Source organism: Notamacropus eugenii, chromosome 5, assembly GCF_028372415.1.
Source record: "Notamacropus eugenii isolate mMacEug1 chromosome 5, mMacEug1.pri_v2, whole genome shotgun sequence".
Classification (NCBI taxonomy): domain Eukaryota; kingdom Metazoa; phylum Chordata; class Mammalia; order Diprotodontia; family Macropodidae; genus Notamacropus; species Notamacropus eugenii.
Window position 1 is genome coordinate 37,826,343 of NC_092876.1, and position 144,179 is coordinate 37,970,521.

A 144,179-nucleotide genomic window follows, 5' to 3' on the forward strand; every position below is an offset into this window, starting at 1 on the left:
AGCACACGCAGATCTTTTGTGATGAAATGACTGATTTCAATGAAACATGGGGAAACTTATATGAACTGATGTCCAGTGACGTGAACAGAACCAGGAAATAGCTTATACAATAACAATAACATTGTGAAGACAAATTAGAAAGACTCCAGAACTTGTATCAATGGAATAACCAACTGCAATTCCAGAGGACTCATGTTTCCACATGCTGCCCACTGAATGATACTTACTTAGAGGGAGGTAACACCCATTGAGTGAATATGCCTCTTTGAGAAGAGGTCAGGGAATGGTCCTTTTAATGAGCCAAATAAAAATAACAATCGTGCTGGGAGGGAAAGAGAAACTGTAACTATTAATAATCACTGTAACCCAGACATTAAGTGGAACTTGGGCAGAGAACTATTGTTGTCCAGTCTATGGCCTTCTGAGTGAACTGGGTTGAAGGTTTTGGGAGTGATAAGCAAGGAAGGAAGGAAGGAAGGAAGGAAGGAAGGAAGGAAGGAAGGAAGGAAGGAAGGAAGGAAGGAAAGACATCTAGGTATGTTGTCTTTGCTTAAAATATTTTAGAACTGACTTCAGTGTCTGCAGTAGATTCCATTCTCACTGGTGGTATATCCTTGTTCTTTGAAGGCAAGTTTAATTTTGGGGAATAAGATGAGTGAGTGAATAGCACTGCTGTTTTTATTTTGATCAGAAACATCCATAATGCACAGGAAAGTGCTGGAGAAAGGAGATTTAAGTTCAGATATTGATTCTTCTTAGCATTGCGACCACAGGACTCTCTGAGTTTCTGTTTCCTTACTTGTAAAATGATAATGATACTTGTGCATGCTAATCACAGGTTGTGTATAAAAAGCACTGCATAAAATCTAAAGCACTACATGAAGTGAATTATCTATTAATAGCAGAAATTATAGCTAATGCTTACTATGTGCCAGGTACTGTGCCAAGTGCTTTACAATAATGATTTCAGTTGATCCTCAACAACCCTAGGAGGAGGGTGCTGTTATTATCTTCATTTTACAGATGAGGAAACTGAGGCAAAGAGAAGTTAAGTGATTTTCCCTGGGTTAGAGTATCTTGAGGTTGGATTTGAACACAGGTTTTCTTGACTCCATACCCAGTGTTCTATCTACCTAGTTGTTCCTCGGGAGGAGAAAGTGCGGCTGGTGACCTTGCACAGCCCTCCCTCACTCAAAACAAAGTTAAGTGCAAGTCACGTCATCATTTCTCTGATGTCATAGTCCTCTTAGAAAATAAAGAGTGAAATCAACCTGTGAGTAGACCGAGTAGACTGAGTTGCCTGAGTAGGGACCCAGCTAGCTGGGTACCCAGCTCATCCTCTCCCTTCTGTCCCCCTCTTCCCATCCTTTACTGCCTCATTTGTAAAGTGAGCTCGAGAAGGAAATGGCCAAGTACTTCTACGTCTTTGCCAAGAAAACTGCAGTTGGGGTCACAGTGTCAGACACGACTGAAAAATGACTTATGGAAAAGTACAGGAAATGGTTGGACTCCAGAGCCTCAGAGATGCCTTCTTATTTTCTCCCTACCAATCAGTGTCTACTTAGATGTTTCTAGTTTCCTCCTCTGCCCCTCTAATCTTCTCCTCCTCTGACTATCACTGTATTCTAGAGGAAGAAACTTTCACTTTGGATCCTTTTATGTCTGGTCTAGAGTCACGGGAAGGAATGAGGGAAGGGGGCACAGGGTATCAGAGAATTAAGAAGAGGGGAATGGAAGAGAAAGTCTGGGAGAAGGGATGAGGAGGGAGCCGGGAAGAGAGTCAGAAGGAGAATTAGAGCGGAAAACGGGGAGAGGCTCCCCAACTGGCTCAGTATCTTCTTCTAAATCCTCCTCCCCATCTTTGGGAGTTGAGACAACACAGTCACTCCCCCGTCTCCTTTGATGAGGGGTTGGGGGAGGGGTCAGGGCAGTGCCCATCCAACTGCCCCCAGACACAGATTCTTACCGTCAACGTGGTGCTGTTCAGCATCTCTGTGGATCTCAGTCGGGCCATCCAGACCTCCAGAGAACAATTTCTATTCAGCTCTTTGACCAAGATGTTTGAAGACAGTGAACGTGAAAATAAAAATTATGCCAGTGTGTAGGTTGGCAAAAAGAAGTGTTCTCAGAAAGGAACAAACAAAATCAGCTCTGAATGTGGTCATGACTGACAAATGAGCACATAAGAATGAATTTGTAAAGGAAGAGATAAGATAGTGATAATCAGAGACTGCAAAATAATTCCAGTATCTTTAGCTTCGGGTTGGAGGAGGAGGGGACGATACGCACAAGGGCAGCAAGGTGGTGCAGTGGATAGTGTTCCAAACCTGGAGTCAGGAAGATCTGAGTTCAAATTCAACCTTAGTAGTTGTGTTTCCCTGGGCAAGTCACTTCATCCTGATTGCCTCAGTTTCCTCATCTGTAAAATGAACTGGAATAGGAAATGGCAAACCACACTAGTATCTTTGACAAGAAAACCCCAAATTGGGTCATGAAGAAGTCACAGAGTACTGAAAAATAACCCTAACAACAAGGAGGATGTATACAAAGATCATAAGAGGTCTTGCCAGATCCAGCTTGGGGGCTGGGGTGAGGAGGAGGTTGGGGGAGGGGAAGGGCAAGAGACTAACCAGATGGAAACTCTGAAGATGATGACTCTTCATTGTTCATCAGTGGTTTTTCTTGGTTTTCACTCCAAAGAACACCATGCTCCTTGGAGGCAGGGACTGTATTTCTTTCACATATAGAGAGATAGAAATAGAAACACACACACATACATACATATATATGCATGTGTACATGTGTATGTACACACAATGTATACAGATACATATCTGTGTATGTGTGTCTATACCTATACATATACAGGCATCTACACACACACACACACACACACATATATATATATGCAATTTTATATGGGATATATCTATATCTGTATCTATATCTATAGCTACACCTGCCTATATCCCCATATCTCAAGCAATCAATCAAAAGCTATGGCTCATCAAAGCAAGACTAGTCAGCTGCAATACAATCAACAGACCCACACATAAAACACAGCTGCACTACAAATACCAGTCTGTACAACAATTAACAAACATTGCCTTGGAATGAATATAACACAAAACATAATCAGATAAACATAATAGCAAATGAAATACATTTGCAATATGTTGTCGTTCACATGTACAGCAATAAACATATGTAATCCCATGCAGTGCACTTTTCACATGAGGACACCTGGCATTGTCACCTAGAGAGAGGTAGAACTCCACCTTCAGGATTACCTAGAACATCATAACGTGGTCTAGTCACTGCTCTAAGCTGCCTGGTTCTCCTGTCATTGACTGATCTCTCTGCTCCTGTACCAGCCCTATCACTTGACATGAGTTGACCCTCAGAATCATTCTTGACCTGTGTCTACACCTGGGCTGGCAGCCATTCCAGGTTGGCTTTCTGAATATTCAAGTTCTGTGGGTTGAATTTATACCTTATGAGTTTCTATAGTAGTTTGGGGCACTAAAGGAGCTGACCCCAGGTTTAACTCTCCTACCCTGTAATAACACGTACAATTTCCTTTACTGGCTCCATCAATTTCCATGTTCATATCTGGGTTAGAAGTCTTGTACGGTTGGTGGTCTCTTTTTCTCAGCCATTTCCCACCTGAGTGTCTATCAGTTCTCTCCACCTGCTCATTGGAAAGTCCAACTAATTCTCCTGTGGTCTAGAGGTGATTGTGATAAGTAGTCCTTATAGGAACTTCTCCAGTCTCTGGGGTCGTTTCTAAAGTGGCAAGTTGTGCATTCTCTTAATAACCTTGCATAAGTTAGCTGAAGAACCTAATCATAAAGAATGAATGGGTTAATGAACAAATTATAGAAACAATCAATACTTTTATTAAAGAGAATGAAAACAATGAGATAGCATTTCCGAGCCTATGGGATACAATAAAAGCAGAAATCAGAGGAAAACTTTTTTTCTAACTGATGACATCAATAAAATAAAATAAAAACATGGCAAAGAATTGGATATGCAACTAAAGAAAAACTAGAGAAAGAACAAAGAAAAAATACCAAATTAAACACTAAATTGGAAATTCTAAAAATAAAAGGTGTGATTAATAAAATTGAATATAAGAAAAACAAATTAGTAAATAAAACTAAAAATTGGTTTTATACAAAAAGTAACACAATAGATAATGTAATGGTTAATATGATTACTTTTTTCTTTGAAACATTTTCTATGTAAAGACAATTTTTAACATTCATTTTTAATGTAAAATTTTGAGTTTCAGATTTTCTCCTCTCTCCCCTTGATGGTAAGCAATTTGGCATAGGTTATATATGGGCAATCACATAAAATATATTTCTCTATTAGTTTTGTTGAGAGAGAAGAAACAGAGAAGGAAAAAAAAACATGAAAAATATAAAGAAAGTGAAAATAATATGCCTTGATTTGCATTCAGCTTCCATCAGTACTTCCTTTGGATGTGGATGGTATTTTTCCATCACAGGTCTTTTGGTCTTGGCTAGGATCATTTTGTTGCTTTGTAGAGGTAAGTCAATCATAGTTGATCATGGCAGAGTTACTGTTACTGTATATAATGTTCTCCTCTTTGTGCTCACTTCACTTTGCATCAGTGCATGTAAGTCTTTCCAGGTTTTTCCCAAATCTGCCTGCTCAACATTACTCATAGCACAACAATATTCCATTACATTCATATGCCACAACTTCTTTAGTAGTTCCCAATTGTCTGGCCTTCCTTCAGTTTTCAATTGTTTTGCCACCAAAAAAACATAGAGCTGCTCTAGATTTTTTTTTTGTACATATTTAAAATACATGTTGTAGCACCAATGTGATATTCACAGGGCCTATGAAGGCTATTAATATGCTGATGTAATTCTGAATCATAAAATATCACAGACTCTCCACATAGAAGAACGAAAACATTAACAAAATTGATTATATCAAAAAAAAGAGTAACAAAAATATATGATTGTACCAATAGATGCAGAAAAAGCGTTTGGTAAAGTACAACATTCATTTCTATTGGAAACACTTTGGGACAGAGCCAAGATAGCAGAGTAAAAGGACACACTTCTAGAAGGTCTCCTCCCACAACCCATAAAATACCAGTAAAAATGATTCTAAACAAATTCTAGAGCAGTAGAAGCCACAAAACGACAGAGTGAATTCGATTTCCAGCCCAAGGCAGCTTGGATGGGCAGCAGGAAAGGTCTATCACACCGGGCATGGAATAGAGGACAGCACAGCGTGGGCCATGCTGTGGGAATGACAGGACTGGAAAGGGCTTGAAGGCAGCACCAATAGCAGCTACGGGTCCCAGATTCTCCAACTCACAAATGCCAAAGACAGCTTTAAAGGTCAGTGAGAAAGCTCTTTCATGTAGGTGAGAAGGGAATGTGCCCATTGAGCCCTAACCCCAGGCAGCAAGAGTTTTCATTGTTGGAGCCCTGACCTAAAGCCCCTGGGGAAATTGAGCTGTTGATTTGGATTTCAGACCTGAGTGGCAGCCCTGGGATAAGGAGGAGTGCTGGCTGGAATGATGGAGCTGGTGGAGGCTCTGGAGAAGGAATCCTGCTCACAGACCAGAGTGCAGGCCAGGGAAGAAATAAACTCCTCTCTCTTGATTGTGCCATCTTGGAGGAACTGAGAACATATAGGTCCCCAGAGTACACCCTCTCCTTGACAAAGAACTAAAAAGCCAAGTAACTGGCTGGGAAAATGCCTCCAAAAGGAAAAAGATATATAAGACAATAGAAGGTTACTTTCTTGGTGAACAGGTTTTCTTCTATCTTTTCAGATGAGGAGAAAGAATGCGTACCATCAGACGAAGACCTAAAAGTCAAGGTTGTGCATCCAAAACCTCCAACATAAATAGGCAATGGTCTCAGGCTACAGAAGAGCTCAAAAAGGATTTTGAAAATCAAGTAAGAGAGGTGGAGAAAAAAATTGGGAAGAGAAAAGAGAGTGATGCAAGAAAATCATGAAAAGCAAGTCAACAGCTTGCTAAGGAGAAAAAAAATGCTGAAGAAATTAGCACCTTTAAAAATAGACTAACTGAAATGACAGAAGAGAAACAAAAAGTCAATGAGGAGAAGAATGATTTAAAGAGCAGAATTAGCCAAATGGAAAAGGAGGTTCAAAAGTTCACTGAAGAAAATAGTTCTTTATAAATTAGAATGAAGCAGATGGAAGCTAATGACTTTATGAGAAACCAAGAAATTAGAAAACAAAACCAAAAGAAAGAAAAAGTAAAAGACAGTGTGAAATATTTAACTGGAAAAACAACTGACCTGGAAAACAGATCCAGAAGAGACAATTTGAAAATTATGGGACCACCTGAAAATTATTATCAAAAAAAGAGCCTAGACATCATCTTTCATGAAATTATCAAGGAAAACTGCCCTGATATTCTGGAACCAGAGGGGAAAATAAACATTGAAAGAATCCCCCCATCACCTCCTGAAAGAGATCCAAAAATAAAAACTCTTAGGAATATTGTAGCCAAATTCCAGAGTTCCCAGATCAAGGAGAAAATATTGCAAGCAGTCAGAAAGAATCAATTCAAGTATTGTGGAAATATAATCAGGATAGGAAACGATCTGGCAGGTTCTACATTAAGGGATCGAAGGGCGTGGAATAGGATATTCCAGACGTCAAAGGAACTAGGACACAGACCTAGTAGTGGTATTGCTGGATCAAAGGTTATGCACAGGTATAAGTATAGGATATATTCCTTTTGGTATAGTTCCAAGTTGCTTTCCAGAGAGGTTAGATTAGCTCACAATTCCACTTATAGTACATTAGTGTCCCAATTTTTCCACATCTTCAACATCCATCATTTTCATTTTCTGTCATATTAGGCAATCTGAGAGGTACCCTTTATTTTATCTTTGTGTGCATCTCTCATTTTTATAATGTTTCCTGAAAGTAACATGTTGCTGAATTCAAATTTTAAACTGCTATGCAACTACTTGAACTTCTGGGAGCCAAGATGGTGGAGTGATCTGCAAGTGCTCTTCCCCTCCCCTTGTTGACCTTGAAAATCCCAGAGAATATTTCCCCAGAAAAAATCCTGGAATAGTGGGATCAGTCAAAGGGGGTAAACAGTCTCTTAGCTTGAAAGGCCAAGAAAATCTCAAAGGATCCTGCTTCCTGTGGCTGAAGGGGAACAGTGCAGGACTGGAACTGTCCCAGATGGCCACACCTCAGCAACAAGGAGGAGATTCTGAACCCCAGAGGGGTGGAGCCCCTAAGTACCACCACCACGACCCCAGGTGTTCCCTAGCACAGTCAGGAAAATCAGGAAGACACTAGTGCAGACAGTGTTCACCAACCATTGAACCTGCCTGTGCTCTAGCTAAGGAGAGGAGATCTCCTTCAGTCAAACCACCCATCCTCTATACTTCACAAAGCACGCTCCAGGGTAACTCGAGAAATCTCAGAAATACTTTACCTGGCTTCTGCTTTGGTACACCTACCAGCTCAACACTATGTAAGCTGCAGCATTCTAGCTTACAGCTGAAAGACCCAGAGGACACAATATACAAAACCTCAAGTTCTAAACACTAGAATTGTGGGACAGAGTCCCCTGGGCCCCAAAAGCAGAGACCCACTTGAAAAGTCAGGAAAAAGGCAATCATCATGAGCAGGAAGCAAACCAGAAAAGAAAAGACCATAAAATCTTTCTGTGGGGGAAGAACCAAAACACGAATACTAAAGAGGTCAGCACTGAGATTATATTCCCATGTGAAACCTCAGAAGGGAATATTAACTGATCTCAAGCCCAAAGAGCATTCTTGGAAGAGCTCAAGATGGATTTTAAAAGCCAAATTAGAGAGGTAGAAGAAAAAATATAGGAGAAAAATTCGTGGAAGAATTTAAAAGGAAAATTGGGCAAAGGATAAAAGAAACAGAAAACTGAACTGGGAAAATTGGACAAGTGGAAAATGAAGTACAAAACCTAACTGGAGAAAATAACTCTTTAAAACAAACAAACAAATGGGCAAATGGAAAAGGATATGCAAAAGTTAACTGAAGAAAACAACCTATTAAAAATTAGAATTGGGCAAGTAAAATCTAATGATTCTATGAGACACCCAGAATCAGCCAAAAAGAATGAAAAAGAAGAAAATATAAAATATCTGATTGAAAAAACAACTGACCTGGAAAATAGAACCAGGAGAGAAAAATCTACGAACTATTGATCTCAGAAAATGTGACAAAAAAAGTCTGGACAATATCTTCCAAGAAATCATCAAGAAAAATTGTCCTGAGATCTTAGATTCATAGGGCAAAATAGTCAACAAAAGCATTCACTGATCACCTCCTGAAAGAGATCTCAAACTGAAAACACCAAGGAATATTGTTGCTAACTTCCAGAACTATTAAGTTAATGAGAAAGTACTTCAAGCACTCAGAAAGAAACAATTCAAATGTTAAGGAACTAGTCAGGATCACACAGGACCTTTCAGCTTCTACATGAAAAGATCTGACAAATCTTTTAATTGTAACACACAGGAGATTGTACTACAACCAAGAATCAATTACCCAGCAAAACTGAGCATAATATTTTAGCCAAGGAGATGGACGATCAATGAAATAAGGGATTTCCAGAACTTCCTGATGAAAGGCCAGAGCTCAATAGTAAATTTGATCTTCACATACAAGTCTCCAGAGAGGCATAAAAAGGGAAATGGGAAAAAACTTGTTATTCAATATGGGCAAACTGTTTACACCCCTATAAGGGAAGATGGGTACTTGTTAATCTAGAGAACTGTATATTTATTATGATATTAAAAAGGGATATACATAGAGGGAGTAGGTATAAATTAAATGATGTGATTACAAAATGTGTTTTAAGGGTGTGAAAGAATTGTAATAGGAGAGGTGAAAAGGAGGAGGCAGAAAAAGATAAATTACATCCCAGGAAGAGGCACAAAATGTATTACAGTAGATGGAAAGAGGGAAGGGAGATGAGCACTGTTTGAAATTTACTCTCATTTGATTTGGTTCAAGAAGAGAGAAACAATCTCAGTTAAACATAGAATTTAACTTGCCCTACAGGAAGTAGGAGGGGAAAGGGAAAATAAAAAGGAGGGGAAGCTAAAAGGGAGGGAAGAAGTAGTAAGGGAAAAGGGGAATAAAGCAGAGGGGGTTAAAAGGGAGGGAAGACTGAGGGAGGCAGTGGTCAAAAATTAAAGCTCTATTGTGGAGGGGAAGAGAGAAGGGATAATGAAAAGCACAAGTGGGGGGAAATAGGATGGAGGGAAAGATAGAGATAGTTATCATAACTGTGAATGTGAATGGGATAAACTGTCCCATAAAACAGAGATGGATAGCAGAATGGAATAAAAACCATAATCCAATGAAATGTTGTTTACAAGAAACACATTTGAAACAGAGGGATATGCACAGGGTAAAGGTAAAAAGTTGGAGCAGAATACGTTATACTTCAGCTGATGTAAATAAAGCAGGGATAGCAATCCTAATATCAGACAAAGCAAAAACAGAAATGGATCTAATCAAAAGAGATAAGGAAGGAAACTATATCCTGCTAAAAAGCATCATAGACAATGAAGCAATATAATTACTAAACATATATACAACAAGTGGTGTAGCATCTGAATTCTTAGATGAGAAATTTAGGAAGAAATAAACAGCAAAAGTATATTAGTGGGAGACCTCAACCTCCCCTTTCTGAAACTTGATTAAATTTAACCTCAAAATAAACAAGAAAGATGTCAAAGAAGTGAATAGAATGCTGTATAAGGTAGCTGTGACGGATCTCTGGAAATAATTGAATGTGGATAGATGGGAATATACTTTTTTCTAAGTGGTATATGGCACATATACAAAAGTTGACCATGTAGCAGGGCATAAAAACCTCACAATTCAGTGCAGAAAGACAGAGATAGTGAGTGCATCCTTCTCAGATCATAATTCAATAAAAAGTATATGTAATAAAAGGCCATGGAAAGATAGACCAAAAATTAATTGAAAACTAAATAATCTAATCCTAAAGAATGAGTGGGTTAAACAATAAATTATAGAAACAATACATAAGTTAATTGAAGAGAATGACAATAATGAGGAAACCTAACCAAACTAATGGGATGCTGTAAAAGTGGTTCTTTGAAGTTCTATATCACTGAATGCCTACATGAAGAGAACAGAGAAGGGGGAGATCAATGAACTGGACATGAAGCTGAAAAACTAGAAAAAGAACAAATTGAAAAGTTTCAAGTAAATACCAAATTAGAAATACTGAAAACCAAAGGAGAGATCAATAAAACTGAAGTTAAGAAAACTATTGAACTAATAAATATAACTTTGTTTTACTAAAAACCCAATAAAATTGATGAACCTTTGATCCATTTTATTTAAAGAAAGAAGAAAACCAAATTATCAATATCAAAAATGAAAAGTGTGAACTCACCTCCATCGAGGAGGAAATTAAAAGAATAATTAGAAATTATTTTTGTCCAATTTTATGCCCATAAATTTTACAATCTAAGTGAGATGGATGAATATTTTAAAAAATGTGTAAATTTCCCAGGTTAATAGAAGAGGAAGGTGAATGCTTAAATAACCCATCTTAGAAAAAGAAATTGAATAAGCCATTAATGAACTCCCTAGGAAAAAATGTCCAGATCCAGATGGATTTACAAGTCTATTATATCAAACATTGAAAGAACAGTTAATTCCAATACTATATAGACTGGGAAAGTTGGTGAAGTCCTACCAAATTCTTTTTATGACACAAATATGATTCTGCTACATAAACCACAAACCCACACAGAAGCCAGGAAGAGCCAAAATAGAGAAAGAAAATTATAGACCAATATCTCTAATAAATATAGATGAAAAAATTTTAAATAAGGTATAAGCAAAAAGAATATAGCAACTTATCATAAGAATAATACATTATGATCAGTAGGATTTATACCAGGAATGCAGGGCTTGTTCAATATTAGGAAAACTATCAGCATTACTGATCATATCAACAACAAAACTAACCAAAAACACATGATTATCTCAATAGATGCAAAAAAGCTTTTGATGAAATATAACACCCATTCCTATTGAAAACCCTGGCAAGCATAGGATTAAATGGAGCTCTCCATAAAACAACAAGCAGTATCTAACTAAAACCATCAGCAAGCATTTTATGCAATGAGGATAAGCTAGATACATTTCCAGTAAGATCAGTGGTAAAACAGGATGTCCATTATCACCACTGTAATTCAACATGGCATTAGAAGTGTTAGTTTTAACAATAAGAGAAAAAAAAGAAATTGAAGAAATTAGAATAGGCAAAGAAGAAACAAAGTTATTCCTATTTGCAGAAGATATAATGATATACTTAGAAAATCATAGAGAATCAAGTAAAAAATTGCTTGAAATAATAAGCAACTTTGGCAAAGTTGCAGGTTACAAAATAAACCCACACAATTCATCTGCATTTCTCTATACTACTAACAAATCCCAATAGCAAGAGATAGAGAGAGAAATCCCATTTAAACCAATTATAGACACTATAAAAGATCTGAGAGTCTACCAGTCAAAACAAACTCAGAGATTACATGAACACAATTACAAAGCACTTTCCCCACACATAAAGTCAGATCTAAGTAAGTGGAAAAACATCAGTTGTTCCTGGGTAGGTCGAACTAATATAATAAAAATGACAATTCTACCTAAATTAATTTACATATTCAGTGCCATACAAATCAAAGTACCAGAAAAGTATTTTCTAGAGCTGAAGAAAAAATATCAAAATTCATGTAGAACAACAAAAGGTCCAGAATATCAAGGGAATTAATGAAAAGAAATGCTAGGGAAGGTGGCCTAGCCCTGCCAGATCTCAAATTGTATTAGAAAGCAGCAATCATGAAAATCACTTGATACTGGCTAAGAAATAGAGGGAAAGACCAGTGGAATGGGTTAGGTACTCAAGAGACAGTACTCAATGAATATAGCAATCTACTGTTTGTTAAACCTAAGGACCCCAGTTTCTGGGATAAGAACTCACTGTATGACACAAACAGTGAAGGAAAACAGAATAACAGTGGAGTGAAAACTGGGCATAGACCAATGACTGACACTGTACACAAAAATAAAGTCCAAATGGATACATAATCTAGGTAGAGATTACTATAAACAAATTGGAGGAACAAGTGATAGTATATATGTCAGATTTATGGAGAATGGAGAAATTTATGAGCAATGAAGAAATAGAGAACATTATGAAGTACAAAATGGATCATTTTGATTACATTAAATTGAAAAGTTCTTGCACAAATAAACCCAATGCAAGCATGATTAGGAGGGAAGCAGAAAACTGGAAAAGAATTTTTGTGACTAGTATGAGCGATAAAGGCTTTATTTCTAAAATACATAGAGAACTGATTAAAATTTCCAAGAATACAAGTCATTCCCCAATTGATAAATGGTCAAGGGACATGAACAGGTGGTTTCAGAGGAAGAATTTAAAGCTATCTATAGTCACATGAAAAAAATGTGTTAAATCACTATTGTTTTGGTGTCCCATCCTGCCTTTCATTTATTCCATTCTCTCCCATGACCTGTCCTCCCACAATAGTGTTTGCTTCTAATTATCCCTTTCCACAATTTGCTGTCTCTTCTATTATCTTCCCTCTCCTATCACCTTCCCCCTGGCCTTCCTGCAAGGTAAAATAGATTTCCATATCTAATTGAGTATATATTATTCCCTCCTTCAGTCAAATTCCATGAGAGTATGGCTAAATTATTTCCTTTCATCTCCCCCCTCTTCTCCTACATTGTAGAAGCTCTTTCTTCCCTCTTGTATGTGAGATGATTTGCTACATTTTACCTCTCCCTTCCTCTTACTCCTAGTACATTCCATTCAACAGTAAATTTTATTTTTTTAGGTATTCTCCCTTCATATTTAGCTCGTCTTGTGCCCTCTGTCTATATATATGTGTGTGTGTGTGTTTATGTGTGTATGTGTGTGTGTGTATACACACATATATGTATATATATACATAGACACATACACACATGAACATATACATACCTACATATATATAATATACGCATACATACATACCCATACACACCTCTATCTGTCTGTCTGTCTGTCTGTCTATCTATCTATCTATCTATCTATCTATCTATCTATCTATCTATCTATCTCTCTATCTATTCCCTCTAACTACCCTAATACTGAAAAAAGTCTCAGAAGTTCCAAATAACATCTCTGCATGTAGGAATGTAAACAGTTCAACTTTAATGAGTTCCTTAAAGCATCTCTTTCCTGTTTACCTTTTCGTGTTTCTCTTGGTTCTTGTATTTGAAAGTCAAATTTTCTATTCAGCTCTGGTCTTTTCAGCAAGAATGCTTGGAAGTTCTCTATTTCATTGAACTTTCATTTTTTCCCTGAAGTATTATATTCTGTTTTCCTGGGGAGGTGATTCTTGGTTTTAATTCCAGTTCCTTTGACTTCTGGAATATTGTATTCCAAGCCCTTTGATCCTTTAATGTAGAAACTGCTAGATCTTGTGTTTTCCTAATTGTATTTCCCCCACACTTGAATTGTTTCTGTCTGGCTGCTTGTAATATTTTCTCCTTGACCTGGGAACTCTGAAAGTTGGCTACAATATTCCTAGGAATTTTCCTTGTGGGATCTCTTTCAGGAGGTGATCAGTGAATTTTTTCCATTTCTATTTTACCCTCTGGTTCTAGAATATCAGGGTAGTCTTTTTTTTTTTTAATAATTTCTTAGAAGATGCTGTCTAGGCTCTTTTTGATCATGGGTTTCAGGTAGACCAATAATTTTTAAATTATCTCTCCTGGACCTGTTTTCCATGTCAGTTGTTTTTCCAATAAGATATTTCACATTGTCTTCTATTTTTTCATTCTTTTGGTTTTATTTTATAATTTCTTGGTTTCTCATAAAGTCATTAGCTTCCATTTGCTCCATTCTAATGTCTTTTTTCCCATTTTTAAAATCTTGTTATTATTTTATTTATTTTCAGTGTTCTATAGTCACTTCCATATAACTTAGATTTTCTTCCCTCTCCTTCCTCCTCTTTCGCCCATCTGTCCCTCCTCCCTCCCTGAGATGGCATACAATTTTATATAGGTTCTACACATACATTCCTATTAAATACATTTTCACCTTAATCATGTTGCATAGAAGAATTAAAATGAGTGAGAGAAATCATAAAACAAACCAAAATGTAATACAAAAGAAAATGATCTACATTCTGTGATTGATTTCCACAGTTCTTTCTCTGGATGTAGAAGGCATTTTACCTTAACAGACCATTGGGAATTTTTTAAGTCCTTGGATTGCAATGAAGTTATAAGTCTACCAGAAAAAATCCTCACACACTGTGGTTGTTGCTATGTATAAAGTTATCCTTGTTTTGCTCCTTTCCCTCAGCATCAGTTCATATAATTCTTACCAGGCCTCTCTGAAGTCTTCCTGTTCATCATTTCTTACAGCATAATAGTATTCCATTGCATTCATATACCACAATTTATTCAGCCATTCCCCAATTAATGGACATCCCCTTGATTTCCAGTTTTTGGCCACCACAAAGAATGCTACTATAAATATTTTTGTACATGTGGGACCCTTTCCCATTTTTATGATGTCTTGGGAATACAGTCCTATAAATGATATTGCTGGGTCAAAGGGTATGCATATTTTTGTAGCCCTTTGGGCATAGTTCCAAATTGCTCTCCAGAAATGCTGGATCAGCTCACAGCTCCACCAACAATGAGTTAGTGTTCCAACTCTCCCACATCTTCTCCAACACTTATCATCATCCTGTTTTGTCATATTAGTCAATCTGATAGGTGTGATGTCTTATCTCAGAGTTGTTTTGATTTGCACCTCACTAATCAATAGTGATTTAGAGCATTTTTTCATATGACTACAGATAGCTTTGATTTCTTTCTCTGAAAACTGCCTGTTCATATCCTTTGACAATTTATCAATTGGGGGATGTCTAGTATTCTTATACATTTGACTCATTTCTCTATATATTATAGAAATGAGGCCTTTATCACAGATACTAGTTGCAAAAATTCTTTCCCAATTTTCTGCTTTCCCCCTAATCTTGGTTGCATTGGGTTTGTGTGTGTAAAAACTTTTCAATTTAATGTAATCAAAATTATCCATTTTGCATTTCATAATGTTTTCTATGTTTTGTTTAGTCAAAAATTCTTTCCTTCTCCATTAATCTGATAAATACACTATTCCTTGCTCCACTAATTTGTTTATAGTATCAGTCTTTATACCTAGATCGTGTATTCATTTGTACTTTTTTCTTGTGCATGGTCCATTCTAATTTCTTCAGTGAGCTTTTGAACCTTCTTTTTCATTTGGCTAATTCTGCTTTTTAAAGCACTCTTCTCCTCATTGTCTTCTTGGATCTCTTTTGCCATTTGAGTTAGTCTACTTTTAAAAGTATTATTTTCTTCAGTATTTTTTGTGGTCTCCTTTAGCAAGCTGTTGACTCACTTTCATGATTTTCTTGCATCACTCATTTCTCTTCCAAAATTTTCCTCCACCTCACTTACTTTATTTTCAAAATCCTTTTTGAGCTCTTCCATGGCCTGAGACCACTGCATATTTTTTGTAGGTTTTGGAAGTAGAAGGCTTGACTTTTTTGTCTTCTTCTGTTGGTATGCTTTGCCCTTTATCATCTGAAAGGATGAAAGAAAATATCATTTCACCAAGGGAGTAACCTTCTGTAGTTTTATTTTCTCCCCTTTTTGGGGCATTTTCACATCCAGTTACTTGACTTTTGAGTTCTTTGTCAGGTGAAGGGTATACTCTAGGCACTTATAAGTTCTCAATTCCTCCCAGTGGCACAATCAAGGGAGAGGAGTTTACTTCTCTCCTGGCCTGCACTCTGGTCTGGGAGCAACCACAAGAACTCTTTCCTGTGAGAAGGCTTTCCTCTTCAGAGCTTCCACAAGCTCCACCATGCCAGTGCTCCTCCTCAGCCCAGGACTACCACTTAGGACTAAGACCTAGATCAACTGCTCCCCCAGAGCCTTTAGTCTGAGGGTTCCAAAAGTGGATTCTACTGCCACGGTGGCTGCTGCCACTCTGGGACAAGAATGTGTTCCCCTTTAACCCAGGTGAAAGAGCTTTCTCACTTACCTTTGAAGTTGTCTTTGGTGTTTGTGTGTTCAGAAATCTGGGAACCACAACTGATTTGGCATCCTTAAACCTGTTCCAGTCCTGTCCTTGTCAAGTGGCCTAGGCTGGACTGTGCTCCCCTCCTAGCCCAGTGTGATAAACCTTTCCTGTTGGCCTTCCAGGCTATCTTGTGCTGGAAATTTCTTTCACTCTGTCGTTTTGTGGCTTCTGGTGCTCTAGAATTTGTTTAGAGTCATTTCTTTACAGGATTTTATGGGTTATTGAGGGAGAGCTAGAGCAGGTCCATCTTTCTACTCTGCCACCTTGACTTCATAACTCTAAATCACTATTGATTCCAGAAATGCAGATCAAAACAACTCTGAGGTACCATATCACACCTATCAGATAGGCTAATATGACAAAACAGGAAGATGATAAATGTTGGAGAAGATATGAGAGAATTGGACCACTAATTCATTGCTAGCAGAACTGTGAGGTGATCCAACCATTCTGGAGAGCAGTTTGGAACTATACCCAAAGTTTTGACCCAGCAATATCACTTTTAGGGCTGTATCCCAAAGAAATCACAAAAATGGGGAAAGATCCCACATGTACAAAATATTTATAGCAGCTTTTTTTGTAATGACCAAGAACTGTAAATTGAGGGAATGCCTATCAATTGGAGAACGGCTGAATGAGTTCTGGTATATGAATGTAATGGAATACTGTTGTGCTACAAGAAATGATGAACGGTATGAAGTCTGACTTCAGAAAAACCTGGAAAGACTTATATGAACTGATGCTGAGTGAAATGAGCAGAACCAGGAGAACATTATATAGAGTAACAGCCACAGTGTTTGAAGATTGTTTCTGATAGACTAAGTCCGTCACAGCAATGCAAGGACCCAAAACACTCCCAAAGGACTCGAGTCAAAATTCCATCCACATCCAGAGAAAGAACTATGGAATCAGAATGCAGGATGAAGTAGACTATTTTCCCTTGTGTTATGTTTTATTTTGTTTTGGTTTTTCTCATGGTTTCTCTTATTCACTTTAATTTTTCTATGCAACATGACTAATATATTTAATAAGAATGTATATAAAACAAATATTTAGTTCTCCCTTTCCCTCCACAATGTTTTAATTTTTGACCACCACCCCCCTCAGTCTTCCCTCCTTTCTTTCACCCCCTACCTTTTACTCCCTTTTACTTTTACTACTTCTTCCCTTCCTTTAATCTCCCCTCCAATTTTCTTTCCCCTTTCCCTCCTGCTGCCTATAGAGCTAGATTTCTATACTTAACTGAGTTTGTTGTTCCCTCCTTGAACCAAATCACATGAGAGCAAACATGAAACAATGCTCATCTCCCTCCCCTCTTTCCCTCTACTGTAATGTAATGTTATGCCTCTTCCTGTGATGTAATTTACCATTTTCTGCCTCCTCCTTTCCACATCTCCTGTTATGATCCCTTTGCATGCTTAAATCACATTTTTATCATTACATCATTTACTTAATACCTGCTCCCTCTATCTATGTATATACATTTTATATATCACAATGAATATACTATTATCAAGATTAACAAGTATCATCTTTCCTTATAGGGATATAAATAGTATGCCCATATTGAATAAGAGGTGTTTTTTCCCCTGTTTACCTTTTTATGCCTCTCTTGAGACTTATGTTTGAAGATTGAATTTTCCATTGAGCTCTGGCTTTTTCATCAGGAAGGTCTGGAAATCCCTTATTTCATTGAATGTCCATCTCCTTGTCTAAAATATTGTGCTCAACTCTGCTGGATAATTGATTCTTAGTTGTAGTCCCAGCTCCTTTGCCTTACGGAGTATTATATTCCAATTCCTTAGTCCTTTCATGTAGAAGCTGCAAGGTCCTATGTGAACCTGACTGTAGTTCCACAATATTTGAATGGTTTCTTTCTGTCTGCCTGTAGTATTTTCTCATTCACTTGAGAGTTCTGGAATTTGGCAACGATATTCCTTGGTGTTTTTAGTTTGGGATCCCTTTCTGAAGGTGAATGGTGGATTCTTTCTATGACCATTTTACCCTCTGAAGCTAGGACTTCTGGGCAGTTTTCCTTGATGATTTCTTGGAAGATGTTGTTCAGGCTCTTTTTTCATCATGACTTTCTGGTAGACCAAAAATTCTTAGATTTTTCTCTCCTGGATCTATTTTCCAGGTCAGTTCTTTTTCCAATTAGATGTTTTACATTGTCTCCTATCTTTTCATTCTTTAGAATCTGTTTGACTGATTCTTGATGTCTCATAGAGTCATTAGCTTCTACTTGCCCAATTCTAATTTTTAACAAATTATTTTCTCCAGTTAACTTTTTTCCTCATTTTCCATCTGTTCAATTGTTCCTTTTAAGAAGTTTTCTTTCTCTAGTTAGTTTTTGTACTTCCTTTTCCATTTGTCCAGTTTTCCCAGTTAGGTTTTATACTTCCTTTTCCATTTGTCCATTTTTCTCAGTTAGGTTTTGTGCTTCCTTTTCCATTTGTGCAATTTTCCTTTTTTAAGGAGCTGTTCTCTTCATTGAATTCTTTATTTTTTCATATTTTTAAAATCAATGGCCAGATTTTCTTCTATTTCTCTAATTTGGCTTTGAAAATTCTTCTTCAGCTCTTACAAGAGTGCTCTTTGTGCTTCTGATTAGTTCATATTCCCTTCTGAAGGTTCAGGTGGGAGTACAGTCTCAATCCTGACCTTATTGGTATTTGTGTATTGGTCCTTGTCCTCATAGAAAGATTCTGTGGTCTTTTCTACTTTGCTTCTTACTCATGCTGATCACCCTTTTCCTGACTTTTAAAGTAGATGTCTGCTTTTAGGATACGAGAGGTTCTGTCCCACAATTCTTGTGCCTTGAACTTGAGGCTTTGTGTGCTGTGGCTTCTAGTTCTTTCAGCTAGAAGCTAAAATTCAGCAGCTTACCTGGTGCTGAGTTGGCTGGTATGAGAAAGCAGAGGCCAGTTGAAGTCTTTCTGGTATTCCCTGGAGTTTTCCTAGAGCTAGCTGTGTTAAATGCAGGGGAGAGGTAGTCTGGTCACAGGAGGTCTCATGTGCAGAGCTAGAGCACAGGCAAGCTCACCAATTGGTGATCCTGTCTGTGCTAGTGTCTTCTCAGTTCCCCTGGGGTGCTGAGGCATGATGGGGGTCCTGGTGTTGCTGGTTGCAGGCTGCACCCCCCTGGAGTTCAGGAACTCCTTTGGCTTGCTGAATTGAGGCTGTCTGGGACAGCTCCAGTTCTACACTGGTCCCATTCAGCCACAGCAAGAGGGACCCTCCTTAGCAATTTTCCTAGCCTCATGTGCTGAGACTGTTTGTCACTTCAGCTGATCCCATTGTTCCAGAATTTTTCTGGAGCAATATTTTATGGGTCTTTCAAGGTCAGCAAGAGATGAGGGAGAGCATTTACTGATCACTCTGCCATCTTGACTCCCAGAAGTTCAAGTAGGTGACTTACAGACATTTATTCTGCAGGCTGATTGTCTCAGGAGCAGCCACTGCAGATACCTGGGACTATGTGACTCTCATTCCCTTGGTTCCACTGGACTCCTGTCCTGGGCTGATATGCCTGAGATTCTACAGTGTAGCTGCTGCCTCAGAGCTCCCAGGACTTCCTACGTGGTCCTGCCACAGCAGACCACACTAGTATAGCCTGTGCCCTGTGCGCTCCTCCAGCCCCGCAGAATGGATCCTTTCTGTAGACCTTCCAACCTGTACTGGGCTGTGAATCTATCTCCTATTGGATTCTGACCCTCCAAAATCTGTTCAGATTCTCTTTTTAGAGGTATCTGAAGATGTTTGTCTAAAAGATTACGTGAGTAGTTGCTCTCACTCTGCCATCTTGGCTCTGATATATAACATAAAATTGAATTCCATTCTCCTATCCAAAGGAAAGTAAATATAGCTGCCCAGAGTATACCCAATTAACTTGGGCTTTACTGGCTAGATTCCCTTCCCTTCCCTTCCCTTCCCTTCCCTTCCCTTCCCTTCCCTTCCCTTCCCTTCCCTTCCCTTCCCTTCCCTTCCCTGCCCTGCCCTGCCCTGCCCTGCCCTGCCCTCCCCTTCCCTTCCCTTCCCTTCCCTTCCCTTCCCTTCCCTTCCCTTCCCTGCCCTGCCCTGCCCTGCCCTGCCCTGCCCTGCCCTTCTCTTCCTCTCCTTTCCCAAAACCTTAAGCCTACTGCACTCTGAAGCCCATAGATTTTACCACACATTGTACCAAGCTCGACTTAAGAGCTGCTTTCCGGACCCTCTTGGCTTAAGAGTTATTATCAATAATAACTGTCGCTGTTTCCCTCCCAGCCTGATTTATTTTATTTTATTCATTTATTTATTTGTTCTTTGCCTTACTAAAGGAGCCATCCTCTGAGAACTTCTTTTTTTTTAAAAAATTATTTATTTATTTCACTTTTAACATTCATTTTCACAGAATTTTTGGGCTCCATATTTTCTCCCCCCTTGTCACCTCCCCCCACCCCAGAACACCAAGCATTCCAATTGCCTCCATCACCACTCTGCTCTCTCCGCCATCATTCCTCTCTGCCCTTGTCTCCATCCTCTCCTCTGTCCTGTTGGGCCAAATAACTTTCTATACCCCTTTACCTGTATTTCTTATTTCCTAGCGGCAAGAACAGTACTTGACAGTTATTCCTAAAACTCTGAGTTGCAACTTCTTTTCCTCCCTCCCTCCCCACCCCCTCCCTTTGGAAGGCAAGCAATTCAATATAGGCCAAATCTGTGTAGTTTTGCAAATGACTTCCATAATAGTCATATTGTATAAGACTAACTATATTTCCCTCCATCCTATCCTGCCTCCAATTACTTCTATTCTCTTTTTTGATCCTGACCCTCCCCGTGAGTGTCGACCTCAAATTGTACCCTCCTCCCCATGCCCTCCCTTCCATCCTCCCCCCCAACCTGTTTATCCCCTTGTCCCCCACCTTCCTGTATTGTAAGATAGGTTTTCATACCAAAATGAGTGTGCATTTTATTTTTTTTTTAATTTAACTTTTAACATTTATTTTCACAAAATTTTGGGTTACAAATTTTCTCCCCTTTTATCCCCTCTCCCCCCCCAAACCCAAGCATTCTAATTGTCCCTGTGACCAATCTGCTCTCTCCTCTATCCTCTCTCCCTGTCCATGTCTCCGTCTTCTCTTTTGTCCTGTAGGGCCAGATAGCTTTCTTGACCCCTTTACCTGTATTTCTTGTTACCCAGTGGTAAGAACATTACATTTGGTCCTAACACTTTGAGTTCCAACTTCTTTAGCTCCCTCCCTCTCCAACCCTTCCCCTTGGAAGACAAGCAATTCAATATAGGCCAAATCTGTTTAGTTTTGCAAATGATTTCCATACTAGTTGTGTTGTATAGGACTAACTATATTTCCCTCCATCCTATCCTGTCCCCCATTACTTCTGTTTTCTTATGGTCCTTTCCCTCCCCATGAGTGTCGACCTCGGATTGCATTCTCCTCCCCATGCCCTCCCCTCCATCCTCCCCCCCACCCTGCTTGTGCCCCTGTCCCCCACTCTCCTGTATTATGAGATAGGTTTTCCTATCAAAATGAGTGTGCATTATATTCTTTCCTTTAGTGGAATGTAATGAGAGTAGACCTCATGTTTTTCTCTTGCCTTCCCTCTTTATCCCACCACTAATAAGTCTTTTGCTTGCCTCTTTTATGAGAGATAATTTGCCCCATATAACTTCTCCCTTTCTCCTCCCAATATTTCTCTCTCACTGCTTGATTTCTTTTTTTTTTTAAGATATGATCCCATCCTCTTCAATTCACTCTGTGCACTCTGTCTCTATGTATGTGTGCGTGTGTGCATGTGTGTGTGTGTGTACTCCCACCCAGTACCCAGATACTGAAATGTTTCAAGAGTTACAAATATTGTCTTTCCATGTAGGAATGTAAACAGTTCAACTTTAGTAAGTCCCTTATGACTTCTCTTTGCTGTTCACCTTTTCATGGTTCTCTTCATTCTTGTGTTAGAAAGTCAGATTTTCTTTCTAGCTCTGGTCTTTTCATCAGGAAAATTTGAAAATCCTCTATTTCATTGAAAGACCATTTTTTACTCCTGAAGTATTATACTCAGTTTTGCTGGGTAGGTGGTTCTTGGCTTCAGTCCTAGTTCCTTTGACTTCTGGAATATCCTATTCCATTCCCTTCGATCCCTTAATGTAGAGGGAGCTAGATCTTGTGTTATCCTGATTGTATTTCTACAATACTTGAATCGTTTCTTTCTAGCTGCTTGCAATATTTTCTCTTTCACCTGGGAATTCTGTAATTTGGCCACAATGCTCCTAGGAGTTTCTCTTTTTGGATCTCTTTCATGCGGTGTTCTGCGGATTCCTTGAATATTTATTTTGCCCTCTGGTTCTAGAGTCTCAGGGCACTTTTTCTTGATAATTTCATGGAAGATGTCTAGGCTCTTCTTTTGATCATGGTTTTCAGGTAGTCCCAGAATTTTTACATTGTCTCTCCTGATTCTATTTTCCAGGTCAGTTGTTTTTCCAATAAGATATTTCACATTATCTTCCATTTTTCGAATCTGCACGGTATGTTCTGTGATATCTGTCTTTCTCATAAAGTCCTTAGCGTCCATCTGTACCATTCCAGTTTTGAAAGATCTATTTTCTTCAGTGAGCTTTTGAATCTCCTTTTCCATTTGGTTAATTCTGCTTTTGAAAGCATTCTTCTCCTCATTGGCCCCTTGCACCTCCCTTGCCAACTGAGTTAGGCTAGTTCTCAAGGTGCCAATTTCTTCAAGATTTTTTTGGTTCTCCTTTAGCAGGGAGCTGATTTGCTTTTCATGCTTCTCCCTCATTCCTCTCATTTCTCTTCCCAGTCTTTCCTCCACCTCTCTAACTTGATTTTCAAAATTCCTCTTGAGCTCTTCCATGGCCCGAGCCCTTTGGGTCGGCTGGGACACAGAATCCTGGATTTCTGTGTCTTTGCCTGATGGCAAGCATTGTTCCTCCCCATCAGAAAGGAAGAGAGGAAGTGTCTTTTCTCCGAGAAAGTACCCTTTAATAGTTTTATCTCTTTTCCCTTTTCTGGGCATTCTCCCCAGCCAGTGACCTGACCTCTGAATGTTTTCCTCACACCCTCCTCGCCTCCTGGTCCTCCCAGCCAGCGTTTGGGAACTGAGATTCCAATGCTGCTTCCCACCTTGGGATTTTTGGCAGGGGCAGGGCCGCCTCTCTGGCTCAGTTCCCTCTGGGGGTTTATGCACAGAGCTTCCACAATGGATCCAGGCTCCCGCCCGTTTGGGGAGCCCCTGTCTGCAGCCGCCTCTCAGCTTCTATCTCCTGGGGGGGGCCCGAGCCATGGGGGAACCGCACTCCCCTCTCGACCCGCCAAAGACACTCTCTCACCTACCCCCGTCAGTCCCCTGTTGGTGGTGGGGCTTGTGCTGTTGCTGGAGATCCCGTCTTTGGAGCCTTCTCGGATCTGTACCTCTCGGAGCCGCGGCCGCGGCCGCCCCAGGTTCGGGCTGGGCTCTGCGTCTGCAGCGCGACGGACCTTTTGCGAGAGGTTTGCAGGTCCCTCTGTGGGTGGAGGGACCCGCGTGGCCGCTAGAGATCCCGTCCCCGTAGCCCACTCGGATCTTTTCCTCATGGTGTCGCTGCTGCGGTAGGGCTGCCCTCTGTTCCCCGTCCCGGCGCCCAATCCATGGCGCGAAGGACCCCCCGCGAGAGGTTTGCAGGTCTCTCCAGAACAGAAATCTTCCTCGCTCCAATATTCCGTGGTCTCTGGGTGCAGAATTCGCCCTGGGTTGGTCCCCTCTAGCCGTTCTGTGGTTTGTGGGTTCGGAGCTGTGTGTATGTGCATCTTTCTACTTTGCCATCTTGGCTCCATCCCCCGAGTGTGCATTTTATTGCTTCCTTTAGTGGAATGTAATGAGAGTAAACTTCATGTTTTTTTCTCCCCTCCCCTCTTTTTCCCCAAACTAAAAAAATCTTTTGCTTGCCTCTTTTATGAGAGATAATTTGCCCCATTCCATTTCTCCCTTTCTCCTCCCATATATTTCTCTCTCACTGCTTGATTTCATTTTTTTTTAAGATATGATCCCATCCTCTTCAATTCACTCTGCGCATTCTGTCTCTATGAGTGTGTGCGTGTGCATGTGTGTGTGTGTTATCCCACCAAGTACCCAGATACTGAAAAGTTTCAAGAGTTACTAATATTGTCTTTCCGTGTAGGGATGTAAACAGTTCAACTTTTATAATTCCTTTATGACTTCTCTTTGCTGTTTACCTTTTCATGCTTCTCTTCATTCTTGTGTTTGAAAGTCAAATTTTCTTTTTAGCTCTGGTTTTTCATCAAGAATGCTTGAAAGTCCTCTATTTCATTGAAAGACCAATTTTTCCCCTGAAGTATTATACTCAGTTTTGCTGGGTGGGTGATTCTTGGTTTTAGTCCTAGTTCCTTTGACTTCTGGAATATCCTATTCCATGCCCTTCGATCCCTTAATGTAGAAGCTGCTAGATCTTGTGTTATCCTGATTGTATTTCCACAATACTTGAATTGTTTCTTTCTAGCTGCTTGCAATATTTTCTCCTTGACCTGGGAATTCTAGAATTTGGCCACAATATTTCTAGGAGTTTCTCTTTTTGGATCTTTTTCAGGTGGTGATCAGTGGATTCTTTCAATATTTATTTTGCCCTCTGGTTCTAGAATCTCAGGGCAGTTTTCCTTGATAGTTTCATGAAAGATGATGTCTAGGCTCTTTTTTTGATCATGGCTTTCAGGTAGGCCCATAATTTTTAAATTGTCTCTCCTGGATCTATTTTCCAGGTCAGTTCTTTTTCCATTGAGATAGTTCGCATTATCTTCCATTTTTTCATTCTTTTGGTTTTGTTTTGTGATTTCTTGGTTTCTCATAAAGTCATTAGCCTCCATCTGTTCCATTCTAATTTTGAAATAACTATTTTCTTCAGGGAGCTTTTGAATCTCCTTTTGCATTTGGCTAATTCTGCTTTTGAAAGCATTCTTCTCCTCATTGGCTTCTTGAACCTTCTTTGCCAATTGAGTTAGCCTATTTTTCAGGGTGTTATTTTCTTCAGCATTTTTGGGGGTCTCCTTTAGCAGGGTGCTGATCTGTTGTTCATACTTTGCTTGTAAGTCTTTTATTGTTCTTCCCAGTTTTTCCTCCTCCTCTCTAGCATAATTTTGAAAATTTTTTGAGCTCTTTATGAGGTTTTCCCAGGTCTGATCCCATTGAGTGGGCTGGGATGTAGAAGCACTGACTTCCTTGTCTTCCCCTGATGGTGAGCACCGCTCTTCCTCATCAAAAAGGAGGGGAGGAGAAACCTGCTCACCAAGAAATTAACCCTCTATAGTCTTGGTTTTTTCCCCTTTTCTGGGCATTTTCCCAGCCAGTGACTTCACCTCTGAATATTCTCCTCACACCCACCTCGCCTCTGGATCCTCCCAGCCAGCGCTTGGGGTCTGAGACTCAAATGCTGCTTCCCAGCCTCAGGGCTTTGGGCGGGGGCAAGGCTGCTATTCCGTGTGAGATCAAGTTCAGCTGCCCGGGTGGGGGCAGGGCCGCCTCACAGGCTCAGTTCCCTCAGGGGGTTTATGCACAGACCTTCAACAATGGATCCAGGTTCCTGCCTGCTTGGGGAGCCCCCGTCTGCTGCCACCTCTGCTGCTTCCTCCTGAGGGGGCCTGAGTTATGGGGAACCCCACTCCCCTCTCGGCAAGCCAAGAAGACCCTCTCACTGACCCTTGTCACCTGTGGGTGGAGGGGCCCCGTGCGGCTGCTGGAGATTCTGTCCCTGAAGCCTGCTTGGATCTGCTCCCCACTCAGATCTGCTCCTCTCTGCCCCGGGCGGCCGTGGCAGGGCTGTTCTCGGCTCCCAGTCTGCTGCACGAAGAACCTTTTGCGAGAGGTTTTCAGGCTCTCTGGAACAGAAATCTTATCCGCTCCGCTGTTATGTGGCTTCTCCTGCTTCCGAATTTATTGGCAACTCTTTACTACAGATATTTCATGGGCTGTGGGTTCGGAGCTAGCGTATTTGTGTGTTTCTACTCCACCATCTTGGCTCCGCCCCCCCCTCTGAGAACTTCTTAAACAGGCCTATTCACTGAATGGGTGTTACCTCAAAGTGAGGATCTGAATAGATCTTAGCCCTAAGGGGTCAAGGTCTCCCATTGCTTCCTGGGTCATCTCCAGTCATCCTAATAAATATCTGGTCGCTGGATCCAGATGACTCTGGAGGAGAAGTGAGGCTGGTGACCTTGCACAGCCCTCTCTCACTCAAAACAAAGTTAAATACAAGTCATCATTTCTCTGATGGCATGGTCTTCTTTGGTAATGAAGGATGATTGCAAACAACATTGCTTCTAGGACTGTATCCCAGAGATCATAAAAATAAAAACGTGTCCCACATGTACAAAAGTATTTATAGCCACTTTCGTTATGGTGGCCAAGACCTGGATATCCAGGGATGCCCATAAATTGGGGAATAGCTGAACAAGTTGTGGTGTATGCATGTAATGGAATACTATTGTGCTATAAGAAATGATGAACAGGAAGATTTCAGAGAGGCCTGGAAGGACTTATATGAACTGATGCTGAGTGAAAGTAGCAGAACCAGGAGAACATTATACATAGTAACAACCACAGTGTGTGAGGAATTTTTCTGGTAGACTTGGCCTTTCACAGCAATGCAAAGACCTAAAACATTCCCAAGGATTCTTGAGGCAAAATGCCATCCAGATTCAGAAAAAAAACCTATGGAATTGGAACACAGAATGAAGCAGAATATCTTCTCTTTTGTAATGTTTTGTTTTGTTTTGTTTTTTCTCATGTTTTCTCCCATTCATTTTAATTCTTCTGTGCAACATGACTAATATAAAAGTGTGTTTAATCAGAATGTATGTGGATAAACTATTTAAATTTGCATACCACCTCAGGGAGGGAGAAAGGAGCAAGAGGGAGAAAATCTAATAATTATGGAAGTCACTGTAGGAAAACTGAAAACAAAGAAATTAATAAAAATGTAATATAATAAAATAAAATAGGAAAAGAATCTGCTGTCCTTGTCCAATTTATGCATAAATTCTCTTCATTCACATTTTAAGTTTCTATTACTTGCTGTGTATTTTCTTTGCTCTTCCAGTATCTTTACCAAAGAAACTTGAAATAAATTCACAACGAGCCCCACAACTTAACAACTGACAAAATATAGTAAATGAATGTATAAAAAATAAATATGAAATAAACACCATGGTAACCAGTCACTTCCTTCATGCTGGTCTTTGGTAAGCAAATTTTTCTCATTCCAAGCCCATATTCATAGCTCATCTCAGCTCTCAGAACTCGACTCTGTGGTCTGCCACACTCTGTTCTTGGATAGAACATGAGAATTTGGACTTGCTGGTGAAACTTTTGAACTGAATTAGATATCATTTGCCATCTGAAGTACTTCTGCCTACAAAACTAGGAGGAGGTGTAAGCAGGAGATGATCACAATTGCTGGCAATGAACTTTGTTCCAAAGACAAAAAGAGAGTATGACTTGGCCTTGGTGCTTACTGTACTTCTAAGAGCATAATCAAGTTTCTGGATTGTCCTGACTCTTGGACATTTCTTCCCTTAGTGGAGCTGATTCTTCCTGTTGTCTAGTCTCCTGCACAGGGGAGCTGATGTCTCCCCCATCAGCCTCAAGGGCATCACGGTTGTTTCTATGGTTTGATGCTTCATTCTGAAACATAGGAAAGTATAGCCAGTTGGAGGCTGTTCTACATTTTTCAGATTTCTCTCTCTCTCTCTCTCTCTCTCTCTCTCTCTCTCTCTCTCTCTCTCTCTCTCTCTCCTCCCTCCCTCTCTCTCTCTGTTTAACTATAATAACTGATCCAGGTTTTATGTATCACATGAGAATTATGAAACTCAGAAAAAAAGAAAAGTTATTTATCCAAGATCAAACAACAACCTTACCTAAAACCCCTCAATTCCAGGACTTCCCATGACCTTTCCCTGTCATGGAATCATAGATTTAGAGCAGAAAGGGATATCAGAGGCAATGACACTATCCAAACCTGAGCCAGAATCTTCTTTCTCAGTTCTCTAAAACTTGCCATTAGAAGGCATTCAGTCAAGAATAGCTGGCCCCTTCCTGAGACAACAGCTGCTACTTCACAGCAGCTCGAGTGCTTAGAAAACTTTTCCTGACTTTCAGACTAATCATAAATTACCCTCTTTGTGACTCCCACCCATTGGTGCTGGTTCTAACCTCTGGGGCTAAACAGAACAAGAAAATCTAAGGAAAACCTGAAGTCACCTATGGTGCGTCCCCTTTGCTCCCTCCCTGCTCCTGACTAAACATGCCCACATCTTTCATTCAGTACTTATGTGGAAGGAATTTGAATCCTGTTACCATTTAGGCCACCTTCCTCTCTTATCAACATCCCTCCTAAAATAGGGTGTGTGGAATCCTTCTGTTTCTATGGAAGGTTTCTCCTACTTAATGGAAGGATGGATTTAGAAATCACTGGCCAAGTTGTTACATTCAGTGCTTGTTTTCATAGACCAAAGGTATATAGAAGAGATGTTCTCAGTAGAAGAGCTAGGGCCCCCAGGTAGTAAAATTAACTGAAAAATTTTAGATTAGTTAACCCAACTGATCAACCCATAAGTCTGTAAAATGCTACTCACCCTTCTTTCTATGCTGTAAGCTGAAATGCAAAGGAGGTAAATGTCAGGAAGCAAGATAGATGCATTTTTCAGACATATAATGAAAGGATAAATAGAAGTACAGAAACTCTGATATGGGGTGCAGTGGTCAGAAACCTGAATTCTGAGTCAAAAAGACATAGTTCATACAACGCCTCTGACACCACTCAGTGATTTTGGGCAATCATTTAATCAATCAATATGCACTTATTAAGTGCCCTCTATGTGCCAGGACTGTGAGGAGTTCTAGGGTTATAAGTATGAAGAACAAAACAATCTCTCTTCTCAAGGATCTTATATTCCAACAGGGAACACAAGGAGTGCATTTAACTAAACTTGAAATTGACAAAGTAAAGGCATTTAATATCACCTAGATACTTTTATGAGTTCCACAAGGGCAAAGACTGCATCAGTCAATATAATAGCATTTATTAAGTACCTACTGTATATCAGGAACCATGTTGGTGCTAGCAATACTAAGACAAAAGAGAGAGAGTCCTGATCTTTGAGGAAGTCATATTCTGATGTGTTCTCCTTCCCCACTCTTGCTAAAACAGGATCTTGAATGTATTTTGTACATAGACTGCTTCTTTATGACCATGGTGAATGCCAACTTCCCCCCCACCCCAAGTCAATGGGGTCTTTGAAAATGGGAACTGCTTTACTGTTTTATGGCTGGTTGTTGTCCTTCATCTTCGAAGAGGACCAAAATGACTTCACCATTGTAAAGTAAAATTTCAGTGTGTCTGACAGTGGCTGATCAGAAAAATAGGAGCTCAGAATGCTCTACCACAAGTTGGGCACAGATAGTCCATGTGAATATTTGGGATGGATATCCCAAATTTGTGCATCCTGCATTTCCTTTTTGCTATCTCAATTCTGCTTTGCTCAAACAGCACAGCAACCTTTCTAATGTGGGCACACCACACTGAGCGGTCCTGTGCCACTGTCTCCCATGCTGCACAGTCAAATCCAAAGTTCTTGAGAGAGACTTTGAGAGTGTCCTTGTATTGTTTCTTCTGGCCACCATGTGATCACCTGCCCCATTCGAGTTCTCCATAAAGTAGTCTTTTGGGCAAGTGTACATTTTGCATTCGAATAATGTGGGTTGTGCTCTCTGAAGCATAGTTTGAATACTTGGCAGTTCAGCTCAGGCAAAGATTTCAGTGTCTGGTACCTGATCCTGTTAGGTGATCTTCAGAATCTTCCTAAGACAATTCAAATGGAAGTGCTTCAGTTTCCTGGCATGGCCTTGGTAGACCGTCCATGTTTCACAAGCATATACCAATGAGGTCAGCAGAATGGCTCTGTAGACCTTCAGTTTGTAGTCAGTCTAATGTCTCTTATCTCCCAAACATTTCTTCAGAGCCTCCCAAATACTGAGCTAGTTCTGACAATGCATGCTTCAATCAAAGTGTACATCCCTGGAAAGTGCACAACCAAACTAAGTGAACTTATCAACAGCATTCAAAAGTTCTTCATTGGCTAGAATCGATGGTTCCAAGTATACATGGTGTGGTGGTGGCTGATGGAGCTCCTGTGTTTTATTAGTGTTAATTATTAGGTCAAAATTACCACAGGCAACAGAGAATTGATCCATACTTTGTTGCATCTCAGTTTCAGAGGCTGCACTGAGTGCACGATCATTTGCAAACAGAAAAAGCATGCACCAACACTCCCTCCACTTTGGTCTTGGCTTGTAGCCTTTTTAAATTGAAGAACTTGCCATCAATACGGTAGTTGACCTTGATGCCGGGTTCATCCTCTTTGGAGGCATTTGTCAAAATGAGTGAAAACATGGTAAAAAGCATGGGAGCAAACACACAGCCCTGTTTCACTGCATTGGTGACTGAGAAAGCACGAGAGCGTAGTCCATTATCCAGAACCTAGGCAAACATGCCATTAGGAAACTGATATGCAATATTGATGAACTTGTCCAGGCAACCAAGTTTTGACATAATTTTTCATAAGCTCTCAAGAGTAACAGTGTCAAAGACTTTGTTCAGATCTACAACATTATGTACAGATCTCTGTCCTGCTCCTGGAATTTTTGGCGGAGCTGTCAGATAGCAAGCACCACATCGACTGCTCCTTGGCCCTTTCAGAAGCCACACTGGCTCTCAGGTATATGACCATCTTCCAGGTGAAGGATCAGCCTATTAAGGAAGACTCTAGCAAGAATTTTGCTGTCAATGACTAAGAGAGAGATTCCCCCTGTGATTGCTGCAAGGCGATCTATTCCCTTTACCCTTACAGAGATGGAAAATGAAGACATCCTTGAACTCCTGGGGGATAACTTACTCTTCCCATATAACCTGGAAAATTTCAATCAGCTTTTGTATGAACAATGGTCTCTCTACCTTGTAAATCTCAGCTGGAATAGAATCAGCACCAGGTGCTTTGCCACATGAAAGGAGCCTAATGGCCCTCAAAACCTCTTCTTCAGTTGGAAGTTCAGCTAAGGAGGAATTGACTTCAACCTGAGTTAAATGGTCGGTGGCTTCAGCATTAATTGATGATGATCTGTTGAGAACACTATGGAAATGTTCAGCCCATTTCTCTAGGATCATGTCCTTATCACTAATCAATGTGGCTCCATCAGCACTGAGCAGTTTTGATGTACCATAGATTTTTGGTCCATAAATAGCTTTCAGGGAATCCTAAAAGCACTTTGGATTGTTACTATCAGCATAAAAGTGAATTTCATCTGCCTTCTTACTGAACCAGGAATCCCCCATCTCTCTAAGCTTTGGTTGTACTTTGCTTTTGATGGAATGAAATGCTGCATTCTTAGAGGTGGATGAACTATCCTGCTGGTAAATCCTGTGGAGTTCTCGCTTTTCATTTAGAGCTTCTGAATTTTCCAATCATTTTCATCAAACCAGTTTTGATGTTTGAGAGTGTTCTGACCCACAAGAGCAAATGCAGTGCTGTACACCAAATCTCTGAAAGCTGTTCACGGTTTTTCTGCTCCACTGTTGCCAACTGTGTGTTGGCTCAACTTTCCCTTGAAGTCAGCAACAAACTGTTCATGCTCAGAGAACAGCTCTAATTTGTTGACATTAATTCTTCTGGTAGTCATTTTGCCTTAGGGGTGGTGTTTTTGATGAACGCAAATATTTAGCTTGGAAAGGATAAGTCTGTGATCAGTCTAGCATTCTCCACCACACATTGCCTTTGTCACTCTCACATCTTGTCTGTCTTTTCTCCTTAAAATCACATACTCTATTAGATGCCAATGTTTGCTGAGAGGGTGCATCCATGAAGTTTTATTGCATTTAGGTGAATGGAAGACAGTGTTGGTGATGAGAAGGTCATGAGATGCACAAGTCTTCAGCAGTAAATGACCACTGTTTTTGCTGTTTCCCAACTCCACTCCTCCCTAGAACTCCCTGACAAGTCAGGTTGTCTGAGCCTACTCTAGCATTAAAGTTGCCCAGAGTTATAAGCTTGTCCTCTTTTGGCACATTGTCAATAGAAGTCCCTAGGTCTTCATAAAATTTTTCTTTGACTTCATCAGGGTTTGTTATGGTGGGAACATAGGCACTGATGATGGTGGCATGGTGATTTCCTGTGACTAGCAATCGCATTGTCATGAGCCTGTCATTCACTCCTTTTGGCAGGCATACCAGCTTACTAATTAGATTAGTTTTGATTGCAAAACCCATGCCAGCTTCGTAGTGCTCTCCTTCACTGTGCCCACTCGAGAAAAAGGTGTATCCAGCTCCAACTCCAGTAGGCTGGCCTTCATTTGCCAACTTTGTTTCACTCAGGGTTGTTATTTGAATGTGATACCTGTTGTGTTCTCTTGCAAGAAGAGGACTTCTTCTTTAAGGTCTACTGGATTTTGTGTTGTCTATTAGTGTGCACACTTTCCATGTGCTGCTGCTGAGTGGAATCACCTTTGCAAATGTTTTTCTACTTTTGTGTGTGTGTGTGTGTTTCGAACACATAGTGCAATTCATTGCCTGTCACAGTAATAAGGCCAGGATTGGGTAAGCAGACAATGCTTAGGGCACATTATCTAGCCCCTTTCCTCATACCAGAAGGTGAGCAGTGTGATCCTTAAAAGGCTGTTCAGACAGCCAGGGGGCTACTCAGTCCCACTGCTGCTTCCAGTGAAAAATAACTCTATGGCCTGGGTCACCTGTGTGCAGCATTGTGACTATAGCTCCCAGTGTATCCAGACCTGCTGTTTCATCACTTGCCTGTTGCCACAGGACTTTGAGGCATAATAGTGAAATGGTATGGGTGATACCTTGGGATCTTCTCTTTCTGACCAAGCTCTAAGGACTTCACATCACCTGCTTCAGCTGCCTTCATGGCCATTAGAACAAATTATTCTCATCTGCCCATTCCACCAGAGCAAGTCTTCACATGCTTTGGGTAGACACTCCCCCACCCCTGCAACTCCTCAATGGGTTTGAGAACCCTTGTATACCCTGGTTTGACCTGTCTGCTGAAATGTCTTAACAGGATGTGGCCCCTGTGCTTGCAGCAGCTTCTTGGAGCCACAGGTGAGAGCTAGGTGGAACAGGTGGACACCAAAGTTGGAAAGACCCCCAAAAAGGGCTTGGCAGCCATCACACCAAAAGTACTGGTCCTCCCTGAACACACCCTATACTCCTACTGTTGTGTAGTATCTATATAGAGGAGGAACTTAACAATGTTTTTTCGGCATTCACCTTTGTTCCTGAGCACACTGCTCTGCACATAGTAGGTGATTGATAAATAGTTCCTGAGATAAATTCCGTAGCTGAATTGACATTCTTTGAGTGTGTATGTGTGACTAACACCATGCCTACACATGGTAGGAGCTTAATAAATCCTATCTGAATTGAGTTGGCATGTGTAGCCCATATTTAAGTGCACAGTTCCTGGCACATAGTACGTGCTTAATAAATGTTTTATCTATTTATAACCTATCTATTCATCTATCATCTATCCATCTATCATCTGTTGTTCCACTATCCATCTATCTCTCCATTCACTCATACTTCCTTTCTTTCAACCATCCTTCCATCCTTCATTTTCTCTGTCATCTCTCTTTCTACCCTTCTTTCCATCTATCTTTTTTATTTAATTGTATTTATTTTTGTTGGTTACATTTTAAGTTACCACTCTCCTTCCCTCCTTCTCACAGTGCACTAGAGAAGGCCACCATCTGAAGTAGATTTATAAATATATGTAAAACTACAGTATGTGTACTCATTTTTTCCAACTCTTTCTTTGCTGGTAGATTGCATCTTCCTTCAAGGTCCTTTACAGTTCATTTGAAAATTTATAATACTCAGAATAACTAATTCATTCAGAGTCATTCTTCAAACTATTGCTTTTACTGTATACAACATTCTCTTGGTTCTGCTCCCTTCACTTTTCATTATATCATACCAGTCTTTCCACATTTTTCTAAAATTAACCAGCTCATCATTTCTGAAAGCACAGTAGTATTTCGTTATAGTCATGTATCACAACTTATTCAGCCATTCCCCAATTGATGGGTATCCCCTCAATTTCTAAATTCTTTCCCATGAAAAAGGCATCTGCTCCAAATATTTTAGGACATATAGGTTCTGTTCCTTTTCCTATGATCACCTTGGAAAACAGACCTAATAGTTATATTTCTGGTTCACATTCTTCCCTTTATCTAGCCATCTAGCCATAATCTTTCAATATTTCAATCTATCCATTCACTGTTCTATCCAGACAACAATCAACAATCTATATCTCTCTCTGTTTCTCTCTCTGTCTCTCTGTCTCTCTCTCTCTCTCTCTCTCTTTCTCTCTCTGTCTCTCTGTGTATATATGTATATGTATATGTATACATATATACATATATATATATATATATCTCTGTCTGTGTCTGTCCTTGTCTCTCTGTCTCTGTCTCTCTGTCTCCTGTCTTTCGCTCTCTCTCTGTATTTCTCTCTCTTGCTCCCTTTTCACTTATTTCATATCTATCTCTGCTGAAAGTCATTATCTCCCTTTGGAGAAAGGAATGTTTTCCCAATTCACTTCACAAAGCTGTGATGATAAGACATCTCATTTGGCATGACGTTGTCTGAATTTAACAGGTTCATGATTAATTGCAGAAATACACCTACCTATTTCTGTGACTGGGGACAAGTACCACAAACTGACTTTGGGGCAAGTCCATCCTCAGTTAAGTTGTGAAGGGGGTTGGGGAAGAAGGAGGAAGGATGGGCACAGGGTGAACCATTTCCTGGCTTTCTAGCTAGCATTTCTCTAGGTTCACTGAATGAATGTATGACTTAGGTACTGAGAACTGCTGTTCCCACAGTCCTAAAAGACTCCAATTTTGGTCACAGCCCTCCCTCTTAATTCAGTATTCTGGGGCAAAGTACCCCAAAGTGCTCCACCATCTTCATGTCTCTGCTTACCTCTTTTTTGGTTCATTTTCCTTCTAACGAACCACACTCCCAAAATGATGATGGCAATGACAATGATGATAATGAAGGGAATGATGATAAATATGAGTACAGGTTTACTCTGTGGTGAGCACAATGCATCTGTGGTGTCAGTGCCTGGCTTTTCTTCAGATGAACCCTGGGCTGTGCAACTAGGAGGACAGAAAAGGATACTGTCATTGAACGTGAATTTATTCCCTTCATCCCTGAATGATCCAACTCCTCTATCAGTTGCAGTTCAGCATACAACACAGTTGCCAAAGAAGCTGAAAGAAAGAGAGGGAGAGCATCCTATGTAGGGGAAGAGAAGTAGGAAAAGCAGAAGCTCATATCTCACCAATGTGTAGATAACACACAAAGCCAAGAGGGAGGGCACACAAGTTGGATTGGCTAGAAAACTATTATGCTTAGGGGCAGGATTCAGAAATTTACATAAATTAGAGCCGTTAGACAACGTCGTTTTGCTTTGAGGTTTTTTTTTTGAGGCCTAGAACTGCCATTTCATCAGTTTGGGAAGTTACTTGGTAGAGAAATGCTTTCCCCTGATATAGGAATAGTCAGTTATTGAGAGATTTAGATTGTTGACTACTGCACTGAGAGGGTGTGACCTGCATGTGAGACAAAATTTATTTGTCGTTGTGTTTGTCTTTCATTTTTGAAGAGGGCCATGGCATCAGGAAGATGATGATATAACTTAGAGTTGACTTTGATTTGAATGAGGCAGGGATATGCAAGGTCAACACCCTCACTTTCTCCTCCAGAACCATCTGGTTCCAGTGACCAGAAATTCTTCAGGATGACTGGAGATTACTAAAACGGGATTTAAAAATCTTCCCCACCCATTATTAGGTCTCAGGTGTGACTATTAAGGAAAGTTTGCTCATGGGGAGGTTTGCTTGCTTGAAGGCTCTCACACCTTTTGGTAATTAGGCACTGAAACATATGATTGTGAGGCCTTCTGGCTCTATATATACTCTGAGGTGAGGTTTTGTTTTGGGGCTTAATCATTGGGAGAGTGTTCTGTGATTAGGCCAGATGAGACTCTGTGAAGCCAGTAAGGAGCCCTGCTGGCTTTGAAAACCCATATATCTGTGCTTTTCTCTCTGGTAGCTATTTATATATGTAATGGTCTGACAGCTGGATCTATCTCTTGATCTGTGATGTATGTATTGCCTATGGTCAGACAGTTGGAAGCCCTGTCTGTTGGTCCTGTTTGTATTTTCTTTGTTGGTATAAGTGTTTGATTAAAGTGATTGTTGACCCCCTCAAAAGTCACGTTCCTTTTAGAAAAGTAGATCTAAGAACCTGTGCAGCATGCCTTCCTGTGTGTGCTGGGTTGCTTAGTGCTACAGTGGCCCAGTAGGCAATGGGAGATCCTTTTAAACTTAATATGTCTAAGACACAGAACTCCAGGCTTCCTGACTCCAAGGCAAACCCTGTATCCCCCACTGCCTAAGTTAATAGTAAGATGGAAAATAATAGAACTGAATGACATTAATGCCTTACAATTAGGATAAAAAAAAAATCTCAAAAAGATTGCAGAGCCAGAGATAGCTAAGTGTTTTAGCAGATACCAGTGGACAGAGTTTTGAGTCTGGAGTCTGGAACATGGGAATTCACATCTTAATCTAGACATTTCCTAGGTGTATGTCCTTGAGCAAGTCACTCAACCTTTGTTTACTTCAGTTTCCTCATCTATAAAGTAAGACTAATAATAGCACCCAATTCCTAGTGTTTTTTTGAAGATCAAAAGAAACATTACGTGGAGAACATTATGTAAATTCTGCCTATTGTTATTGTAGTTCCTGTCTCAATGCCCATGGGTATGAGATGTTCTCCTTACTGGTGGAAAGGAATGCCCTGCCCTGCAGGAGCTGGCTGGCAGAGAGGGTTGGAGAATTATAGCCTTGATCCGTCCTTTCTAATACTCATTAAGCTTCAAGTCTTTTTGGGTGACTGTCTGAACCTGAAATTCCTTCTGGCTTCCAGTTTTAAGAGGGATGATGGAAGAGGCCATCCCCAATTCAGGTTGCTGAAGGAAAGACTCTGGGAACATATGAGAGGAGCCAGTAGCCTCTACCATGTCCTCACCCTTGCTTGCTGCACTAGAGTCTTGGGGGAATTTCCTATTGGTTAAGATCTAGAACTCTCTCTTGGTTAAGCTGAGTTATCTAGCTCCTGATGGGAAAGATCCTTCACTCTGTATTATCTGGTATATATTCTCTATGTATATCTTTTCTTGTCTCCCTTTTTGTATAATTTAGATAAGTGGTTGTTGTGTTGTTTGTTTGTGGTGTTGTGTGCTCACTGTGCATTTGGTATTAGGTAGGAAGGGGGTCAAGCTTTGGATAGAGAGCTTGGAGTTTTACTTCCTATTCCCAAAACAAAGTTATCAGAAATTAGATTGAACCTGGTCATATCTCCTAGCCTAGACTAATAATATTTAAAAGAACTGATAGTTATAATTCTAGCCTAATACCTCCTTTCTCTGAGAAGAAGAAAGTGGCTTCTGACCCCAACTTCCTATTCCTGGCAGGAATTAAAATTTTCCTTGGAAAAGGGCAGGTGGGAAAAAAAGGCTAGAAATATTTACTCTTCTTCTCTTTGAGCTACATGTCAGTCCACACCACGTATGGGTCCTACTGTCATGTAGAGGTTTCTCAATTTCTCTCTCTCTCTCTTCCTCTCTCTCTCTCTCTCTCTCTCTCTCTCTCTCTCTCTCTCTCTCTCTCTCTCTCTCTCTCTCTCTCTCTCTCTCTCTCCCTCTCTCTCTGCCCCCCCTTGAGATCTCTCAATCTAAATTAATATCATTACGACTAGGGTTCCTCTTCCTCCCCAAAATGAGAAAGTGGTCAGTGGTTGGATCAAACCTAATTATATCCCTAAGCTAATAATATTTCAGACAGTAAGGTAATAGCAAGCATGCCCAAGATGACCTGTTATCACAGGTTCTTGGTTCTACTTTTCTAAAAGGATAATGACTTTAGAGGGGTCAACAATGTACTTTAATTACATTCATCAACAGAGAAACTACAAGCAGAGAAATAAAGACCAACAGACAGGGCTTCTAACTGTCTGACCAATAGCAATACATCCATCACAGATCAACAGACAGATTCACCTGACCATTACGTAGATACATAGTTACCAGAGAGAGAAGCACCAACGTCTGGGTTATCAAAGCTGGGGGGGCTCCTTCATGGCTACCCAGAATCTCATCAGTCCATATTACCTTAACATTCTTCCAGTAAGTAAGCCCCAAAACAAAACCTCATCTCAAAGCTATGTGTGCTTTTCAGAGCCAGAAGGTATCACAACCCTTGTGAACCAGTGCCTCATTAAAAATTAGCAAAAGGTGTGGGCCTTCCTGCAAAAGAAGCTTCCCCTAATCAAGCTTCCTTTAATGGGCTCCACCTGAGGCCTATTAATGGGTGGGGAAAATCTTTGACTCCCATTAACAAAATTCCCATCAACAAAACAAGCAGATGGATATAATTCTGTTATGGCAACATCCCCCTCTACTTGTCCATTTCAATTATTATTTTATTATTAGTTTATTAATATTACTGCTGTATATTCATCTCAGTCATGACTGACTCTCCTTGAACCCATACGGGGTTTCCTTGACAATGATACTGGATTGGTTTACCATTTCTTTCTCCAATTCATTTTACAGATGAAGAAACTGAGGCCAACAAGGTGAAGTGAGTGGCCCAGGGTCACACAGCTAGTAAATGTCTGAGGCCAGATTTGAACTAAGGAAGGTGAGTCTTCCTGACTCCAAGCCTTGCAGTTAATCTACTTTGCCATCTAGATGCCAATTATTATTGTTGTTGAAACAGTTTTCAAAAGATGTAAAGATTGTAAAAATGAGGAATGTAATGAGGAATGTAAAGATGAGGAAACAGATCCAAAGAATCAAAGTTATTTATCTGGGGTCACAAAGGAAGCAAACAATTGAGGTAGGTCCTTTGGCTCCAGAGTCCCTTCCACTCTACCATGTCATGGTCTCGGGAAGAAGATGGGACCAGACAATAATTCATCTGATTGCCATAATCCTATGGCAATAGATGTAAATGAGGCCAACTTCTCTGTGTCTGAGTCAGATGTTGCTGCAAATAATCAAGAAGAATTTTTCTCTTTATGTCCCCTGCTAGCACCTCCTATTTGTCCAATAGCTACAAGATTTTTTAGAAGAAGGGGATCTATAGGGTCTTCCCATCCTGGAACGTTTTGAAGCCTACATCTCTGAGCTAAAGAGTGTAAAAGAACACTGAGACAATTCAGAAATCTAAAGTCACTCACAATGTCAGGGTCCTCCAAAAACGACCCTGAAGAGTGAATGTCTTTTCCATTAGCAGAACTTTCCAAAATGTGAACGTATAAAGATGATAGTGACTGAAGGCCCCTGTGAAAACAGTGGTGAAGAAGTGACCCTTCTCCTGAAGAGGATGATCCCTTCCTTGGAGCTGATGATCAGAGGTGTGTTTTCTGTCCGGTGGACTTCTGATAGCATTTGCCTACAAGGCTAAATTTGTTTGCTGGTATTCTCTGTCACATGCATATTGACTACCACAGACATTTTGATGCTCTCCAGGTGTTCATTAAAATGTGAATATGTCTGCCTCATAATTTAAAATAAAAATTTTATAATGTATATTCTAAAAAAAGGGAGGAGGATCACTAGGTGGTACAATAGAGGAGTCAATAGAGGACCTGAGTTCAAACGCAGTATTTAATACTTACTAGCTATGTGACCCTGAACAAGTCACTTAATCCTGATTTTGAAAGAGAAAGGAAAAAGGAAGAAAGAGAGAGAGAAGAGAGAGAGAAAGAAGAGGGAGGAGTGAGAGACAGAGAGACAGAGACAGAGACAGAGAGAGACAGACAGAGACAGATACAGAGAAAGCAGTAGGGAGTATGAGAGCTCTTAACGCTCTGTGTGAGTCAGCAGAGCAACTGGAAAAACAGCCATGTTGGTTCAACCTTAGAGTACATTGGTGAATTTAGAATAAAGGAGCTGTCATAATGTCTGTTCCATGGAAACGGTCCTAGTCAGCCTACATTTGGAAAATTGTGTTCAGGGCCCCATTTTAGGAAGTTTCTCAGTTAGCTGGAGAACTTCCACAAGAGGGCACTAGAGGCTCATAGATTCTGTGTTGGAAGGGACCTCAGGGGGCCCCTCATTTAAAGATGAGGAAAATGGGGCACAGAGAGTTCAAGTGACTGATAATAGGCACTAGCATTTACGTAGTATCTTCCATGAGTCAGCACTTTTAAATATTATCTCATTGGTTCAAGGACAGGTGGGTTACCCCCATGGCATCTGAACCCAGAGTGTCTTCACTCCAAAGCCCTTTCCATGGTACTGGGGCAATCAGGGCTCCAAACTATATCTGTGAGGAGCTATTGGAGAATGACTTGGAGAGGCCCAATTTTTGTCTCAGGAATTGAAAAGGATGTTAAGAAGAAAAGAAGTAAAGTCACTGGGATTGGTCCCAGAGGGTAGAACCTGGAGTGATGGAGAGAAGACACGGAGAGGTAGATTGTAGTTCAATTTAAGGAAAAAAACCTTATCAATGGGAGCTATGTAACAGAAGGAAGTGCAACTTTAAAAGTTACATGTTGAATTTCTTTTATGCCTAAAAGGAAATGCAGGCAGCATAGGACAGAGATGCATAGTTTGCTGTACATCCAGAGGTGTGTTGGAATCAGTTCCATCTACAAGCCACTTGTTAAATGTTCAGGGTGAGCACTGATGCCCCAGATATTGGCAAATATTACAAATTAGGGCTTGATAGGTTATTCTTGACTTGAGAAAATGACAGTGAAAATGATGATAATGCAGAATAAACTGAAAAGTGTGTCCTGTGTATATTTGTTTTGTAGAGAGCTACTTGTTAAACACTTGCTTGCAACTCACCCCCACACCTTTTGGTCATTTCTTTCTCTTTCTTTTTTTTCTGTTCTCCTTTGCATATGGAAACACTTGTTTATTTGCTGTTTCTTAAGATCAGAATTTTTATTTAAAAATATTATAAATGCATAAGCAAAAAGAATGAACCACCAAGTCCCAGAGGGCATGATACACTTACTTAGTCCATGGTAGACACTGGGCAAGGGTCCCATTGGGGGAATATGTGCCTGCCTGGCACTTTTCACAGATGGTGTTGCTTCTCTCTGTACCTGAAAGAGAAGGAGACATTGGAGAATCTGTGCTGAGCATAGCAATAAGACTAGATCAGGACATAGCTGCTATGACAGTGTCCATGGATTGGTTGGTCCCTTCCCTGGAAGCTCTGAGTCAGAGTAAAAAGTATTGGGAGCAACCTTATGAAATACACCACAGGTCTTTCACAAGAATTTCCTAAAAAATATATTTTGTTTTTGCATCACCTACCCAATGTTCCCTTCCCCTTACTAGTAAATGTTTAACAGCCAGCTCTTTGGAGGGGGGCGATGGATACAGGGTACATTTTTATATTTTTATGTTCATCTGCTATTGCTAAATTTTTTCCTAGTCACTTTCTTAAAACTAATCAATTAACAAAGCAATAAATTGAGCCCTGAATTATACCATTTCCACGCTTCTGAAATGCCAATACTCACACTGAAAATTTAACAACCACATATTGGGAGATCACTTCAGACTGACTCCAGCTGACCCTTTACAGTCTTATCTTACCCAGAGAGCTATTTTTTATAATGTAGAATCTTCAAAAAGGAAAAAGATGAGCAAACTGATCAACCTATCAAAAAAGGGTTACATTATGTGTAGTGTTCCATCCTCATAGCCCCCCACTTCTAGAAAGAATCTGGAGATTGAGGATGAGGTATAGTAACTAGGTGGCTGAGTAGACAGAGCACTGGGGTTGGAGGCAGGAAGATTTTAGCTTAAATCCAGCTTCAGACACTTACTAGCTATATGACCTTCGGCAAGTCATTTAACCTCTATTTACCTGTTTCCCCTACTATAAAATGGGGCTAAATGATAGCACCTATTTTCCAGGTTATTTGTAAAGCACTTAGCATAGTGTCTGATACACAGTAGATTGGTTGGTTGTTGTCCTTTGTCTTTGAAGAGGACCAAAAGGCATCACCATTGTAAAGTGAAATTTCAGTGTGTCTGACTGTGGCTGATCAGACCAATGCAAGCTCAGAATGCTCTACCACACATTGGGCACAGATAGACCATGTGAATATTTAGGGTGGACATCCCAAATTTGCATATCTTGCATTTACTTTATGCTGTCTCAATTTTGCTTTGCTCAAAGAGCACAGCACCTTTCCTTACGTGGGCACACCATGCTGAGCGGTCCTGTGCCATTGTCTCCATGTTGCATAGCCAAATTCAAAGTTCTTGAGAGAGACCTTGAGAGTGTCCTTGTATCATTTCTTCTGGCCATCATGTGATCACCTGCCTCTTGCAAGTTCTCCACAAAATAGTCTTTTTGACAAGCGTACATTTTGCATTCCAACAACGTGGCCAACCCATCAGAGTTGTGCTCTCTGAAGCATAGGTTGAATACTTGGCAGCTCAGGTTGAGCAAGGACTTCAGTGTTTGGTACCTTTTTCTGCCAGGGGATCCTCAGAATCTTCCTAAGACAATTCAAGTGGAAGTGTTTCAGTTTCCAGGCATGTTGCTGATAGACTGTCTATGTTTCACAAGCATGTAACAATGAGGTCAGCACAGTGGCTCTGTAGACCTTCAGTTTGGTAGTCAGGCTAATACCTCTTCTCTCCCAAACCTTTCTTCAGAGCCTCCCAAACACTGAGCTAGCTCTGGTAATGTGTGCATCAATCAATGTGTACATCCCTGGAAAGTACACTACCAAGGTAAGTGAACTTATTCACAGCATTCAAAACTTCTCCATTTGTTGTAACCAATGGTTCCCTGTGTGGATGGTGTGGCAGTGGCTGATAGAACACCTGTGCTTTTTTTTGTATGGTGGATATGGTGTTTGCTGCCCAACAACTCTAGAAGAAATTCCAGGAGCAGAACAGAGGTCTATACACAACATCTGTGGATCTGACCAAGGCCTTTGACACTGTTAGTCATGAGGGCTTATGGAAAATTATGTCAAAATTTGGTTGCCCAGAGAAGTTCATCAATATTGTATGTCAATTTCATGGTGGCATGTTTGCCCGGGTTCTGGATAGTGGACGATGCTCTAGAGCTTTCCCAGTCACCAGTGGAGTGAAACAGGGCTGTGTGCTTACTCTCATGCTTTTTAGCATGATGTTTTCAGCCATGTTGAAAAACGCTTTTAATGAGGATGAACATGGCATCAAGGTCAACTACCGTACTGATGGTAAGTTCTTCAATTTGAAAAGGCTACAAGCCAAGATCAAAGTGAAGGGAGTGTTGGTGCACGATTTTCTGTTGTCACATGACTGAGCACTCAGTGCAGCCTCTGAAACTGAGATGCAACAAAGCATGGATCAATTCTCTGCTGCTTGTGCTAATTTTGGCCTAAAAATTAACACACAGTAGGTACCATGTAAAACAGTGTTCGTTATCATTTTAGTTATCTGCAACCATATAAATGATTTAGCCCATTTCTACAATGAAAGCTTTAGAGGTAAAGGGGTCTTTAGAAATCATTGACTCCTATTGTCTCATTTTACAGGACAGGAAACTGAGGCCCAGAAAGATCAAGTATGTGACTTCCTTACTCCTTTGATACTGGAAGGATCTTCAATTTGGGCAACTTGGTTCCTCTCTCTTCATTAGGACAGATTGTGATCCCCCTCTACTTTAGCAACTAGCCTTTTAGAGTTGTATCTGAAACATCCATCCCCTGAGGCCTATATGGGGTTGAGTCTCTCTGTGCTTAACTAGGCACGTCCTCAGAAAACAGAGCTCCAGAAAACCAGATCCCTGGTCCTGTTTCAGAAACCTCCAACTTAGCAATATTTGCCAGAATCTAAACTCTTTGGGGATCGCCTTCAAGAACCCAGAGACACATCAGAACCAAGAAAGGAGATGGAGAAGTTATTAATCACATCTGCGCACAGGGGAAGAGTTTATGACCAAACAAGGGAGAGAAATGATCACAGAGGCTAAAATGGAGTTTCAATTATATAAAATTTAAAAGATTTTGCAAAAACAAAACCAAAACAGCTAAAATAAGAAGGTAAACAGATAATTGGAGAAGGGGGCAGGTGGGAAATCTTTGCAGTAAGTTTCTCTGATAAAAGTCTCATTTCCAAGATATGAATGGAATTGATTCAAATGCATAAGAATAAGAGCCATTCTCCAAATTATAAATGGTCAAAGGATAGGAGTAAGTTTTCAAAGGAAGAAATCCAAGTTATCAATAGCCATATTTTTTTAAAAAGACTCTAAACCTCTAATAATTAGATCAATACAAATACTCTTTTGCCATAAGAAATGATGATGTCAGTGAAATATGGGAAATTGTCATGAAGTGATATCAAGTGAAGTGAGCAGAAACAGGGAAACAACTCATATAGTAAAAATAACATTATGAAGAGAAGCAACTTAGAAATACTTCAGAACTCAGAGCAATGGAATAACCAACTACACTTCCAGAGGACTCATGTTTCTATATGCTACCATCTCCTGATGGAGAGGTGAAGGGTCAAAGGTACTGATGGAGACACATATTCTCTTTGGACATGGCCAAGGCATGAATGTGCTTTGTTTGACTACATATAAAATTTGCTATAAAGGTTTTTGATTTTCTTTTTCTTTGCTATGGGAGAAGGAAAAATGAGAAGGAGAGAAAATAGATTTTTGTCAATTAAAAAATCTTTCATTTAAAAAGACAAAAGAAAATCGATTCAGAGTCACTTTGTACCGCCAAAGTACATTGGAGAAGAACACCAGTGGGGAAGCCTTGGTTGACTTTTCCCAGCTTTGTCTAACTCCATATTTGTCTCAGGCTCTCTGAGGTCTATGAAGATAAGACTGGGGACCTGAAACCAGACTTCATGATCATGGACTCATTAATTATGATCTGAAAGAGACCTCAGAGCTCAAATTGTCTAACCCCCTCATTTTAAAGTTGAAGAAACTCAGGGCCAGAGAACTCATATAATCTCAGGATCATATGGACAGTGAAGGCAAAGCTAAAGTTTGTACCCAAACCCTGTCACAGCAGATCCAATGGTCTTCCCACTGTACCACAACTGCCTCCAGGGAGGCAACCAGAGCTGAGGGAGGGCTAGGCATTTCTCAGGTTTCCAGGGCAGCAGCCTGAAGCAAGAATAGTTTTGGGTCCCTGGGTGGATGAAGATGGGGCAGGCTCACCTCTAGACTTCACATATTGGCCAGGAGCACAGACTTGGTGAGGCTCACACTGCTCACAGTCATCTTTCATGATGATGCAGAAATAGTCTGGGTGGCAGCCACACACAGTGTTAGATGTAGATGAACACTCCCTTTTGGTCACCAACCCAAGTTCTGAAAGAAAGAACAAAGAGAAGAAGGAGACGTTAGATCAGTCAATCAACATTTATTCAGGACCTACTATATTCTGGGCACATGGTACAAATATAGGCAAAAGACAGTCTCTGCTTTCAAGGAGTTCACAGTCTAATGGAAATGACAGCTTGTGAAAAATGTACAAACAAGACCCATACAGGATAAACGGGATGATCAAGAGAGAAAAGGCACAAAACCTAAGGGGGAAGGCAATTGACTTTCTAGAGGAGGGGGGATCTTAGGGGGATTTGAGGGAAGCCATGAGGTGGAGGACAGAGGACAGAGAGGATTCTAAGCATGGGGGATAGCCAGGGAAAATGTTCAGCTGGGAAGAACAAGGAGACAAGTTTCACTGGATCACAGAGGATGTGGGGAATGTGGAGAGAGGGCACAAAGGTAGAAGGGGTCTAGGTTATGAAAGGCTTTGAAAATTTGTTTTAGTCCTAGATGCGACAGGGAGCTAGAGAAGTATATTGAGTAAGAATGGTGACATGTTTGAACCTGTGCTCTAAGAAAATAACTTTGGTGGTTGAATGGAGGATGAATTGGCATGAGGAGAGACTTGCGACAGGCCAACCCACTAGGATATATTGCAATAACCCAAGTGTGAGGTGAGGAGGGTCTGCAGCAGGGAGAATGAGGGATCAGAGGAGAGAAGGGGCATAATCAGAAGATGCTACAAAAGGTGGATTTAACAAACCTTGTACCTAGATTGGATATGGAGGGGAAGAGAGAGTGAGGAGTCCAAGATGACTTGGAAGGGGAAATCCAAGGCCTCAGATGACAGCCCATTCCATAGGACCATAAGTGCTGACTGCATCCTTTATCCCCGCCTAGACTAGAAGATCCTGGAGAGTAGCAGCAAAATCCCAGAGGCTGAACCAAGAATCCCTTCCATACCACTCCCAACCTATGGTCACCTAGCCTCTTCTGAGAAAGGTCCCGGGAGGGAACAGCTGAGGCAGCCCATTCAGCTGAGGGCTCAGATGTTGTTCCGGATCTGGTGTGACTGAGGGACGCTGGACAGGTCACGCTAGGCCTTTCTAAGACTATGAGATGTAGAAAAGGTGCCCATATGTCTATATAGAAGGAATATTCTTCCCTAGGCAAGTAAAATCACAAACCCAGCACCACCAACATCACCCTCTATAAAGAAAAAGAAGAAAGTATGAAGCACCGTGCTGAGGACGGGTTACAGGGACAAAGATGGAACTGTTCCTGCCCTTAAGCAGCCAGCATTCTACCTGTGCAGCCTCATGTATCACTTTTCCTTAGTGGAGACTGAGTGTCTACTGCCTTTCTGTGTATCCCTGACACTTAACACAACATCTGGCAAATAATAGGACTTTATTAAGTAATTGTTTCCTCACTCCTCTTCTTTCCTTCCTTCTCTTCCTCCTTCCTTCCTTCCTTCCTTCCTCCTTTCCTTCCTTCTCTCCCTCCTTCTCTCCCCCATTCATCCATCCTTCCTCCCTTCTTTCCTAGATTCCTTCCTTATTTCCTTTCTTCTTTCCTTTCTTCCTTCCTTCCTTCCTTCCTTCTTTCCTTCCTTCCTTCCTTCCTTCCTTCCTTCCTTCCTTCCTTCCTTCCTTCCTTCCTCCTTCCCTTCCTTCTCTCCCTCCTTCTATCCCCCATCCATCCATCCTTCCTCCCTTCTTTCCTAGATTCCTTTCTTCCTTCCTTCCTCCCTTCTTTCCTAGATTCCTTCCTTCCTTCCTTCCTTCCTTCCTTCCTTCCTTCCTTCCTTCCTTCCTTCCTTCCTTCCTTCCTTCCTTCTCAGCACTTGGTTTTGTTCCTGGAATACAGTAGATTCTGAAAAAATGTTTGTCAACTGAATAATTTGGCCTTAATTTCCTCTGTAGAAGAAAGCAATTGACCTAGATCATAGAATGTAGGACTAGAAAGAGTTTTGGGTACCATTAAGTCCAACTTCTTTCTTTTATCATTGAGGACACTGAAGACCAGGGAAATAACTCTCCCACCGTCACAGAAGCAGAAAAAAGACTGAGGTAAGATAAGCTCCAAATCCCCTCTCAGTTTAAAAATCCCATGAACCTATGAAAGTGACCTTCTTGGGGAATAGAGTCAAGGGATCCCTGTCTGAATGTGTGTGCTGGGGACGTGTTTAGCAAGAATGGAGGTAAAATAAATTAAGTATTACAGGGCTAAAGAAGGAAGGAACTGCTGTGGTTAGTCATAGGAATACGCAGGCTGAGGACACTGGAGTCAGTCATTAACCCTTCTTGAGCGAAAGATTAACTCCATCTGTACAGACTCAAATTCATGAATTGAATACTCACAGCCTACCTATTTCCCTGGCTATGTCAAACCATCAAGTTGTGCCTTATTCCTGGGTTCATCACAATTTCAGGTCTCACAATCCCTCCAGAAGGGCAAGGGTTAGTACCTGCACCCACTGCACAGATACAGTCACTGAGGACCAGGTTGGGAAAAAGACATTTTCAAGGTCACACAGAGTCAATGAGAGATGGCAAGAAGAAAAGGGGGAGGGGGAAATGAAGAAGCATTAATTTAGTCCCTCCCCACCATGTGCCAGGCACCGTGCTAAGTGCATTACACATATTGTCTCATCTGATCTCTACAATATCCCTGAGAGGTAGATACTGTTATTGTCCCCATTTTACAGTGGAGATAACTGAGGCAGACTGAGGGTAAGTGATGCCCAAGGACACAAAGTCAGAAGTGTCTGAGGTCACACTTGAACTCAGGTCTTCCTGACTCCAGACCCAACACTATCTATTGGCCCACTTGGCTCCCAGAGCCCAAGTCTCCTAGACAAATATGTAGAGAATAGATTTAGAGCTACAAGGTAGCTGAGTTGTTCTTGTACCTAACCCTCTCACTGTAAAGATAAGCCAATGGAGGACAAGAACAGTTAGTTACATTTTCCCAATTCGCCTTAATGCTGGTGCCTCCCTTGGAGACTGTCTCCACTTTGTCCTGCCTCTATCCCTTCCATACAAAGGTGGTTCATGGGGTCTCCCCCTTTAGACTGTGAGCTTCTCAACAGTTTTCTAGATCCCCAGCATTTAGTTCAGTGCTTGACATAGCATAGGTGCTTAATGAATATTTCTGGACTAGCTTGCCCAACATCATACAGTCAGTAAATGGCAGAACTGGAATTGGAACCCAGGGTCTCTGACTCCTCATCTAGGACTCTTCCTGGTGTATCACTTGGTGTCAATACTGAAGGTGAAAACCTTTTCAAACTCTAAAAAAAGTCATGTCTGAGACCAGAGGACTGAGATCAAATCCTGATTCTGCTCTTTGATGCCTTGTGACTTTGGACAATTCAAAGCCTCTCTGGGATTAGTTTCTTCAGTAAAAGGAGGGTCCTGGATCAGATGACCTCTATGGTCCTTTCCATCTCTGGATCTATGGTGTTGGGATCCCTACCATAGTGGGTATGGAGGGGAGAGATGCTGAGGGGAGCGGGTGGACAGTCCCTGGGAGGAGAAGAAAAAGGAAATGGGGAAGCAAGAACAAGGAGAGTTCCCAGTACTTTACACTGCCAAGAGATCTGACATGCTTAAGATTTCCAAGTTACCCAAAACAGAGTATTCAATAGGGAATAGGGAATTCCAAGTTCCAGAACACTAAAGTCCAAGTAGATGAGATGGTAGCAAGGTTATCTCCCCCACCCAGCTTTTACCTGCCTTCCCTCTCACCCTTCTCCAGCTTGATGTAGCCCTGGCTCACCTGGACTTTAAGGGTGAAGTGGGGGAGGATCATGGGGAGGGCATGTCCTTTGTTCTTGAAATTCTTAGAAATTCATTTAAGTGAACAATTTTTTAAAGAAATACCCTGCGAAAGGGCAACATCAGCAGTCATCTGTAATCTAATGTGAATTAATTGCTTAGCCCAATTCTTCTGTGGCAGGCCACTGAGGGCAGACAAATCATCAAAAGAGAGCAGAAAGATGGAGAGGTCATTGGAAAGGCTGGAGCATGGCTGGGGAGGACAAGCCTAGCTGGGTTTTGGGAAATCAACTGTCCTAATCCTACAGTTAGGGGTCAGGAAGCTGTAACTGGGCACATTTAAAGAGCTGGCAGGTCTAGGGACTAACAGCCTCTTTCACAAGTTCCTGAGGACCAGTTCTGCTGATAGTCACCTTCAGAATCCTCGCTGTTTTAAGTTCTCTGTTCTGAGGTCACTTCTAGTTTGGATAGTCTGTGTTCTAGTGTTGTGTGAGAGTGTGGATAAACTGTCCTGTGTTTCCCATGTCCTGGAACCTTAGGAACTAGCCCAAGCCACTCATGTTATAGATGAACAAACTGACATCCAAAGAATGGATGTGACTTGTCCAAGGTCACAGAAGGAATTCCAGAAGAAACCTGGAATAGAACCCAGGTCCCCCAACTGACAGCACAGCACTCTCACTACTTCTCCTGACCTGGTCCAGCTCCTGCTCTCTGAGTTGCCAACTTTCCCCCTTCCCCATCTTACTTGAGTAGGTCCAAGACTGATGACTTTCTCTGGCCCCAGTTCCCCCATCCTAGGGAAATGAAGGACTCAGGTCAGAGCTCCCAGAGAGGGAGGGCTTTGGGTTAGAACCAGAATCCTAGGTGAATTCTGAAGTACTTCTTACCAGGGTCACAGACTTTACACTGGAGACATTCCTTCAGGCCACTCTGGTGTGCTGTGTAGGTTCCAGGATCACAAGGCACACACATGGTACCTGTCATTATACTGCATGTCTCATTTACCCTGTAACCTAATGGTATCAAAGAGTCAACATCGAGAATAAGACACAGGACCCCTCCCTCCAGAAGCCACTCCCCTCCAGCCCCAATCTCCCCCCAGGACCACGCTCATACCTCCATATGCACACGCTAGAGAAGCTATGAAACTTAAGATGGTTTACTTAAATTTGGATGGTACACATCCATGCCTAACAGAACCTTAGAACCTAGAATGTCAAAACTGAAAGGGACTTCAGAAGGAGAACTTATAATGTCAGAATTAAAAAGAACTCTAGGACATAGAATATCAGAGGGAGTTGGAAACTCCTGACCTGGTCCAGGTCTCCTAGGACTCCTAGGACTCAGGGTTGGGAGAGCAGTCTTAGATAGAGAATGTCTGAGATGGGAAGAAGCTTAGAACAAAGACTGTAAAAGTGGGGATGAGCCTTAATGTCAGAGCTGGAGCCTAGAATATGAGAACTAGTAGGAATCTTAAAGCATTGAATGCCAGATCTAGGAATGACCTCAGAAAATAGAATTCAGAGTCAGGAGAGCAATCTTAGAACACGTCTCCTCGTCTGATGCCCTTGTTTTATGGATGTGGAAACTAAGTGACTGGCCCAAGGTCACATAGGTAGTGAGGGGTAGTTTCAGGAGTCAGACTTTTCCCTGAGATTCTATCCCACTCTGATGTGCAGTAAATTTAGGACAGGTTGGGAATCTTAGGATCCATCTAGGTGGATTTTGATGGTCAGTGTCCTGGGGAAACAGGGAAAACACAAGGTGGGGGAGTGGGTCACTGGGGAGTGAGGGCAGAGGTACAAGAGACAGAATCAAAGTTTGCTTTAGAGTTTATCCAGAATAAGATTCGTAAGGCCTGAGCAAGAAATGAAATAAAACAGAAACTTAAGCATCCTCTATCTGCAAGGCTTTATTTGAGAACTAGGTGGTGCAGAGGGTAGAGAATCAGACCTGGAGTCAAGAAGACCTGAGTTCAAATATGACCTCAGACACTTATTAGCTGTGTGACTGTGGGCAAGTCATTCAACCCTGTTTGCTTCAGTTTCTTCAGGTGTTAAAATGAGATGGAAAAAAAATGGCAAATCCCTCAAGTATCTTTGCCATGAAAATCCCAGATGAGATTATGAAGAGTCAGACACTGAACTATGACAAATCTGCAGAACACCAGATTGGCCTTGGGGATAAAAAGACAAAAAAAAAAAACCTAGAAAAAAATCTCTGCCTTCAAGGAGATTACATTTTAGAAGAGGGACGTAATATGCACAGAGATAAATACATACATACACCTATTTGGGTGGGGAAGATGAGAGGAGAGAGAAGAAACAGGGACAAGGAGAGACAGAGACAGAAAAAAAGAGGAGGCAGAGAGAGGGAGGGAAGTAGAAGAGACAAGAGAGAATTAGAGAAACAGAGAGAGAGAAAGGGAGAAGAGACAGAGAGAGAGAAAGGGAGAAGAGACAGAGAGAAAAAAAGAGAAAAAAATCAGACGAATTCTGAGTGGAAATTGAAGTATATATTTTTTGCTTTCTTTTTGTTCTTTTGTCACATGACTAATACAGAAATATCTTTTGTGTGACTTCATGAGCATAATTGATATCATATTGTGTCCCTTCTCAATGGGTGGGAAAGGTGCTGAGGGAGGGAGAGCATTTGGAACTCAAATTTGAAAAAAAATGTTAAAAATAAATAAGTTTTTAAGAAAGTAACACAGAAAAGATCCTTTGGAGAGATGATATCTGAGCTGTGTGTTGAAGGCATTCAGGAGTTCTACTGGGATGAAGTAAGGAGGATGTTGCAAATATAAGAGGTTCCCTCTTAATGCAGATAAATGCATAGATGAAGGAATGATATGCAGGGTGCAAGGGCCAGGAACAGGGAATAATGATGAGTTGCATGGAATCAGGAATCAGGACTAAGCTGACAAGTCTCTCCAGCATCAGCATTTGTTGAATAAGTGTTCTATATCCCACCTGGCTCTGAACTCCATAGAGAAGGTAGAGGAAATCAGAGATGTGCCCTGGAGGACTTCTCCCTTTTCCCTCTGTTGTCTCAATGACCACCCAGTTGTCCCCTTTCCAGCCCAGACAGTCCTGCCTGAAACTCTTTTTTGCCTTAGACAACCTAACTCCAGATTCTATAGAGGCATCGAATAAAAGCCTGCTGGTTGAATAAATTAATCCAATCTATCAGTAAGAAAAGGTGCCTTATAAGGTAGAAAGCACCCCATTCCCTAAAGCATTAAATAAGAGATTCTTATGTTGGGGAAAAGATCAGGTTAGATACCCCTCCATCATCCCACTAAGCTCTGAGATGCTCTCCATGGTCCCTCTAAGCTCTGAGATTCTATGGATCTGGAATTCAAATGGATATATGAAGAAAGGAGGGGAGCCTGGAAGAGGCAGGCATTTACCAGAGGAAGAAAGTGATTTTTCTAAAGAAAGAAACTCCCCGACTTACCTGGGTGGCAGGTGGGGCAGCACTCCCCATCCACCTCATACTCTCCTACCAAGCATTCCAGCGCCTCCTTGAAGGGGATGAACTGAGTAGTGATGAATATGCTGAACATCTTGGGAAAGGAAAGAAGCAGGTAATGAGGGTGAGGGAGTGAGTATGGTCCCAGGTGTCAGGAAAACTGGGTTCTACTCTTGACCTTGTCACTCACTGTCTAGATGACTTTGGACTAGCCACTTATCCTCTTGGGGCCTCAGTTTCCCCATCTGTAAAATGAGAGGGTTGAGGGACAGTACAATGAATGGAGAAAGCACAGGATTGGGAGCCAGAAGATCTGAGTTAGAATCCTGCCTCAGGCACTTACTTACTGTGCTACCCTGCACAAGTCATTTAACCTTTCTGGGTCTCAGTTTCCTCATCAGTAAAATGAGGAGACTGGATTTGAAGACCTCGAAGATGCCTTCCAGTTCTGGACCTGGGATCCTGTGATTTAATCTGTAAGAGAGAGTATGACCAGACTTTTACTTTAAAAAGCACCAATGTGGGAAGGCTGGGGGGATGAGGGGCGGGTGTAGGAGAGAGGGGCATGGTGCAGATATTCCACTTAATGTTGATTAATTCAGACAATGTAGCACATGGAAGGTTTCCAGAGAACTTTACACACTTTTTAGTTGAGTGTTACAACTCTGTGAAGGAGGTGCTACTGCGATACACATTTTACAGGTAGGGAAATCAAGACTGGAAGGTTAACCTCGTAAATGTGTGAGGCAGGATTCAAGTTCAGGTCTGCCTGACTCCATGCACTCTGCCTCTCTCCAAGGGATGTAGGATTGTCTCCCACAAGCCTGATCAGAACCTGAAAGGCCATGGAGAGGGTACAAGGGAGGGGAAAGCCAGAGGACTCTGAAGGGGAATTATTGCCTCATTTTGTCTGGTTGCTAATCGCAGGAGCTCCACCTTAAAGCAGGTGTTTATCTCTAAGGGAGTGAGAAAAGGAGGGGCCAAAGCGCAGCAAGGCAAGTGAAATGAGATAAAGTACTTAAAGGCACAGTTCTTGGTTCATATTTGGGAATTAAAAAATGCTTGTTTTCTTCTTTTTAAAAATTTTATGCATTTAAAAACATGTTTTTCAAGGATTTACAGACCTCATGGAACTGCCAAAGAAATCCCTGCCTGACCCCCGTACCCCAATTTCTAATCTGACCTCTTTACTTTGGGGATAAAAAAGCTCTTTCTCAGAGAGGTAAGGAAAAGTCAATGAGCATTTATTAAGCACCTACTGTTCCTCAGGGCAGGTAGATGGCACAGTAAATAGAGAGCCAGGCCTGGAGTCAAGAAAATCTGAGTTCAAGGATGGTCTCAGATACTTCCTAGCTTTGTGACCCTGGGCAAGTCACTTAACTTGGGTTGCCTTAATTTTCTCATATATAACATGAGGTGGAAAAGTAAGCGGCAAATCACTCTAATCTTTTTGCCAAGAAAAATCCAAATGGGGTCACAGAGAGTTGGACGTGACTGAAAATGGTTGGTCAGTAACTGCAGGAAGTGGTTGTACTCCCCAGCCTCAGAGATCCCTTCCTTTTCTCTCATGGTCACACAGTATCTGATTCTCCTTAGATGTTTCTAATTTTCTCCCCTGCCCCTTTTTCCTTCTCCCCCTCTGACCATCACTGAATTCAAGAAGAAGGTACCTGCACTCTGGATCCTTTTGTGTCCAGTCTAGAGGCATGGAGAGGGTGGGAGGGGACTGGAGGGGAAGGAATGAGGGAAGGGGGCATGAGATGTCAGGGAATTAGGAAGAGGGGAATGGAAGGGAAAGACTGGATGAGGGGATGAAATGGAGGGAGCTGAAAAGAGAGTCAGAGGAGGACTTAAGGAGGAAAACAGAGAAAGACTCCCCAGCTGGATTGGTATATTCCTCTGAATCCTCTTTCCTGCTTTCAGGAGTTGGTGCTACAGCAGTTCTTTTCCTCTGTCCTTTGTGGAGGAGGTAAGGGAGAGAGAGAGGGCAGGCAGTCCCCATCCACCTGCCCCCAGACCCGATTCTTACCGCCAAAGAGCACCTGTTCACCATTACCACGCATCTCAGTCTGATGGTCTGCAGCTGTGGGGAACATATCACTTCCTGTTTTAGAAGATTTTGAAAGTAAAAGTAAAACCATTATCTACCATGCCTTCTCAGAAAGAAAAAAACCCTTCTCAGCTTAGATCGTGGCCGTAACTAAAAAATGTGCATATTATAAGAACGAATTTGTAGTGCTGGCAATAATGAGAAACTTCAAAATACGCTCATCTTCTTTAGCCTAGGGGGAGGATGTACATAAAGGCAAGAGGTGGTGCAGTGAATACAGTGCCAGGCCTGGAGTCAGGGTGATCTGAGTTCAAATCCAGTCTCAGAAACTTATTAGCTGTGTGATCCTGGCCAAGTCACTTAACCATGTTGGCCTCAGTTTCCTCATCTGTCACATGAACTGGAGAAGGACATGGCACTCAGTATCTTTGCCCAGAAAACCCAAATGGGGTCATGAAAAGTCAGACTTGACTGAACAACAACAAATAGGTTGTGTACAAAGACCAAGAGAGATCTTGCCAAATCCAGCATGGGGGCTGGGATGAGGAGGAGGGAGAGAGGGAGGGGAAGAGCCATGGAGGAGACTAATTAGATAGAAATTCTGAAGATGATGACTCTTCATTGTTCTTCAGTGGCTTTTCTTGGTTTCCTCTCCAAAGAACAGCATGCTCCTTGGAGGCAGGGATTGTCCTTCTTTCATAAAGAGATAGATAAAAATACACACATATGTACATACATATACATATATGTATATTTATACATACACATACAATATACATATAAATATATGTATATTTGTGTGTGTACACCCATACATACATATATATAAGTGTATATCCCCACATCTCAAGCAATCAATCAAAAACTATGGTTACTCAACGCATAACTCGTCAGTTGCAATAATGTCAATAGACCCACGCATAAAACACAGCTGAACTACAAACACCAGTCTGTACAACAATTAACAAACACTGCCAAGGCATGACTATAACACAAAACATACTCAGATGAACATAATGGCAAATAAAATATATTGTCAACATATAGTTTTTCACATGTACAGTAATAATCATATGTAATTCCATGCAGGGCACTTTGCACATGAGAACACCTCACATTTTGTCACTTAGCCACAGACAGAACTCCACCTTCAGGTTTACCTACAACATCATAACTTGATCTAGTGACTGCTCTAAGCAGTCTGGTTCTCCTGTCACTGACTGTCCTCTCTGCTCCTGTTCTAGCCCTAGCACTTGGTGTGGGCTGTACCTCAGAATCATACTAGAACACTGGGGCTGGCCACCGTTCCAGGTTGGCTGTCAGTCTATTCAGGCTCTGAGGGTTGCACCTACACCCTGTGAGTTTCTGTAGCTGTTTGGGGCATGAAAGGAGGTGACCCTAGCTTTAATTCTCCTGCCCTCTAATAATTAGAGTTTCCTTTACTGGCTCCATCATTTTAAGTGCTCATATCCACAACATGGACAGCATAGCCATGACTTTGGATCCAAACGCTGCCCTAGACATACTCCACCAAAACAGTCTCACCTGTGTCTATTTATGAAGTGGACAAGCGAGACTGCTGCAGATTTTGCAACACTGACATTGATGGGGCAATGACAATTTGGGATTTCCAGATTTGAAGGCCTCCTATCGAAGGGCTCCGAATCATGTGAAGCTGTTTGTCCATTCTCCAGCATGACAGACACTTGACAGAATGAAGCTCCAGCATATGCATGAAGATAGGAAAGACTCTGCCACACACTGCGAAAATGTCCCTTACAGATTTTTAAAAACAGAATTGGTGAATGTATTTGGTAAAAAAAAAAAGCAGTCATGTCTTTTTGATTGGCTATTCCATTTCATTCTTGTCCAAAGTTGTTCTTCAAGTAGTTTTTCATGGGAAGTTGTCACACTAAATTAAAGGGTGATTTTAAGTAAATTGTCGGTTGGAAAAAAAATTTTTTTTTTAAGGTCTTCTATTGCCTGAACCCAGTTTAAGTTCCCTTTGGAGGCAGAGGCCTTGACTTCCTCTGACAGTATGCCTTGTTCTTCCTCATCCGAAAGGATGGGGGGGAGACACCTGTTCCCCAAGAAAGTAACCTTCAATGGTCTTATTATTTTTCCCCTTTTTTGGGCATTTTCTCAACCAGTTGCTTGACTTCTGAGTTTCCTCTCCACAACCTTCTGGCCTCTAGCTCAGCCAAGCCAGCACTGGGGGCTGACATTCAAATGAGCTACTCCCAAGCCTCAGGGCTTTTGCTGGGGGCAGGACTGCTATTCAGTGTGAGATTAAGATCAGCTGCTCAGGAGGGGGCAGAGCCACCACACCAGGTTCAGTTCCCTTAGTGGCTTTCTGATGAGACCTTCAACAATGGATTTGGGCTACTGCCTGCTTTGGGAGCCTTGTCTGCTGCTGTCTTTACTGCTGCCTCCTGAGGAGACTTGAGTTATGGGGACATCCTGGTCCTGTCTCAACCAGCTGAAAAGACCCTCTCACTATCCTTTGGCACCTGTGAGTTGAGGGACTGTGCTGCTGCTGGAGATTCTGTCCCTGAAGCCTGCTCAGATCTGCTCCTTTCAGTGACTCATGGCCAAGGCAGGGCTGGGCTCTGCTCCCTGTCCAGTGCCTGACAGACCTTTCCTGTCAGTCTATCAGGTCTCTCTGGAACAGAAATCTCCTCCACTCCATTGTTCTGTGGCTTCTGCTGCTCCAGAATTTGCTGAGAGTTCTTCTTTACGGGTATTTTATGGGCTGTGGGGTAGGAGCTAGCATATGTGTATCTTTCTACTCCGCCATCTTGGCTCCGCCCCTTTGGAAAAAATTTTTAAAAATATATGAGAAAAAAATGTTAAGAGTGCTCTTGGGAGCACAGCTTGTCAGAAATTGGGCATAGACCAATATCTTATGGCATTTACCAAGTTAAGGTCAAAATGGATACATAACCTACATGGAAAGGGAAATAGTACAGAGAAATCTGAAGAATATAGGACATATTACCGATCAGACTTATGTGCAGGAAAACAATTTATGAATAAACAAGAGACAGAAATTAAGTTTGGATAAAAAAGATACTTTTATTTTTTCCTTACATTTTATTTATTACATTTATTTCTCTGTTACTTTAAACCTGAACTTAATCTCACACTGAGTAGCAGCCCCGCCCCTGCTGAAAGCCCTGAGGCTGGGAAGCAGCATTTGAATCTCAGACCCCAAGGGCTGGCTGGGAGGATCTGGAGGCAAAGTGGGTGTGGAAAGGACACTCAGAAGTCAAGTCACTGGATGGGAAAATGCCCAGAAAAGGGGAAAAAAATAAGACTATAGAAGGTTACTTTCTTGGTGAACAGATATTTCCTCCCTTCCTTTCTGATGAGGAAGAACAATGTTTACCATCAGGGAAAGACACAGCAGTCAAGGCTTCTGTATCCCAGCCCACCCAGTGGGCTCAGGCCCTGGAAGAGCTCAAAAAGGATTTTGCTTGTGAAACATGAATAGTCTACCAGCACCATGCCAAGAAACTGAATTGCTTTCATTTGAACTGTCTTAGGAAGATCCTGAGGATCACTTGGCAGTATACAGTACCAGACATTGAAATCCTTGTTCAGTCTAAACTGTCAAGTATTCAAACTGTGCTTTAGAGAGCACAACTTCGATGGACTGGTCACATTGTTCGAATGTAAAATGTATGCTTGCCAAAAAGACTATTTTATGGAGAACTCACATGGACAGGCGATCACATGGTGACCAGAAGGAGACATACAAGGACACTCTCAAGGTCTCTCTCAAGAACTTTGAGTTTGATTGTGCAACATGGGATACACTGGCATGGGACTGCTTATCATGGCATGCCCACATCAGAAAGGGTCCTGTGTTCTATGAGCCAAGCAGAATTGAGGCAGCACAAAGGAAATGTAGGATGCTCAAATTTGGGATGTCCACCCCAAATATTCACATGGACTATCTGTGCCCAACCTGTGGTAGAGCATTTCGAGCTTGTATTGGTCTGATCAGCCACATTTGGACACACTGAAATTTCACTTTATCATGGTGATGCCATTTTCATCCTGTTCGAAGGCAGAGGAAAACAACCACCAGTCAAAGGATCCCTGGCTGAGCATGTGAGCTGGGGAATAAGGGGAGGAAAGGCTTGGTGTGAAGAGCTGGGCTTTGGAGAGACACTGCCCAGTCAGGCCTGTCTCTGAGTTGCACAGAGCTGAGTTCTGAACCTAGAAATGAGAACAGTGACTGGTTCCCCAAGGCCATCCTCAAGGTTTGGGGAAGTTTTGTTACCTTGGTCTAACAAAGCCAGCAGAAGCAGAAGTGACAGGTGGGAGGGAGCAGAGAAAGTGTTCCTGGTACCTTCACTGTCATGATTAGGGATATTAAAGCAGGCTTTGCCCCTCCTATTGCCTGATGACCTACCCTAGGCAAGAGAGGAACCCTGACAGAGACAGGTGGCTTCCTGGGAGATGCAGATGAGACTGAAGACAGTCCGAGGTATCTCCACCCCCAGTTCCAGCCCACCCTCCAAGTACCTGAGGACCCCAGGGGGCTCACTTCCTCTTCAAAGTCTGAACCCCTAAGGACTTCTAGCAGCAACACAAGGGGGTCAGAAGAACCCTTTCAGGAAGAATGAAGGTGAAATAAATTGTATTACAGGGCTGAAGAAGGAAGGAAGTTCTGTGGTTAGTTACAAGGATGTGTATGCTGAGATAACTGGGGGCCAGTCATTTACTTTTCTGTGAGCCAGAGGCTGACTCCACCTCTAAAGACTGAAATGAGTTGGTAGCAAGACCAGCTCCAGCAACCAGCATTCACCTGCCTTCTCTCTCTCCCATCCCCTCTTGTGAGAGAGGGGGAGAAAATTTAAAAGTTATGGAAGTGAATGTTGAAAACTAAAAACAAATAAATTAATAATTTAAAAAAAATTTAAAAATTTAAATTTCTTACATTTAAAAAAGAAAAGAAAATTTAGCAATCATTTCTTGGGAAAGCAGTTTGACCTGACTCCAACTGACCTATTATGGCCTTATCTTACCCAGAAAGCCATCTCATATAATCTTAAAAAATGAGAAAAAAACAGTTCAGCAAACTGATCAACATATCCAAAAAGTGTAACTTTTTTTAGTGTTCCATGCCCACAGCCCCTCACTTCTACAAAGAAGCTGGAGATTGAGGATGAGGTATAGAAGTTAGATGGCTCAGTGGATAGAGCACTAGGACTGCACTAAGGAAGATTTTAGCTTAAATCCAGCTTCAGACACTTACTAGTTATATGACCTGGGGTAAGTAACTAAATCACTGCTTACTTGTTTTCCTGCTATAAAAAGGGGATAAATGACAGCACTTACTTTCCAGGTAATATTGGTAAAGCACTTAACAGTTTCTGGCACACAATGGGTACCATTAAATCCCTGTTTGCTTATTATCATTTTAATTTTCTGAAACCATATAAATGATTTTGCCCATCATGGCTTTAGAGGTAGAAGGAACCTCAGAGATCATTGAGTCCCATTGTCTCATTTTACCAGAGAGGAAACTGAGACCAAGGAAGGTCAAGTATGTGACTTACTTGGCCACACAGGTTACTCCCTGGATATTTGAAAGATCTTCAGTTTGGGGTGCTTCATTTCTCTCTTTTCATGAGGACAGGTTTTAGCAAATGGCCTTTTAGAGTTGTATCTGAAATATCCATTCATTGACGCTTATAGGGGGCTGAGTCCTTCTGTAATTAACTAGGCAGGTCCTTGGAAAGCTGGCCTCCAGAAAACCAGACCCCTGGTCCTATTTTAGAAACCACCAACCCAGCAATATTTGTCAGAATTTGAACTTTTTGATAATCACCTCCAAGAACCCAAGCACACAAGGGCAGAGCCAAGATGGAGGAGTAGAAAGACAGACCTGTAGCAGCTCCTCCCCATAGCCCATAAAATATCTGTAAAAAATGACTAAACAAATTCTAGAGCAACAAAAGCCACAAAACGACAGAGTGAAAGAGATTTTCAGACCAAGATAGCCTGAAAGGTGAACAGGAAAGGTCTATTGCACTGGGTTTGGAGCGGAGTGCAATCCAGTATGGGCCATGGCGCATCAGGAACAGGACCAGAGCAGGCTTCAGTTCCCAGCAGCAGCAGTTCCCAGATTACTCAATTCACAAATGCCAAAGACAGCTTCAAAGGTCAGTGAAAAAGCTCTTTCACCTGGATGACAAGGGAACGTGATCTGGACCTGCCATCAGCAGCCACTGCAGTAGCAGCAACCAATTTTGGAGCCCTTGGCTTAAAAACCCTGGGGAAATTGGAATGGGGAAAATTATCTCTCATTAAAGTGACAAGAAAAAGCTTTTTCAATGGAGGGGAAAAGGGAGGAGGTGACAGGGAAAAAGTGAAGCTTACTCTCCTCACATTTGGCTTAAGGAGGGAATAACATGCACACTCAATTTAGCATGAAAATCTATCTTACACTACAGGGAAGTAGGGGAGAAGGGGATAAGTGAGATGGGAGGGGATGATAGAAGGGAAGGCAAATGGGAGGAGGGAATAATTAGAAGTAAACACTTCTGGGGAGGGACAAGGTCAAAAGAGAGAATAGAATAAATGAGGGCAGGATAGGATGGAGGGAAATACAGTTAGTCTTACACAACATGACTATTATGAAAGTCTTTTGCAAAACTACACATATATAGCCTATATTGAATTGCTTGCCTTCTCACTGGGGAGAGGTGGAGAGGGAGGAAGGGAAAAATGTTGGGACTCAAAGTTTTAGAGTGTAGAGAATTGTTTTGCCTGAAACTGGGAAATAAGAAATACAGGTAATGGGGTATAGAAATCTCTCTTGTCCTACAAGAAAAGAGAGAAGATGGGGATAAGGGAAGGCCGGCATGTGATAGAAGGGAGGGCAAATTAGGTGAGGGGTAATCAGAATGCACGGCGTTTTGAAGTGAGGGAGGGGAGAGATGGGGAGAAAATTTGGAACTTGAAATTTTGTGTAAATAAATGTTGAAAACTAAAAATAAATAAATAAACATTAAAAAAGAACCCACACAATTATCTGAAAGAAGAAGAGGGAAAATGAAAGCATTGCCAATCAGATCTGTGGATGGGGAAGAATTTATGATCAAATAAAGAACAGGGGTGATCATAGAGGATAAAATGGACAGTTTCAGTTATATAAAATTAAAAAGATTTTGCAGAAGCAAAATCAAAATAGCTAAAATTAGAAGGAAAGCAGATAAATGGAGAAGGGGATGGGGTGGGAAATCTTTGCATCAAGTTTCTTTGAAAAAAGTCTCATTTCCAAGATATATACAGTACTGATTCAAGTGTATAAGAATAAGAGCCACTCTTCAAAGGGTAAACAGTCAAAAGGAGAAAGGAGTTTTCAAAGGAAGAAATTCAAGCTATCAATAGTCACATTAAAAAAAAAAAAACAGCTACAATTTCAGAGGACTTATGGTACCTACCTCCTGGTGCAGAGGTGATGGACTCAAGGAGCTGACAAAGACACTTATTGCCTTTGGACATGACCAGTGCATAAATGTGTTTTGTTTACTACACATAAACTTTGCTATCAAGGATTTTGTTTTTGTTTTTACTTTCTAGTAAGTGAGGAAAGGTGAGAAGGAGAGAAAATAGGTTTCTGTCAATTAAAAGTATTTCATTTCAAGAGACAAAACAAGCAAAAATTCAGTCACTGTGTTTCACCAAAGCACATTGGAGGAGGACACTGGGAGAAGGGGAAGCCTTGATTGACATTTCCCAGCTCTGCTAACTCCCCATTTGCCCAAGGCTGTCTGAATTTCACGTAGATAAGAAAGGGAACCTGGAACCAGACTTCATTATCATGGACTCACAAATTTCCATCTTGAAGAGACTTAAGAGGTCATATTGTCCAACCTTCTCCTTTTACAGATGAGGAAACTGAGGGCCAGGGAAGGCTGTACTGAATTTTGGACACAAGCCCTCTCAGATCAGATCTAACCCTTTTCCCACTGTACCACAAGTACTGAGGGAGGGCTGGGCATTTCTCAGATTTCGAGGGCAGCAACTTAAGGTAACTGTATTTCTGGATCCCCGGTGGATGGAGATGGGACAGGCTCACCTGGAGACTTCATATACTGGCCAGGGGTGCAAACTCAGTGATGCACAGACAACTCACAGTCATCATCTTTCATGTCAGTGCAGAAATAGCCTGAGGAGCAGCCACATACAGTGTTGGATGTATTTGAACATTCCCCTTTGGTCACCAAGCCAAATTCTGAAAGAAAGACCAAAATGAAAGAGGAGACATTAGGTCAGTCAATCAAACAACAATCAACATTTATGCAGGACCTATTAAGTTCTGGGCACATGTTACAAAGATAGTCCCTGCTCCCAAGGAGCTCACAGTCTCATGGGAATGACAGCATGCCAACATGTATGTAAAAATGAGATCTATATAGGATAAACTGGAGATTATGAAGAGAGGAAAGACAGAAGACCTAAGAGGGGAGGGTATTGGCTTCCTGAAGGAGGGGGAATTTTAGGCGGGTTTGAAGGAAGCCAGGGAAGCCAGGAGGTGGAGGTGAGGACAGAGGAATGGGGGATGGCCAGGAAAAATGGCCGGTTGGAAAGAACAAGGAGACCAGTGTCACTGGATCACAGAGTATATGAGGAATGGGAGAAGAGAGTGCAAAGGTAGGAGGGGGCTAGCTTATGAAAGGCTTTGAAAATTTCAAATTTGATGCTAGAGGTGACAAGGAGCCACAGAAGTATATTGAGTAAGAATGGTGACATTCTTGGTCTTGTGTTCTAAGAAAATCACTTTGGTGGCTGAATGGAGGATGAATTGACATGAGGAGAGACTTTAGACAGGTCAACCCACTAGGATATATTGCAATAACACCAAGTATGAGGTGACGAGGGTCTGCAGCAGGGAGGATGAGAGATCAGAGGAGCATAATCAGGAGATGCTGCAGAAGATGAATTTGGCAACCCTTGTCCCTAGATTGAATATGGAAGGTAAGAGAGAGTGGGGAGTCCAGGATGACTTAGGAGGGAAAATTCATGCCTCTGAGGACATCCCATTCCACAGGATCATGAGTATTGATTGTCTTTTATCCCCACCACGACTAGAAGATCCTAGAGGGCAGTAGAAAAATCTCAGAGGACAATTAATTTGATTCACTAGTAGAAAAGAATCACTTCCATACCACTCTCAACCTATGGTCACTAAGCCTCTGCTGGGAAAGGTAAATGGAGGGAGCGCCTGTGGTACCCCATTCAGCTGTGGGCTTAGATGCTACCCCAGATCCAGTGAGGCTGAAGAATGTTGATAGGTGGCTCTAGGCATCTCTAAATCTATGTGCTGCAGAGAAGGTGCCCACATGCCTTGATAGAAAGAGTATTCTCCTCTAAGCAAATAAAATCACAAGCCTGGTACCTCCAACATTACCCCCTAAAAAGAAAAAGAAAGAAAGACTGTAAAAAGTACTGTGCTGAGGATGGGCTACAAGGATAAAGATGGAACTGTTCCTGCCCTAAAGGAGAAAACACTCTACTTGCTCAGTCTCATGTGTCACTTTGTCTTTAGTGACAATGAAGCATCTTTTGCCTTTCTGGATATTCATGGCACTTAGCATAGTATTTGGCACATAGTAGGCCCTTAATAAATGTTTCCTCCTAATTCTCCTTCTACCTTTCTTCTTTCCTGCCTTCTTTCCTTCTTTCTTTCCTTCCCTCCCTCCCTCTCTCTCTTCTTTCCTTCCTTCCTTCCTTCCTTCCTTCCTTCCTTCCTTCCTTCCTTCCTTCCTTCCTTCCTTCCTTCTTTCCTTCCTTCCTTCCTTCTCAGCCCTTAGTCCAGTGTCAGGCATACAGTAGATTCTTAATAAATGTTTGCTGACTGACTGACTAACCTGGCCTTATTTTCCTCTGCAGAAGGAAGCAGTTGACCTAGGTCACAGGATGTAGGACTAGAAAGAACTTTGGGTACCAGTAAGTCCAACCCCTTTCTTCTATAATCAAAGACGCTAAAACCCAGTGAAATAATTTGCCCACTATTACAGAAGCAGAAAAAGACTGAGGTAAGATAAGCTCCAAATGCCCTCTCAGTTTATAAATCCCATGATAATATGATTCCAACCTTTTTGAGGAAATAGAGTCAAGGGATCCCTGACTGAGTGTGTCTGCTGGGGACTAAGGGTAGAAAGGCATGGAGTGGAGAGATGGGCTTGAGAGAGACATCCCCTAGCCAGGCCTTTCTTTGAGGTGCAAAGATCTGAGTTCTGAAACTAGAAATTGGAGCAATGACTGGTTCCAAAGGCCATATTCATGGTTTGGCAAAACTGTTGCTCCTGGTCTAACAAAGCCAGCAGAAGGGCAGAACCACAATGGTAGAGTAGAAGGTGGACCTTCTCTAGCTCTCCCCACATTGCCCTTAAAATACCTGTAAAATTAATTCTAAACAAATTCTAAAGCAGCAGAAGCCACGAAATGATAGAGTGAAACAGATTTCTAGCCCAAGACAGACTGGAAGGCCAAAAGGAAAGTTCTATTGCTCTGGGCTCAGAGTAGAGCTCAGCCCAGCATGGGTTGTGTAGCATGGACAAGACTGGAGCAAGCTTCAGGGCACTGAATCAAGGACAGCTGCCCTGGTTTCCAGATTTGTCTCCCCACAAATCCCAAAGATAGCTTCAAAAGTCATTAAGAAAGCTCTTTCTCCTGTTTCAGAGGGAAGCAGTGTTTGGCCTGGTGCTAGGGTGGCAGCAGCCACTGTGGCAAGAGTATCCACTTTGGAACCACATAAAGACCCTGGAGGAATCGAGCAGCTTATGAGGATCTCAGTCATGAGCGGCAGTCCTGGGGTGAGAAGGAGCGTTAATTGTACTACATTGGAGGAACTGAGTACTTACAGGTCCATACAGATATCTCAGAGAATAACTGCACAAAACCTCTGAAGCCTAGAGTAGTATACCCTACACTTGACAAAGGACTCAAAAGTCAAGTAACTGGTTGGGAAAATGCCTCAAAAGAGGAAAAAGATAAGACTATAGAAGGTTACTTTCTGGGTGAAAAGGTATTTTCTTCCATCTTTATGGATGAGGAAGAGCAAAGCGTACAATCAGAAGAAGACAGCAAGGTCAAGCCTTCTAAATCCAAAAGCTCCTCTATAAATGCAATGGTCTCAGGTCATGGAAGAGCTCAAAAAGGATTTTGAAAATCAATTAAGAGAGGTAAAGGAAAAATTGGGAAGAGAAATGAGGGTCATGCAAGAAAATCATGAAAAGTGAGTCAACAACTTGCTAAAGGAGACCCCAAAAAATGTTGAAGAAAATAACTCCTTTAAAAATCAATTAACCCACATGGCACAAGAGATTCAAAAGGTCAATGAGGAGAAGAATGCTTTAAAAAGCAGAACTGGTCAAATGGAAAAGGAAGTTCAAAAATCCACTGAAGAAAATAGCTTTTTAAAAATAAGAATGGAGCAGATGGAAGGTAATGACTTCATGAGAAACTGAGAAATTATAAAATGAAACCAAAAGAATGAAAAAATAGAAGACAATGTGAAATACCACATTGGAAAAACAACTGACATGAGGAAGAGATCCAGGAGAGATAGTTTAAAAATTATTGGTCTACCTGAAAGCCATGATCAAAAAAGAGCCTAGACATCATCTTCCATAAAATTATCAAAGAAAGCTGCCCTGATATTCTAGAACCAGAGGACAAATTAAATATTGAAAGAACCCACCAATCACCTCCTGAAAGAGATCCAAAAAGAAAAACTCCTAGGAATATTGTAGCCAAATTTCAGAGTTCCCAGATCAAGGTGAAAATATTGCAAGCAGCCAGAAAGAAACAATTCCAGTATTGTGAAAATACAATCAAGATAACACAAGATCTAGCAGCTTCTACATTTAGGGATTGAAGGACTTGGGATATGATATTCCAGAAGGCAAAGGAACTAGGATTAAAACCAAGAATCACTTACCCAGAAAAACTGAGTATAATAGTTCAGGAGAAAATGGTCATGTAATGAAATAAGGGACTTTTAAGCACTCTTGATGAAAAGACCAGAGCTGAATAGAAAATTTGACTTTCAAACACAAGAATCAAGAGAAGCATGAAAAGGGAAACAGGAAAGAGAAATCAAAGGGACTTACTAGATTCCAACATGGAAAGATAATATTTGTAACTCTTGAAACTTTTCTCAGTATTTGGACAGTTGGAGGGATTATACACTCATATATAGACAGAGGGCACAGGGTGAGTTGAATGAGAAAAGATGATATCTAAAAAACTTAAATTAAAGCATGAGAGAGGAATATATTGGGGGGAGAAAGGAAGAAAAGGAATGGGGCAAATTATCTCTCATAAAAGAGGCAAACAATAGTTTTTCAGTGAAGAGGAAAAGGGTGGAGGTGAAAGCGAAAAAGTGAAATTTACTCTCATCACATTTGGCTTAAAGAGGGAATAACATGCACACTCAATTTGGTATGAAAATCTATCTTACACTACAGAAAAGTAGGGAATAAGGGGAGAAGAGATGGGGATGAGAGAAGGGAGTGCAAATGGGAGGAGTGAGTAATAGAAGCAAACACTTTTTGGAGGAAAAATGTCAAAAGAGAGAATAGAATAAATGCAGGGCAGGATAAAATGGAGAAACATATAGTTACTCTTACACAATATGACTATTATGGAAGTCTTTTGCAAAACTACACTTATGCAACCTATATTGAATTGCTTGCCTTCTCAGTGGTGATGGGTGGGGAGGGAGGAAGGGAGAGAAGTTGGAACTCAAAGTTTTAGGAACGAATGCTGAGAATTGTTTTTACATGCATCTGGGAAATAAGAAGTACAGGTTATAGGGTATAGAAATCTATCTTGCCCTACCAGAAAAGAGAGAAGATGGGGATAAGGGAAGGACAAGGTGTGATAGAAGGGAGGACAGATTGAGGGAAGGGGTAATCAGAATGTATGGTGCTTTGATATGGGGGAGGGGAAAGAGGGGAGAAAATTTGGAACTCAAAATTTTGTGGAAATCGATGTTGAAAATTAAAAATAACTTTAAAAAATTTTGAAAGTCAATTAAAATAGGGAAGTCTAAATTCTAAAATATTAAGGGCCAAAGTGGATGAGTTGGGCAACACACAGCATTCACCTGCCTTTCCTCTCTCCCATTCCCCCCTCCACCAAAAAAGATACACACCCCCTTCTTCAGCTTGATGTAGCCCTGACCCACCTGGACTTCAAGGGTAAAGTGGGGTAGGATCATGGGAAGGGGATGTCCTGTGTTTTTGAAAACCATCTTCCATCAGTTTGGATGAAAATTTATCTTTAGAAATTCATACCTTTAAGTGAATGAGAACTTACTTTTTTAAGTACCCTAGAAAATGGCAATATTAGCAGTCATTCATAATCGAGTATGCATTAAGGGTTTAGCATAATTCCTCACTGGCATGCAACTGAAGTCAAGAGAATCATCAAAAAGGAGCAGAAAGTTGGAGATGTAATTGGAAATGCTTGAGTACTGCTGGGGAGGAATAGCCTAACTGAGGATCTTAGGGAGAGATTTTGGGCAGTCACGGGGAAACACCAGGTCATGAGACAACTGTCCAACTCTTATGACCAGATGTCAGGAAGGTGTCGGCAGACACATTTAAGAACCAGGCAGGGCTCTAGGGACTAACTCAGCCTCTTTCAGAAGTTCCTGAGGACCAGTTCTGCTCATAGCCCCCTTCAGAATCCTTGACAGTTTAAGTTCTCTGTTTTGAGGTCCCTTCCAGCTTGGATAATCTGTGTTCTATTGTTGTGTGAGAGAATTTGAATAAACTATCCTGTTTCTTCAAATAGAAAATACCATGCCCTAAAACCTTAGAAACCAGCCCAAGCCCCCCATGTTATAAATTGAGGTCCAAAGAATGGACATGATTGTCCAAGGTCACACAAGGAAAAGCCTGGAATGGATCCCAGGTCTCCCACATACCACCACAGCACTGTCACTGCCTCTCCTCCTAACCTGGTCCAGCTTCTGCTATCTGAGTTGTCAACTTCTCCCCATCCCACTTTGGGTAAATCCAAGATTGATGACCTTCTCTGGCCCCAGATCCCCCATCCCAGGAAAAATAGAGAACTCAGGTCAGAGTCCAAGAGAGGGAGGGCTGTGGTTGAGACCCACAATCCAAGGTGAGTTCTGAAGAGCTGCTTACCATGGTCACAGACTTTACACTGGAGACACTTCTTCCAGATACTCTGATGTGCCGTGTAGGTCTCGTGATCACAAGGCACACACATGGTGCCTTTCATTACGTTGCATGTCTCATCAACCCTGTAACCTAATGTTATCAAAGAGTTAGCATCGAGAACCAGGCACAGGATATCTCCCTGCAGAAGCAAATCCTCTCCAGCTCCACTCTCCCCCCAGTACCACCCTGACACCACTATATGCACACTTTAGTAAGTTACCAAGGTCACCTATGAAACTTAGGATTGTTTACTATGATTTACTGCAAAAATTAGGATGGTATACATCCATATCCCTACCCTTAGAGCCTTAAAATTGAGTGTGTCAAAACTGAAAAGGACCTCAGAATGTCAAAATTAAAAGGAACATTAGGACACAGACATGAGAGATCTTAAAACAGTATTTAGAGTTAGGAGGAAAATCTTAGAATACAGAATCTCATAGTTGGGAAGAATCACAGAACCCTGAATTTCAGATACAGGATTCAAAGATAGGAAGACAACTTTAGAACACAGAAGATTAGAAGTCACCTAAATCCTATCTTTTCATTTTATAGATGTGGAAACTAAGTGACTAAGCCAAGGTCATAGAGATAGTGAAGGAGAGTTCCAGGAGTTGAGTTGGTCCCCAATATTGCATTCTACTTTGATGAGCAGTGTATTTAGGCCAAAACAAGTCTGGAATCTCAGGCCCCATCTAGACCGACATTGATGGAAAAGATACTATGATGATAAGGAAGATGAAAATACACACAGAAGAATACAGCAAAGTCAAAACTTCTGTATCCAAAACCTCAAAGAAGAGTTTGAATTGGTCACAGGCCATGGAAGAGCTCAAAAGGGATTTTCAAAATCAAATAAGAGAGGTGGAAAAAAATGAAAATAGAAATGAGTGTCATAAGAAAATCATGATAAAAGAATCAACAGCTTGGTGAAGGAAGCACAAAAGTAATGAAGACAGTGACACTTAAAAAACGGATTAGGTCAAATGAAGTATGTAGAAGTACAAAAGTAAAAGAAATAAAGAACATCTCCAATGAGATGAAAAATGCCCTGAAAAACAGAATTAGTCAGCTGGAAAAGGAGGTACAAAAGTTCACTGAAGGAAATAGTTCCTTAAAAACTAGAATTGAGCAAGTAAAAACTAATGAGTTAGGATACATCAAGAAACAGAACAAAACTGAAACAATGAATAAAACAGAAGACAATGTGAAATATCTCAATGGAAAAGAAACTTACTTGGAAAATAGACCCAGGAGAGATCATTTACTAATTATTGGACTGACTTGAAAGTCATGATAAAAAAAAAAAAATTTAGACATCATCTTTGTAGAAATTATCGTGGAAAAAACGCCCTGATGTTCTAGAACTATAGGGTAAAATAAAAATGGAAAGAACCTAACAATCATCTCCTGAAAGAAAGGCCAAAATGAAAACTCCTAAGTATATCATAGCCAAATTCCAGATCTCCCATGTCAAGGAGAAAATATCTCAGGCAGCCAGAGAGGAACAACTCGAGTATCATAGAGCTATACTCAGGATAACACAGGATTTATCAGCTTCTACATTAAAGAATTAGAGACTTTGAATAGAATATTCTGGAGGGCAGAGGAGCTAAGATTAGAATCAAGAATCAACTACCCAAAAAAACTGAGTATGATTCTCAAGAGTGAAAAATAGAAGTTCAGTGAAGTCCAGGACTTTCCAGGATTCCTGATGAAAAGATCAGAACTGAAAATGAAAAAATAGACTCAAACATAAAAGGTAAACAGGAAAAGCAAACATAAGCGACCTAATAACATTAAAGTATTTACATTCCTACATGGGAACATGATACTTGTAACGCGGAAGAACTTTCCCAATATTAGGGCAGTTAAAAGGACTACATACAGGCAGAGGGCAGAGGTGTGAGTTGAATACAATAGAATTGTAATTAAAAAATAAAATTAATCAATGAGAAAGAGACAAGAACTGGGAGAGAGGGAAAAGGAGAGGTAGAATGGGGCTAATTAACTCACATAAAAGAGGCAAGAAAGAACTATTATAGTGGAGGGAAAATATGGGATATATAGGGGAAATGTTTGAAATTTACTCTTATGGTATTTGGTTCAAAGTGGAAACAACTGGGTACAGAAATCTGTCTTACCCTACAGAAAAATATAGGAGGAGAGAGAAAAGAGAAGGCAGATAGAAGAGAGGATAGATTGGGAAAGAAGCAAAGCATTTTTGAGGAGGGACAGGAGGAAGGGAGAGAGAATAGAGTAAACAGAGGAAATTGAAGGGAAGAAAATACAATTAACAATAATAACTGTGAAAATTTTTTGAAGTAAGTTTCTCTGATAAAGACCTCATTTCTCAAATATATAGAGAACTGAGTCAAATTTATAAAAACAAGAGCCATTCCCCAAGTGATAAATAATAAAAAGATATGAACAGTTTTCAGATGATCTAATCAAAGCTATCTATACCCATATTAAATATGCTCTAAATCACTATTGATCTGAGAAAAGCAAATTAAAAGAACTCTGAGGTACTACTTTACACTTACTAGATTGGCTAATAGCACAGAAAAGGAAACTGAGAAATGTTGGAGGGGATGTAGGAAAAATGAAACCTTAATGCACAGTTGGTGGAGTTGTGATCTGACTCAACCATTATGTACAGAAATTTGGAACTTCCCAACAGGCTATAAAACCACTTATACCTTTTGCTGCAGCTATATTAATACCAGGTCTAAATTCCAATGGAGGCAAAAATACAAAAAGGAAAACAACATATACATACAAAATATTTATAGCAGCTTTTTTCTAGTGGCAAAGATTTGAAAACAGAGGGGAAGCCCATCAGTTGGGGAATATCTGAACAAGTTGTGGTGTATGATTTTGACAGAATATTATGTTTCAAGAAATGATGAGCAGGATACTCTCAGACAAAAATCTGGAAAGATTTACATAAACTGATGCAAAATAGGTAGAATCAGGAGAACACTGGGATATTGTAACAGCAATATTGTAAGGATGATAAGCTGTGAGTGACTTAACTCTTATCAGCAATACAATAATAGAAGAAAACTCTGAAGGACAGAATAAAATATACTATCCATCTCTAGAGAAAGTATTGATGGAAACAGATTGAAGCATAGTTATTTTTAATTTTACTTTGGGTTTTTTGGTCTATGTTTTGTTTTATAGCATGACTAAAATGGAAGTAAGTTTTGCATGATTACTAACGTAGAAGTAAATCAAACCGCTTGCCTTATCATTGAGAGGGGAGGGAAAGGAGGGATAGAATTTGGAACTCAAAATGTTAACAATGAAGGTATAAAATTGTTTTTACATGTAATTGAGAAAAATAAAATGCTAAATAATTTTTAAGAAATAAAAATAAACAAAACTATCAACTGTGTGAAAGATAGATCGTAGAAAGAAGTGACTGGAAACAGGGAGACCAATTCAGAGGCCCTTTGTCCTGGTGAGAACTAACAAGGGCTTGAACTGCAAAGGAAACTGTATGAGATCATTGTGTGGTCAATGTGAATATGAGAACAATCAACATGAGTGTGAAAGATGTTGTGGAGACAAAATGGATAGGACTTCGCAACTGAATGATTAGCTATGAGGCTGGGAGGATGAGGGAGATAATTGAGGATGGTCTGAAATGAAGGGATGTCTAAATGTCATGGACTTTATGTCCCCAAGGACAATACCACCCCCAAGCCTTTCCCCTGCTAGGTCATAATGGGGAAAGCCCTTGACAGGAAAAGGGGATTTTGATTAGAATCAGGGATCTAGCCAAAGTTGACAAGTCTTTCCATTATTTGTATTTGCTGAATAAGTATTCTGTGTTCCACATGTCTCTGAACTCCATGGAGAAGGTATAGGAAATCAGAGATGTGCCCAGTTCCTCCTTTACCCTCTCTTACCTCAATGATCACCCAGTTGTCTTCCTTCCAGCCCAGACAATCCTGCATTAAACTTCTTAAAGTCTTAAACTACAACTTAAATCTAGATTCTCCATGCAAGAGACATTCTGTAAAAGCCTGCGGGCTCAATAAATTCATCCTGTCCAGCAACAAGAATAGCTGACTTCTAAGGTAGTGAGTATTCAAGAATAGATTCCTATTTTGGGAAAGAGATTGGGTACATGCCCCCATGGTCCCTCTAATCTCTGAGATTCTGTGGTTCTGAAATTCAAATGAATACATGGAGAAAGAAAGAAAAGTAGGAATCAGTAGGCACTTACCAGAGTAAGAGAGTTATCTGTTCTGGAGAAAGAAACTCTCTGACTTACCTGCATGGCAAGGATAGCAACATAGACTCCATCCATGTATTGTCCCACCATACGCAGTACTGTTTGATTGCCCTGGTAGAGCTGAGGTGTCAGGGTCATGATAACAATGAACATCTTGGGAAAGAAAAGAAGGAGGTAATGAGGGTAAAGGAGAGAGCATGATCCAGGATGTCATGAAAACTGGGCTCTATTTTTGACTCTGTCACTGCCTAGATGACCTTAGACTAGTCACTAACCTTCTTGGGGTCAGTTTCCCCATCTGTAAAATGAGAGGGTTGAGAGACAGGACAATGTACTGGAGAAAACACAGGACCAGGAGCCAGAAAATTTGAGTTAGAATCCTGCTTCAGGCACTTAACTCACTGTACTAGCCTGGACAAGTCATTTAGTCTTTCTTGATCTCAGTTTCCTCATCTGTAAAATGATGAGGTTGGACCTGAAGGTCTCATAGATTCCTTCCATCTCTAGACCTGGAATCCTGTAATTTAATCTCCAAGAGAAGGAGTCTGATCAATCTGTAACTTTAAAAAGCACCATCCTGGGAAGGCTCAGAAGTGGGGGAGGGGAGGATTTAGGAGAGAAGGGCATAGTGCAGATATGATGTAATTTAGTTATGATTAATTCACACTTCATGTAGCACTTTAAAGGTTTCCAAAGAACTTTATACACTTTTCATTTGAGTCTAACAACAACTCTAAGATGGAGGTGCTAGTATTATACCCGTTTTATAGGTAGGGAGGCCTGGAGTCCAGAAAACCTGAGTTCAAAGATGGTGTCAGATATTTCTCAGCTATATGACCCTGGGCAAGTCACTTAAGCCTGCTTGCCTCAGTTTCCTCATCTGTAACATGAACTGGAGAAGGAAATGGCAAACCACTCTAGTCTCTTTCCCAAGAAAACCCCAAAGGGAGTCAGAAAGAATTGGACATGACTGAAAATGACTGAGCAACAACCAAAGTGTGCCAGGCATTGGGATGAGGCCTGGGGACAGAAAGGAAGGCAAACATGGTCCCTCCTCTCAGAGGGTTCACACTCTAAGTTTAGGGGAGGTCAGGTGACCTGTCCAAGGTCCTTCAGAGAAGAAGTAACAGAGACAGACTTTCCCCTATGGGGCCTCTGCATGCCACACTACTACTCCTCCTGCTGCCCTGGTTCCATTTCTGAGAACCTTAGTGCTGTCAAACAAGGCCCAGAAGCATCACCTGCTGCCTGTGGTTCCATAGAGGGCAGTGGGGAGTGGAAGCCAAGGGGATCAAGCCCAGCAGAGGCTGGGGTGTGAGTCAGAGTTAGCCCCTCTTCCTTCACAATCCAAAGAGAACAGACCCCATGGGATGGTAGCATCCTAGCTCTAGAATTACAAGGAGCCTCTGAGATCACCAGTGCACCTCTCCTATTTTACAGTTGGGGACATTGAGGCCAGAGAGGTGAAGTGACTGATCCACTGTGACACAGAGGGTAAGGGCTGGAAGGGGAATCTGAACCCAGGGTGCTGCCTACTGTGCAACCTTTGTCAGACAGAGCTGAATGTCTGGGGGCAGCTTCCTGGTACCACTATAAGAAGGAAAGAGTGTCCACCCCCAAACTAGCCTGTAAACACACATTACAAAAAAATTGGGCAGAAAAAGGAAAAAAACACATTGCCCAGTTTGCATAGTTTTCTAAGTAAACAATTTTCTCCAGCACACATACACGCATCTGATTTTATTATTTAATTTTCTATTGACCTTTCTCTAAGAAGAATACACATTGTTTGATGTGACTCAGTGGCCTTCATAATTGGACAGGGCTCAGGCCCCCAGAACAGCCCAATCCAAATGGGTGAGGAGAAGAACAGGTGCTGAGGGGAGGGACAGGAGTCAGAGGGCCAGAACCTAGCTTCTGGACAAGGAGGGTTGTCCTCATGGCACCAGGATCTGTTAAATCTAATAACCAGTTTTTACATGTTCAAATACAGAATATGTATTGTTGACCTCATTTGTTTTTACATCACCTTCATTTCTCATTAAATTCCTCTTTCTAGTTTCTCTCATCTCATTGTCTCTTTCTGTCTCTATCTTTCTCTGTATTTCTCTTTGCAACCCCCCCCTCCCACACACACACACAACACAGTGTATCCAAAGACTTGAGCCCCAGTCTTCCTGACCCTAGCTCTCTACCTCTCATGCTGCTTCTCTGGAGGACACTGAGAGCCAAATAAACAGACAACTTGACAGCTGACTGTGGACAAATCTCCCCACCTTTCAGCATCTTAGCAGCTCTCTAAGGTTCTAGACAGAGAAGATGTAGACCTACAAAAGTAGAAGAATTTCCCTCTTCTAGGAGAGCACCCTGAATCGATGGACTCTAAAGTCCAGTCCCTGTCTCTATGTCCAGTCTTTAATTTATCTTCACTTCCACATTTATTCCTCTCTTTCTGTACCTAGTGACCCAGAACGTTGAACAAACTGTAAAATTGAAAGAGGGGAGGAGAAGCAATGCCTAAGGAAGATGGGTAGGGTGTTGTGAGAGATAACCATCCCTTGGAGCTACGTTCTGCCTCTTCTGCTTTTACTGCCTGAGGGACCTCAAACAATTTACTTAGCTTCCCTGTATCTCAGTTTCCTCATATTTAAAATAATAAGTGATTCAGTGGATAGAGTACCAGGCCTGGAGTGAGGAAGACCTGAGTTCAAATAGACCCTCAGATATTTACTAGTTATGTGACCCTGAAGAAGTCCACCCTGTTTGCCTCAGTTTTCTCATCTGTAAAATGAGCTGGAGATGGAAATGGCAAACAACTCCAGTGTCTCTGCAAACAAAACTGCACATGGGGTCACAGAGAGTCAGCCACAACTGAAAAAATGCCTTACCAGCAACTGCAGGAAATGGTTGGACTCCTGAGCCTCAGAGATCACTTCCTATTCTCTCCCTATCCCATGGGGTCTAACTCTTCTTAAATGCTTCTGATTTCCTCCTCTATTCCTCTGTTTTTTCTCCCCCTCCACCTATCACTAATTTTCAGAGAGAGGAATCCGGACTTTGGGTTCCCTTGGTGTCCAATGTAACAACATGGTTAGAGTGGGAGGGGACGGGAGGGGGAGGAGGAATGAGGGAAGGGGGCACTGGGTGTTAGGGAATTAGAAAGAGGGGAATGGAAAGGAAAATCTGGGTGAGGAGATGAGGAGGAGGGAGCTGGGAAGAGAGTCAGAAAGGGACTTAGGGAGGAAAATAGGGAGAGGCTTCCCAGCTGGGTCCCAGTTATTTTCCTCTGAATCCTCCTCCCTGCCTTCTGGAGTCAAGCCTACAGCAGTCCTTGTCCCCTCTTTTTTGGCAGAGGATGGGGTAAAGGAAAGAAGGGGGAGGCAGTCCCTGTCCAGCTGCCCCCAGACCTGTCTTTATATGATCAAACTGGTGCTGTTCACCATCGCTGTGGATCTCAGTCTGGCTGTCTCCAACTCCAGAGAACATGTCTTTTGTTCTTTAGCAAAGGTCTTTGAAGACACTGAAAGTGAAAACAAACAAACAAACAAACAACTATGCAAATGTGTAGGTGGTAAAAGGAAGTGCTTTTAAAAATAAATTTCCCAGCTCAGTCCAGGATGTGGCCATAACTGACAGATGTGCACATAATAAAAACAAATTTATAAAGGAAGAAGCAAGCTGGTGATAGTTGGAGACTTCAAAATATGTCCTACCTCTTTGTCGGGGAGGGAGGAGGAGAATGTGTGTAAGGGCAGCAAGGTGGTGCAGTGGATAGAGTGCCAAGTCTGGAATCAGGAAGACCTGAGCTCAAATCCAGACTCAGACACTTCCTAGCTGTGTGGTTCTGGCCAAGTCACTTAACCTTGTTGACCTCAGTTTCCTCATCGATAACATGAACTAGAGAAGGACATGGCTGATTACTCCAGTATCTTTTCCAAGAAAACCCCAAATGAGACCACAGAGAGTCAGACTTGACTGAATAACAACAGTAAGGAGGTGTACAAGGATCAGAAGAGATCTTGCCAGATTCAGCTTGGGGGCTGATGTGAGGAGGAGGTGGATGAATAGGAGAAGGGAAGTGGAGGAGACTCTAACCAGAGGGAAACTTTGAAGATGGTGACTCTTCATTGTTCATTAGTGGTTTGGTTTCCACTCCAAAAAACACCATGCTCTTAGCAGGCAAGAACTGTCTCTGATGTAGATATAGAGACAGATAAATTCATATATTTACCTGTATGTGTATTTATATATACATATGTGCATATATGTATCTATTCCTATAAGTATGCATGCATATACACAGATATATACATACATTTATATGTATATATTTACATATACATGTGTATACATACACACACATATATATTCAAGCAAGCAATCAAAAGCTATGGCTAATTAACAAAGAAAAGTTAGTAATGTCAAATGCTCAAAAACCTCAAAAGAGTTCTAGGAAGAACTTAAGAAAAACTTCAAAAACCAAATGGGAGAGACTGATGGAAAAAAAAGAAAAAAAAAAGAGCTATTGAAGAAAATAAACAAAATTACTAAAAGAGAAATTCAACTAATTGGCAAAAGAGATTCAAAAACTTAAGGAAGAAAACAACTCCTTGAAAACTAGATGTCGATAAGGGGAAGCTAATGACATTATAAGACACCAAGGCATAATAAAACAAAAGCAAAAGAATGAAAAAAATAGAAGAGAACATGAACCATCTCATTAGGAAAACATCTGACATAAAGAACAGATTGAGGAGAGGCAATGTAAGAATTGTTGGGATTAGTTAGGATCAGAAGAAGAATCTTCATACAAAATCACAAGAAATTGTGTTTTAAATTTTATTTATTAATTTTTAGTTTTCAACATTCATTTCCACAAGATTCTGAATTCCAAATTTGTCCCCATCTCTCCCATCCCCCCATCCCAGGATACCATGCATTTTGATTATCCCTTCCCCCAATCTGCCCTACTTTCTATCACACCACTCCCTTCGCTTATCCCCATCTCCTCTATTTTGTCGTAGGACAAGATAGATTTCTGTTCCCCATTACCTGTATTTCTTATTTCCCAGCTGCATGTAAAAACAATTTTTAACATTCTTTTAAAAACTTTGAGTTCCAATTTCTCTCCCTTCCTCCCTCCCCACCCATCCCCACTGAGAAGGCAAGCAATTCAATATGTTATACATGTGTAGCTATGCAAAAGACTTCCATAAAACTCATGTTGTGAAAGACTAACTATATTTCCCTCCATCCTATCCTGCCCCACGTTTATTCTAATATTTCTTTTGACCTTGTCTCTCCCCAAAAGTGTTTACTTCTAATTACCCTCTCCTCCCATTTCTGCTTCCTTCTATCATCCCCCCACATCCCACTTCTCCCCTTCTCCCCTACTTTCCTGTAGTGTAAGATAGATTTTCATACCAAATTGAGTGTGCATGTTATTCCCTGCTCAAGCCAAATGTGATGACAGTAAGTTTCACTTTTTCCCTCTCACCTTCCTCCTTTCTCCCCTCCATTGAAAAGCTTTTTCTTGTCTCTTTTTCAGAGATAATTTGCCCTATTCCATTTCTCCCTTTCTCCTACCAATATATTCTTCTCTCACCCCTTAATTTTATATTTTAGATATAATCCCTTCTGATTCAACTCACTGTGCCCTCTGTCTATATGTATATAATCTCTCCAACTACCCAAATACAGAGAAAAGTTTCACAAATTACAGATATTATCTTTCCATGTAAGAATGTAAGCAGTTCAACTTTACTTCATCCCTTGTGATTTCTCTTTGCTGTTTACCTTTTCATCCTTCTCTTGATTCTTGTGTTTGAAAGTCAAATTATCTATTCAGCTTTAGTCCTTTCATCAAGATTGCTTGAAAGTCCTTTACTTCATTGAATGACAATTTCTTCCCCTGAAGTATTACACTCAGTTTTCCTGGGTAGGTGATTCGTGTTTTAATCCCAGTTTCTTTAACTTCTGGAATATTGTATCCCAAGCCCTTCGATCCCTTAATATAGAAGCTACTAGATCTTGTGTTATCCTGATTGTATTTCCACAATACTCAAATTATTTCTTTCTGACTGCTTAAAATATTTTCTCCTTGACCTGGGAACTCTGGAATTTGGCTACAATGTTTCTAGGAGTTTTTCTTTTCAGATCTCTTTCAAGAGGTGATGGGTACATTCTTTCAATATTTATTTTACCCTCTGGTTCTACAATATCAGGGCAGTTTTCCTTGATAATTTTATGAAAGATGATATCTAGGCTCCTTTTTTGATTATAGCTTTCAGGTAGTCCCCTAATTTTTAAATTGTCTCTCCTGGATCTATCTTCCAGGTCAATTGTTTTTCCAATGAAATATTTCATATTTTATGCTGTTTTTCATTCCTTTGGTTTTGTTTTATAATTTCTGGATTTTTCACAAAGTAATTGGTTGCCTTCTGCTTGATTCTAATCTTCAAGGAATTATTTTCTTCGGTAAGCTTTTGGATCTCCTTTTCTATCTGGTCAATTCTGCTTTTTAGGACATTCTTCTACTCATTGGTTTTGTGGATGTCTTTTTTTTTTTTGCCATTTGGGCTAGTCTATTTTTTAAAGTATTATTTTCTTCAGCATTGTTTTAGGTCTCCTTTAGCAAGAAGTTGACTCATTTTTCATGATTTTCTCATTTTTCATGATTTTCTTCTGTCACTCTCATTTCTCTTCCCAATTTTTGCTCTATTTCTCTTACTTGATTTTCAAAATCCTTTTTGAGCTCTTCCATGGCCTGAGACCAATTCATATTTTTCTTGGAGGTTTGGATACAGGAGCTTTGACTTTGTTTTCTTCTGTTTGTATGCTTTAGTCTTCCTTGTCACCAAAGTAAAATTCTGCAGTCTGGTTCTTGAGCTCTTTGTCAAGGTAGTTCTCTTCTTCCAGTGGGGGTGGGAGGTGTACTGTCATTATTTCAAACCCCCCCCCCCAATCTGTGGGCCTAGAGCTCCAGAAATAGTGGCTGCAGCTGATCCTGCTGATGCTGTGACTACCACGGGTTCCTCCACCCCCTCTCCCATTTGCCACCATGGGGCTTGGATCAGACCAATCCACTCTCCTGCACTGGTTCCACAGGCTTTTTCCACGGAGCTTCCAATTTATCCTCAGCATTTTGGGTTCATTAAGTCTGGAAACTATCACAGGTGGGAGAGATTCAGTCTCCCAAAGGCCTGCTCAGATTCCCTCTGTGTGCTCGTGACCCACACCGGACTGTGCTCTGTTGCCAGGGTGAAGCAACAGACCCTTCCTGATAACTTTCCAGGCTATCTTGGGCTGGAGATTTGCTTAACTCTGTCATTCTGTGGGTTCTGTAGCTCTAGAATTTGTTTGGAGCCACTTTTTACAGATATTTGGCTGGGCTTAGTGGGAGCACTCTAGAAAGTCTATGTTGTTACTCCACCATCTTGACTCTGCCCCTCCGCCCCCCAGAAATTATTAAGGAAAATTATCCTGAAGTTTTAGAATGAGAAGGTAAAGAATAGAAAAAAAAAATCAGTTAATAATTACGTGAAAGAGATTCCAAGATGAAAACTTACAGAAATATTGCAGCCAAATTTCAAAGCTTCCATGTTGGGGAGAAAATATTACAAATGACAACAAAACAATTTAAATACCTTGGAACTACAATTAGAATTAATCAAGACCTAGCAGGCTGTACACTAAAAGCCCATATGTCTTAGAACATAATATTTTGAAGAGCAAAAGATATGGGGTTGTAGCCAAATTTACTCAGCAAAGTTGAATATAACCCTGAATTTTAAAAAAGGACATTTAATGAATTGAAATACTTTCAGGTATTTGTGACAAAAACAAAACAAAACAAAATGGGACTCAATGGAAAATTTGACGTATAAGATCCAGTAGAAATATAAGGTAAACATTAAAGACTAATTACTGGAGACTAATAAGGTCAAATTGTTAACTTCCTTTTTGTGAAAGTGCTATCAGTATTCTTAAGACTATCATCATTACTTGGGTAGTTTGAAAGAAAGTTTGTGACTGAGACGAGTATGATGGGAGGATTATAAAAAACAAAATTGTGTGGAAAGAGTTAAAAAAGAGCAATTGTCTCTTATAAATGAGGTGAAAGGAAGAACTGCTACAGAGTAAGTAAATCAGGGTGGAGGGCCAATAGTTCTGGAACCTTACTTTCATCAGATCTCGGTTAAAGAAGGAACAACATATACACCTAGAAGGGGATAAAAGTCTTCTTAATTTACAAAGAAATGAGGACAAAGAAATAGAATAAAAGAGGGATTCAAAGGGGTGCATAGAATAAGAAAAGGAAGGTAAGGAGAGAGCATAAGGAAGGGATTTTTTAAAGAATGTGCATTAGGGAGGTAGTGGTTAGAAATAAACTAAGGAGGAATGGAGCAAAAAGAGAGGTTGAGAAGGACAGTAGGGAGTAAAAACAGGATGGAGGGAAATACACAAATAATAATTATGACATTGAATATTATTGGGATGGACTCACCCATAAAAAAAAAATGAATAGAAGAGTGAATTAAAAATCAAAGCCTAAAAATATGTTGTTTACAAGAAACACATTTAAAAATGAGATACGCACACAGAAGTAAGTAAAGGGATAGAACCTAATTTGTCATGTTTCAGCTAGTAAAAAAGGGGTAGCAACCATATTCTTAGTCTAAGTTAAAGCCAACAGATTTAATTTAAAAAGATAAAGAGTGAAACTACGTTATAATAAAAGGCACCACAGGAAATAAAGCAATAGCAATACTAAAACTATATGCCCAAATACTTTAGTGTTTAAATTTTTGAAAGAAAATTTAATGAATTACAGGTGTAAATAGATAGTAGTACTATAATACTATAATAGTACTTTAATCTTCCCTTTTCAAAACTAGATAAATCCAACTAAAAATGAATAAGAAAGAATCAAGGAAGCCAACAGAACTTTAAGTAAGCTAGAGATGATTGAAATCTGAAGACAACTGAATGGGAATAGAAAGAAATATGTCTTTTGCTCAGTGATATAATGTACCTTTACAGACTGACTATATATTAAGACACAAATGTTTTATACTTAAAAGCAAAAAAAAAATGGAAATATTAAATGCATCCTTTTGAGATCACAATGCAATGAAAAATCACATGTAATAAGGGACCACAGAAACATAGAATAAAACTAATTGGAAACTAAAAAACTAATCCTAAAGGATGACTGGATTAAAGAACAAATTATAGAAATAATCCAAAGTTTTATTAAAGAGAATGACAATAATGAGATAACATTTCAAAGCCTATGGGATATAGCAAAACCAGTAATCAAAGGAAAATTTATATCTGTAAATGCTTGCATCAATAAAGTAGAGAGAGCAGATTAATGAATTGGGCATGCAATTAAAAAAACACAAGAAAAGAGCTAATTAAAAAGCCCAGTTAAACACCGAAGTGGAAATTCTGAAAATTAAGATGAGATTCTTAAAAAATTGAATATGAGAAAGCTATTGAATTAAAAATAAAACTTAAGAGTTGATTATATAAAATGCAAAAAATAGATAAAGTATTGGTTAATATTTCTTTTTTCTTTTAAATAGCATTTCAGTTTTTCATGTAAAGACAATTTTAACATTCATTTTTATATAAAATTCTGAGTTCCATATTTTCTCGCACTCTCACTCCCTTTCACACTTCTCTCAATGGTAAGCAATTTGTTATAGGTTATATGTGTGCAATAAAATAAAATATATTTCCATCTTAGTTGTGTTGTGGAAGAACCGGAAAAAAACAAAAACATGAAAAAACATGAAGAAAGTGAAAATGGTATGTTTTGATTTCCATACAGGTTTCACACCAATTCTTTCTTTTGATGTGAAGAATATTTTCCATCATGAGTTTTTTGGACGTCTCGGATCATTATATTGTTGAGTAGAGCTAAGTCAATCACAGCTGGTCAATGCACAATGTTGCTGTTACTGCTTCCAATGTTTTCCAGTATTTGTTCACTCCACTTTGTATCAGTGCATCTAATTCCAGGTTTTTTCTGAAATCCACCTGTTCATCATTTCTTATTGCACAATAATATTCCATTACATTAGTATACCACAACTTATTTAGCAGTTCCTCAACTTGGGGTATTCCCTCAATTTCCAGTTCTTTGCCCCATGACCAAAAAGAGTTGCTTGTAGATGTTTTGTGCATGTGAATCCTTCCCCCTTATTTATGATCTCTTTGAAATACAGACTGAGTAGTGGTATCACTGAATCAAAGGGTATGCACTGTTTGGTCACCCTTTGAGCATAGTTTTAAATTGCTCTTCAGACTGGTTGGATTAGTTTACAGCTCCATTTACAATGCATTATTCTCCTTGTCTTCTTATATCCTCTCTAAAATTCATCATTTTCCTTTTCCATCATATTAGCCAGTTTGACAGGTGTGAGGTGGTACCTCAGAGTTGTTTTAATTTGCCTTTCTCTAATGAATAGTGATTAAGAGCACTTTTTCATATGACTATAGGTAGCTTTGATGTCATCATTTGAAAACTGTCTGTTCATATACTTTCACCTTTTATCAATTAGGATGGATTAATATGATTTTTAATAAGGAGAGAAGAAAAACAAATCACTAGCAGTTTTTGTAATTTAAAAAAATAAACAAATACAAAATGAGAAAAGAAAAAAAAATCCATGTACACAGCAGATCATAAGAGAGGATTCAATATAAAACAACTTTCCATTTCAAGAAAATCCACATAATCCCAACTACATGCCAATAAATTTAAAAATTTAAGTGAAATGGAAGAGTATTTATAAAAAATATAGTGCTGAGCTGAGCAGAAGAGTAAAATAATATCTAAACAGACCACAAATGACTAAGCCATAAATGAGCTTTCTAAGAAAAAAATACCAGGATCAGATGGATTTACAAAGAATTCTATCAAACATTTAAAGACCAACTAAATCCAATATTAAATAACTAATTTGGAGTAGTAGGAAAAGTAAGGGTTCTACCTAATTCTTTTTTTTGTTTGTTTGTTTTTCTCTGAGGTTCAGAGCTGTGTATTTTCTCTATTATTTTAATTATTTTTCAGGCAAGTCTTTTGAAAATTATACCAACAATTTTTTATTAAGGAGAATCAAACAGCTCCCCTACTCCCACATCCCCATGTTCTGTCTCACTCCCCCATCTCCTTTACTGTCATCACTGGGTGCTGGGGATGGAAGCTCAATTCCATGTGGACAGTCTCGGGCGGGTAAAGGTGGGAACTTCTAAATCTTAGAGTTCTCATGAGGCCCCCCATAATACACCAGGGAATCGAGGAGTGAGACCGAGCAATCTCGTGTATTTCCACCTCTTCCCGTAAGAAACGTGATGGGAGGAGCATCCCCCTCGAGACTGTCCCGGATCTGGGCACACCTATTGTTATCTAACAGGCACGGTATTCAGGTGCAAACTATGCGGCTGGAGAGCTTAATTAGGATCAGGAAAGCCTGAAGGCTCTCTTAGCTCGGGAGGGGTCGTTACAGGACAGAAGGCTCCGTTTTTCCTCTCTTCGCTCTCCCCTCCCCCTCTCTCTCCATTTACACTTCTGCTTCCAATCTCTTATTATAAGATCTCTGCCTCCTTGGGAGATTCCTCGCTCCCTCCTAAGGAAGAATTCCCCCTGCACTTGTAACCAGGACCCTGAATAAAAGCTTAACCCTTGTTCGACTCTGGAAAGTCTCTTCTCTCATACGTTTATCCAGTTTGGCCAGCCGAAGACCTGCGAGGTAAGGTAAGACTCGGGTAGCCCTCAGGCCTCTAGGCCTGGCAACTGGGCCCTCTGTTTGTACTTGAATTTCAATACCCCAGATTTCCATAACCACAGGGACCCTCCTCCAAAGCCTGGCCCCTATCCAAGAAAAGAAAAGGAAAGAAGCACGGAGGGTCATTATTAACTGGAATCAGGCATCACCAGAAGCCCAGCTTGTGTTTCATACACAGGCTGATAAGTTTTCACTAGCTTGGGAGATGGGATGGACTATTTCACAAACACCATTATGCTTGAATTTCTGGATGCCACCCAGGCCAGGAATACATCCTTGCAATGCTTCACTACACACTCATTGCTACGTTATTCATTGTCTCAGTCCTTATTCATAACTAGAGGGTTTTCACAACCTGACTTCACACATCGTGGCTGAGGGGAGAGTGTCACAGGAGACCCTGTCACCAGCTCAACATCCATCTGAGAAGGAGATTCAACCTCAGGTACAACTTCTGTGACCATCTCAATTGGCTCCGGAGAAATTGCCTCCACTGCATGGGGCTCAAGACTAGTAGTAACTGGCTGTTCAGGGCTACTCTCCAGAGCAGGTGGGACTGAGGCAGGCTGAATTCACAATGTAGGTGGAGGAACAATCTTGATCTGCAGAGGAAGCGGTTGTTAGGGACTAAGATGAACCTTTTGCTATGGGGGCTGCTGCATGGCCTGGAGTGGGGGAGGCTGCTGCAGAATGGTTACTTGTTGCTGACTGGGTGGCTGAGGCATCTGTTGCAGCAGAGGAGGCTGCAGTCGAGGTGAAAGCAAATGCATAGAAACAGCAGCAGCCATTGCTACCTGCAACACAGATCTGGTAAAAATTTTGGCTTGTTGGCTCTGATCAATGGCAGATGTGCTGGTAGCTGCCTGGATTTGGCTTAACTGCAGCCCTTGGGAAGTCACCATTGTGGCTGGGATGACTGTAACCATGCCCCCTTGGGACATGGAAATAGAAGAAGTCGACTGGCTAGATGTCAACTTCTGCTTGGATATAATGATCTTGGTGATGCTGGTCTGGGCCCCTATCCCACCAGATGTCTGGCTTGTCATATAGAATGAGAGGGTGGATTTAACTACAATGGAAGAGGACAGGGAAGGGGGTTCCATTGATGCTGGTGCTCATGCTGGTGCTGGTGCTGGAGAGGCTGGAACAACAACTGTTACAGCAGGAAATGGGGGAAGCATCTGCTGAGGTGTCACTGGATCAAGTTCCACTGTCTCCACAGCATTCTGACACACCTGATTGGCTTTATACACTGCCAAAGCCTTCAGGTATTCCTTCTAGGCAGTTTCAGTTTTCCTTTTATATACCCTGTTTTTGTTCTTCTCCAAGACTGTCCCACATGGAGACCACAATTTTCGATACCTCCCCAAAAGTAGCAATGGGATTCTATCCCTTGATGGCTGCCTGTGTGTCATGGAAGAACAAGGCATATGTTGATACTGGTTTTTGGTGTTCATTGGGATCTTTCTTCTTTTTCTTCAGAGTCTTCTGCTTTTTGCTTAACTCTACCACAATTGTCATCTGACTGGGCAGCTGTCAGAAATTCTCGATATCATCCTCATGAAGGGAGTTAGTAGGTGAAGGGGTGATTGAAAGTCGATCCTCAGGTGACTGGGCAAATGGGAGGATAGTGCCACTCCCTAAACTCAGGCCAAGCTGAGAACTTAGCTCTGACTAGTCAATGGTGGTGAGCTGGCCATGTCCCATCAAGCCAGATGACATATCTGTCATTGGTACATCAATTGTGACAGATGGGTTGGCACTATACTGAGTCCCTATAGAGTGGTGTAAGTCCATGGCCAAGCCCCCACTCAGGAGCCCCCGCCCTGTTCCATCAAGCCATGAGTCATGGCCACAGGCATATCCAATGTCTGGACCCCATACTAGGCTGAAAAGCTGCCATCCTGTGAGGAGGTGGGGTCCTCAAGGTCATCAAAGTGGTCGATCACATCAGAGACAGCCAATGAGGTGTCAGAGTCCAACGAAATAGGAGGGATCTCAAATTCCTCATCACCCACACTTGAAGTATGGAATGTCTCAGCCCATGACAGGAAGGGGTGCGAGGACCCTGTGATCATCAGTTAATTGCTATTTCCTCCAGGAAACTCCATCTTCAACACAACCACTACCACTGCTTCAGCTCCCTCATCTACCTAATTCTTTCATGAAACAAATATAATGCTGATACCTACACCAGGAAGAATAAAACCAGAAAAAAGAAAATTGTAGACCAATTTCATTGACCACTAAGGATGCAAAAATCCTAAATAAAACACTAAGTAGGGCATTAGAACTATATTACAATGATTGTACATTGTAACCAAAAGGGATTTATAACAGGAATACAGGAATGGTTTCACATAAGAAAACTTATGAATGTAATTGATTATATCAATAATAAAAGTAACAAAATCATATGATTATACCAAACGATGCAGAAAAAGCTTTTGGTAAAGTACACCAATCATTTCTGTGAAAACACTTGAAAATATAGGTATAAATGGATTTTTTTCTTAAGTTGATAAGAAGCATTTATTTAAAGCCATTAGCAAACATTATTTGTCAAGAAGATAAATGAGAATCCTTCCCGGTAAGACCAGGTGTGAAATAAGGACGATCATGGTCACCAATATTGTTCAGTATCATGCTGGAAATCATAGCAATAGCAATAAGAGAAGAAAAAGAAACAGAAATGCAATGGGAGAGCAAGTTCGAAGAATCAAAATTACCAAGAGCTGAACTTGATTCTCTATGGGTGAAGCCTTATTGTCACAAAAGCAAAAGGAACCAAGCAATGTCAACAAACTGGTTCATTGGGGAATGAGAAATTAGGAATTTGTTATGATGTATTTTTTTGTATTGCAAGCAAAATGAAGACTTGTGCCTGAGCTTACTGGGTCTTTGTTTTTTCTTCTCTCCAGAGTCCCTCCCTTATCATATCCATGAGATGTTAATGAAGGCTTTGACATCACAGAAGTTGCTATCTGGCGGTGAGAAGTCTCTTTACATATGTGTGGTCTTGAGAATGTCCCTTGACCACAAGGTCACCAGTGATGGGATGTGCTGCAGGGTGGTGAAGTTACCTGCTCACTTATGGGCAAAGTAGTTATCTGTTCAGCATATTGGGGAAAAGTAGGACCTTGCTGCTCCTACTCCAGAAAGAATCAGAATGGGAAATAAGGTAATAAAACTATCTCTTTTGGAAGATGATAAGATGATATACTTGTCTCAACTTGTCTATAGACTCAATTAAAAAAGTTAGTTGAAACAATAGTTCTAGCAAAGTAGCACTATATAAAGTAACCCCCCCCCCCCATAAATCATCAGTATTTCAACATATCACAAAAAACCCTGCAAGAAAAGATAGTAAAAGACACTCCATTTAAAATATTTCTAGACAGTATAAAATACCTGGGAGTATACCTGCCAAAGCAAACTCAGGAACTATGTGAACAAAATTATAAACAACTTTTTCTGTAAATAAAATCAGATTTAAACAATTTAGAGAAATATGAATTGTAGGCAAGACCAATATAATTAAACGTAACCAATTATATATATACAAATTATATATTACATTATATCATAAATTAAATATGACCAATTATATATATATGAGACCATTATAATTAAAATACAATTTTACTTAAATTAATCTATATATTTAAGGCCATCCCAATTAAAATACCCAAAAAATATGTTTTACTGAGTTAGAAAACGTAACAAAATTCCTTTAGAAAAACAAAAGATCTATCAAAGGAACTAATAAAAAATGTAAAAGAAGAAGTTTTATCAATACCTAATCTTAAACTATATTATAAAAGAGTAATTATTAAAAATATCTGGTACTGGCTAAGAAATTTAAAGGTAGATCAGTGAAGCAGAGTAGATATTACTTAACAGCAGCAAATGCCTGATAACCCAATGTTTGGTAAGTGTAAATTTGGGGGACAAGAATTCATGATTTGGTTTAAAAAGTTGTTGGGAATTCTGGAACATGGACTGGCAGAAAATGGGCAAAGAACAATACCTTACACTATTTACCAAGATAAGGTCAAAATGGATATATTACCTAGATATAAAGGAAGAGGTTTTAAGAAAATCTGAAGAATATAGAACATATTCCCTATCAGACTTATGGATAGGGGAACAATTTCTGAATGATCAGGCTACAGAAAGCAAAATTCAGATTATAATAGATAATTATGATCACATTAAATTAAAAGGGTTTTGTACAAATTAAACCAATGTAACCAAGATCAGAAGGAAAGTAGAAAACTGGGGGGAAATTTTATAAATAGTTTCTCGGATAAAGGTCTCAAATCTCAAATACGTGAGAATATGAATCATTTCTCAATTGATAAAATGAGATATGAACAGGCAGGTTTCCAATGAAAAAATTAAAGCAATTTTTAGTTATATGAAAAAATGCTCTAAATAATTATTGATTAGAGAGATGCAAATTAAAACATCCTTGAGACATAATTTTACCCCTATCAGACTGGTTAAAATAATAGAAGAAAGTGACAAAGGTTGAAGGGGATATGGAAAACTTGGGACATTAATTCACTATTGAATTAATCCAAACATTTTGAAGAGTAATATGGAATTATGTCCAAACAGAGAAGATGGGAATAATGGAGGGGTGGGGTGTGATAGAAGGGAGGGTACATTGAGGGAAGGGGTAATAAGAATGCAAGGTATTAGCTGGTGGGGGAGAGAGATGGGGAGAAAAATGGGAACTCAAAATTTTGTGGAAATGAATGCCAAAATCTAAAACTAAATAAACACAATAAAAAAATTTTGCATCTATATTCATTAGAGAAATTGGTCTATAATTTTCTTTCTTTTCTTTCTTTCTTTTTTTATAGTTGGCCTGGGGCCAATGCTGGAGGGGCCATGCTCCCCTCTTGCCCAGTTGGGAAAGCCCCCTTACTGACCTTTGAACCTTTTTTTGTCACCTGTGGGTTGAGGGATCTGAGACTCTCCCTCCTGGAAATTCTGCCCCAGAGTTCTCTTCCAGCCCTGTTCCTCCCAGTGCCCCTGTGCCCAGAGTTGGGCTCCACTCTACTCAGTATCCCATGGAATGGACCTTTCCTGTAGGTCTTCCAGGTTACCTTTGGCTGGAAATCTCTTTTACTCTCTCATTCTGTGACTTCTACTGCTCTAGAATTTGTTGAAAGTCATTTTTTACAGGCATTTCATGGGCTGTGGGGAAAGTGCTACAGTATGTGCGTCATTTTACTCTGCCATCTTGGCTCCACCCCTTCTATAATTTTCTTTCTCTGTTTTGTCTCTTCCAGGTTTAGATATCAAAACCATTTTTGTATCATAAAAAGAATTGGGGAGGACTACTTCTTCCCCAACTTTCCCAACTAGTCTATATAGTACTGGAATTGACTGTTCTTTAAATGTTTGATAGAATTCACTTGTAAATTCATCCAGCCCTGGAGATTTTTGCCTAGGGAGTTCACTGATGGCTTGTTCAATTTCTTTTTCTGAAATAGGGCTGTTTAAGTATTCAACTTCCTCTTCTATTAATCTGGACAATTTATATTTTTTAAAATAATCATCCATCTTATTTCGATTGTCGAATTTATGGGCATAAAGTTGGGCAAAGTAATTTCTAATTACTGTTTAAATTTCCTCCTCATTGGAGATGAGTTCATCCCTTTCCCTTTTGATATATGTAATCTGGTTTTCTTCTTTCTTTTTTTCAAATCAAACTGACTAAAGGTTTATCAATTTGATTAGTTTTTTTTTCATAAAACCAACTATTAGTTTTTAATAGTTCAATGGTTTTCTTAATTTCAATTTTATTAATCTCTTTGTTTTTCGATATTCCTAATTTGGTATTTACTTGGGGATTTTCAATTTGTTCTTTTTTTAGCTTTTTCAGCTGCTTGCCCAAGTCATTGATCTCCCTTTCTCTATTTTATTCATGTAGGCAATCAAAGGCATAGAACTTCCCCTAAGAACTGCTTTTGCAGTGTCCCATAAGATTTCATAGGTTGTCTTAGTATTGTCATTCTCTTGAGTGAAGTTGTTGGTTGTTTCTATGATTTGGGGTTTAACCCACTCCTTCTTTAGAATTAGATTATTTAGTTTCCAATTGATTTTTGGTTTATCTTTCCATGGCCTTTTATTACATATTATTTTTATTGCATTATGATCTGAGAAGAATGCATTGACTATCTCTGCCTTCTTGCACTGGATTGTGAGAATTTTATGCCCTAGAACATGGTCAATTTTTGCATATGTGTCATGTACCACTGAGAAAAAGATATATTCCTTTCCATTCCCATTCAATTTTCTCCAGAGATCTATCATATCTACCTTATTCAGTTTCATTCACCTCCTTAAGTTCTTTCTTGTTTATTTTAAGGTTTAATTTAGCAAGTTCAGAGATGGGGAGGTTGAGGTTCCCCACTAGTATAGTTTTGCTGTCTATTTCTTCCTGCAACTCCCCCAACCTCTCCTCTAAGAATTTGGATGCTATACTGCTTGGAGCATATATGTTTATTAATGATATTGCTTCATTGTCTATGGTGTTTTTAGCAGGATGTAGTTTCCTTCCTTATCTCTTTTTATTAGATTTATTTCTGCTTTTACTTTTTCTGAGAATAGTATTGCTACCCCTGCTTTCCTTCCATCAGCTGAAGCAAAATGTATTCTGCTTCAACCTTTTACCTTTACCCTGTGTGTATCCCCCCATTTCAAATGTGTTTCTTGTAAACAACATATTGTTGGATTATGGCTTTTAATCCATTCTACTATCTGTCTCCGTTTTATGGGAGAGTGCATTCTATTCTCATTCAAAGTTATGATTACAATCTGTGTCTTTCCCTCCATCCTCTTTCCCACCCATTGTGCTTTTAGTTCTCCCATCTCCCTTCCCCTCGTCAATAGTTTTCAGTTTTGACCACCACCTCCCCCAGTCTTCCCTTCCTTCTTTCACCATCCTCCCTTTTACTCCTCTTTACCCTCACTACTTCTTCCCTTCCTTTTAGTTTTCCCTCCCCTTTCTTTCCTCTTCCCCTCCTGCTACCTATAGAGCTAATTAGATTTATATATTTAAGTTTATTGTTCCCTCCTTGAACCAAATCAGATGAGAGTACCTCTCAAACAATGCTCATCTCCCTCCTGTTTTTCCCTCCACTATAATATAATTTTGTATTTCTTCCTGTGATGTAATTTACCCTATTCTGCTTCCTCCTTTTCACATCTCCTGTTACAATCCCTTCACATTCTTGAATCACATTTTTATCATCACAAATTTTATTTTATATCCGTTCTATCGATGTATATCTCTTTTATATTTCATAATGGATGTACGATTCTCAAGATTAACAAGTATCATCTTCCTTTATAGGGAGATGAAAAGTTTGCCCAAATTGAGTAACAAGTTTTTCTTTTCCCCTGTTTACTTTTTTTATGCCTCTCTTGAGACCTGTCTTTGAAGATCAAATTTTCTATTGAGTTCTGGCCTTTTGGTCAGGAAAGCCTGGAAATCCCTTATTTTACTGAATGTCCATCTCCTTGCCTGAAATGTTATGCTGAACTTTGCTGGATAATTGATCCTTGTTTGTAGTCCTAGCTACTTTGCCTTATAAAATATCATATTCCAATTCCTTCAGTCTTTTAATGTAGAAGCTGCAAGGTTCTGTGTGATCCTGACTGTATCTCTTCTATATTTGAATGGTTTCTTTCTGGCTGCCTGTGGTATTTTCTCCTTCACTTGATAGTTCTGGAATTTGACAACAACATTCCTTGGTGTTTTTAGTTTGAGATCCCTTTTGAGAGATGAACGGTGGATCCTTATGATGACTATTTTGCCATCTGGATCTAGTACTTCTATTGTCTTTGATAATTTCTTGGAATATATTGTCTAGATACTTTTTTCTTCATGGCTTTCTTATAGGCCAATAATTCTTAAATTTTCTCTCTTGGATCTATTTTTCAGGTCAGTTGTTTTTCCAGTTAGATATTTTACATTTTATTCTATCTTTTCATTTTTTAGATTTTGTTTGACTGATTCTTGATGTCTCATAGAGTCATTTGTTTCTACCTGCCCAATTCTAATTTTTATCAAATTGTTTTCTTCAGTTAACTTTTGCATCTCCCTTTCCATTTGCCCAATTATTCCTCTTAAGGAATTGTTTTCTCCAGTTAGTTTTTGTACTTCCTTTTCCATTTATCCAATTTTCCCTGTTAGGTTTTATGCTTCCTTTTCCGTTTGTTCAATTTCCGTTTTGAAAAAGATGTTCTCTTCATAGAATTCTTTTTTCAAACTTTTAAAATCATTGGCCAGTTTTTATTCTGTTTCCTTCTTCAGCTGTTCCATTAGAGGTCTTTGTGCATGTGAGTAGTTCATAGCCCTTTCTGAAGTTTCAGATGGGAGTACAGTGTCAATACTAACCTCTTTGGTATTCATTTGGTTTTTATCCTTGTCCCCGTAGAAAGATTCTATGGTCTTTTCCTTCTTGCTTTGATTCTTCTTACTCATGATGATGACACGTTGTGTATTATGGCCTCTGGTTCTTTCAGCTAGAAGCTGGAGAACCTGGTGTTGAGCTGGCTGGTATGAGAAAGAAAAGGGTAGGGGCCTTGTTTTCTTTTTGTTTTATGTTTCCCTGGATTAGCCCGTCAGCCAGCTTGTTAAGTGTGGGGGAGGCGTGGTCTAGTCACAGGAGATCTCCTCAACTGATCTAGAGCAAAGGCAAGCTAAGTGCTATATTGTCTTCTTGTTTCCCCTGGAGCACAGAGGCATGGTGTGGCTCCACCCCCCTGGAGCTCCAGCTGTCTGTGCCACCTCCATTCTTCCACCACAGTAAGAGGAATATTCTTTAGCGATTTTTTTAGCCTAAGGTGATATGAGACTGTATGCCCCTTCTGTTGATCCCATTGATCCAGGATTTTTCTGGGAAAATATTTTATGGTTCTTTCGAGGTCAAGAAGGGGAGGAGGAGAAAGTATTTACTGCTCACTCTGCGATTTTGGCTCCCAGAAGTTCAAGTAGGTGACTTACAGACATTTAATCTGTGGGCTGAAAGTTTCAGGAGCATCTGCAGCTGATACCTGGGACTCAGCAGTTGTCACCACTTGGCTGCACTGGTCTCCCACTCTGGGCTGCCACTCCACCATTCTGCCATGCTGCCACTGCCTCAGGTCACCATGGGGCTTTCCTGCTTGGCTGTGCTGTGCTGTATGCTGTGGGTTATACCACCCCCATGGAACCGATCCTTCTCTTCGACCTTCCAGTCTGTCCTGGTTTGTGAATGTGCCACAGTCCATCTCCTATTGGATTCTGTACCTCCAAATTTGGTCAGATTCCTTTTTCAGAGGTGTCTGAAGGAGTTTGTCTGAAAGCTTAAGTGAGTAGTTGCTCTCACTCTGCCATCTTGGCTCTACCCCAACTTTCAAGCATTCTTGATGAAAAAACCAGAGCTGAATAGAAAATTAGACTTTCAAGCTCAAGAATCAAGTGAAGGATGGAAAGGTAAACAGGAAAGAGAAATCATAATGAACTTACTAAAGTTGAACTGTTTACATTCCTACATGGAAAGAGAATATTTGTAATTCATGAAACTTTTCTCAGTATTTGGATCATTGGAGTGTGTTTGTGTGTGTGTGTGTGCAGAGAGAGAGAGAGAGAGAAGAGGGAGAGAGAGAGAGAGGCAGAGTTAGAGAGTACAGGATGAGTTGAATAGGAAGGGGTGATATCTAAAAAAATAAAATTATGAGATGAAGGAGGAATATCTTGGGAGGAGAAAGGGAAAAATAGAATGGGGCAAATAATCTTTTATAAAAGAGGCAAGAAAAAGCTTTTTCAATAGAGGGAGAAAGGGGGGAGGTGAGGGGGAAAAAGTGAAGCTTACTCTCATCACATTTGGTTTAAGGAGGGAATAACATGCACACTCAATTTGATATGAAAATCTATCTTACACTACAGGAAAGTAAGGGAGAAGGGGATAAGGGAGGTGGGGGGATGATATAAGGGAAGGAAAATGGGAGGAGGGTGTAATTAGAAGTAAACACTTCTGCGGAGGGACAAGGTCAAAAGAGAGAATAGAATAAGTGGGGGGCCAGGATAGGATGGAGGGAAATATAGTTAATCTTATACAATAAGAGTATTGTTGACATCTTTTGCAAAACTACACATACATAGCCTATATTGAATTGCATGTCTTCTCATTAGGGATGGGTGGGGAGAGAGGAAGGGAGAGAAGTTGGAACTCAAAGTTTTAGGAACAAATGTTGAGAATTGCTTTTGGATGAAACTGGGAAATAAGAAATACAGGTAATGGGGTATTGTAGAGGGCCAGTACTGATGGAGTCTGAAATGTGAGGTACTGTCCAGGTCTTACTTGAAACTTGTACTAACATAAAGGCTGACATTCTCAGGACCATCTTCCTCCTGATATGCAAGGATAAGAACATCCTGACCCTGCATTCCAAGGTTGTTACACAGAAGGAACTAAGATAAGGAAATAAAAGATGTAAGCTAAAAATGTTCTCATGGGAATAACCTTGCTTACTTGCTTGCTTAAGAGAGTATATAAATCTTAACCCTCAGATCAATAAACCAGTCATGTACAGATTTTATAGGCTCTGTTAGCCCCACCCCCCCTCTCTGTTACCTCTTTCTTTTCTATCACTGCCACACCTCCAATTCACCAGTTGCTGGCAATTGGCTCCAAACAGGGACCTGAAGTGAAAGTGGAGCGGGGGCCTTGACCAATTGCTTGTACAGAATTTGGAAAGTCGGGGGATTTTGGTGAATAACTAGGCTCTCTTGGGGGGGGACTACTTTCCTATCACAATCTTTTCTCAGTTTTTGGATTCTTCTTTTCATTGCCTGCACATGAGTTCTGCCTCCATGTGTTCTCTGTGTGTGTATCTGTGTGATTAATGCAGCCAGCTCCACTGCAGCTGGACTTTGGAATGCAGTTATCTCTTTCTCTCCCCCCTTTCCTGTCTCTCTGATGGCTGCAGGATCAGAGAGGAGGATGGGAGAGAGAAAGAGAGAAACAAATCTTATGCTATCTAGTTTATATGATTGCTTTAGGCAGTTTCAGATCAGAAGTAGAAAGAAATAACATTTGTGCAGCCTTAATGGGCTCTGATCAAAGCCCACTAAGAGAACAACACGGGTACAAACTTTAAGGAAAGCATAAAAGGCTTCTAAATTGTTGGAAATTTGTTGGTAAAATTCTCTTGTATTGTAAAAATTGAGTGACCACTGTAATCCAGAAATGATGTTAGGGAAAGCAATTTTTAATCTGAATTTTGTTGAAACTAAAAGATGTTGGGAAAATTGTGTAAAACCAGTTCTGTTATTTTAAATTTTATCAGTCTTGCTAACCTTGTCTTATAATGTTTTGTAATTGCCATTTAGAAAAGGAAGTATTTTCACCCTTGTCTGTTAAAGAAGTTACACCTAAAACAATTTGGCTGTCACTTTTAAAAGTTGTAAGATTGCTAACTAAGTTATTTGGAGTTACAGTTTTAATGCTAAATCTGAAATTGCTAATTGATTACTGTGTGTGAAAAAAAGGAATTGAGTGAGAACTTTATTTAGATTGATTTTGCCCATTCAGAACAGTCCTCTTGTATGTTTGGGGGTTGGCAGACATGGGGTCTGTGCCAATTCCTTTTATTTTGTAAAACTGCTAACGCCCCTGGAAACCATCCATGTGGGCAAGGTCATCAGCCCTGAGAAGGAAACGTGTTTGGCTTATGTAAATTCTAAATAATGAATATGACTTGCTCAAAAGTTGTAACAGATAGAGAGGAGTTTTAACAATTGGCTTTTACCTCAGGACAAGTTTTAAATTTGAGAAGGAAAGATCTTAAATGGAATCCTTTATGTATGTGAGTCCTGGTAAATCTTTATTACTTATTGCAGCTCCCTAAGGATAGATATAACTGTATCTGGCTCTAAGTTTTGATAGTGAAATTTGCTGTTTAAGGTAAAAGGCATTTGGGATCATAACTATTTTTGTTTTGAGTTTGAATTTGGGTATAGTTGCTTGCATTAAATCAGTATCTGAGAGAAATGCCACAAGTTACTCAGAGGGACTATGATCCTGTACTGTTAACAGGTGAAGTTTTTATCTGGAAAGGAAACACCTAGGGGACAATTCTAGACTAAATCTAGGATTGGATCCTCCTGGTCAATTTCCCCATTGTGTTCTTTCAAAAACGAATGTTTCCCACCTGACTATTCCTGAGTCTAGAGTAGAGACTCTACCGTGTAATTGGAGAATTTCACTGTTTTCTGAATTCAAACAGAGTCAAGGATGTTTTATCCTGTTGTATTTGGTATGTCACATGTCCCTACTTTTTCCTTCTATAGGAAATTTCTATGATCAATAGCAAGTAGTCAGCAAAACATGTGAGCCCTCTTGTGTAATCTTACTGGGAAATCTAATATTATTTTTATCTGAAATTAGAACATGTTCAGAAATTTATGTAAACTACTTAAGACTCATCTTAAGATGTCCCCATTGTTTAAAAGGATTTTAAAAGCAGTAGTGTTTGTCTATAGTTAGTCTCTTACTGTTGTTACCAATGTGAGATTCCATTGCACCTTTTTGACTAAAGAACTTTGTGATATCTAGGAATTCTGTAATAATTAAGAATTTGGTTTGTTCTAATACTTTGGAAATTCATGTTACTTAAGGACATTTTTATACCAACTAAGTTTTAATGAATTTTAATTTTAAAAAAGGTTTATTTTTGCTTCAAAGTAAAAAGAGAGCTATTATTTTAAAAGGTTTCAACTAATTTTCTTTATAAAAGTTTAGTGACTCTCTTAACATCAGGAAAAATTTTCAATTGTTTTAAAAGAAATAGTTTCAGAAGAAATGTTTTTCAAAGAAGGGGGGGTAAAGCCTACTAAATTTTCATTTTCAAGATAATGTATTGCTAAATTAATATGTAATGATCCATAAAGCAGAAAAGATCTTACTGTTTTAATCTGAATTTGTAATCTTTCCATGGCTTAAGAAAGAGTTAAAATTAGTGCCTGAATTTATTAACAACAATTTCTAAAGTTTTTCTTCCAGAGTGAATATAATCAGAAAAGGATAAACAAGCCTGTGAAACAACGATGAACATCTATTCAGTTGTAAGATTCAAGTTAGAAATTTCTTTTGTTTAAGACAATACAGCTATGCTAGTGAAGAATAATAACTTGTGAGCCATCTTGTCTGTGGTAGAAATATAAAGGAAAGTGAAGCAGTCTGAATAATGGGTTCAAGAGATTTAGAAAGATAAATAAAAGCTTGATCAGAAATATGGAAAGTAGATAAGAAGGTTGGGGGCAAATGGAGGTCATCCAAGCCCCTTCTATCTCCAGATAGTTGCTCTGGATACCTTTGCACCAGTCTCAGATGATTTAAGCATGTTGAGAGAGCATGGGGAAGTATTTTCAGAAGGAAGAAAAATGATGTAACTTCATTTGATAATAACCCAATCAAATTTGAGATGACTCTACTTAAAGAATACCAACCCATATTTAACCACTTCTGGTCATTTTTTGGCCTTTGTTTGCTTAACCTCCTTGCCAAATTTGTCTCCTCCAGGTTCAATGCCCTCAACTTGCAGGTGACAGCTCAGGCTGCATACCATCCTCACCGTACAAGACCATGACCCATCACCATCTGGACTATGTTCCTGCTACTGGCTAAAGACCCATCCTCTCTAATGTCAGGACCCTGTGAAGCAGGGACAACTCTACCTCCAATCTCAGCAGGAAGCAATTTCAGAAGCTGAGACTTTCATCCCTTACCTCAAAAAGATTTTGGGTTCCATCTGTTTAAGGGGGGAATGATGGGGTACCTGGATGCATGTACTTGGGCCTCAATTACAGTTCTAAAATAGCATTTCTCTTTAAAAACATAGACAAACTACATCAATTTCTTGTCAAGATTGGCACAGACCTACATGGACTAAAATTACTTTCAGAGAAAAAAGGGGGAGATGTAAAGGGCCAGTACTAATGGATTCCAATATGTGAGGCACTGTCCAGGTCTTATTGAGACTTGTACTAGCATAAAGGCTGACATTCTCAAGACTATCCTACTCCTGATATGCAAGGATAAGAACGTTCTTACCCTGACAGTGCACCTTGAGGTTGTTACACAGAAGGAACTAAGATAAGGAAAAGGATAAAAGATAAGAGAGGGTCCCTCTTTTCCCTTCCTTTCCCTCCCCTCCTCTCTTCTCCTTTCCCCTTCTCCTCCCCTCTTGTCCTCTCCCTTCCCCTCTTCTCTTCTCTTCCTTTCCCTTCCTTTCATTTCCTTTTCTAAAACCTTAGATCTACTGCACTTTGAAGCCCATAGATTGTACCATACTGGACCCTTGCCCAAACTCCACTTAAGGGCTGTTTTCTGGACCCTCTTGGCTTAAGAGTGGTTATCAATAGTAACTGTTGCTGTTTTCCTTCCAGCCTGATTTAGATATTTTTTGTTTGCTTCACTAAAAGAGCTATACTCTGTCTACTTCTTAAACAGGCCTATTCATTGAACAGGTATTACCTCACCCTAAGTGAGGACCTGAATAGATCTTGGCCATAAGGGGCCAAGGTCTCCCATTGCTTTCCGGGTCATCTCCAGTCATCTTGATGAATATCTGGTCACTGGATTCATATGACTCTGGAGGAGAAGTGAGGGTGGTGACTTCGCACAACCCTCTCTCATTCAAAACAAAGTTAAATGCAAGTCATCATTTTCTAATGGCATGGTCTTCTTTGGCAGTGAAGGACGATTACAAACAACATTGCTTCTAGGATTAAACTCCAGAGATCACAAAAATCAAAAAGTGTCCCCTATGTACAAAAATATTTATAGCCGCTTTCTTTGGGGTGGCCAAGATCTGGAAATCCGTGGATGCCCATCAACTGCGGAATAGTTGAACAAATTGTAGTATATGCATATAATGGGATGCTATTGTGCTGTAAGAAATTATGAGCAGGAAGACTTTAGAGAGGCCTGCAAGGACTTACATGAACTGATGCTAAGTGAAAGGAGAAGAACCAGGAGAACTTTGAACATAGTAACAAGCATAGAGTGTGAGGAATTTTTGTGGTAGACTTAGCTCTTCACAGCAATGCAACAACCTGAAACATTCCCAAAGGACTCTTGAGGCAAAATGCCATCCAGATTCAGAGAAAAAGCTATGGAATTGGAACACAGAATGAAACAGAATATCTTCTCTTGTGTAATATTTTGTTTTGTTTTGGTTTTTCTCATGATTTCTCTCATTCATTTTGATTCTTCTATGCAACTGGACTAATATGAAAGTATGTTTAATAATAATGTATGTGTATAAGCCATATAAAATTGCATGTCATTTCAGGGAGGGAGGAGGGAGGGAGAAGGAGAAAATCTAAGATTTATGGAAATGATTGTAGGAAAACTGAAAACAAACAAATTAATATAAATATAATATAATGAAATAAAATAGGAAAAAAATCTGCCTTCCTTGTCCAATTTATGCATAAATTCACTTCATTCACATTTTAAACTGCTATTACTTATTGTGTATTTGCCTTGCTATTCCAGTGACTTTACCAAGTGTGTGGGATATTTCAAGACCTCTACTCAAATTGACTACTCAGAGGTATCTCAAAGTACAAACAGAGAGTCCTTTATTCAATTCTGGCAAGAAGCAGGTGATCCCACCACCAAAGTCCTGGAGTAAGGAGGAGGCTTTACAGAAGCAGATGCCACATTATAAAGCTAAAAACCACAAAGAAAAATCTCCCAACTTAAATTTTAACTCTATTAGTTAATATTTTAAGCAAATGGCGTATTCTCAGAAATTTCCCTGATACACGGAATTGAAAATGAAACTGAACAAATGTTCCCTTGTTTGGAAGGAGGTCTTGATTGTACAACATGATAAGGATACATACAGACAGAGGCCATGGGGTGAATTGAATATGAAGGGATGATATCTAACAAAACAAAATTAAGACATGAGAGAGGAATATATTGGGAGGAGAAAGGGAGAAACAGAGTAGGGTAAGTTTTCTCTCATATAGAAGTGGCAAAAAAAGGTTTTCAATGGAGAGGAAGAAGGGGGAGGTGAGACGAAAAGAGTGAACCTTACTCTCATCAGATTTGACTTAAGGAGGGAATAATATGAACACTCAATTTGGTATGAAAATCTATCTGACACTACAAGAAAGTAGGGGGAAAGGGGATGAGTGGGGCATGTACAGATGATAGAAGGGAGGGCAAATCAGAGGAGGGGGTAATTAGAAGTAAACAGTTTTAAAGATGGACTAGGTCAAAATAGAAAATAGAATATATGAGGGGGGCAGGGTAAGATGGAGGGAAATACAGTCTTTCACAACACGATGGTTATGGAAGTGTTTTTCATTACTGCATGCATAACCTATATTGAATTCTTTGCTTTCTCAGTGGGGATGGATGAGGAGGCAAGAAGGGAGAGAAGTTGGAAGAGAGTTTGAAAAACAAATGTTGAAAATTGTTTTTACATGTAACTGGTAAATATGACATACAGTCAATGGGGCTTAGAAATCTATCTTGCCCTACAAGAAAATAGAGGGGATGGGGATAAGAGAAGGGAAGGATGTGACAGAAGGGAGGGCAGATTGGGGGAAGGGGTAATCAGAACACATGCTGTCTTTGGGTGGGTGGAGGGGAGAAATGGGGAGAAAATCTGGAACTCCAAATCTTGTGGAAGCCAAGTTGAAAACTAAAAATAAATTTAAATATATAAATAAAAATACAAAAAAAGCACCAACCTGGGAAGGCCGGGGGTGGGAGAGAACAGGGGGAGGGTGTCGGAGAGAGTGCTATGGTGTAGACAAGATGTAAGCTTTATCATGATTAATTCACCGTTAATGTAGCACGTTAAAGGTTTCCAGTGAGCTTTACCCACTTTTTATTTGAGTGGTACAACAACTCTGTGAAAGAGGTGCTATTATCATACCCATCTCACAGGTAGGAAAACCAAGGCTGAAAGGTTAACTTAGTAAAAGAGTAAGGCAGGATTCAAATTCAGGTCTTCCTGACTCCATCCCCTCTGTCCCTCTCCAAGAGATGGATTTTAAGAGACAGCCATCCCTTGGAGCCACATTCTACCTGTTCTGCTTTTACTGCTTGAGTGATCTCAAACAGATGTATTTAGCTCTTCCAGGACTCATTTTCCTCATCTATATAATATTAAGTGGTTCAGTGGATAGGGCATTAGGCCTGGAGTCAAGAAGATCTGAGTTCAAATCCAGCCACAGACAACTACTAGCTGTGTGACCATGGGCAAGTCACTCCACTCTGTTTGCTTCAGTTTCCTAATTTCTAAAATGAGCTGTAGAAGAAAATGACAAACCAATCCCGTATCTTTGCCAACAAAACTGCCCATAGGTCACAGAGAGTTAGACATAACTGAAAAATGACTTAATGACAATTGCAGGAAGTAATTGGAGTCCAGAGCCTCAGAGATCCCTTCCTATTCTCTCCCTACCCCTTGGGGTCTCATTCTTACTAGATGTTTCTAATTTCCTCCTCTACCCCTCTACTCTTCTCCCCCTCTACCCATCATTGAATTCAATAGGAAAGAACTTGCACTTTGGATCCTTTTGTGTCTACACTAGGGGCATGGAGAGGGTGGGAGGAGACTGGGAGGAGGGAAAGAAGGAAGGGGATATGGGGTGTCAGGGAATTAGGAAGAGGGGAATGCAAGGGAAAGGCTGGGTGAGGGGATGAGGAGGATGGAGCTGGGAAGAGTCAGAACAGGACTTGATGGGGGGGAATGGGGAGAAGCTCCCGCATCTGGCTCAGTGTCTTCCTCTGAATCCTCCTCTCTGCCTTCAGGAGTTGAGGCAACACAATGACTATGCCCTGTCTTTTGGTGGGGTGGGGGGTGAGTCAGGGAAGTCCCTGTCCACCTGCCCCCACACCCAGATTCTTACCATCAAGCAGATTCTGGTCACCATCTGTGTGGATCCCAGTCTGGCTGTCCCCAGCTCCACAGGACACGAGTTTGTTCTTTCCTCTAAAGATACTGAGAGAGAAAATAAAAGCAGCAAAACTGTCAGTGGCAAAATATCTTCTCACAAATGAACAGCCTTGCTCAGCCCCAGATGCGGCATGAGTCACAGAGGAACACAAACCAATGATTTTGTAAAGTATGTTGACCTGAAAGTTGGTTACATAGACGCAACAGACTAAATGCATGCATTTTATGATTTAATCAATTGAACAATTTCCCATAAAGTAACAATTACATAGTATTATGGAACCAGAGATTATCCGACTGACTCAGTACAGAAATCGACTACCTTAAATACATTTTACTGTGAGAAAGGAACTCTCTTAGTTGAACAGATTGTAAATTTAGTAGGACAATTAACAAAGCAGTGTCAATTAGGCTTCATAATCCCAAGCTGTGTGAATTTCCTTTCTGTAGCATGTGTCCATGACATACAATAAGGAGAAAATCCCGTCACTCTGATGGCAGGCACCTGTCATAAACAGTCCCTTGAAGTTGTGGACACAAAAAAGAGTATCTTAACAAAGTGGACAAAGTTGAAATTACAACCCAAGACATCTATGATTTTCCTTGTCACTAAGATTCCAGGAGAAGCGTTTGGTAAGGAGGTTACTAAGTGGGCCCCATTTGCTTCCCTGACATACCAAAAGGCATTCTCTGAATTTAGAAGAAAAAAAGGAGACTGTTAGGTCCAGACTCTTCTTAATTCAAGCTTTGGCCCTTATTAAAGTCCAGAATTTATATTAAATATTATCAAGGAGAAACAAGCAGTTGATAAAGGGAGACTTCAAAATATGCTCAACTTCTTTAGCCCAGGGAGACACTGTGCATATATATGAGCAGTCAGGTGATGTAATGGATAGAGTGCAGGGGAGTCAGGGACACCTCAGTTCAAATTCAGCTTCAGACCGTGTCTGTGACCCTGGATGAGTCACTTAAGGGGGAAATTGATGAGCATGTCAAGTGTGTTTCTGGGTATCTATATATGCCCAAATTGCTCGGTCACTCCTAATCAATTCCTCTGACAATCAAGTGAGGAAAAAGAAAAGGAGGAATTGGGGTGGGGGTGGGGAGGAGTGGAAATAAAATCTAGTTATGTCCTTCCTCAGAAGCTTGGGCCCCTCTATCCCTCAGTATTCATTTCCAGGGTACTTTGAACAGCAGCCCCTGAGTCCCATCCCTAGTTGTAACTTACAGAGTGTTCCAGCCCTTCCCTAGTTTGGTCCAAAGGCAGTATCAGGAAATTCCTCCTCCCTTTTCCCCTTTTGACTTAAAGGGAAATTCCCATGATGACTGGACCTTTCAAGAAAAAGCCTAATTGGGCCTGAAAGATCCCTTAAAAAAAGAATTTGCTCTGTAAAACTTGGACTGAGTAAAAGGTCACCCCCAAGGACCTAGGAGTCCACGTTTGACCTCAAGGCTGCAGACTCCCCACCCCTGGTCTCAGAGCTTCCTTACAGCATGTGTGGGTGACATCAATATACTTTTGTGATATCAAAAAACTTTCATCAGGACCAGAAGCTCAGAGAAAGGGATGGGAGAAAAATAAAGCCATCCTGCTTCAATAATGTTTGAACAGGGGGTGGATCTAAGATGGCAGAGTAGAAGGACAGAGCTGCTCTGGCTCTCTCACCCCCATAGCCCATAAAATACCTGTAAAAATGGCTGTAAACAAATTCTAGAGCAACAGAAGCCACAAAATAACAGAGTGGAAGAGTTTTCTAGCCCAAGACAGCCTGGAAGGCCAAGGATGTGTCTATTGCACCAGTGTCAGAGCAGATCACAGCTCAGCCTTGGCCACACTGCTAGAGCAGGCTTCTGAGTGCAGAATTCCAGACAGAAGCTGTGGTTCCCAGATTCTCAACCCACAAATGCCAAAGACAGCTTCAAAAGTCAGTGAGAAAATGCTTCACCTGAGTGAGAAGAGAACATGTCTGGACACTTGTCCCAGGGCAACAGAAGTCCCTACAGCAGCATCCATTTTAGGAGTCTATGGCCTAAAGACCCTGAGGGAATTGAACCATTGATCTGTATCTCAGCCCTGAGTGGCAGCCCTGGGGTGAGGAGGAGCACTGGTGTGGTGGAGGTGGTGGAGGCTGTGGAGAGGGAATTCTACTCAGAGATCCTGGGCAAAAGAGGTTGTTGCTCCCAGACCAGAATGCAGGCCAGGAGAGGAGAAAACTTCTCTCCCTTGATTGAGTCACCTTGGAGTAACTGAGAACTTACAGGCCCCTAGGATATACCCTCCACTTGACAAAGGACTGAGAAGTCAAGGAACTGGCTGGGAAAATGTCTGATAAAGGGGAAAATAAGACTATAGAAGGTTGCTTTCTTGGTGAACAGGTATTTTCTTCCATCCTTTCAGATGAGGAAGAACAATGTATACCATCAGAAGAAGACATAAAATTAAAAGCTTCTACAACTCAGACCTCCAAAATAAATATGCAATGATCTCAGGCCATGAAAGAGCTCAAAAAGGATTTTGAATATCAAGTAAGAGAGGTGGAGAAAAATTGGAAGAGAAATGAGAGTGATGCAAGAAAATCATGAAAAGTGAGTCAACAGCTTGTGAAAGGAGATCCAAAAAATGCTGAAGAAAATACCAACTTTAAAAATCAACTAACCCAAAGGGTAAAAGAGGTCCAAAAAGTCAATGAGGAGAAGAAAGATTTAAAAAGCAGAATTAGCCAAGTGGAAAGTGGAGGTTCAAAAGCTCACTGAAGAAAATAGTTCTTTAAAATTTAGAGTGGAGCAGATGGAGGCTAATGACTTTATGAGAAACCAAGAAATTATAAAACCAAACCAAAAGAATGAAAAAATGGTAGACAATGTGAAATATCTCATTGGAAAAACAGCTGACCTGGAAAATAGATCCAGAAGAGACAATTTAAAAATTATGGGACTACCTAAAAGCCATGATCAATAAAGGAGCCTAGACATCATTAGTGCTAATATGTACAATGTTTACAAATAGTGTTCATTTTGCGAAAAAAAAAAAACAAAACTTAAAATGTATTAATTTACCTTATCTACTATGTTTTTGTCTTATCAACCAGGAAATTATGTAATAAATACATGCACATAAGGCCTAGAAAGAGTAATTTTTAGTGTTGGTAAATTCCTTTAGAAGTTATCTCATCCAAAATTTCCTTAAGACACCCACATAGTAGGCAGATTCATCTCCCAAGAAAACTGACCATGACTGTCCCTTTAATCACTGCAATATGAGTGAACTTAGACCTCCACACTAACACTGTTGAGTTACTAAGGAAAACACTTGGTGTAAATCAAAATGCAGAAAAGTCCTAAGTTGTTAGAAAATTATGACTGAAATTTACAAAATACTTATTGACTGGAGGCTTTCATACCCTTGAGTGTGAATCCGTCTCATTTCAATGGACATGAGTTCTCTATGCATTCAAAAAGAGAAGTGCTGACATCACAGTCAACAGCAAGAATTGGCTGGAATTCCAGGGCATTATACTGGGTGCATTAGAGAAGTCAACTCAGTCATCTTATTACACTTCTTAAAGCAAGTCATAGACATTGCCACTTTAACCATTTGAGGTATAAAAAAACAAAAACAAAAAAAAAACAAGTTATAAAAAACATTCTTGTGAATTAGTACGTTTGAAATATAGGATAGACTAACTCCCTTCTGATTTGAAATTCTACGATTTTTGTGAATATACAAATTGCAATACTTCATATATTTTACAATTCTGACTCCCAAAATTTAATTACAAAAATTTCATCCTAGACAGCTGCTCTTGAAGATTTTGTTTTTGTTTTAAAAGATACGTAGTTGTGTTTTTTTTCATTGCTATCATTTTCCCAAAGTCAAGCCTGAATAAAAAGTTCAAGATAAGACAGTAAAGACTGCTATGAGTGGCTGAAGATTTGTTGAAGTCATATATATGTATATATGTATGTATATACCCACAGACACCCCATGTATATATGTATATATGTGTATATATAAATATATGAAATATGGCTACAGTTGTCTAATAACTGAACTTTTATATTACTTTGACGTATATGAAATCATAATAAAAAAACTATGTAGTTAGATAAAAGCATTTCAGTCCAAGATAAGTAGTATATTCATAATAACTTTTAAAAAATGGTTGCTCTTTGAGAATACTAGTAAAAATATAGCAGATCATTTCTAAAAAAATATTTTAAAACTATTACTTTGCTGGTAAAATCATTGCATAAACAAAATATATAAGCTACTGAATGATGGCTGCTTTAATTTCCAGTGTACACCATCCATGTACAGTGCTACAGTTTTAAATTTTGCTAGTTGAACAGAGTATCCCAAAGTATCCCAGATGTTTCACACACAATCCATTTAAGTTACTTTTTGCATAAGGCTCTGGCACATCAGAAAAGAACTCCATCCAGCTGAAGTTTTGCAAATATGTGATATGCAGCGTCACTGAGTTGTCTAGTAGATTTTTTCATTAACGTGCAACTGTGCTCATGTATCCTTCCATTGTCTCCTGTAACATATCAGAGTCTTTTATAGACTGGATGGCAGTTTTCTTTGAGGTGTCCTAGATTTCTCCACCAATGACAAACTCATCAAGGACAGAAGAAACCTTTTTGAAATTAAATATAATATCCTGCCCACAAACATTTTCAAAATACTTGTCTAGTAATTCCATATAAAAATGTACAATCTCCAGTGCCAGTAGCTCATTGTCCTGATTTTGTACCTCACAGCAAAAATATGTTAGCATGTCTTTTATAAACAACTTGTAGATCCCCCACCCCATCACAAAACTACTTATCTTTTGACCATGAGACAGAATCATGTGTATGATTTCTCGGGTGATTTTTTTTCTCTCTTTATCAGGGAGTGTGGTGTACAATTTCTTCAGCCTTAATTTCCCTGGTCTGATAAACAGAAATATGAAATGACTCACGTTGGCAGGGGTCAAGGCCACCACCCTGTGGGGCTCAGCTGGCTGAATGGCTGGAGGAGGGGGCAAGAAGCTGGACATGCCAATGGCCACTGCCCCTCCATGAGCCATGGACTACCAAGGTCTTTCATCCCTCTTTTATGAGAGGGATATCTCTTCCTGGCCCATTATCACAGTGCATTACTCCTTCTCACATCTTAAATTTTATTTTTGGGGTATCATCCTATCATACTCAACTCACACTTATGCACTCTGTCTATGCATACTCCTTTTATCTGCCCTAATAAGTTCTTAGAAGTTACAGGTATCGTCTTCCCATGTAGGAGTGTAAACAGTTTAACTTTATTGAATCCTTTAGGATTTCTCTTTCTAGTTTACCTTTTTATGCTTCTCTTGAGTCTAGCACTTGGAAATAAATATTTTTTCTATTCAGTTCTGATCTCTTCACAGGAATGCTTGAAATTCCTCCATTTCATCCAATATCCATTTGCCCCCGAAGGATTATACTCAGTTTTGCTGGGTAGGTGATTCTTTGTTCTAATCTTAGCTCTCTTGCTCTCCAGAATATCATATTCCAAGCCCTAGGATACTTTGATGCAGAAGCTGCTAAATCTTGTGATATCCTGACTGTAGCTTTACAATATTTGAATTGTTTCCATCTGGGTGCTTAGAATATTTTCTACCTAAGCTGAGAGATCTGGAATTTGGCTATAATATTCCTTGTGGGCAACTACGTGATAGAACACCAGTGCAGGAGTCAGGAGGACCTGAGTTCAAAGCTCACCTCAGATACTTGACACTCACTAGCTGTGTGACCTTGGACAAGTCACTTAACCCCAATTTGCCTCATCCTGGGTCATCTCCAGTCATCCTCATGAATATGTGGTCACTGAATTCAGATGACTCTGGAAGAGAAGTGAGGCTAGTGACCTACACAGCCCTCCCTCACTCAAAACAAAGTCAACGGCAAGTCATGCCATTATTCCTCTGACGGCATGATCTTTGGCAACGAAGGACGAACACACACATGATATTCCTTAGTTTTCATGAAGGAATTCCTTTTCAGGAGGTGATTCATGAATTCCTTCTACTTTTATCCTCTAGGGATATTTCTTTGATTAAAGGGAAGAATTCCTTGATAATTTCTTGAAATATGTCTAGGCCTTTTCTTATCATGGTTTTGAGGGAGTCCAATAATTCTTAAATTATCTCTCCTGGACATATTTTCCAAGTTAGCTCTTTTTTCAATTAGCTATTTCACATTTTTCTCTATTTTTTCATTCTTTTAATTTGTTTTATTGTTTCTTGGTGTCTCATAAAGTCATTAGCTTCCATTTGCCCAATTCTGAATTTAAGGAATTATTTTTTCAGTGAAATTCCATACTTCCTTTTGCAATTGGTCAATTCTACCTTTTAAGGAGCTCTTTTTATCACTGAAATTTTACACACCTTTTTCCAGGTGGCCAATTGTGCTTTTTAGAAAATCAATCAATTAATTATTTTTTAGTTTTCAACATTCACTTCCATAAGATTTTAAGTTGAATAATTCCTCCCCATCTCTCCCCTCTGCATCCCAAAATGACATGCATTCTGATTATTCCTTCCCCCAGTCTGCCCTCTCTTTCATTACACCCTCCCCTTTCTTATCCTCTTCCCTTCTATTTTCCTATAGGGCAAGATAGATTTCTATATCCCATTGCCTGTATATGTTATTATCCAGTTGCATGTAAAAATAATTTTTAACACTCATTTTTAACAGGATGATGTCTTCAGCATGAGGGAAGATGCACAGGTCCATCTAAATCTAGTTGAGAGATTGTCTCCCAAGACAGCCAGGGACAGATCATGGCTTTGCTAACTCACTGATGCGTTCCAAACTTGTCTTGCATGACTGAGAACAGCTGACTCACAAGGTTCCTCTGGCAGCTCCTTACAGTTGTCAGTGATTGCTTAGGTCAATTCTCTCCACAATCCTTGTTCCTCTAGGCTGATACATGTGTGCATTTGTTTTATTTTCTAAAGCTCCTTCTGAGCTTTGCCCCTCTCTGAGGGGCCTCTGGTCCTTCTCTGTTTTCCTGTCTTCTCTGCAGAGCCCATCACTAAAGAAACAGTGGGAACTGATCTGCACAGCAGTAATGGTGCACATTTTTTTTGTCTTTTAGCAAAAATGTGTGCTCTGCAAGGCAGTTTGAAGTCTTTTTCTTCCCTCAGCAAAGCAGACCTAGGCTACTCCTGGATCATATGAAACTTGGACTCTACAGAAGGTGTCTCAAAGATCACCACTATTTTCTCTGGAAAATGGACCACATCTTTAGTCAACTGAACTCCTCCAGATAAATGTCTGTGCGAGCTATGTTCCTTTTCAAGGCAACAATGGCAAAAAACAACAAAAATATGTCATTCTGTCACTCCCAGGTTAGGGGGAGGAAGTTTAAATTTTTCCCATGCTCTTCTGAAGACCAACCAGCCACCTGCTGATAACAATGACTATGGCTTAGGGAGAAGCCAAGATGGCGGAGTAGAAAAACACACATATGCTAGCTCCGAACCCACAGCCCATACCTGTAAAGAAGAACTCCCAACAAATTCTGGAACAGCAGAAGCCACAGAACAAGGGAGTGGATGAGATTTCTGCTCCAGACAGACCTGAAAACCTGACACAAAAGGTCCATCATGCCCGGACCCAGAGGGAGCCCCTGCCTCCTTGGCCACACAGCTCCGAGAGGAGCAGATTAGAGCAGGCTTCAGGGACTGAATCTCCAGCGGCCGCACAGGTCCCTTCACCCACAGGTGGTGTGGGTCTGTGAGAGAGTCTTTTTGGGTGGCTGACAGGGGAGTGGGGTGTCTCTGTGGCTTGCGCCCCCACAGGAGGCAGCAGTGGGGGTGGTGGTGGTGGACAAGGGCTCCCCAAGCAGGCAGGAGCTTGGATCCATTGTTGAAGGTCTCTGCATAAACCCCCTGAGGGAACTGAGCCCCATGAGGTAGCCCTGCCCCCACCTGAGGACCTGAACTTGATCTCACACTAAATAGCAGCCCTGCCCCCACCCAAAGCCCTGAGGCTGGGGAGCAGCATTTGAATCTCAGACCCCAAGCACCGGCTGGGTGGATCTGGAGGCGAGGTGGGGGTGGAAAGAAAACTCACAAGTCAAGTCACTGGCTGGGAAAATGCCCAGAAAAGGGAAAAAAAATAAGACCATAGAAGGTTACTTTCTTGGTGAACAGATATTTCTTCCCTTCCTTTCTGATGAGGAAGAACAATGCTTACCATCAGGGAAAGACATAGAAGTCAAGGCTTCAGTATCCCACACATCCAAAATAAATATACCATGGGCTCAGGCCATGGAAGAGCTCAAAAAGGATTTTGAAAATCAAGTTAGAGAGGTAGAGGAAAAACTGGGAAGAGAAATGAGAGAGATGAAAGAAAAGCACGAAAAGCAGGTCCACACCTTGCTAAAGGAGACCCAGAAAAATGCTGAAGAAAATAACACCTTGAAAAATAGGCTAACTCAATTGGCAAAAGAGGTTCAAAAAGCCAGTGAGGAGAAGAATGCTTTCCAAAGCAGAATTAGCCTAATGGAAAAGGAGGTTCAAAAGCTCACTGAAGAAAATGTTCCTACAAAATTAGAATGGAACAGATGGAGGCTAATGACTTTATGAGAAACCAAGAAATCACAAAACAAAACCCAAAGAATGAAAAAATGGAAGATAATGTGAAATATCTCATTGGAAAAACAACTGACCTGGAGAATAGATCCAGGAGAGACAATTTAAAAATTATGGGCCTACCTGAAAGCCAGGATCAAAAAAAGAGCCTAGACATCATCTTTCATGAAATTTTCAAGGAAAACTGCCCTGATATTCTAGAACCAGAGGGCAAAATAAGCATTCAAGGAATCCACAGATCACCGCCTGAAAGAGATCCAAAAAGAGAAACTCCTAGGAACATTGTGGCCAAATTCCAGAGTTCCCTGGTCAAGGAGAAAATATTGCAAGCAGCTAGAAAGAAACAATTCAAATACTGTGGAAATACAATCAGGATAACACAAGATCTAGCAGCTTCTACATTAAGGGATCGAAGGGCATGGAATAGGATATTCCAGAAGTCAAAGGAACTAGGACTAAAACCAAGAATCACCTACCCAGCAAAACTGAATATAATACTTCAGGGGAAAAAATGGTCTTTCAATGAAATTGGGGACTTGCAAGCATTCTTGATGAAAAGACCAGAGCTGAAAAGAAAATTTGACTTTCAAACACAAGAATGAAAAGAAGCATAAAAAGGTAAACAGCAAAGAGAAGTCATAAGGGACTTACTAAAGTTGAACTGTTTACATTCCTACATGGAAAGACAATATTTGTGACTCTTGAAACTTTTCAGTATCTGGGTAGTGGGTGGGATTGCACACACACACACACACACACACACAAACACACACACATACGCACACACACATAGAGACAGAGAGCACAGAGTGAATTGAATAGGATGGGATCATATCTTAAAAAAATGAAATTAAGTGGTGAGAGAGAAATATAATGGGAGGAGAAAGGGAGAACTGGAATGGTGCAAATTATCTCTTATAAAAGAGGCAAACAAAAGACTTTTTAGTGGAGGGAAAAAGAAGGGAGGTGAGAGAAAAACATGAAGTTTCCTCTCATTACATTCCACTAAAGGAAGGAATAAAATGCATATTCATTTTGGTATGAAAACCTATCTTACAATACAGGAAAGTGGGGGATAAGGGGATAAGCAGGGTGGGGGGGATGATGGAAGGGAGGGCATGGGGAAGACGGAGCAATTTGAGGTCAACACTCATGGGGAGGGACAGGATCAAAAGAGAATAGAAGTAATGGGGGACAGGATAGGATGGAGGGAAATATAGTTAGTCTTATACAACACAAGTATTATGGAAGTCATTTGCAAAACTACACAGATATGGCCTATATTGAACTCCTCGCCTTCCCAAAGGGAATGGGTGGGGAGGGAGGGATGGGGAGAAGTTGGACCTCAAAGTTTTCTTGCTACTACGAAATAAGAAATACAGGTAAAGGGGTATAGAAAGTTATCTGGCCCTACAGGACAAAAGAGAAGATGGAGACAAGGGCAGAGAGGGATGATGGAAGAGAGAGCAGATTGGTGATAGGGGCAATTAGAATGCTCGGTGTTTTGGGGTGGGGAGAGGGGCAAATGGGGAGAAAATTTGGAACCCAAAATTTTGTGAAAATGAATGTTAAAAGTTAAATAAATTAATTTAAAAAAAAAAGAATGACTATGGCTTGATATTGATCTACTGGTGGTTCCAAAGAAGACTTTTGTATGAGGAGGGCATTGTAGAGGGGACTGTCGGGTAATGTTATAAGACTTGTGTCCTCTAAGGATTCATAGGGATGCATTAAAGTTACAAGCTAGGTATGAATGTGAATGTTTATACAGTAGGCACAGCTCTTCAAGCTATTTCCCCACATAAGTAACAGCATCTCCTTTACCCCTTGTAGAATGTGGGAAAAAACAAATCCTTACAGAACTATGCTAAATTCCTTATCACTTTGATGATGGTTATAACTTTATAGTGGAGTGTCAGTATGTCTTCTATTTAGTAACATCTGGGGCAGGGGAATGTGGTTAGGCATCCTTTCTTTTTTTCCATAGCTTTCACCTACCTGCCTCTCTCAGACCTTACTGACACCAGATTGACTATTTTTCTCTCTCATTTCCAACAGCCTTATTCCAAGAGCCTGTTCTCCAAGGAATGCCCTGTTGTTGGATCAACCCGGCATTGGCCTGCCCCATGCATACATCATCTACTTTTCCTTCTCTTCCCCTATGCCTTGGAGCTCATGTGAGCACATGAATAGTCTTCTATCTTTATTACTTCTCCCTCTGTTCCCCCACACCATGATCATTGCTGAATTGTCCTTCTTCTGAGTCTGCCAGCTCAGGCCACACAAAGTTAAGTCTCTACTTGTGTAGTTTAGAGACTCATTTAAATCTGTTCACAGCAGATTTAGGTGCATGCTACTACTTTTGCTTATCAAAAGGGGAAAAAAACTATTCTTCCTTTCATTATCCTATTATACATGGCAGTCCTACATGCTGTTACACAGATGACTCTGAAAATAATATATCCCTCAGGCATACAATGCCAGCAAAATGACAGTACTTCCTGTATGAGAAAAGAAAAATCAGGACAACAAGGTCACTTGTTCCTCTACCTTTTTCTCTTTTACTTCCCCAAAACACGAGAATTCATTTATATGTATTTGATGTTGTAGGTCTAGGTAAAAAAAAAAAGTAAATGTTTCAGTGCTCTACTTATATATAATGTCTGAATTATTCTGTGCAGGAAAGGCCAAGAAATTGCATACAAATTTCATTGTGTTCACCACCACTGTGTAACTATTCAGCTGCAGTTTCTTTTCTCCTCTAAGATAAAGATTTAAAATCAGATTTTTTGAGGGACAGTAAGGGGCTTCACTGCTCCTCTGTTCCTTTGTCTGATGGAAAGCAGTTTTTAGTGAAGAAACATTTTAAGGTGAAATATCCCTCTTTCTGTCGTGTGGTTTTAGAGGTAAACATCGAGGTAGTGTGACAGTTTAAACCCCTGTTCTTCAAGTGCAGATACATTCAAAGGCTCCTGTTGGGGTTTATTTTTTTTTTTTTTAACACAGTTTATAACAGATAAAGCAATTCAAACTTTTGGTCAGGTGAAACACCTTTTTAAAGCATTTACAATATGGACCACAAAAGAATTTTTTTTTTATTTTAAACATAAGCCAACTGAGACACAGACAATACTTATGTTGCTAACTTCACATCTCTTGATCTAATTGTCTCCACAGTATTACTAAGAATAAAAAGACCCTAACTTAATGTTGTTGGTCTAAAGTCCTATGCCTAATAGCTTAATTTTAGACAGCCTCGGACGTTCCCCTATCCATAATCTATAATTGAATAGATCTGGTATTAAGCTTACAAACCTTTTGACCATAGGATATTGCCACCAAGAGTAGGGATATTGCAGGGAAACAATATCTCCCCAACTTCATGTCTATTCCAGGCAGGATTAGATTGTCCACTTGCATTCAGTCAGGCTTAAAGTCTGCCAGGTGTCAGTGGGGGAACTGAGTCAAGAGAATCCCACCTCAGCCCATGCTGAACAGCTGCTCTCCCACTCTTCCTTTGATATCACCTATGCAGTTCATACCAGCATCTTGTGAGCATACTGGCATCATGTAATGGAGGCTTGGATCGCCTTTCTTGCTTCCCATACCTGGAGTTAGACTCAGAAGAACAGTCACTTAGTAGTCCCATAGCATCTCAAAATGGCAAGTTCCTATAACCAGGTTTAAAATATGATTATAGTTTCACTTTGGCTTAGGAGCATCTTTTAGGCAAGTCTTAAGTGGCTTACATGTCTTTCTATACATGTTCTATTTCCTGATTAAATGGCAATCATAAAATCAAATTTACCATTAAAACCTTGACTTTTCCCTCAATGCCAAATTTTATCAGAGGTTGCCTTTCTCTTGGAAAGTTAGACTGAAATTCTTTTCTCCAAACTAAAGATGTCATTGATTTATTCTCAGTACTTAATTCAGTCTATTGTTTTAACACTAATTGCTTTTACCTCACTTTGTAACACGTCAAATTTTTCTCTCTATCACCCCCCTCCCCCCACTTCCTAATACCTTGCATTCTGATTGCTCCTTCCCTCAGTGTACCCTCACCTCCATCACACCCCACCCCTGTCCTATCCTCATTTTCTCTCTTTTCTTGCAGGGCAAGAAAAATTTCCATACCCCTATCCCTGTAATTCTTATTTCCCGATCATATGCAGTAAAAATTCTTAACATTCGTTTCTACTACTTTGAATTCCAACTTCTCTCCCTCCTCCCTCCCTCCCCAGCCCCACCAAGAAGGGAAGCAATTCAATATAGATTAAACATGTGTTGTTTTGCAAAAGACTTCCATAGTAATCATGTTGTGTAATACTAATTATATTGCCCTCTGACCTACCCTATTCTCCTTATTTCCCCCCCTACAATTGACCTTGTCCCTTCTTAAAAGTACTTGTTTCTAGTGACTCCCTTCTCCCATTTGCCCTCCCTTCTAACAGTCCCTTCGCTCCACTTGTTGCCTCCTCTCCTACTTTCCTGTGGTGTGATATAAATTTTCATATCAAATTTAGTGAGCATGTTATTCCTTCCTTCAGCCACATGTGGGAAGAGTAGCTTTATTCCCCTCCCCCCTTCTCCCTTATCTCCTCTATGGAATAAGATTTTTCTTATCTCTTTTATGAGTTATAACCTGCCCCATTTCATTACTCCCTTTCTCACCCCATAATTTTTATTTTATTTTATTTGTTTATTTTGTGCGTGTATGTATGTGGATATCATCTCTTCTGATATAACACAGCCTGTGCTCTCTATCTATGTGTATGTGTGTGAGTGTGTGTACAATCTCTCCAACTACCCAAATACTGAAAAAAGATTCAAGAGTTAAAAATATTTTCTTTCCATGTAGTAATGTAAACAGTTCAGCTTTAGAGAGTCTTTTATGATTTTTCTTTCTTTTTTTCTTTTCTGTTTTTTCCCCCCTTTTACATTTTCATGCTTCTCTTGATTCTTGTCTTGGGAAGTCAAAATTCTAAATACAGATCTGGTCTTTTCCTCATCAGGAAATCTTCAAATTTATCTCTATCACTGAATGTCCATTTTTTCCCTTGAAGTATTATATTCAGATATGCTGGGTAGGTGATTCTTGGTTTCAGTCCCAGTTCCTTTGACTTCTGAAATATCCTACTCCAAGCCCTTTGATCCCTTAATGTTGAAGCTGCCAGATCCTGTGTTATCCTGATTGTATTTCCACAGTACTCAAATTGTTTCTTTCTAGCTGCTTGCAGTATTTTCTCCTTGATCTGGGAACTCTGAAATTTGGCCACAATATTCCTAGGAGTCTCTCTGATCGGGTTTCTTTCATGGGGTGACCTGTGAATTTTTTCAATATCCATTTTGCCCTCTGATTGTAAAACATCAGGGCAGTTTTCCTTGATAATTTCATGGAAGATAGTGTCTAGGCTCTTTTTTTGATCGTGGTTTTCAGGTAGCCCAATAATTTTTAAGTTATTTCTCCTGGATCTATTTTCCAGGTCAGCTGTTTTTCCAATGAGTTCTTTCACATCATCTTTTATTTTTTTAAAATTTTTGGTTTTGTTTACTAACTTCTTGGTTTAACTCATAGTCATTCTTTTCCCTGGACTCAATTCTCTCTTTCAATGAATTAATTTGTTCAGTGAGCTTTTGAACCTTCTCCTCTATTTGGCTGATTCTGCTTTTTACAACCTCCTTCTCCTCATTGGCTTTTTGGACCTCTTTTTCCAATTGAGTTAGCCTCTTTTTAAAGCTGCTGTTTTCCTTAGTGTGTTTGTGGTTCTCCTTTAGTAAGCTGCTAACTTGTTTTTTAAGGTGTTCTATTTCCTGAGCCAAGCTTATGTCCCCTTTGGTGGGAGGGCCCTTGACTTCCTATGACAGTATGCCTTGTTCTTCCTCATCTGAAGGGATAGGGGTAGACACCTGTTCCCCAAGAAAGTAACCTTCTATGGTCTTATTTTTTTCCCCGCTTTTCTGGGCATTTTCCCAGCCAGTTACTTGACTTCTGAGTTTTCTCTCCACACCCACCTCACCTCCAGATCCCTGCACTAGGGCTTAGGAGCTGAGATTCAAATGCTGCTCCCTAGCCTCAGGGCTTTCACCAGGGGCGGGGCTGTTACTCAGTGTGGGTTAGGTGCTCGGATTGGGGCAGGGCCACCACAGGGGGCTCAGTTCCCTCAGGGAGTTTATGCAGAGACCTTTGACAATGGATCTGAGCCCCTGCCTGCTTTGGGAGCCCCTGTGTGCTGCCTCCTCTTCTACTGCCTCCCGAGGGGGCCTGAGTTATGGGACACCCCACTCCCCTCTCAACCAACTGAAAAGATGCTCTCACTGACTTTTGGTGCCTGTGGGTTGAGGGACCTGAGCTTCCACTGGAGATTCTGTCCCTGAAGCTTGCTCGGATCTGCTCCCCACAGTGCCACGCACGGCCTAGACAGGGCTGGGCTCTGCTCCGGGTCTGGTGCACGACAGACCTTTGCTGCTGGTTTTTCAGGGCTCTCTGGAACAGAAATCTCCTCCACTCCATTGTTGTGTGGCTTCTGCTGCTCCAGAATTTATTGGGAATTCTTCTTTACAGATATTTTATGGTCTGTGGGGTAGGAGCTAGCATATGTGTGTGTTTCTACTCCGCCATCTTGGCTCCTCCCTCCTGTTGGGGTTTTGTCACTTCCTGGAGGGAACAGAGCAGATTATACATAAAAACAACAACAAAAAACCCTGCAGTTCCGGTTAGGTAATAGTGGATTTTAACGTTTCTGCTATTGAGGTGAGGATTCAGAATAAACTCACTGAATCTTTGCTTAAGATTTGCTTTGGTCTTGGATGCTAGTCAGCTTTGCCCCAGCTGTAGATAAAGTGCAGCTTACTCAGGAAAGAGAGGCAACTGGGTTACTCCACAAGTAGTCTAAGAAAGCCATGTTTTGCCACTCTGTTATCTACCTGAGTAAGCAAAAGTCCAGAGTATATATCTGTGTAATTGTAGTATGTTGTTTATCAGTTACATTAAGTCTAGATTCATTTCTTGTCAGGAATTTTTTTTTTTTTAAGTTCTGCATTGCTAAACTCTGGCTTTTGGTTTCATCTTAAAGGAAAACAAAAAGGACAAAGGTAGTATATGCTCAGATGTACAGACAGAAGGTGTGGTTTCTACTTTCAGAAACTAAAAAATCTTTCCTCACAACCATTGCAGAGCCACATTTGGGGCCATTAGGGTATAAATTGAAAATCTGGATATCAATGATCAATTATTATCAATTATCAATTTTTTGGCCTTTCCTCTCTTTGTCTTTTCATGTAGACCAGATATTTGAAAGGGCAGAGGATGGCTAAAAGTGTAATGTGCAACCTATTTAAATATTATTTTTTGAAAACTATTTTAACTTGGATGGGAAACTAGAATCTTAGAATCACCAGGCCAGGAGTGGCACTCTCTTGTCCTTTCCCTCTGTTTCAGTCCCTGTTGTTTCTCTTTTCAAATATGTGATTGTATTAGCTCTTTCCATATGAAAGAATTCTCCTTATTTAAATAAAAAAAATTAAAAAAATAAAAAAAAAACCATTCATTTTTAAAACTTTGAGTTCCAAGTTTTCTCCCCTCCTTCCTCCCCAGATACTCTCATTGAGAAGATGGGCAATTCAATATAGGTAATACATGTGTAGTCAGGCAAAACATTTCCATAAAACTCATGTTGTGAAAGACTAACTATATTTCCCTCCTTCCTATCCCCTATTTATCTTCCCCTTTATTCTGTTCTCTCCTATGATCCTATTCTTCCTCAAAGTGTTTGCTTCTGATTATACCCCCCCCCCCCCAAACTGCCCTCCCTTCTATCATCTTCCCCTCTTATAGAGTGGGAGATGATGGAGTGGTTAGAGTCAGTTACGCCTGGAGTCAGAAAGACCGAGTTCAAATTCAGCTCAGAAGCTCACTAGCTCTGTGATTCTGAGCAAGTCACGTTACCCTGTTTGAGTCAGTTTCCTCATCTGTAAAATGAGCTAGAGAAGGAAATTCCAAGCCCCTCCAGTATCTGTGACAGGAAAACTCCCCAAATTGGGTCTTATTGAGCAACAACAACTAGGAGGATATGTATAAACACCAGAAAAGGTCTTGCCAGACCTAGTGTGGGGGCTGGGGTGAGCAGGAGTGGGAGGGAGAGGGGAAGGGCCATGGGGGAAGACTCTAACCAGATGGAAACTCTGAAGATGGTGATTCTTCACTGTTGGTCAGTGATTTTTCTAGTTTCTACTCCAACGAACATCATGCTCCTTGGAGAAAAGGACTGTCTTTCACGTAGACATAGAGACAGAGATAGATAAATTCATATATTGACCTAGATGTGTATGTATATATACACATGTGTATATATGTATCTATATCTATACAGATACATGCATATTCACAGATATATACATAGATCCATATGTATATGTTTATATGTACATGTGTATACATACATACGCACAAGTACTCAAGAAAGCAATCAAAAGCTATGGCTACTTAACAAAGCACAATTAGTAATATCAAATGCTCAAAAACCCTAAAAAATTCTTGGAAGAACTTAAGAAGAACTTCAAAAACCAAATAGGAGAGATTGAGGGAGAGAAAAAAACAAGAGCTATCCAAGAAAATAAACAAATTTATGAAAAAGAAATTCAACTAATTGGAAAAAGAGGTTCAAAAGCTGAAGGAAGAAAAAACTGCTTGAAAACTAGATTTGTGTGAGACAAGCTAATAACATTATAAGACAACAGGAAATGAAACAACAAAATCAAAAGAATGAAAAAAATAGAAGAGAATGTAAAACAACTCAATAAGAAAACATCTGATATGAAGAACAGACTGAGGAGAGACAATGAAAGAATTGTTGGACTACCTGAAAGTTAGGATCCAAGAAAGAATTTGGATACAATATCATACGAAAATAATTAAGGAAATTTATCCTGAAGTTTTAGAATGGGAAGGCAAAGAAGAAATAAAAACAAAATCCACCAATGATTACCTAAAAGAGATGCCAAGAGGAGAACTTACAGAAATATTGCAGCCAAGTTTCAAAGCTTCCAGGTAGAGGAGAAAATATGAAAAGTGAAAAGAAAACAATTTAAATACCTTGGAGCTGCAACGAGGATCACACAAGCTGAAGCTGATTCTACACTAAAAACCCCAAGATAAAACTGGTGCCTTTTGATTACACAAAGGAGACCAGCAAACTTCACCAAGGGAAGTGACTAATTCTTACTCTTTGCAACAAGGCCCTGTCCCTCACAGTGACTCACAAGTGAAGCATAGCTGAGGTTGTCTAGAAGCAGAATCTAGCCCAGCAGCCCCATCAAGGCCTTTCTTGATCAAAGCGCAAGTAGGAAGGAGCTGCCTGAAGGCTGTTGGCTCTCAGGGGAAGATGAATCTCCCTCTGCTCCCAGAATCACAGAATCTCAAGGAGGCCAGGGAACGGAAAGACATCATGGTGACGTGGAGAGAGTTCTTGCCTTCCTCTTTCTGGGCCTTGGTTTCCTTCTCTGAAAAATGAGAGGTTGGACTACAAGACCACTAAGGTCCGATCCCACTCAAATCGCCCACCCCAGCCTTCTCTTCTGCAGGATAAACAGCCCCAATGTCTTTATCATTAGTTAGAAGACGCTGAAGGAGACAATGGGGATACAAGATATTCAATCAATCAAAAAGCATTTCTTAAGCATCTGCTGGGTGCCAAGCACAATGCTAAGTGGTGGAGATACAAAAAAAAAGACAAAAAGAATCTTTATTTTAAGGAGTTCACAGTCTAGCTCTACTTAATGGCTGGCTTAGAGTGATTGTCAATAGTAACAGTTTCTCTTTCCCTCCAATTGTGATTTAATTTTATTTTTCTTTTGTTCATTAAAAGGGCCATTTCTTGACTACTTCTTAAAGAGGCTTATTCACTTGATGAGCATTACCTCCCTCTAAATGAGTACCTGAAAGGCCAAGATTGCATCCTGGGCCATCTCCAGTCATTCTGATGAGTACCTGGTCACCAGATCCAGATGGCTCAGGAGAAAGTGAGGCTGGTGACCTAGCACAGCCCTCTTTCACTCAAAACAAAGTCATATCATCATTTTTCTGAGGTCAAGGTCTTCTTTGAAAATGAAGCATGAGCCCAATAACAGTCTAATAGGGGAGAGAACCTACATGAATGCAGCCCCTTCTACAAGGAAAGAAGCAGCTCCCTGAAGATATTGGGAGAATAGACTGAGGAAAAGAATTTGAGATGAAATACAAAGGAAGTCTGTGACAGCAGAGTGTGGAATGGAGGGGGAACATACCATGGAAGCCATGGTGTGGAGAAAAGATTTATTATTTATCCTTTTTTCATATGGTTGAATTTACACAGAACTTTGTCAGGCTCCAAAAGTTTGCTATAGAGCTCAGGCTGAACTCAGAGATGTTTCTGGGAAGCAGAATGGTGGTAAGGAAGACTTAGATCCCACCCGGTGCCTATTTTTGGGCCCCCAATGGTGTGTTTTGGGTTGCCCAAATTAGATTGTCCTACTTGTGGATTTACATCTCAAATTGCCTTTCTCTTAGAAAGTGCCTACGTGAGCCAATCGATAAATGTCTTCTTATCCCCTTTGTATTTTATTCCACCCAGTTACATGCACACACAATTTTAAATATTCATTTTTTAAAATTTTGAGTTTCAAATATTCTCCCTCCCTTTCTTAGACAGTAAACAATTTGATATGGGTTACACATATTCAACGAAGCAAAACCTATTATCATATTAGTTATGCTATGAAAAACAGACATAGGCCCCAAAGGAGGGAAAATCACACCCCAAAATATAAAAAGTGAAAGACGATATGCTTTGATTTACATTCAGACGTCATCAGTTCTTTCTCTGAAGGTAGACAGTTGTCATCATGAGTTGTCTTGGATCTTTGTATTTCAGAGAATTGCTAAGTCATTCACAGTTGATCATCATACAGTATAGCTGTTAGTGTGTACAGTAACAGAACAGGTTCTGCTCACTTCACTTTGCATCAATTCAGTGTGATGTCCCCCACCCCACGCCCATCTCTGCTCTTGAAAAATTAGCAATCTTACTACAGTTGTGACATACAGAACACATATCCCTTTATCTCTCCCACTCCCTGCTGCTTCGCCTTCCCACCCACTAAGGCTCCTTCATTATGAAGACACATATATGTACAGCCCTATACACTCAACAGAATACTGGATTCCATTCCCTTCAAGCTGAAAGAGACCTCAGAGTTGAGGTGGAGAGAAAGGAAGTGACTCACTCAAGGTTACACCAGAAGTTAGTGGCAGAGTTGGAGATCAGAATCCAGGCCTGCTGTGTCTTAGTCCAGTGCTCTGTCCACTGCCCAGAGTCCAAGTATTCTTTTCTCTTCACACATAATTTAGAGAACTAATATTCCCTACTGAGAAGAGGAGGTCCTGCAGGAGCCAGCTTCCTCTGGAGTGAAAGCCTGGAGCTGGCCAGCATCAGTCCATCTACCAGGGCCATCACAGATTCTTGGGGGCGGGGGAGGGGGGTATTTTAAGGGCAGGCTGCTTCCCAGGCTCTGGAGCTGGGAAGCAAAGAACCAGCCCCTTGGGGGTACCCAGCAGGTGTTCTGGAAGTGGCTGAGCATGTTGATCTGGGTGTCAGTCTGTGTTTTGTGGTAGGAGAAGAAGTGAAAGTTTTTCTGTAGGCAGCAGGTGCAGCCCTCCTTCTGTCAGCAGGACTCCCAAGGAAACCCTAAGTGGGATCACAGAGAGGTGGGCATGCCTGAAAATGACCAAATAACAAGAAAAGTGAGCCAGGCACTGGGATGAGGCCTGGGGACAGAAAGAAAGGGAAACATGAACCCTGTTCTCAGAGGACTCACACTCTAAATTGGGGGAGGGGGAAACGAGGTGACCTGTCCAAGGTCCTTCAGAGAAGAATTAACAGAGGCAGACTTTTCCATCTGGGGCCTCTGCCTGCCCTACTACTGCTCCTCCTGCTTCCCTGGATCCATTTCTGAGAGCCTTAGTGCTGCCAGACAAGGCCCAGAAGCATCCCCTGCTGTCTCTGGTTACATCTAGCTGATATGTAGAGGGCAGTGAGGAGGGGAAGTTGAGGGGACCAAGCCCAGCAGAGATGGGTCAGATAAACTGGGGCCTGAATCAGAGTCAGCCCCTCTTCCTCCATAATCCAAAGGGAGAGGACCAAAACGGATCTTTCCTCATGTGATGGTAGTATTGTAGCTCTGGAATTACAAGATAATTCTGAGATCCTTTTTTTCTCTCTCTCTCACTGTTTCTCTCTCTCTCTCTCTCTCTCTCTCTCTCTCTCTCTCTCTCTCTCTCTCTCTCTCTCTTTCTCTCTCCCTCTCCCTCTCTCTCTCCCTCTCCCTCTCTCTCTCCTCCCTTCCTCAGTGGCCAGAAAGGTAATAATTCAAATCCTGGCTCTGCCCCTTCCTCTCTTTCTGGCAGCTCTCTTCCCTCTCTGACATTCAACTTCATCTAGAAATGAGGAGCCTGAACTTCTGGCCTCTGAGTCCCCTTTTGACTCATCCTTTCATTGTCTCTTTACCTGTAAAATGGGGATAATGATGCTTGGTGCACCTTCACTTGGGCCCAGCTGACCTAGAATGGGTAAAGTGCTTTGCAGACTTGAAGGTGTGTTATTGTTAGAGACACACTTGACACACAGAAGGGTATAAAGAACAATTGATTAAAATGGATTACATTCATTCCCTTGAAGGAATGGGTAGTTTCCAGTATGGCTACAGGAAGACTACAATACGCTCAGAATACTGGAAGCTTCTTATAGCTCCAAATTTTAAACTTAGCGCCCCACCATCCCCTGGCCATGTGACTTCTTGTTCTCCTCTCTGATAGGCTTTCCCTCAAACAGCTCACTGAGCCTTACCACCAGTTTCTGACCTCTAACTTTACAATGCTAGATCATAACCCTTATCACCCAGAACTGTGGAAACAGAATTTCCTTGTTTCCCACAAATTCCTCCCTTTTTCTCTTTGTTAAAATTTCTGTTTCCACACCTAAATCCAATCCATACCTCCTCACTTTCTTTCCCCTATGAATTCTTCCCTTCATCTGATGAATATGGGAAGGGAGCAAAGTTGACTGATGCACTGACAAATTACAGGGGGGCAGTCCTCTTTCATAAGTACAGATACAGAGACACAAAAGAAAAAGGTGAATCAATGAATTGTCCATTTAGAGGTTCCATCTCATACAGCAGTCTAGGGAGGAATATCTGCAGTGTTCTTGTCTGGATGCTCGTTCAAGCTGTCTTCACTACAGCATCTCAGCATCTTCTTCCCTTCATCTTGTAGAATTTCAGAAGTCTACTTTCCTACAAAACTTACCTTAATACAATTTTAGATTACCATTCCTAAACTTTATACTCTTATCACTCTTACAAAACCAAATTTGGAACTTTGGACAATTGTCATGTTTAAGAAATTCACATTAGGACCCAGATTTTACATTTTGCATTAATTTACTATTAATTTCCCCCATCAGGAGAATGAGATTTCACAAGGAATTATAAACAGGCTCCAGGACATACAGAAATACAATAAGCAATCACTTTTAGCACAGTACATATCACGTCATAAGACAATTCCAACTTCTGGTCATGTGATGTTTCTTTTAATGCATTTACAAGATAATCTACAAACCATTCTTCTTTTGCTAATATCCAACTGAGACAAAAATACTACTAACTACGTATACTAACTTCACAAGCCCTTGACCTGATTGTCTCCATACTATTACTAAGAATTAAAGGACTCTAACTTATTTATATTGGTCTAAAATCCTAAGCTTAATATCTTAATTTTTGGACTTAACCTCAGATGTTCCCCTACCAATGATCTATTAGTTAATAGGTCTGGTATTATGTTTACAAATCTTTAGACTGTAGGAAATTATCATTAAGGTAGGGATATTTCAGGGAAACAACACCTGCGTAACTTCATGTCAGTTTCAGGCAGGAGCAGATTGTCAATTGGCCAGGCTTAAAGTCTGCCAGGTGTCAGTGAGGAAACTGAATCAGGAGAATCCTATCTCAGCTCAGGCTGAACAGGCATTCTCCCAAACTTCCTGTGAGATCAACTTTTTGGCACTGTTAACCTGAAAACTTCGTTAAAGAAAGGCAACAGGCTAAAAACATACATTTTATGATTTAATTAATTAATTAATCAATTCCCTATTAAAGAAAACAGTAACATAATGCATTATGGAGCCAGAAAAACGTTCTGGCTACCCCGTACAGAAATCTTCTAGCTTATATACATTTTGCTGTGAGAAACGAACTCTCTTAGTTGAACAAATCATAAATTCAGTAAGACAAGACAATTAATAGAGCAATGTCAGTTGAGCCTTGCAATTCCAGGCTGGGTAAACATATGTCTCAGTGACATACAACAAGAAAGGAAATCCCACCACTAGTGAGTGGCAGGCTTCCTGTCCTAAACAGATAGTCGAAATAGCTGACATAGGAAAGGTAAACAAAGTTCAAATAGAAATTAAAACCTAAGATGCCTGTATTTTCTTTACCATTAACATGCCATAACATAGTATATGTCTACAAATATTAAGATATGGAAAACATCCCATTATTCAAGATGTGTCTTAGGTTAAAGGTCTCTTAAGGAATGTTAAGTCAGCCCTGGCTGGCTTTTGTTGAGGTAGGAAGAGGCATTCTCTGAATTTGCTTCAAAGAGAACAAAGAGATTATTCTAAAATTTTATATTAAACATTATCATTCCCTCCTTTTGGTCAAAGGCAAGCTGAAGGCTTCACCTGTAGACCAACAAAGATATGAAAAAAAAACCTCTAAATAACCAGCAGTGTGAGAGTTACTCTTCATGCAAGTCTGGTCCAGGCTCTTGGGAAAGCTGTCTATGTCTGATGGCAGCTTCTTCAGGCCTCTTCAAAATTGGAGGGCACATTCCACTCAGGATCAGGGGCAATGGAGGTGACAGATGGATCCAAGAGTCTATACAGAAAACTTGACAGGGTCTCCCAGAAAACATGATCTGATAATTGAGATGAAACAATACAACATAGTTAACATGGCTAAAGGCACTTAGCAATAGTTCAGTTTCCTAGCCATGCAGGGCTAGGTTCAAACAACACAATGAAGTTTTTTTTCAATTCACAAATTGCATTTTTACATTAAGTCAGGCACAGATTAAAACTTAGATGGCTCACAATAAACTAGTTTTGAAAGGGAGATTTACATGTCACCAATATAAACAAGAAAATTAAACATGAACCATACAAATCAATGCAATTATTATTTCAATGTTAATTAACATTAAGTTCCTTGTATCCCAGTAATCCATTCTTAATTTTCATTTAAACAAAACTTTGAATCCCAGATTTCTCATGTAGTTATCTGATACCTAGATATCTTTTCTTTGACAATAGGTTTTATTCTTGGGATAGTTCAAAAAGAGAATTTTGCCTTTCTGGTTCAAATCTAGAAGTTCCCAGATACTTCTGACAATATAAATTAGTAATACTTAAAATTTGTTCTCCATTTTTGAAATTTCAGAAAATTTTGGTTCACATTCTTTGCTGTTTCTGTCTTTACCTAAATCTTGTACCTGGAATAAGAATCTTTTAAAGTGTGAGGGTTCAACTATATAATGAACTCATCTGCCTTTTAACTTATTGGACAGATATTTTAATGGAGAAGATATAATTTCACTTACTTTTACTACTATCCTGTACAAGTTTGATGCAAAAATCCAAATTTGAGGTCTTATCATCAAAAGTATGACAAATTTTAGAAGTCAGTGATATACATTTGCATATAATTCTTAGAGGAATCAGGCTGATCCTGTTATTTTTACTCAAAATTTCCTACTCTATTTAATTAGACATCTATCACATTACATCTTTGTCTTATTACCTGATCTAATCATTTCCTCGATGTTATCTCTATATTATATTTATTTATTTGGCCAGGAATATAGGTTAAAGTTGTAAGCTATTCATTCCTGCACCCCATTATAATAACTCAGAGATGTTCCAATTTCCATTTCTTATTTGATAGAATTAGTATTGTATTTACAGAACTTCTTAATTACAAAGATTTGCTATAAAAGAAAAAGAGGGACAATGTTAACAAAAGGAAAGGATCTCCTTAGTTCTGGTTGATTCCAGGAATAAGTCACTATCTGACATGTAATCATGAGGTTACCAGGTGCTGAAAGTAGGGCTTAGAGGTAATCAGGTGGGGAATTTCCTTTCTTAGAAAGGAAATAGCACATTTGGGAAATAAAGTTAGGAAGATCCTACCTAGGCTGTGTCCAAGGTCATCTTCAAAACCTTTCCAAGCATCCACTGTTAGCCATATAGTTTGATGTCTTTGTTTCACAAGTTGTTATTCTTCCCTAATTATACACATTCTGGAAGAATGAGATACTTCAGGAATTAAATCTTTTACACATAATGAATTCAAATGCAAACTTTAACTCTGACTTAGGCCATAGAATGACTACATATTCAGGTCAAAACAGCTTGATTTAACAGTATATTATTTCGAAGTTTTAGTAGGCCTTCTAAGAATCACACATGATTTTTCAAAACATTTCTTCTAAAAGTATTTCCCTTTCTTTAAAAGCAGTTTAAAATTTACTCTGATAGTCACTAAACTCTAATGAAGAAAACTAGTTGGAAACCTTTAAAATGCTTGATATCTCTTTCTTTTTATTCTTAAGCAAAAATAAGCCTTTAAAACTGGAATTCATTAAAGCTGGGTTGTTACAAAATGTTCTTAAGTAATATGAATTTCCAAAGTATTATAACAAACTGATTTCTTAATTATTGCAGTATTCTTAGAAATAAGAGACTGACTCACAGAAAAACACAGTTGCTTTTAAAATTCTTTTAAACAATGGGAATATCTTAAGGTGAATCTTAAGTAGTTGACATAAACTTCTGCACATGTTCTAATTTCAAATAAAAATAATATTTGATTTCCCAGTAAGATTATACAAAAGGCTCACATGTTTTGCTGGTCACTTGTTATTGACCACAGAAATTTGCTATAGAAGGAAAAAGCAGGGACATGTGACATACCAAATATGACAGGATAAAACAGCCTTTACTCTGTTTGAATTCGGATAGGAGTGAAATTCTCCAGTCATGCAGTATCTATTCATAGTCAGACTGAGGAATAGGAAAACTGAGCCAGGGGGATCCCATCCTAGATTGAGTCTAGAATTGTCCCCTCAGTGTTTAGTCAGGTGAGAAATATTCCTTTGTGGCATGTGTCTCAGATACTGATTTAATGCAGACAACTATACCCAAATTCAAACTCAAAACAAAATAGTTATGGTCCCAAATGCCTTTTACCTTAAACAGCACTAATTATAGTGATTCTCTAATCACAGCTTAGTCAGATAACAGCTATTTGCACTCTTATGGAGTTACAATAAGCAATAAAGATCTACCACACACATAAGGGATTCCACTTAACATCTTTCCTTCTCAAATTTAAAACTTGTCCTGATGTAAAAGCCAATTATTAAAAATCCTTCCTATTTATTACAGCTTCTGAGCAAGTCATATTCATTGTTAGGAGCAACCTAAAACAAGTTCCTTTCCTACGGCTGATGATCTTACCCACAGGAATGGAAAGACTGTTCTGAATGGTCAGAGGGAATTTAAATAAAATTTTCATTCCATTCCCTCCATTCTATACACAGGAATCACTTAACAATTGTAGGTGCAACATTAAAATAGTAATCCCAAATAACTTAGTTAACAATCCTACAACTTCAAAGAAGACAGCCAAATTGTTTAACTTTAACTTTTTTTTTTTAACAGATAAAGGTGAAAATACCTGATTTCCTAAATGGCAATTACAAAACATTATAAGACAAAGTTTGCAGGACTGATAAAGTAATATAACTGGTGTTACACAATTTTCCCAACATCTTTTAGTTTCAACAAAATTCAGATTAAAAATTGCTTTGTCTTTATAGTCTAAGAGCAATTCAGAAATACAATCCTAGAAAAAACACAACAATAAATTCAGATGATATCATTTGTATTTCCAGAAATTACTAATCTTATTATTTTTAGCAATAAAACTACTTCAAAGTTAACAATTAGAGAGATAATAATACTGTGACAAATGCCAATCATTATGTTAAGCATTTTACAATCATTTTATCATTTCGATCCCATAATGACAACCATAATTATTTTTACTTTTACAAATCAGAAAATGGGTCAAACAGAGATAAAATACTTTTTGCAACTTAAACAGAGAAGTGAAGCTTACCATGAGCAGAGAAACTGATGTCCCAGTGGTGACTTTCGCAGGCAGAGTTTAGAGAATGCTCGCTACAGGCCTGATTCGTCCACGTTTCTCAGTTCCCCCACAGCAGCAGAATTTACTGAGCCCAAGGCGGTATGCAGCTGCTGGGACAGGGTGGGCAGAATGTCCAGGACCTAGGTGACATTTCTAAGCTTTACCTAGAAAGGTGGGCTAAAAGGTTACCCAAGGGCACAGGACTGCCAGAATCACTGCCAGTCTACGAATTGTTGCCCCTATACACTTCTCCTACATTTTCCTCTCTATAATTAGAACTGGGATGAGAGGGGTTAACATGAACTCCTGTGACTGCTTAAAGGATCTCCATTCTAAGATACTCCCTTAACTCTGAGAGGGAGTGGGGAATGTTAGGTGATCTGGATTAGCAAAGTGAATTTCTAGGGCTACCCACAACCTTAGGAATTATTTTTTTTCCTATAATTTCAAATGATCAGTTCCCGAAATTTTTATGATTCATCTCACAACATACAAATCTGCTAAAATGATTTTACCTCAGATGATCCAGTTTTCCATTGTAAGCTCAGGTTGGCCAGACAGGAACAACAAGGAAAAGTGTTAAAGTTTTGTTTGCTTATTTCCCTAGCTGTAGCCACTGAAGTCTAGCTGCTTGCATGTAAATCTTACAAGATAATAGACATTCACAGCACACGATAGGGACAGGGACATATACCAACAGACAAATTGACAACAGGACAAACACAAACCGAGCTCACAAAAAAAAAAAAAAAAAACCCAGAAAAGACCAAACAAAAAAACAACCCAGAGAGAGAAGGCAATTAGAAGCTTGCTAGAAATCTCCATCATGAAGTGGCTATTATCATTCTGAGGAAAGGGGGTTGCAAGAATTCAAGTTCTGGCAATAAAGAGGAATCCTGTAGCCTTTGCTCAGAGCACCCCTGAGGTCTTTGGAGGGTTGGGGAGTGTTGGTGCCCCAAAGTTTCTGACTGTCATAAAGGAACAGGCCCCATGGGAATAGGTTCAGGCCTCTAGTTCTTAGGTGGATTGTAACTGTCTTCTTCAGGACCAGAGCCCTTACGGGAAAGCAGGGAGAGGGAATGGGGAGGAGGGAGGCAACTGAGGCTTGAATAGAGGCTGCCTTCCTCAGGTCTAAGGTAGGGGAAGGTGAGGGGGAAAGATTGCATCTAGGTGCCATCAGTTTCCCCAGATCAGAGATCTTCAAGGGGAAGGGGAGGGAAGAACAGGGCAAGGAATAGGGCAGAGGAAGTGAAGGGAAGGACAGACTGGAGCCCTTGAAGAAGAAAGGATTTTTGCCAGGACACGGCTAGGTGCTGAAGCAGCTCCCAGCCCTACAGGGAAGAGGCTACCTGTCTTTTGTTCTTGCTCAGCCAAGTCAGCAAGTCCAAGATGAAACACTCTTGCCGCTGGCTAGTTGTTTTGTTGGCCTTTAAACTTAATTTGGTTGTAAGACAAAGTAACTTTGACCTGTCTGAAAGAGTCCTGTGGTGGCCAACGTAATTTAGGGCTATCTTTAGTTGATTGACATAGTGCTAGTAATACCTGTGATCATCAGGTTGGTAACGGGCTTGACACACAAGAAGCAGGGATCTTATCAGCCGGATTTCTACTTCTAGTTTTTGACTGACCCATAGCTAGCTCATTTCCCTAGATTGATCTTCAGAGGAGACCTAATTAATACAGAGGCGAGTTAATGCAGAGTGGTCTCTGTCCTGCGGTTATCTTTAAAGGGAATTTTTGAGTCCTTTGGAAGTTGGGAATGGAAGGACTTACGCCGACCCCATCAAGGCCCAGGACTCTAGGAAAAACGGTTCCTATTGGCACCGGAGTCCTGGCGTTGGCAAGATGAGGAAATGTCCATTTGGTTCCTCACTTCCAATCCACGTTTGAGCACCATAACTGTTGACCTGAAAACTTGGTTAAAAAAAAGGCAACAGGCTAAATGCATACATTTTATGATTTAATTAATTAATTAATCAACTCCCTATTAAAGAAAATGGTAACATAATGCATTATGAAGCCAGAAAAATGTTCTGGCTACCCAGTACAGAAATCTTCTAGCTTACATACATTTTGCTGTGAGAAAGGAACTCTTAGTTGAACAAATCATAAATTCAGTAAGACAAGACAATTAATAGAGCAATGTCAGTTGAGCCTTGCGATTCCAGGCTGGGTAAACATATGTGTTGGTGACATATGACAAGAAAGGAAATCCCACCACTAGTGAGTGGCAGGCTTCCTGTCCTAAACAGATAGTCGAAATAGCTGACATAGGAAAGGTAAACAAAGTTCAAATAGAAATTACAACCTAAGATGTCTGTATTTTCTTTACCATTAACATGCCAGAACATAGTATATGTCTTCAAATATTAAGATATGGAAAACATCCTATTATTCAAGATAGTGTCTTAGGTTAAAGGTCTCTTAAGGAATGTTAAGTGAGCCCTGGCTGGCTTTTGTTGACATAGGAAGAGGCATTCTCTGAATTTGCTTCAGAGAGAACAAAGAGATTATTTCAAAATTTTATATTAAACATTATCACCACTCATACCAGCAGCTCACAGGTTCACTGGCATTATGTATCAGTGGTTCAAATAGCCTTTCTTGTTATCCATACCTGCAGTTAGACTCAGAAGAAAAGTCAGTTAATAGTCCCATAAAATCTGAAAATAGCAAGCTCCAATAATCAGTTTCAGATATGACTATAATTTCCCATTGGCTGAGGGACATCTTATAAAGCAAGTTTTAAGTAGCTTGCATACCTTTCTATGCATATTCTAGTTCCTAATTAAATAACAATCAGCATAAGTTATTGTTCTAGTAGACTTACATCTGCTTCCCAAGCTTCTCTATCCCTTTCTAAACATGCTCAATCTAAAAGAATGAGTTATACATATGATAAATTCAAACACTAACTTCAATTTATGCTCAGGAAATGAATACAAAATATTACCAGAGGTTACCTGCCTCTAAGAAACTACACTGAAATTCTTTTTCCCTGAACTGAAAATGTCTCTAATTTAGTCTCAGTAATTAATTCAGTCAACCGTTTTACTGCCAATTGCTTTTACATCATTTTATAACATGTAAAGACCTTTGTCCCCTATTCCAAAAGCGTTTTTGTCCCATATGTCTAAAAGGGCCTTGGAAAACTTCACCTTGAAAGCTTCTTGGATTTCTTCACTTGATCTGGCTCTCTTCAGGACCATAAGCTTTTCCCTACCACTATGCCCAAGTCTCTGTTCTGTTTCCCACCCTTGATCCTATCCATCCAAATCTTCAGATTATTAGCCACTCCCATCACGACCATCCCTGGAACTCCCAGACTAGGGGAGGTCACTCTTAAACTTCTCCCTCAGTCCCTTTGTAGATAAGATACATCTTGTTTCCATGAAAGTGGACAATTTTACAACCCTTTGGGCATAGTTTCAAATTGTTCTCCAGAATGGTTGGAACAGTTCATAACTGCACCAATGATGCATTAGTGTTTCTATTTTGCCACATTTTCTCCAATATTTATCATTTTCCATTTTTGTCACATTAGGCAATATGATAAGTGTGAGGTGATACTTCAGAGTTGTTTTAATTTGCATTTCTCTAATGAGTAATGATTTTGAGCATTTTCTCACATGACTATATATAGTTTTAATTTCTTCCCCTGAAAATTGCCTGTTCATATCTTTTGACCATTTATCCATTGGGGAATGACTTGTATCTTATAAATTTCATTCAGTTCTCTACAAATGAAGCCTTTGTCAGAGAAACTGGCAGTAAATTCCCCACCCCTCCAGCTTTCTGATTTCCTTTTCATCTTGGTTGCATTGGTTTTGTTTGTGCAAAACTTTTAAAATTTTATGTGATTAAAATGATGATGTTCAGTTATTAAGCATTCTGAAATGGACATAAACATAGACTACTGCTCTCAAAATTTCTTTAAAAAATGGGAACACCTTTAGGATGAGTCTTAACTAATTAACATGCTGAAATTTTAGGGCATGCTCTCCACACAGATTCTAATCCCAGAATAAATAACAAACGTAAGTATAATCAGATTTCCTGCTGTGGTAGTGCAAGACAGCTCATAAATTCTTACTCTCCACTAACATAACTGACTGAAAGCCCTTTCCTTAAATCAAAAACAATAGAGATTCCTGCTTTTAACTTCACAAATTAATATTTACATCTCTCTTTCAGAAGCTTCTTGACCTTTATCTTATCATACTCATGCTGTTGTGGTTTTTCCTTCATTCTCAAAGAGAACCATGACATCAGGAAGGTGATGCCATAACTTGCAAGTGAATTGGATTGAATGAGGGAGGGCTGAGCAAAGACATCAGCCTCACTTTCTCCTCTGGATCCATTTGGGTCAGGGTGAGTAACAATGACCCAGATATAATAGGAGACATTTACCTTTTTCAGTTAAGATCTTTCCCAGGTCTCATTTGGACTGAGGCAATGCCCATTCAGTGATTAAGGTCAAGTAAGAAATCAGGGAAAGAATGGCTTTTTACCTATCAAAAAAAAAAAAAAAGATCAATCTAGGAGGGGAAAACACTCAGGGGTTTCTGGTAAAAAACAACAACAAAAAAAAATGCTATTTAGACTCTGAGTCATCAGGGTCCAAACAATGACCACTAAGTGGGGCTTGGGCTGGGAATTATTGTTCCCTAATCAATGAAAGTCAGAGTGATTTGGGTTCCAGGAATGGTCTTAAGAAAGAAATCTAGACCATAGAGCCAAAGATATCTTGTGAGATTTCAGCCATCAAAATTTACGTACATATACATGTGTGTATATATATATATATATATATATATATATATATATATATATATATATACACACACACACACACATATGTATTTGACAAGATGAAGCACTATCTTAACTCTTGCTTAGGTCATAGACTAAAATTTCAGTTTTCCCACTTTCAGTTTGTTACAATAATTCAGATGCCTTAGTATTAATCTAATAACCAACGGATTCAGTATTGCAATGACAAACTTCCACAAAGAGTCAGACATCACAAAACAACTAAAAATAATAGTAAATAAATTAATCAGGGCAGCTAGATGGCACTGTGGATGGAGTGGTGGCCCAGGAATCAGGAGTACCTGAGTTCAAATCTGGTCTTAGACATTTAACACTTTTAACGCTTATTAAGTGTGTGAGCCTGGACAGTTCAAGTATAACTCTGGATTGCCTTGCAAAAAGATATAAAATATAAATATCTTTAGAAATAAATTAAAATATAAAATATCCATAATGGATACAAAGTAAACTTCATAGAAACCGTCAGGTGTCCAGCTATCTTCTTCATGCTGGTCGTTGCAGAGCAGATTGTTCATTCCAGGCATATACTCAAAGCTCATCCAACCTCTCAGAGCTCTTTCAAGGTTGCCTGTCATACTTTGCTCTGGGACAGGACGTTAGAACTGGATGTTGCTGGTGAAGCTTTTGGCCTGGATTACATATCACTCACCATTTGGAATGTTTTTGCCTGCAAAACTAGAAGGAGGTGCAGGCAAGCAATGGCTACCATTACTGAGGATGAGCTTTGTCCCAATGACAGACAGAGTATGACTTGGCCTTGGTGTTTCACTGTACTTCCAAGAGAAGGATCAAGGTTCTCCACTGTCCTGACTGTTGGACATTCTTTCCTTAGTGGAGCTTATTCTTCCTGTTGTCTAGTCTCTTGAAGAGGCAAGTTGTTGACTGACCCATTGGTCTCCAGGGGATCATGGATCCTTCCAGGTTGGGATGCTTCAGTCTGAAATATAAGAAAGTATAGATGGAGAACAAAAAGTAGCCAGTTTGAGGCTGTTCCAAATTTTTCAGGCCTATTTGTGTGTGTCTGTGTGTGTGTGTGTGTGTGTGTGTGTGTGTGTGCGTGTGTGTGTGTGTGTATGTGGGTGTGGGTGTTTAACTATAATCATTGTTTCAGCCCTTACATATTACAGAAGATTTCTGAAACTTGGAAAAAAAGTGACCTATCTAGGATCAAACACCATTACATACAATCCCTCACTCCCAGGACTTCCAATGGCTTTTCTCTATTGTAGGATCATAGATTTATAGCAGGAATAGTGCTTAGAGGCAATAACCCCACCCAAAGCTGAGCCAGAATCCTCTCTCAGCTTCCCAGAACTCAGTTCTCCAGACTCCATTTGAAGGCATCCAGGAAGAAGAACTGGCTGCCTCCTGAGACATCAGCTTCTACTTAAAGACAGCTGGAATACTTAGGAAACTTTTCCTAACTTTCACTCTCATCATAGATGGTCTTCTTTATGACTTCCACCCATTTGCGCTGGTTCTACCCCCTGGGACTAAACAGAACAAGAAAATCTTCTAAGTAAAACCTGAAGTCATCTATAGTGTGTCCCCTTTTGCTCCAGACTAAACATGCCCAGATTTTTCCTTTAGTCCCCATATAATAGGAGTTTGAGGCCCCTCACCATCCAGGCAACCTTCCTGTCTAATCAACATCCTTCCTAAAATGGGGTGTCTGAAATCCATCATGCTTTTTCATGCAACGGTGTCACCTCTTTAATGGAAAGATGCATGTAGAAATCACAGGCCAAGTTGATGCATTCAGGGCTCATTCGTAGACCAAATGTATATGAAAGGGATATTCTCAGCTAGGAGAGTAAGGAATCTCAGACTGCAACATTAGAAGAAAGATGTATCAGTCAATCCAAATGATCAATTCATAAGTCTGGCAAAAGTTACTCACTGTTCCTTCTATGTCGTGAGCTGAAAAGCAAAGATGAGCATCAGGAAGCAGGCTAGAGACATTTTTCAGACATATAATGAAAGAACAAATAGAATGGCAGAAACATTGATATAGGCTGCAGTGGGACTGAGCCCTGGGCTCTGAGTCAAAAAGACCTGAGTTCATATCATGGCTCTGACACCACCCAGTGACTTTGGGTAGTTAATCAATCAACATGCACTTATCAAGTGCCTACTATGTGCCAGGTACCATGAGAGGTCCTAGGATCACAAGTACAAAGAATAAAACAATCTCTTTTCAAGGATATTATGTTCCAACAGGTGACACGAAGAGTGCCTTTTCCCTAGGTGCTACCCATACCTGGAATGCTTCCCTCCATTCTCCTCTGCCTTCACTTATGATGGCTCCAATTCCATCTTCTGCAAAAGGTCTTTCCTGGTCCCCCTTAATACAAATGCCTTCCCCCTGACAGAACCTCTCATGAACCACTAAATATGTCTGCTACACTTGGTGGTCTGCCCATTGTCTGCCTGATTAGAAAGTGATCTCTTTGAGGGCAGGGACTGAGGGTTCTTGTAATCCTGAATTCAGCATGTTCCCTAGCATATTGTGTTGTTCTTCAGTTGTTTTCAGTTGTGTCTGACTCTTTGTGACCTTATTTGGGGTTTCATTGGCAAAGATACTAGAGTGGTTTGCCATTTTCTTCTCCAGCTCACTTAACAGATGAGGAAACTGAGGCAAACAGGCTTAACTGACTTGTCCATGGTCACACTAATAGGTAGTGTATGAGTCTGGATTTGAACTGAAGTCTTCCTGACACCAGGTTTGGTATTCTCTCCACTCCTCCACCTACCTTTTTGCCACCTAATGGCTTTTGGCATTAGTTTCCTTCTCTGTAAAATGAAGAAATCTAACTGAAAGCCTTCTCAACTGTTTCCAACCTACATCTTTGAGCCTACAACCACACTGTGATCCCACAAAGCTTAGAAATTGAAGTGACTTGTCTGAGGTCCCACAGCCACAACCTTTCTGTAGAATGCTCTCATTTCTGGGATTTTCCATCACTTGTACCTGAGTAAGACTCTGATGCCTGGACCAGGAAGACCCTCAGTTTACAAACTATCATTTGCTGAGCCCTCTTCTACAAATCTGGCTCTGTTCCACGTAGGCTCAATATACACAGAGTTCCTATGTGTTCTATAACTTACCTGTGTAACTGACATTCTGAAAGTCCCACATCAGTCAGGGATGTACACCCCTGATTCTAAACTGAAAATAATGGCTTGATATCTACCAGAAACTTTTCCAGTATCTGGGTTTCACAAGGGCAAAGACGGCATCAGTCAATGAAAAAACATTTATTGAGCACCTCCTGCATGCTGGGTGATAGAGATAACAAGACAAAAGGGTAAGACCCCTGACGTTTGAGGAACTCTTCTTCTGATGTGTTCTTCCTCTCTCCTGCCAAAACATCTTGTATGTATCTCATACACAGAGTCTTCTTCTCTATCGACACCAGCCAGTAGGCTCTTTGAAAATGGCAGTTCTTTAACTGTTGTACAGTGTCTATACAGAGGAGCTTAGTAAATGTTTATTGCCTAGAAATGAATTCTGCTTTCCCTTTGCCTCCAGAGCAAAATTCTCTGCACATAGTAAGCAATTGATAAATGATTCCTGAGATAAATTCAGTGGCTGAACTGACAAGCTTTGGGTGTATATATATGACTAGTACAGTGCCTAGCACATAGTAGGTGCTTAATAAATGCTACTTCACTTGACTTGGCAAGTGTAGCATAGATTCCTGACATAAAATAAGTGCTTAATAAATGCTTAATTTATAACCTATCTATTCATCTGTACATCCATCTGTCTGTCTATCATCTATATTTCCATCTATCATCTATCTTTCCATTATCCATCTATCCATTCAATCATCCCTTCTTTCACTCAATCATCCCTCCAACCATCATTTTCTCTGTCATATCTCGACCCATCCTTCCTTCCATCTCAATTTTTATTTAATTTCATTTATCTATTTATTTTGTTACATTTTAAGTTCCAAATTGTCTTCCTCTATACATCCAACCCTGCTCTAGAAAAGACCATCTGTGATACAGATTTACAAATGTAAGTTAAACCATACTATACACACTTCTATCCATCAGTTCTTTTTCTGGAGGGAGAAAGAATCTTCCTTCCTAGATTCTTTACCTTTGATTTGAATATTTAAATTATTCAAAACAGCTAGGTCATTCACATTTAATTATTAAAGCAATATTGTGGTTACTATATACAACACTCTCTTGCTTCTGGTCACTTCACTTATCATTATTTCATGCAAGTATTTCCATGTTTTCCTAAATGAACAAATTCATGATTTCTTACAGTACAATGGTATTCCATCACAATCACATACCACAACTTGTTTGGTCATTCCCCATTTAATGGACATCCCCTTAATTTCCAATTCTTTGCCACTGAATAGAGAACTACTGTAAGTATTTTAGGAGAAATAGGTTCTTTTCCTTTTTCCTTGCTCATGTTGGTAAACAACCTAATAGTGACATTTCTGTATTTCATGGATTTCATGTATCTAACTTTCTGTCAAACATCTATAAATCTTTCAATCCATCCATCTTTCAGTCTAGTCATCCATCTATCTATCTATCCATCTATCTATCTTTCTATCTATCCATTCATCCACCTATCTGTCTATCTATCTATCTTTAGGTTATCTATTATGTCTACTAACCTATTATGTATCTATCTCTGTTGACAATCTTTATCTCCCTTTGGAGAAACTAATGTTTTCCAAGTTTACTTCACAAAGTTGGGATGATAAGAAATCACATTTAGATTGGCTTTGTATGAATTTAACAGGTAAATGATTAATAGCAGAAATATAAATAGGGATTTCTGTGCCTGGGGGCAAGCACCACAAACTGAACCCGAGTCAAGCCCACCCTCAGTTAAATGGGGAAGGGGGGAAGGGAGAGCAAGAAGGAAGGATGGGGACAAAGGAAAATCACCCCATGACTTCTAGCTGGCATTTCCCAAGATTCACGTAATTTGGGTACTGAGAACTGTTGTGTCTATAGCCCTAAAGGACTCAAATCTTGGTCAGAGCCTTCTAAATTCAATGTTCTGGAGCAAAGTCCCCCTGCTCCACCCTCTTTATGTCTCTGCTCACCTCTTTCTTGGTCCTTTTTCCTTTTAGCAAATATGATCGCAAAGATGAAGGGGATGAAAATGAAGATAATGATCCCAATGCAAAGACAGAGTTTGCAGTAATTCTTCCTCTCCCGTGAGCATAACACATCTGTGGTGTCTGTGCCTGGCTTTTCTTCAAATGAACCGTGAGCAGTGCAACTAGGAAGACAGATCAGGACATTGTCATTGAACATGAATTCATTCCTATTAGCCCAGTAAAACAGTGATCCAACTCCCCCCCAGGGGCAGCCAGCCATGAAACTCAGCAGCCAAAGAAGCTGAGAGAAAGAGAGGGAGAGAAGAAGGGAAAGCAGAAGTGCATGCCTCTCTGATGTGTAGAAAACACACAAAGCCAGGACTGAGGGCACACACATTGCATTTGTGTAATGGCAGTTTAAAATGGGAAGATTTTTCTCATTCATTAACAGGGCTAGGTGACCTGCTTGTGTCCCTTGGAAGCCTGAGTCACAGGAGTCAGAGTCTCATGGAGCCTGTGGTGGGAGGAGTTTGCTGAATAGGTGGAAGAGTAAGAGGTGGAGTTAGAGCAGAGCTGAGAGGAAGTTAGTCATGAGAACAGTCAGAGCTAGGAAGAATGCAGGCTGCTGGCTAGTGTGAGGGAAGGGGCTTGTTTGTGATTTTGTTTAATGGAGCTGGTTTGTGGAAAGCCTAGCAGGGAGGAGGTTTGGGGATGGTGTTGCTCTCTGCAGTAATATTTTGTATGGATTTTTGTTACTGTGATGGAGTTGGTTTTCTGGTGACTGAATAAATGTTTTGGTTCTGTCTTCCACATGGAGAGTCTGTGGTATTTCACAATTCAGAACTGTGCTGAGATACTCATGGCCATGGTACGTGCTGTGAATATCACATTGGTGCTACAATTGGCAAGAAATACAATGTGTTCAGAGGCAGGATCCAACAAGATTTAGACAAATGAGAACCATGAGACAAGGTTATTTTTTTTTCTTTTGTTTTTGAGGAGCTCAGAACTGCCATTTCATCAGTATGGGGAATTTTCTGCTGGAGAAATACCTTCCCCTGATGTAGGAATCATCAGGAATTGAAAGCCTTAGATTATTGGCTAGGGCACTAAGTTTACTATGTCTAAGAGACAGAACCCTAGGCTTCCTGACTCCAAAGCAGGACCTGTATCCCCCAGTGCCCAAGCTAACAGGAAGATGGGGACAAATAGGACTGAATGAAATCAAAGTCTTACAATTAAGCTTAAAAATCAGCTGAAAAAGATCATACAACCAGATATAGCTAGGTGCTCCAGTGGACAACAGCGGACAGAACCCTGAGTCTAGAGTCTGGAACAGGGGAGTTCAGATTTTATTTTAGACATTTCCTGGCTGTATGACCTTAAGCAAGTTACATAACTATATCTCAGTTTCCTCATCTGTAAAGAGAGGCTAATAATAGCACCCACTTTCTACTGTCTTTCTCAAGATCAAATGAGATAATACCTAGGAAGTGCTATGCAAATGTTAGCTATTATTGTTGGTGTAATTAGCATTTGTATAGCATCTTCTAGGCATATCTCTGTGTATAAGAAACTCTTCTTATTGGTGGAGATGAAAGCCCTGCCCTGCCTGAGTTGACTGGGCAGTCTGTGGGAGGATTCCAGCCTTGATCCACCCTTTCCAAGACTCCTCAAGCTTCCAAGCTCCTTCAAGCTTGAACAGATCCCAGGGGGAAGATGGAAGAGGCTAACCCCAATTCAGGATGCTGAAGGAAAGACTATGGTAACACATGAGAGGACCCAGCAGCCTCCATCATGTCCTCATCCAGCTTGTTATAATAGAGATGTGGGGCAGTTGCCCTTTGGGGGAGAATTAGAATGCTCTCTTGGTCAAGTTGAGTTTACTGCTCCCAGCAGGAAAGCTCCTTCACTCTGTATTATCTAGTACATATTCTCTATGTATATCTTCTCTGATTTCCTTTTTACTATAATTTAGATAAGTGAGTATGACAAAGAAAATGTTATTGATGCAGAATAAACTGAAAAGTGTGTCCTATGTATATTTATTTTCAGAAATTCTGTTGTTAAACACTTGTCTGCACCCCACCCCTCATGGACATTTCTTTTTTTCTGTTGTACTTTGTATATGGAAACACTTGTTTTAATTGGTCTTTGTTAAGGTCAGATTTTTTTTTCTTTTATTTAAAACACTGTGAATGAAAAAGCAGAAAGAATGACCCATTAAGTCCCATAAAGTGTGATACACCTACTTGGTCCACAGCAGACACTGGCCAAGGGTCCCATTGGGGGAAAACATCCCTTCCTGGCACTTTTCACAGATGGTGTTGTTTCTCTCTGTGCCTGAAAGAGAAGAAAACATGGGAGATTTGGTTATGACCTTAAGCAGTAGGATGAGAGCCAAACACAGCTGCTCTGACAGTGTCCATGGATTTGTTGGTCCCTTCTCTAGAAGCTCTGTATCTGAGCAAATAGCATTGAGAACAACTCTATTAAATACTCCCTAGGCCTGTGGCAAGAGAAATTATATGCATGTATATGTTTAGATAAAAAATTTTTGCACCACCTACATTACCCAATGTTTCTTTCCTTTTACTAGTAATTGTTTAGCAAGCAACTCTTTTGGGTGGGAGAGAGGAACACAAGTATTAGGAGGATAAATTTTTATGTTTTCTTGTGTTTAGCCACTATTATTAAAATGACTAAAATTTCTCCCATCACTTTCTTAAACCTAAGCAATTAACAAACCAAAAATTAAGCCTTGATTTATACTGTTTACCCACTCTCTGAAGTGCCAGTGCTCACACTGAAAATTTATCAATCAGCTCTTGGGAGAACAGCTAGGCCTGACTCTAGATGACTCCATATGGATATATGTTACCCAAAGAGCCATCTCTTCTAATGTAGAATCTTAAAAGGAGAAATGAAACAGTTCAGCAAAGTGATCAACATATCAAAAAAGGTTGACATGATGTGTAGTGTTCCATTCCCATAACCCACACTTCTACAAAAAAGCTGGAGATTGAAGATGAGGTATAGCAGCTAGGTGACTCAGTGGATACAACACTGGACCTGAAGTCAGGAAGATTTTAGCTCAAATTCAGCTTCTCACACTTACTAGGTACATGACCCTGAGCAAATGGTTTAACTTTTCTATACCTGTTTTCTCTAATATAAAAGGGGGCCAAAGGTAGCACGTACTTTCTAGGTAGTATTTGTAAAACACTTTGCACAGAGTCTGGCACACTAATGGCACAGTGGGTACCATGTAAATGCTTGCTTGCTTATTATCAGTTTAGTTATCTGAAGTTATCTGAAGCCATATAAATGATTTTGCCCACTCACAGGATCATGGCTTTAGAGGTAGGAAGGACCTGAGAGATCATTGACTCTTACTGTTTCATTTTACAGGAGAGGAAACTGAGACAGAGAAAGGTCAAGTATATGACCTACTTGGCCACACAAGTTGTTCTTTGATAGTGGAAGAAACTTCAACTTGGGCAGTTTGATTCCTCTCTCTACAAGGGCAGATTGTGATTCCCACTCTACTTTTACAGCTGGCTTTTCAGAGCTGTGTCTGAAACATCCATTCCCTGAGGCCTATGCGGGACTGAGTCTCTCTGTACTTAACTAGGCAGGTCCTCAAAAGACAGACCTTCAGAAAACCAGACCCATGGTCCTATTTTAGAAACCTCCAACTCAACAATATTTTGTAGAATTTGAACTCTTTTGGGGATCACCTTCAAGAACCCAGGGCACATCAGAAACCAAGAACAGGGGCAATGAAGAAATTGCCTATCAGGTCTCTGCACAGGGGAAGAGTTTATGACCAAACAAAGAAGAGGAATGATCACAGAGGGTAAATGGACAGTTTCAATTACATAAAATTTTAAAAATTCGTACAAACAGAACTAAAACAGCTACAATTAGAAGGAAGCAGGTAACTGGGGAAGGGGGTGAGTGGGAAATCTTTGCAGCAAGTTTCTTTGATAAAAGTCTCATTTCCAAGATATATACAGAATGACTTCAATGTAGAAGACTAAGAGCCATTCTCCAGATG

The 144,179-nt window shown here is 40.2% G+C and overlaps 2 protein-coding genes, 2 long non-coding RNA genes and 2 pseudogenes across 11 annotated transcripts in view; 1 reads left to right on the top strand and 5 right to left on the bottom strand.

Annotated features, from left to right (window-relative positions):
- Nucleotides 1-27,195: 27,195 nt before the first annotated feature.
- LOC140504068 (tumor necrosis factor receptor superfamily member 14-like) lies at nucleotides 27,196-55,068 on the bottom strand. 6 transcript variants are annotated; one of them, XM_072608602.1, is made up of 8 exons: nucleotides 54,980-55,068; nucleotides 52,936-53,044; nucleotides 50,364-50,489; nucleotides 45,581-45,733; nucleotides 41,399-41,489; nucleotides 35,277-35,455; nucleotides 28,858-28,877; nucleotides 27,196-27,907 (listed from the first exon to the last, which is right to left on the bottom strand). In XM_072608602.1, the coding sequence occupies exons 1-8, from the start codon at nucleotides 55,001-55,003 to the stop codon at nucleotides 27,758-27,760; spliced, it is 852 nt and encodes a 283-aa protein (XP_072464703.1). In that variant the 5' UTR covers nucleotides 55,004-55,068; the 3' UTR covers nucleotides 27,196-27,757. The 6 variants fall into 6 exon arrangements, with proteins under 6 accessions (XP_072464703.1, XP_072464702.1, XP_072464704.1 ...); XM_072608601.1 differs by lacking the exon at nucleotides 54,980-55,068 and adding an exon at nucleotides 54,621-54,970; XM_072608603.1 differs by lacking the exon at nucleotides 28,858-28,877 and having other exon boundaries at nucleotides 35,256-35,455; nucleotides 54,621-54,985.
- A 29,595-nt stretch (nucleotides 55,069-84,663) lies between these two features.
- On the bottom strand, nucleotides 84,664-87,377 carry LOC140508560 (TOX high mobility group box family member 4 pseudogene; annotated as a pseudogene).
- Nucleotides 87,378-95,852: 8,475 nt separating this feature from the next.
- LOC140504071 (uncharacterized) lies at nucleotides 95,853-99,169 on the top strand. The gene is made up of 3 exons (XR_011966952.1): nucleotides 95,853-96,043; nucleotides 98,325-98,398; nucleotides 98,856-99,169. It is a non-coding gene; the product is annotated as an uncharacterized lncRNA (long non-coding RNA).
- Nucleotides 99,170-107,463: 8,294 nt separating this feature from the next.
- Nucleotides 107,464-108,335, bottom strand: LOC140503162 (AP-1 complex subunit sigma-3 pseudogene; annotated as a pseudogene).
- Nucleotides 108,336-114,848: 6,513 nt separating this feature from the next.
- Nucleotides 114,849-121,052, bottom strand: LOC140504072 (uncharacterized). The gene is made up of 2 exons (XR_011966953.1): nucleotides 120,982-121,052; nucleotides 114,849-118,545 (listed from the first exon to the last, which is right to left on the bottom strand). It is a non-coding gene; the product is annotated as an uncharacterized lncRNA (long non-coding RNA).
- An 11,094-nt stretch (nucleotides 121,053-132,146) lies between these two features.
- Nucleotides 132,147-144,179, bottom strand: part of LOC140504074 (tumor necrosis factor receptor superfamily member 14-like) — a 24,647-nt gene continuing 12,614 nt past the window's right edge. The window contains exons 4-6 of one of the 3 annotated variants that reach the window (XR_011966954.1): nucleotides 142,372-142,462; nucleotides 136,655-140,301; nucleotides 132,147-135,969 (exon numbers count right to left, since the gene is read on the bottom strand). Coding sequence is in view for 2 of the 3 variants with exons in the window: in XM_072608610.1 (XP_072464711.1) it covers nucleotides 140,025-140,301; nucleotides 142,372-142,462 (368 nt within the window). In the remaining variant the exon portion in view is untranslated. Of the gene's footprint in view, nucleotides 140,302-142,371; nucleotides 142,463-144,179 lie in introns of all 3 variants that reach the window. The other 2 variants (XM_072608611.1, XM_072608610.1) reach the window with 2 other exon arrangements.

Bases quoted from the DNA above. Each gene is read 5' to 3' on its own strand.
- LOC140504068 (XM_072608601.1), bottom strand. From the start codon at position 54,707: ATGCCCCCTTCCCTCATTCCTTCCCCTCCAGTCCCCTCCCACCCTCTC. The intron at 45,734-50,363 runs GTAAGAAGTACT...TCTTTCTTTCAG, and splicing joins GTGTAAAGTCTGTGACCCTG to AACTTGGGTTGGTGACCAAA. The intron at 28,878-35,276 runs GTAAGCAGAGAC...TTTGCATTTCAG, and splicing joins GAAAATGAACCAAAAAAGAG to CTTACAGCATAGAAAGAAGG.